Source organism: Dromiciops gliroides, chromosome 4 (genome assembly GCF_019393635.1).
Source record: "Dromiciops gliroides isolate mDroGli1 chromosome 4, mDroGli1.pri, whole genome shotgun sequence".
Lineage (NCBI taxonomy): Eukaryota > Metazoa > Chordata > Mammalia > Microbiotheria > Microbiotheriidae > Dromiciops > Dromiciops gliroides.
Window position 1 is genome coordinate 181,656,679 of NC_057864.1, and position 140,620 is coordinate 181,797,298.

At 38.8% G+C, this 140,620-nt stretch overlaps 9 protein-coding genes across 9 annotated transcripts; 4 read left to right on the top strand and 5 right to left on the bottom strand.

Moving 5' to 3' along the window:
• The first annotated feature begins 4,066 nt into the window (after window positions 1-4,066).
• Window positions 4,067-5,215, top strand: KRTAP29-1 (keratin associated like protein 29-1). Its single transcript, XM_043999925.1, has 2 exons — window positions 4,067-4,609; window positions 4,670-5,215. The coding sequence occupies exons 1-2, from the start codon at window positions 4,067-4,069 to the stop codon at window positions 5,213-5,215; spliced, it is 1,089 nt and encodes a 362-aa protein (XP_043855860.1).
• A 14,436-nt stretch (window positions 5,216-19,651) lies between these two features.
• Window positions 19,652-20,430, top strand: LOC122752986 (ferritin heavy chain-like). Its single transcript, XM_044000026.1, has one exon. The coding sequence runs from the start codon at window positions 19,711-19,713 to the stop codon at window positions 20,260-20,262; it is 552 nt and encodes a 183-aa protein (XP_043855961.1). The 5' UTR covers window positions 19,652-19,710; the 3' UTR covers window positions 20,263-20,430.
• An 884-nt stretch (window positions 20,431-21,314) lies between these two features.
• Window positions 21,315-42,840, bottom strand: LOC122726715 (keratin-associated protein 4-12-like). The gene is made up of 3 exons (XM_043964617.1): window positions 42,378-42,840; window positions 42,269-42,326; window positions 21,315-21,453 (listed from the first exon to the last, which is right to left on the bottom strand). The coding sequence occupies exons 1-3, from the start codon at window positions 42,838-42,840 to the stop codon at window positions 21,315-21,317; spliced, it is 660 nt and encodes a 219-aa protein (XP_043820552.1).
• On the top strand, window positions 28,835-29,257 carry LOC122753429 (keratin-associated protein 9-2-like). The gene has a single exon (XM_044000825.1). It carries the CDS (start codon window positions 28,835-28,837, stop codon window positions 29,255-29,257), a length of 423 nt encoding a protein of 140 aa, XP_043856760.1.
• A 5,530-nt stretch (window positions 42,841-48,370) lies between the features above and the next one.
• LOC122754799 (keratin-associated protein 4-4-like) lies at window positions 48,371-101,863 on the top strand. The gene is made up of 3 exons (XM_044003255.1): window positions 48,371-48,597; window positions 74,059-74,315; window positions 101,556-101,863. The coding sequence occupies exons 1-3, from the start codon at window positions 48,371-48,373 to the stop codon at window positions 101,861-101,863; spliced, it is 792 nt and encodes a 263-aa protein (XP_043859190.1).
• LOC122753430 (keratin-associated protein 4-12-like) lies at window positions 58,905-59,588 on the bottom strand. The gene has a single exon (XM_044000826.1). The coding sequence runs from the start codon at window positions 59,586-59,588 to the stop codon at window positions 58,905-58,907; it is 684 nt and encodes a 227-aa protein (XP_043856761.1).
• Window positions 92,725-93,255, bottom strand: LOC122753431 (keratin-associated protein 9-1-like). Its single transcript, XM_044000827.1, has one exon. The coding sequence runs from the start codon at window positions 93,253-93,255 to the stop codon at window positions 92,725-92,727; it is 531 nt and encodes a 176-aa protein (XP_043856762.1).
• A 6,742-nt stretch (window positions 101,864-108,605) lies between the features above and the next one.
• LOC122754800 (keratin-associated protein 9-1-like) lies at window positions 108,606-109,157 on the bottom strand. Its single transcript, XM_044003256.1, has one exon. The coding sequence runs from the start codon at window positions 109,155-109,157 to the stop codon at window positions 108,606-108,608; it is 552 nt and encodes a 183-aa protein (XP_043859191.1).
• An 11,587-nt stretch (window positions 109,158-120,744) lies between these two features.
• Window positions 120,745-121,410, bottom strand: LOC122756310 (keratin-associated protein 4-6-like). The gene has a single exon (XM_044005535.1). It carries the CDS (start codon window positions 121,408-121,410, stop codon window positions 120,745-120,747), a length of 666 nt encoding a protein of 221 aa, XP_043861470.1.
• Window positions 121,411-140,620: the final 19,210 nt, after the last annotated feature.

The following is a 140,620-nucleotide window of genomic DNA, read 5'->3' on the forward strand; positions in this document are numbered from 1 at the left end:
TAGCCAATGTTGGCTTGAATAGCCTTGAATTTTTTAATAATCTGAACCATTAGGTTCTTCTTTGGCCTTCTTGTCAAATAGTACACAAGGCCAAAAGTAGCTTTGAGGGTAACTAGGTTTTTTTTTTGTGAGAGTCTGGGTCCATGGAGTGTTCTTGCCTTCGAGATTGGGAAGGGCTTTATTGAACATATCAACTGTTTTGTTGGTATTTGACAATATCAACTGGTTTGTCCAGTGCTATAGAGGAGGGCTTCTTAAACTTTGTCCACTTGTGACTCCTTTTCACCTGAGAAATTTTTACGCTACCCCTGGTATATAGGTATATAAAATAGGTATACATAACTTTTCACTGTTGCCAAATTTTTTACAACCCCCACATTCAGTTATATGACCCCCCTATGGGGCCATGACCCACAGTTTAAGAAACTAGGCCATAGAGCTAAGGGAATAATAGTAGCACCTACTTCCTCCTGGGGTTATTGTGAGAATAAAATGAGATATTTTTAAAGTACTTTGCAAACTTGCTATTACTACTTCTAGTACTATTACTTCTTGCACTGCTGCTGCTGCTACTACTAGTACTTCTACTATTGCTGCTGATACTATTACTTTTCTAATGTTTAGAATTTTATTTTTTCCAAATTACATATAAAAACAAATTTTGACATCAATTTTTCTCTAAACTTTGTGTTCCAACTTCTCTTCCCCCCTCCCCACCCCACCCCAAGAACTAAAGCAATTCAATATATTATACATGAGTAGTCATGCAAATACTGCTACTTTTATAACTATTACTGCTGCTACTACTATTACTTCTACTACTACTGCTGCTGCTGCTACTACTACTATTTCTCCTACTACTAGTACTGCTGCTGCCACTGCTACTACTGCTGCTACCACTACTATTACTTCTACTACTACTATTTATTAGTTCTACTATTTCTACTGCTGCAGCTGCTGCTACTACTTCTGCTGCTGCTATTACTTCCATTTCTACTACTACTGTTACTACTACTCCTCTTATGGCACCTGAACTGATTCTTGAAAAAAAGCTAAGAGACAGAGGAAGCTAGCAAATTCCAGGTTTGAGGGAAATTTATAGGAAGGTGTGGAGAAGGGAGATGGAGTGGCAAGTTCAGGAGATAGCTTAGTAGTCTAGTTTGGCTGGGATGTAAGGTGCATGTAGGAAGATAATGGGAAGTAAGGCTTAAAAGATAGGTTAAAGTCACTGTGGAGGAAAGAGTTTGTATTTTATCTTAGAAGCAATAGGAAACCATACAAAGTTTTATCAATTACATGAAAGTTTAGGACTATGTGAGATGGGTACCCTAGACGCTCTCCCCATTCTATAGATGATGAAACTGAGGCTCAGAGGTTAGGACAGGAAAGAGGAATATGAATTGCAAAAGTTGTTGCATGCTGTTGATTGGTACAGGCTCTGGGGTTTGTTCCTGTGGTCAGCTAATCTATCTTACTTAGCATGGAACCCCTGATCAGGGTCTAGGGAACTTAGCTGGAAGGGCAGAAGTTTAAGAGATGGGCAAAATTTAATTTTCTGCACTGACTCCTCCTAAGAAGAATGTCTGAATGACCCAAGGGTCAGAACGCTAATACCAGGAGTCCTTGGATAATATGATGCTTGTCCTTGTTCCTCAGTAAATCACAGCTTCCCCCTCCATAAAAATCAGAGAATGGATATGCATACAGTCAGGGTCCAGAGGTCACACAGTAAGAGGAAGGATGATGAGAACATGGCAATGATGGGAAATGTGGATCTGACTCTGGCTTGTCTGTTCTCAGCTAAATTTAGAGGATCATAGCATCTGGAGGCAGAAGGGGCTCTGATCCAGGTGCCTCATACAGAGGAAAGATGAGGGAAGGTCACAGGGGATAGTAAGTAACAAATCCAATATTCAAACCCACGTCATTTCCTATCATTCCAGACCTCATGTTTCCCCTACTATATCAATCCAGGGCAGAAGCCATAGCTCTTCTCACTATGAATGCCCTTTTAAAAAATGAAATATTAAGTGCCAACTCTGTGCTGGGCACTGCTCTAAGCACTTTACAAACATTAACTCATGTGGTCCTCACTGCAACCTTGGGAGGTAGATGCTATTATTATTCTCCATTTTTCAGATTAGGTAACTGAGGAAGACAAAGGTTAAATGACTTGCTCAGGGTCACCTAGCTAGTAAGTATCTGAGGCTGGATTAAATTCAGGTCTTTCTGACTCAGGCACAGTGCTCTTATCCATTGTGTTACCTAGTTTTCTCAAGTGATTAGATCATATTTAACAGAGTATCCCTTGAGCAAGAGAAGTAGATTTTGGAAGGGAAGTCAATTGTGAAGAGAGTGGGATCATCAGAGAAACCAATATGTCTTCTCCTGTTTTTCCTAATTGGTGTTTAGTTGTTTCAGTTGCGTCCAACTCCTCATGACAACATTTAGGGTTTCTTTGGCCAGGATACCAGAGTGGTCTGCCCTTCCCTTCTTTGGCTCATTTTATGGATAAGGAATCTGAGGCAAACAGGGTTAGATGACTTGTCCAGGGTCACACAGCTAATAGTCTGAGGCCAGATTTAAACTCAGGAAGACAAGTCTTCTTGATTCCAGGCCCAGCACTCTGCACACCATGGCGCTGCCTCACTGCCTTGTCTTTTCTGATTAGTTTGCCTCTTCTACTGACCTTGAGCATGAGTAGGAGAATGCAGGCATCGGTAACTCCTCTCTTCAAATCTTCTCTTCAAAGAAAGTCAATCCAAGAATAAGGAGGCAATGGTCCCACCGTAGTCTACCCTTGCCAGGCCAGCCCTGGAGTCTTGCACTCAGTTTTAGGCTTCACATTCTAGGAGGGGCATTGGTAAGCTTGGGAGCATCCAGAGGAGTAGAACCAGACTCATGAAAGACCCTGAGATTACAGCTTCTGAGGATAAGTTGAAGGAACTGGGGATGTCTGGCCCAGGGAAGGGAAGACTCTGGGTGACAGTGAGTCCCCAAGAATTTGAGCGACTGTAATTAGAATTGAGATTGCACTTGTTCTCTCCTGCTCTGGAGAGCTAAGCTAGGAGGAGTGTGGGGAAGCTGCAGAGATGCAAACTTAGGTTCGATATAAGGATATGCTTTCAAAGGCAGACAGGTGGCAGAGTGGAAATCACATGGTACACTGAGTCAGGAATACTGTAAGTTCCAATCCTGCCTCAGTCATTTATTTGTTAGCAATGAAATTCTGGGCAAGTCATGTAACCTCTCTCAGGCTCTGTTTCTTCATGTAGAATGTGGATCATCATAGTACCCACATCACCAGGGTTGTGATGAGGACCACATGGGATAACTTCTGTAAAGTGCTTTGTAAACCTTAAAGTGCCCAATAAGTACTGACTGTCAGAGAGATCTTAGAGTGGAGAGGGAGCCATGAACATTTTACTGGGCATGTCGCAGAGGAGATTCTCACTGAGGTATTGGTTGGACTAGATCACCACTGGGGTGCCTGCCAATTCTGAAATGTTGTGACCCCGGGAACAGATAGAGTCCTGAAAGAAGAGGAAGAACATTTTCTTCTTCTTTGGCATCTCATTAGGTCCATCCTGATTTCCTCCTGACTCTGGATATGTGGACTGGCACTTTGCTTCAAGGCAGCATCAGTGGTTAAAGGCAAACATTCCAAGCAGGAAGAGGGAGTGACACTCATTTAGGTATGAATGGGGGTGCAGCCTGATGAGAGGTTAGCTCAATTTCTGTTCCTTCTCAGGTGAGGCCGAGGAACTCAACTCTTAAATGAGGCAGCTGAGTTTGAGGGCTAGAGCAGTCTGATCCCAAATTTAGCTGAGAAGGCTCCAAACCGACTGGACAAGTTTTAAGTGGGGCCAACACCTCTGAGGCCAACAAAGCCTGCTAATCAGATGTTTGTATGCACATGAATCTAAACAATAACAAGGAAAAGATGCCCTAGACCATGTGCACGTGAAGTGAGGATAGAATATAAAAGCCACAGGATATAAGGGACCTTAGACACAGCTCATTCACCTCTTGAACCAATTTAGCCACCAACAGAACTCCTAGCACTATGCCTGATAGCTGTTGTCTCAGAACCTGCCAGGTCATTCCATCTGCACCTACAATCCCTTTCTTTTCCAATGGTGGCACCTATGGAAAGGCTATCTGCTTGCCTAGTTCCTGCCAAGGCAAAACGTGGCAACTGGTTACCTGTCAAGAAAATTGCCAGCCATCTAGCTGCAACTTGAGTTGTCCTGAGTCTACATGTTGTGAGCCCAGGTCCTGCCAACTAACCTGCCTTCCGTCAGCATCTCATGTAGGTTTTGTCTGTCAGCCTATTTGCAATAGTGCTGGGTGCTATGAAGCCAGTGGTGGCCAGTCGACTTGCATTGTCAGCAGCTGTCCAGCACCTTGCTCCGAATCTAACCCCTGCCAATCAACTTGTGATACCACTCCTTGCCAATCAGCTTCCTGTCAGGAAGCGGTGTGTGTGACCGGGCCATGTTCATCAGCTTGCTGCCAGCCAACAGGCTGTGAGTCCAGTTCCTGCCAGCCAATCTGTTCTGAATCCACTTCTTGTTCTCAGATGTCCTGTCAGCCATCTGTCTGCATGGCCAGTTCATGCCAACCAACTTCTTGTCAGATAAGTTTATGCCAACCAACTTCTTGTCAGATAAATTCATGCCAACCAACTTCTTGTCAGATAAGTTCATGTCAACCAACTAGCTGTGAAGGCCAGTCCTGTGGACCAGCTTACTATCAGCCTGTCTACTTTCTCAGCTCTTGCCAAGCATTTCCTTGCATGTCTGTTTCCTGTCAGCCATCCTTCTGTATGCCTAGCCCATACAAACCAACTTGCTGCATACCTGTGTCCTTCCAGTCCCTTTGTTGCCAGCAACCTCCTTATACATCTTATGTCTGCCAGTCAGCCAGCTGCCAATCCAAATACTCTGGGCAGAATTCTTGCAAATCAAATTATGGGACCTCTCTCTCTTGCCAACCAACTTGCTGTGTGCCCCCTTCATACAAAGGGGATGGATGCAACTCCACTTCTTTCCAGCCGGCTTGCTGTGTGACTGGTTCTGAAAAACCATCCAGCTGTGGCATTGGTTACTGCCAACCCACTTCATCAAGTTCCTGCAAGACAAACAGCCGCCTGCGCAGGTCCTGCCGACCCAAGAGTTATGTATCTGGCATTCGCAAAGCTACCTATTGCTAATGGAGAAGACGCTGCCTCATCTGAGAAGCCAAGTCTGCCTAACAGCACCTCACTATATTGCTTCTGCCTTGTCTCTTCCAAGTGTTTATTTCTGCTGTTTCCCAGCTATTCCAGGTATACTCTCTTTGATTCCAATCCTGAAAGCCTCTGCAGGCATTGACTAGGGAATGGAAACAGCTGCTAGGAAATGATTTTCTTAAAACCCGAGGGAAAGATGATGGGAAACAATGGGTGAAACTATGTCTTGCATTTCTTGATGCTTCCAATCTCATTTCATTTCCAGGGTTCTTTCTATATTACTAAAAAAGTCAACATGCCGTCTTTGTTAGTAATGGTAAATAAATGTGAAAGATGAAACTCCAAATGTCATTCTCATGCTGTCTTTGTTAGTAATGGTTAATACATGTGAAAGATGAAACTCCAAATGTCATTCTCATGCCGTCTTCATTGGTTATAATCTATCCTCTGATTATGCTTCCTCCATATTTCACTTGAACTTGATAACCCTGTAATCATAACTTTAGATTTAATAATCTAAATTTCTAATTTGCTAAATCACTAACAAGTGAGATTATAGGCAGCTATCTTGGAGTCAGAAAGACCTGGGTTTAGGGCAGCTAGGTGGCACAGTGGATAAAGCACTGGCCCTGGATTCAGGAGGACTTGAGTTCAAATCTGGCCTCAGACACATGACACTTACTAGCTGTGTGACCCTGGGCAAGTCACTTAATCCTCATTGCCCCACAAAGAAGAAGAAGAAGAAGAAGAAGAAGAAGAAGAAGAAGAAGAAGAAGAAGAAGAAGAAGAACCTGAGTTAAAATCCAGTCTCAGATACTTACTAGTTGTGTTACCCTGGGCAAGTCACTTAAATTCTGTTTGCCTTACTCCCCAGAGAAGAAAATGGCCAACCACTCCAGTATCTTTGCCAAGAAAACCCCATGGACTGTATTGGCATGCTATGGTCTGCAGGGTCATGAAGAGTTGGGCATAACTGAATGACTGAACAACAATCACCATGTGATATAGAGTGTTAAAATATTATTATCCCACACTTAGAATTAAAGAAATTGAGGCTCATAGCAGTTACAATTTATCTATAGTCACACGGCTAATAACATGTCCTAGATGAAACTTGAATTTAGATAATTTGACCACAAGTCTGGTGTTCTTTCCATTTATCACAATACCTCTCTGACATTAAAGATGGTAAATCCATGTCCAGTAAGTGCTATGGTCATTTATTTCTGTCTGCTTTTCTTTATGCTACTCACTGCTGCACCAATGACTATGATATTCCTTTTCTCAAAAATCATCATGGCTCCCTGTTGTTCGTTGGGTAAAACACACATTCTGCATCCTGGCACTTAAAAGTCTTCACAATTTGGCTGCAACCTACTTTTCTTTTCTTTTTGTGGGGCAATGAGGGTTAAGTGACTTTCCCAGGGTCACACAGCTAGTAAGTGTCAAGTGTCTGAGACAGGATTTGAATTCAGGTCCTCCTGAATCCAGGGCTGGTGCTTTATCCATTGCACCACCTAGCTGCCCCCTGCAACCTATTTTTTGCACATAACTCTTTATACCTATTCAGAAACACTTATTCTAAAATGAATAGTTTATAATTTTTTGTTTTTATTATTTTATCATAAAATATTTTATTATTTTCCATTTACATGTAAAAATAGTTTTTAACATTTGTTTTTATAAGATTCTTTGTTCCAAATTTTTCTACCTCCCTTCCCTCCACCCTCCCCAAGACAGAAAGCAATCTGATATAGGTTATATATGTACAATCACATTAGACATATTTCTTGTTTAGTCATCCTGTGAAAAAAGAATCAGAACACAAGGGGAAAACCTCAAAAAACAAAAAAACAAAAATAAAAGTAGAAACAGTAAGGTTCAATCTGAATTCAGAATCCACAGTTCCTTATTTTTTTGGATGTGGAGAACATTTTCCATCATGAGTTCTTTGAAATTGTCTTCAATCACTGCACTGCTGAAAAGTGCCAAGTCTATCACAGTTGATCATCATACAATGTTGCTGTTACTGTGTACAATGTTCTCCTGCTTCTGCTCACTTTACTCAGCATCAGTACACTTAAGTCTTTCCAGGTTTTTCTGAAATCTGCCTGTTCATCATTGCTTACAGCACAATAGTATTCCATTACATTCATATACCACAACTTGTTCCCCAATTGATGGGCATTCCCTTGATTTTCAATTCTTTGCCACAACAAAGAGAGCTGCTATAATTGTTTTTGTACATGTGGGTCATTTTCCTTTTCTATGATTTCTTTGGGATACAGACCTAGTAATGGTATTACTGGGTCAGAGGGTATGCACAGTCCCATAGCCTTTGGGTATATTTCCAAATTGCTCTCCAGAATGGTTGGATCAGTTCACAATGCCACTAACAATGCATTAGTATTCCATTTTTCCCCACAGCCTCTCCATAATTTATTATTTTCCTTTTTTGTCATATTAGCCAATCTGATATGTGTGAGGTGGTACCTCAGAGTTGTTTCAACCTGCATTTCTCTAACCAATAGTGTTTTAGAACACTTTTTTTCATATGGCAACAGATAGCTTTGATTTCTTCATCTGAAAAATGCCTGTTCATATCCTTTGGCCTTTTCTCAATTGGGGAGTGACTTACATTCTTATAAATTTTAGTTCATAATTTAATAGTAACTTTTCTAATATTTGAAAAAAAATTTTAAATTTCATCTCCAAGAACCTGCTAGAATGCTCTATATGATGCCAATACCTCAAGATTAATATATGAAACTGTATTCATCATCTTTGTTGCCTCTCTAGCCCATACATTGTCCATTTCTGTCAATGGCACCACCATCTTCCCAGTCATCCAGGGTGTTTCTTTTGCATTGCCACCATATTGAATTCTCTAGTTCCAATGCTTGTGTATTAACATCCTTTGCTCTTCTCCCTCCCTCAGGCCCGTATTGCTACTCCCAGGACCCATGATCACAGCACCACTCTTTTAAATTTACCTTTCCTATTCCCAGCCCCTAAGGTAGCTGAGGGTTAGATTCTCTAGAGGACAGTCTGCCCTCCCCCTATTAATGTGAATACACCTGTGGTAGGGCTATCTTCTGTGCTGTGGCCCCTACCCTCCATACTGTCCTCTGCACAGCTACAGTCCCCTTCCCCCAACTCCCCCCAGGTAAAAGAATTCCTATTTAGGGCTCTGTAAGTACTTTATTTGTGTCTAGATGGCAGCAGCTGTATATTTAATATCAAGTTCCTTAAGATCTAGCATAGTACCTTGCATTCATAGGATCCTTTAGTCTCACAGATTGAGAGCTGGAAGGGACGTTAGAGGTCACTGAGTGAATCCCTTTATTTTACAGATGAGCAAACTGAGGGTATGAGAGGCAAATGACTTGCCCAAGTGCCTGAGTCAGGATCCGAACTCAGATCTTCCTTATTCAAGGTTCTGTGGCTCTAACTACTATGATCTCTAACTTTGTTGCTCTTGTTGAATTGTTTTAGATGTAGTCAACTCTCTATGACCCCTTTTGGGGTTTTCTTGGCAAAGATATTTGAGTGGTTTGCCATTTCCTTTTCCAGCTCATTTTACAAATGAGTAAACTGAGGCAAACAGGGTTAAGTGAGTTACCCAGGATTTCATAACTAGTAAGTGGCTGGGGTCAGATTTGAACTCAGGTCCTCCTAATTCCAGGGCCAGTGCTCCAACAACTGTGCCACCTAGCTGTCCAGGAATGACATGCAATTACCTGCTTCTTAAGTACTTAGAAGATGTTTAGTAATCCTTTGATGAGTTTTCGGTATATTACATTCATGTAGCCTCAAATAGCTATCTCTACTTGAAAGTCAAGATGAACTAAGCATGGAGATAATGTGCCTGGAGACTCCAATTCCATACTCTGCACTTGATTTAGGCATGCTCTGTGATGAACAGACATAGATGAGAATGGAGTGGTGTCAGAAAGCAGGAGAGTTGGGAAATTAGAGGATGATGGAAGTGAAGAAGACTGTGTTGAGCCCCATAGAGCATAGAGAGCAGTGGATTATTGAGATTCATAGCCTTGGGAAGTTTAGAATTGTTGGGCCATTCTGTAACAGCTGGGGCTAGTGAATGAAAAATCATAAAAAGAGACGGATGGTTTAGGGAGAAGGGTGGACTTTTTACCCATAAGCAAAATGTGTAACTACCTGCATGGTATGAATTTGAGCATTTAGAGAAATAATACAGTTCCTCAGATAACTCTTTCACCTAACCCTCCAATGCTCAGAATTCATTTAAAAGGAAACAAAGCAATGATGTGCTCACATTTAACAACTGGCTCACCAAAAAGTATCTATAATACATTTTTAAGTTTAATTTGAATTATTAACATTTTCTCCATCACTTTAAGTCTAGATGATCAACAAAACATATGAAGCCCTGATTTGTAGCATTTGTCAATTTCCAAGGTGTAAATTCTCACACTGAAAATTTAACAATTAGCTCTCAAGAGAGCCTGTTATATCTATCTCCAGCACACTTCTGGAACAAAGTCACAACTGGCTTTTGTAATAAGACTTAAAGTGCAGGCAGAGTTTAATAATATAGATAGAGGTAACATTTTAAATTCATGCTAAGGTATAATTACTACTACCAGAACATAGACATTATAGACTTAAAGTTAAAAAGGGTTTTAGAGGCCCTCTCATCCAGCTCCTTAAATTTAAAGATGAGACTGGGGTCAGGAGAAACCAAGTGAGTCGCATATAGTCACACAGGTATCAGATTGATTCTTGAGAGGAGGTTTTGATAGGGAAAAGGAGAGAAGTATCCATGTACTGTTTGCCAGAAAGTAATAATAGCTAGTATTTATATAGTTCCTTATGGTTTTCAAGGCATTTACTTATATTATCTCATCCTATCATCAGAATAGCCCTGTGAAATAGGTGCTATTACCCCCATTTTAAAGATGAAAAACTGAGGCTGAGAGTGGTTAAGTGACTCAATCAGGGTAATATATCTGGTAAGTGATTGAGGAAGGATTTGAATTTGACTCCAAGTCTACTCAGGTTGGCATGGGTGGTGGGGGGGGGAAGGAAGAAAGAAATGGAAGATGCTCAGAAGAAGGTGCAAAAGGGAGAAGGGAGAGGAGGAAGAAACTGTTCCTTGGATTGTATCTATTTTGCCTGGAGGTAAGTGCAAGACAAAATCAAGAAAAGAAACCAGGTTTCTTAGAGAAATAGAATGAGATGGGAACCTGGTCTAGGAAGGGCAGATATATCTATACATCTTTATGTACCTATAGATACTGTAATATCTATAGATATAGAGTGCCTATATCTACCTCTATCTCTATCTATCTATCTATCTATCTATCTATCTATCTATCTATCTATCTATCTATCTATCTATCTATCTATCTATCTAATCCACCCATCTATCTATCTAGAATTGATGAAATTCCTCAGCCCATGTAGTGATATCTAAACTGGCCTTTGTTCCTATATTGTATGAGTCCCTGTAATTTATGCTCTGAGATTCCCAGCCCTACAATAAAGTTGGGTCTGGTATGCTAAATGACTAGCTGAGTGCAATGTAGGAACTGACTCATTACCAAGGAATGGGATGGAAGCAAAAAAGGTATAAAAGTTTTCTGGCTCCTGGAGTTATAAAGCTATATAGATAGTATGTTATAGCATTGTAAAAAAGCACAGAATTAAGAGTTAGGTGAAAAGAGTTCAAGTCTCCTCATATGCACTTAGTTATGTGATTTGGGGGCATCAGTGAGCTTTGGGTTCTTGACCTGAGAAGTGAAAAAGAATTATGCTACCCATCTCCTAAGGAAGTTGTGAGAAGCTCTTTGTAAACTATAAAGTGCTATGTAAATTGGAGGGATTATTATTATTATTAGCAATAATAATAACTGTTCCAGCTGGATGGAATCCAGTCCAACACCCTCATTTTCCAGATGAGAGAATTCAGAAAGGGATTTTAGCTTGAAGAGGGAACTCCCTTGCTCCACCCCAAGCTGCCTCCACTGCCGTCTTCACTCAAGTGGGAGTGGCAGAAGTGACTTATAGGAAAATTGAGGCCATCCAATAAATTATCCCTATTGTTTCTACTACTTGTCTTCACCCCAATCAGTTTCCAAGTCTTGCCTTGTCTATTTCCAAAATATCTCTTGTCAGTTTTTTAGTCCCTTGGGCAAATCATGCCAACATTTAAAAATGATGGATCCTTTCAAAATTGGTTGACTAATTTAACTCTTCTCAGGTTAGGCTTCTTATTTGTTAACATGGTAAATAGTTTACTGTCCCATGACTCAGTTTCTCCAACTCTAAATGGGGAAAAGAGGCAGTGTGATACAAAAAGACTTCTGAGACTAAGAGGTAGAAGACCTAGGATCAATGCCTGGCCCTATTAATTACAAGGTATGTGACCTTAGGCAGGTGGCTTTATGTATGTGAACCAATGTTTCCTCATGTATGAAATGAGACCATTGGACTAGGTCATCTCTAAAATCCAGCTCTACAGGTGTATCTATCTCTGTCTGTCTGTCTCTCTCTCTCTCACTATATCTATAGCTATATATCTATAGCTATCTATCATCTAGATGTAGATAGATAGACAGATTGATAGTTCCTCATGGAACATATATATGGTTCTATGTGTTACAGAAGGAAGGCCACTGGTTCTGGAGTCAGAAGACCCGGATTTAAATCCTGCCTCGGATAATTACTACCTGAGTGATCTCAGACAAGGCACAAAATCTATCCAGGCCTCAGTTTTCTTAATGTCAAATGAGGGACCCTGCTTTTGAGGTCCATTCCAGATTTATTATCTATAATCTTATGTCTCTAAATTACTGTAATTGACTGCATGGGGCTGTTGTTGAGAAAAAACTAATAATCATAATTTGAAGAGCTTTCCCAAACTAGCTATTAATTGCACCCTTTTCCAATCTCCTATGTGATTATATCTACCTGAAGAACATATTAGGAAGCAATGACAACTTAATTCAACAAGCATTTATTAAGTGCCAATTATGTGCACTGTGGTAGGTACTGGGTATAGAAGATTAAATGATGCAGAATTTCTGCCTGTGAGGAATTTATAGGTGGAAATGCAGCATGTGCATCAGTGGCATAAACAAAGTTGAGTGTGAAAAATTCATGGAGAAGTCTAGAAGAGATGTTATCAGAAAATGTGAGGAGGGAGAGATCACTTTCCAGGAGAATAAGTATTTTTTCTACCTTGGATGATGCTTAATTTTGCATTTCATATATTTCCCAGTTTCTCATTCTTACAGGGTCAGAAATGGTAATAATAGCAACTTATTTTCCAAAGTCTGATAGCAAGATGGCTGTAGGTAATAGGCAAAGCACTTCAGGACCAAGCAGTAATGACATATGCTCACAAAACCAAAGTGAAATTGCAGGATTTGTTTCCTTTTTTTTTTTTTTGCAGGGCAATGGGGGTTAAGTGTCTTGCCCAGGGTCACACAGCTTGTAAATGTCAAGTGTCTGAGGCCGGATTTGAACTCAGGTCCTCCTGAATCCAGGGCCAGTGCTTTATCCACTGTTCCACCTAGCTGCCCCCCATTTGTTTTTAAAAGGATGCCTGACAAAAATGCTTTTCACCAAAGAACAGAATCTCCTTTCTTTAAACTTCAAAGTTAACATTAAATTGTCTGACAGGGCTAACTGTTTCTCTGTGTTAATTGTACACCAACACATGTGAAATCCTGTATGATGCCTAAATATAGCCTTGTTACACGTGGTACAAAAATATTTGGCACTTTTTGGTTGTTTGGAAGTTCAGAAAGGATGACAGCAACTGGCAAGGTAGGGAAGGGCACATTCTCCATCTGAAAGTGAAGAGAGGACACAGAAAGTAGAGAGGGGACACTTCAGAGAGGAGGCAGAATCAGACTTTCATCTTAAAGGAAGGACAGAATTTCAATAGGTGGAAATGGAGGGTAGGATGTGGAGTCTATTTCAAGCCAAAGTACCGGAAAGGGCAAGCAAAGAAAGATGTCTTAGCAGAGGCTGAACAGTTGGCATGTGGATTGTATGAAAATAAATGGAGATAGATCAGGTTGGAAAGGCAAATGGGGGCCAGAATATGGAAAAGTCTTGAATGACATAGTATAAGGAATTTATTTGGTAGGAAAGAGGGAGTCCCTGAAAGTATTGAAGTCTAAGAGTAACATGATTAGAGGGGCACATTTGGAAGTTTTCTTGGCTAAGGTATATAAGGTACAGACTATAAAGGAAAGAAATTAGTGGTTGGAAAATCCATAAGGAAGTTAATACAATAGTCCAAAGGAGTGATAATGAAGGACTGGACTGAGATGAGAGCTACCAATGAGAATAGAAAAGGAAGAGGTACTTTAGAGGTAGAACACACAGGATTTGGAAATTAGATGATGGAGAGAGGAGAAGGAAGATAGATTATCCTGTTTTCTGGGTAACTGGGAGGATGTCAGTGACATCAAAAGAAATAGGGTCTTCCCCTCCCAGACTTTTTTTTTTAACTAGGTAAAAGAGGCCATTTTTTTGCCTCATTTCTTACCTAGACTTAATCAATGAATGGGCATTGCCTCAAACAAACTAATACCTCAGAAAAACCTTAGCTGAAAAGGAATAGGAAAATTAAAGGAAAGGACAAGTTTTGGAGAGGAAGAGGATGAGTTCCTTTTTTTAAAAAAATGTTGAACTTGAATAGTCAATGAAGTACTCGGGGGGAATTTTCTGTTGGGAAGTTGGGGAGAGGTCAGTTGGAGATGCTGATTAGGGAATTGTTTCCAATGGGATGAGCAAATTCATGGGAATGACTTGGATCAATCATTCCATCCATAAATTAATCAAAAAGAATTAAGCACCTACTATGTACCAGATCCCATGCTAAGTACTAGGGATACAGAGAAAAGCAAAGGCATGGTACCTGGCTTCAGGAAGCTCACATTTGTGTGTGTGTGTGTGTAATACAACAGGCCTCTTGCAAAAGGTAGGATTTGATCTGAGTCTTGAAGCCTGGGAAGCAAGAAGGTAGAGTATTCCAAGAATGGAGGCCAGCTGGTGAGAAGGCAGGAAGTTAGGAGATGGTGTGCCCTGTGCAAAAAAGAGCAAGATGGAAAATGTCTCTGGATCTCAGGCTATGTGAAGGGCAGTAAGGGTTAGAAGATTAGAAAGGGAGGAAGGGGCTAAACTTGGCTTGAAAAGCCAAAGGTCTTTTTAAAATTTGACCTTGGCTGTAATAGGGAGCTGCTAGAGTTTACTGAGTGGAGGGTATGGGGTGCTATGTGTGACATGATCAGCTCAGTGCTTTAGAAAGATGAGTTTGGTAGCTAAGTGAAGGGTGGACTAGAGTGGGGAGACATGTGGCTTAGGGAGATTAATGAACAGGTTACTGAAATGGTCCAGGTGTGAAATGATGAGGGCCTGTACCAACAGATGGTGAAGAACAATGCAAAGAATCCTTTATTAAGCATCCATGTTGGTCATAGCACTGTGGTAATACAAAAAGAGATATGAACTTAAATGAAACACAGTCCCTTACCTGTATGGGGTTTGTAGTAGAGGAAGATAATTGGATACCAAGACAGCATTGCTCACAAATAAGACCCTAATTTTGGTTAGCAGGAGGATTGTTTAAGGTTCTTTCTTAGAACTGTGCAGTTATATGGGGAGGGGAAAGGAGGGGAAGAGGAATCCATTCCTCTTTCCAGAGTGGTGGATCCCAAAGTGTCAATGAATATAATGGCATATTGATATAGTTATAGGCATAAGGAAGCTATATGAAGGATGGGAAACAAGCATGCTTCAGTGAGGTCATGAGTAGAGGGAAGGGAACTTTAAGGACACATTTCATGCTCATTCTGGAGTCTGGAGTCCTGGAAACAGGCACTGAACAAGGGAAGGGTTTGAGGCAAAATTAAACATTTCAACGGCCCAGATAAGACAATATGCCCCTGCAAATCTTAAGCATGGGAGAAGATCAGGGAAAGTTAGTTATTCCTGAAGGATAGGGACCCAACTCTTGAAAGGTAACAGTGATGAGACCTAAAATATTTGACAGGTAAGGCCTTTGGTAGTTGCGAGAAATTTTTGTGCTAACCTTGCAAGTTTGTGTACTATAATAGATTTCCTTGCTTTCAATTCTTATTTTTAATATAGGAAATGTGTGTGTATGTGCTCATTCTTAGTCTATGATCAACAGTATAGAGCATAAAACAATATAGTCAAAAGGAAAGCAGGTAAGCTATATTTCAGGTATAGGTGAAGAATTATTTTTCTACAGCAGAATGAATGGATAGATAAGTAAAAACTTTATTTAGTACTTACTAAGGGCTGGGCACCAGAGAGACAAATACAAAATAGCAAGGCAGGCCAACTCTTTAAGGAATCTATATTCTAATAGGGAGCGATGTCATACAGGGGAGTGGTCTGGGTAGTTGTGTTGGTGCTGGGTAGTGTTGTCCTAAGGCACTCCATTGACACCTGCTTTCCAGAAGAAACGATAGAGTTGATTTGATCATTCATTAGGGAACTAGTGGAGGGGGTTGGGGTGAAGGGCATGGCAGAAAGATGACCAGGGTAAATCATGGTTGGGATTTTCACAAGATATTGTAGGCTCTCAGTAGTTGGAGCAGTATACTCCCAGGGCAGAATTACCAAAACTGATGGGCTGAACTCTTCAAGCTTACTATCTCTGGATGTTTGATTGGGAGAAGACGGGAGGTACTAGCAGCTGGAAGAAGAAGGAAGGCCCTCCAGGGGGCAGTACTGGGACCCCATCCAGCAGTAGTGGTGGCAGTAGTGTCACGTTGGTATGGTAGCACGATGAAATATCAGGGGTGAAGCATGAGATAGTTATATGACAAGTAAATTAGATAATTACAAAATAAAGTGCTACAAGAGGACAGAATGACCAAGGAAGGCTTCATGGAGGAGGTGGCATATCAATTGAATTTTTTTTTTTTTTTAGTGAGGCAATTGGGGTTAAGTCACTTGCCCAGGGTCACATAGCTAATAAGTGTTAAGTGTCTGAGGCCGGATTTGAACTCAGGTACTCCTGACTCCAGGGCTGGTGCTCTATCCACTGCGCCACCTAGCTGCCCCGTATCAATTGGATTTTAAAGGATGAGGAGGAGTCTTTTGATTAAGATGATAATGTGAAATGTCTTAGAGGAGCCCAGGCCTTAACATAATTCTCCAGCAAAGTTCTTAAATTTCAATAGAAGGAACAATGATAAAGAAAATAAAAGGAAAATGGCAGGCAGCTCTTCCACCCAGTACAAGACTTCCCAAGAAGATATCTGAAGATATTCTTAACAGAGACAAGCCATGAGTGGCAGAAGTGGGTGTCCAGAGTTCCATTGGAGGTATAGTAGGTATAGTGTTAGTACAGTGTTCAGGAAACCCATATCTGAACCATAATAGAAATTACAATCATTATTTAAGACAAGGCAACTGTAAAAATAGACATAGTTAAAAGAGATAAGCATAGAAGTTACATTAGGCACAAAGGCACCATAGGAAATGAAATAGTATTTGTATTATATATCCATGAAATGGCTTAGCATTTAAATGATTAAAGGGGAAACTAATACAATTTCAAAAAAGAAATAGAAGGTAAGACTATACCAGTGGGGGACCTTGGTATAAACCTTTCATACCTATACAAATCTAACAAGATATATAAGAGAAAAATTAAGGAACTGAATAAAATCTCAAAAAAGATATGAGAGCTCTCTGGTATTTATCAAATGAGATCTAAGGGAGTATAACAAGTGGGGAAGTATGGGATATTTGAGCACTTTTCATGTGCCCTCCATTTCTTCTTCCCTGTCCCCCCCCCCACTGATTGACTAGATGGGTTTCTCCATATAAATATTTCTTTTTCTGTTTTGAAAGATCTCTCTTTTTAAAAATGCCAAGTCCCCACCCAGAATCCACATTCCAACAAAACACCTCAGTGTTAGATCTTTTTCTCTTGAAATAGGTTCCTCTCTCAATTGCCTTCTCCCAACTACATTTGTAACAAGTACAATCAGACTATCAATGAAATGTGCTTTTTTTTTGGTGAGGCAATTGGGGCTAAGTGACTTGCCCAGGGTCACACAGCTAGTAAGTGTTAAGTGTCTGAGGCCGGATTTGAACTCAGGTCCTCCTGAATCCAGGGCCGGTGCTCTATCCACTGCACCACCTAGCTGCCCCTGACATGTGCTTGTTATGAAGATAAAGTAAATGTCTAAAACAAAGGCAAACACTTTCCCCATGACCCAAGGAGACGATTTTAAGCTCAGGTGGAGAATCTGAGCAGAGAAGGTAGATCAACATAATATGTTCTCCAGACATTTCTCAAACCTGATCCAAACAGCCATGATCCTGGATTCCTTGCCCCTTTATGATGGCCAATTCTACCCATGCTTCTACTTTATCAAGTTCCACTGCTTCTGGACTGGGATGAGCAGTTACTGGGCAAAGGGTGCCATACAGGTCCAGGTTGGCCATTTGATTAATAATTTGTTGAAACGTAGACTTGAGAAAGGAAAAAGACAAGAGTGAAAGAGAAGGAAAAGATATAAATTGATTATGTGCAGCACAAAGACTAAGAGAGAAAACAAGCATTGTAATGATGGTGGAATAGGAAAAGCATCAATCCTAGAACATGCCACTTATCTCAAACAAGTGTCAGGAGGAGGAGCCAAGTTTCTACAACTCTTATTTAGTTAATGTAAGAAGCATCTTTAGTACTATTTGAGAGTTTGTGTGTGTCAAGGTTGATGATCAGTATTAGCGAAATGATTCTACTGACTTCAGACAAAGTAAATAATTCAACAAACTATTCTAGAATATTAGTCAAATTGATCAAGCATAATTCCTGGCTTGAATTTACTTAAATAAACAAAATGCATTAAGGATCAGATTAAAAACATAACCCAATAATACATTGTCTACATGAAAAACCCCTATTGCAGAATGATACTAAGAAATTTTAATTAATAAGATCAGTGAAAATCTAGATTATAAACAAAACCATGTAAGCTCCCCCTTTATCTTAAGACACAACTTGACATTATCTTGCATTTTTTATTGCTTTGCCAACCACTTAGTCTAAAAAGGAAATATCTATTCCCCAGTCACTTCTTATGTATCCTGAAAGATGAAATTACCTCTCTGGCAAGTGAAAAACAATCAGTTATCCTCAGAGAAGGAATTCCAGTAGATATCAGGATACTTGAAGTTCATTAGTACAACTATATCATCCCTTTAGGCCAACTTTGAGACCTGCATAAAGCCCTCATCAGTCATTCTGATTGGGTGGTTGGCACTATACTTCTAACAACAGCAAAAAATCTGTTTCTGTTTTTAAGTACTGCCTAGACTCTATTGTGTTTCTTCTTCCTTTATTATCACAATTTAAAACCTTCTGCATATATAATGCAATACTTTTGTTTATATTGTGTACTGTTGGGGGGGCAATATCGGTAAATGATACTTCCTAAGAATATGGCTCACCCATTTTTGTTCCCTTGCGTGAATTTTGTTATCATTTCTAAGAGTCAAGCATGTTGGTCACTGTTTCAGGAGAATTGCATCTTGTTAGTGATACCCTTTTTAAACTCTACTAATCTGTGTGCTATCAAGTGTATGTACACTACAAGGGGAGGGCTGGAGCTTGGAGGTACACTTCTTTAGTGAAACCTAATAGTAGAGATCACAAGTCCACCATGACAATTGGCATGCACACTAGTATAAAGTAAGGAGTTTAGAAAAAGAAATGCTCTTCATAGAAATGCAGAGAGAACTCAAGAAATAAATTGTCACTAAGAAACCAGATCTCCATTTATCTGAAAATACCTGCCATTGTCCACAAAGGTATAGATTCTAGGATCATGGATATAGAACTAGAAGTACCTTGTAGAGAGAATTCAACTTCAGATCCTCTGACTCCTAGGTCAGAATTTATTGTCTTGCATCAGGATGTCCCCCTCGATCAAGTCAACCCAAATCCATTAGTATTAGTGGGAAATCAGCACAAAAGTCAGTAAGATATACTGACAGTGGATTATCACCACCATCACCATCTCCTCCTCCACCTCTTCTTCCTCCTTCTCCTCCTGCTCCTCTCCAACAGTACAAATCAGTTAGAATGGGCTTGGCAATGCCAATGATTCAAGTTTATTAGGAATCATCACAGAAGCTCTGACGATACCTGAGAATCTTTAAGAGTAAGAGTAGGGGCCAGAAGCGCAGGGAAGGGGAGTCACTGCGGTTTCCTGCTTCAACAGTACTTGAACGGAACCCGCTGCTCGATTCCAGGCCGGAGCCGCCCTTAGCCACCTCTCCACCTTCACCTCCACTAACCAACACTTCTCCATCCTACCGTTCGAGCAGCAGCCATCCGCCGCCACTGCCCCAGCCTCAGCCACAGCTGCTGCGCAGCCGCCTCCTCCCTCTGCCTCCTCGTCTAAGCCGCCTCCACCATCTCCGCTGCCATGACGACCTCGTCTCCCTCTCAGGTGCGACAGAACTACCACCAGGACTCTGAGGCCGCCATCAACCGACAGATCAACCTGGAGCTTTACGCCTCCTACGTCTACCTGTCTATGTCTTACTACTTCGACCGAGATGACGTGGCCTTGAAGAACTTTGCCAAGTATTTCCTGCACCAGTCCCACGAGGAGCGGGAGCATGCTGAGAAGCTGATGAAGCTGCAGAACCAACTCGGTGGCCGCATTTTTCTGCAGGACATCAAGAAACCAGAACGCGATGACTGGGAGAGTGGACTGAACGCAATGGAGTGTGCTCTGCACTTGGAAAAAAATGTCAATCAGTCTTTACTGGAATTGCACAAGCTGGCAACTGACAAAAATGACCCCCATTTATGTGATTTCATCAAAACCCACTACCTGGACAAACAGGTAAAGTCCATCAAACAACTGGGTGATCACATAACCAACCTGCGCAAAATGGGGGCCCCCGATTCTGGCATGGCGGAATATCTTTTTGACAAGCACACCCTTGGAGACAGTGACAACGAGAGCTAAGCCACACACCTGGCTTCCCCCACACCTGGGAACTGTGGGTGCCATTCCTCCTGTCTTTCAGTGCATGCATATTTTGGTTATCTGACCTTTTCATAATCTGTACCAAAAAACTACCACCATTTACATCCCAATAAAGTGACTTGGTACTGATAAAAAAAAAAAAAAAGAGTAAGAGTAGGGGGGCAGTTAGGTGTCGCAGTGGATAGAGCATCGGCCCTGGAATCAGGAGTACCTGAGTTCAAATCCGGCCTCAGACACTTAACACTTACTAGTTGTGTGACCCTGGGCAAGTCTCTTAACCCCAAATGCCTCACTAAAAAAAAGAGTAAGAGTAGGAAAGACAATATGAGCCGTATAAAGGAACTGGAAACAATATTAGAAGCAAGAAAAATGTAAGTTTCAAGGACAAAAGCTTGAGCAGTTTGCAGACTTGATACAACTATTAGAAGATAAGTATGAAAGCATGATTGCTATAAGACTTGTTGGACACCTTTCTGTAAAGGTTAGAATTGGAGCAACAGGTGGTTCCTTCCATCAGTAGACAGAGTGGCTAAGCAGTATTTTTTTTGGTAGGAGGGGAAAGGTGAGGTCAGGGAATGAGCTGGCAAAGGAATCCAATACTGGGAGAGCCATGGAAGATCTTTAATTTGGCTAGCAGTAGCAACACAATGGCTATAATACCTTTTAGCATTTCAATTATGTGAAGCTGATTCCTCACCTGTAAACTGGTCAAAATATGATGGCTCCAAAGATAAGTGGACGATAATAATTTCATTATATATCACGTAAATGCCAGGACCATAAACAGTGGGATGAAAGCAGTTCAGTTGGCAACAAGTAATACACTGGGTAGTTCTCAGTATTACTAGAAAAAGTAAGTCATCGGATAACAAATTGGTCAATAATAGGAAGGTTGGCAGTGGCTGGACAAATAATAGGTGGGGTGGCAGCATGTTGTTTGACAACAGACTGATTGGCAGCATGTGGACTAGCAGCAAGATGGTTGGCAACAGGCTGGAGCCACAAGTAGAGGGTTGGCAGCAGCTAGACACTCAGCAGGATGGCTGATGGCAAGGTTGCCAGCAGCTAGGCCCATAGCATGCTGGCTTACAACATGTGGTTCTGCAACAAACTGTCCTGCAGCACACTGGCTGGTAACAACTAGACACACAGCAGCTGGGTCTACAACAGGTTGTTTGGCTGCAGACTGTCTTGCAGCATATTGGCTGGGAGCAGGTGGGAGCACAGCAGCAGGAGCTGACCATGGTCTTGATTGAGTAGTTTTCTATTGATTTGCAGTGGAAAGTTTCTGAGAGTCCGGAAATCCCTCCTTGTCCAGGGCTTTTTATACATATCCTCACTAGTTGAATTTGAGCAGGGTCTTTCCTTGTTCTTGTTTATACCATGTTCTTTGGTAACAAGGAATTGTCCAGACTAATGGCTGTTAATTCCATGTTATTATGAATCTTATTAGAATAAATAATTTGGTTGGTTCCTCTCCTTGGACTCACCCAATCCAATCTTTCCTCAATCATTACGAAGTCTGTCTTCAAAGATGTTCATTATTATCATAGAGCCACACGTCATTTAAAATTAATAGGCCCATCACATGACAATTTGTTCACATCAAGAGGGAAGTCATCTTAGAAAGAGTCTAGGGGCAGCTGGGTGGTGCAGTGGATAGAGCACCGGCCCTGGAGTCGGGAGTGCCTGAGTTAGGGTCTGGTCTCAGACACTTAACACTTACTAGCTGTGTGACCCTGGGCAAGTCGCTTAACCCCAATAGCCTCACTTAAAAAAAAGAGTCTAATCCAGCCTCCTCACTTTACAGATGAGGAAACTGAGACCCATAGAGGCTAAGTGGCTTAGACAAAGTCACATAGGTATTAAGTAGCACAAATAAAATTTAAAACTAGATCCTCTAACTCCCCAAACTGCTTTTTCATTCTTTTCTGGTTTATTCTCCCCACATATTTTCTTTTTCTTTTGTTATATTGCTTCACATTAAACCAGGACGTCAGCAACAACAAGCTTGTGAAATTAATCCTGGAGCTGAGTGTACCTGAAAGAACTTAGCATTCCAAATCACAAAATCGAGATTCATGTTGAAGCTGAGTCCCCGATTTTACTGGATAGCCTTGAACAAACCACTTCACCTCTCTAAATGTTCACTTCCTTATCTCTCATCTGAGTACCCAGTTTATAATATTGTTGTCAGCATTTAATAATTATCTAAACTGCAGTGTATTTTATAAAAAATATGGAATTGTTATTGTTCTGAGTTTAAACTTTGCACACACAAAAACACCTGTTCAAAGACAGACTGCATGCCTTTCATTGCTAAATGCATTAAGGTAGAAGTCAAACCTCACATTTCCTATGGTATGTGAAGGAGAAGAATCTATGGTGCTGAAGGGGGGCGGGGTTACTGTCAGAACAATAGGGATGGCTACATTTGAAGAACAAGCCCAAAGCTACGTGTGTTCATGCCTCATACTGGGACATAGTCATCCAGTCACTTCAAGGAGACATTAACAACTGTCATGGCTTTGTTCATGCAGCTGTGGTCATGATTGCAGGAGGGCTCTACCTCCTGGTGCAGAAGAGCACCAACTGCTGAATGTAGTAGGAATGGGCCCTAAAAGAGCCAGTTGTGATACAACTCTGATGAGTTTCATCTACTCCACCCCTCATCACCAATTTTCTGGGAACTTCATATGTAGGGACACAAGCTAGGAATCTTTAGGCAGAAAACTGTTTTAATTATTCTGTTGGATCAAATATTCTTTTTCTTTTTTGGGTGGGGCAATGAGGGTTAAGTGACTTGCCCAGGGTCACACAGCTAGTAAGTGTCAAGTGTCTGAGACCAGATTTGAACTCAGGTCCTCCTGAATCCAGGGCTGGTGCTTTATCCACTGCATCACCTAGCTGCCCCTGGACCAAATAGTCTTCATAAAGTTGTACAATAGCTGGACCTGACATAGGTTGACTGACAGCAGGGTTAGTAAGAGCTAGACACGTAGCCAGGAGACTTTCCATGGGGTTTTGTTCTTCAGCAGGTTGTCTGAAAGCAAGGTTGGCTACTCAACAAGGTGATCAATAAGAAAATCTTTTACAGTGTAATGAGAATCATCATCATCATCCTATCTGGCACTTTTGTAGTACTTTAACGTCTGGAAAGGGCTTTATGTGTTTTCATTTTATGTATTTCATTTTGATCCTTACAACAATCTTGGAAGGTAAATGATATTATCCTGATTTTCCAAAGAAGGAAGATGAGACACAGAGAGGTTAAGCAGGATTTGAACTCGTCTTACTGATTCCAAGTCCAGCACTCTTGCACTGTACCACTTTGCTGCTTCTAAAGAGAAAAAGGATTGTGATAGCAATTTAGAATTCAGTATATTACATTGGTTGACAGTAATTGGATATAGAGTGTCAGGACATGGGGGGAAAGCTAGGGTTTTTTCCTACCTAACTATTGATAGTACAATTATCAGACTGACAAGTGATGGACCATCTTGAATCACGATGATTGCTGATTTGATGAAAATGATGAAAGTCTTTAAAGAGAAGGAAGACAAAGTGAATGTTCCTCATGGAGAAATCAGCTAAATCATTAATCCTAATAAGATCCATCATCACTCTTAGTCAATAACTCCCATTCCAGACAGTTCTTGTGACTATGAAATATGATATGAACAATAAAAAGGAAAGTTGGGTCACATCTGATTCATGAGATAAAAGGCAAGGAGAACTTCTCAGACTTTGGTAAACTCTCTTCTGTAACCCAACAGAAGCCTCCATAACCAAGACCATGGTCATCTCCTGCTGCTCTGCTCCTAGCTGTTACCACTCAACATGCTGCAAGATAGTGAGCTGTCAAAAAACTCATTATAGGCCCAGCTGTTGCCAGCCCTGAACTCACCCTATATGTTTTGTGCCCAGCTTCTGCTAGCCTCCTTACTGTTGATGTTGGCTTTGTGCAACACCTTGTGTTTCTAGTTGCTTTGGACCACCTTCCTTCCACACCTTTTGTTGCCAATCAGCTTGATATCATCCAACTCCATGTCCATCATCTTCCTGCTGAAAGTTCTCACAGTCCCTGGATGCTGCATTTTGCTTGGCATCACTGGAAATGATGCCAGTTTCCTTATTCTTTATCTGGTGACTAGTTTGAAGGCATCTGGCTTCTAACCAAGTAGATGCTAGAGGATCCTGGGTTTGTTTTATTGCTCCAGTTGGCCAAGTCCCTGACTTTTGATCATTCTCCTTTGACTCCTAGAGTTCCTGCTATCTACTGAGCTGTCTGCTCATAAAGGATATTCCCTGTATTCCACATTATTATTTGCATCCAGACAACAAATCAGCCTGGCAACAGACAATTGGGGTTATTCCTTTGTATGAACAACACTAATTTTGTCCTAATAAGTGCTCTTTTCCTAATCTTTATGATTTCTCAAAGTAATTTTCTTCTAATATTGTTCTGTAGTTTTGTCATTGTTTTTTTATTCTCTTTCCTACTTCGATTGCTTCCATCTGTTGACCAAGAAACAAAAGGGCTTTAATTTTATCTCTATAAAATCTCATTTTATTGGATTCAATCCTTTGTTTGAGCCTATTACATTCTGTCTGGTCCTGATTCTATAAATCACATCTCTGCCTAGGAGGAATAGGCAGTGGAGCCCTTTGAAACCCCTCTAGAATACTTCCTGTGGGTGGAGACAATCCAAAAAGAATTGGAATTAAGACATGGATACTTCTGCCTTATGCAGAGACAATCAAGTGCAAGGAATATACCCTTTTCGAGCTCTCCCTATGAACAAGAAACTCAACTCTCCTCTTCTTCTCTCCATTCCTCTGATAATGAATCTATGAATTCCTAAGTATAAGCAACACCCTTCAAAACCCACTTCCTATTATCTCATCCACATTTAATTTAACTTTCCTCTTGGGTTTTGGAAAGAGACCATCATTGGTGGAGCTGTGAATTGATAAAACTATTTTGGAAAGCAATTTGGAATTGTGAGAAAAAAGTCAATAAAATGTCTATCCCTCTTAATTCAGATTCCATTTCAAGAAAGGCCCCCCAAACACCCTAATACATACATACATACATATATTTTTTTTGCAGGGCAATGAGGGTTAAATGATTTGCCCAGGGTCACACAGTAAGTGTCAAGTGTCTGAGGCCAGATTTGAACTCAGGTCCTCTTGAATCCAGAGCCAGTGCTTTATCCACTGCATCACGTAGCTGCCCCCCAAACCTTTATTTTGAGGGGTGTGGTGGGTCAATGAGGATTAAATGACTTGCCCAGGGTCATACAGCTAGTAAGTGCCAAGTGTCTAAGGCTGGATTTGAATTCAGGTATTCCTGAATCCAGGGCTGGTGCTTTATCCACTGTGCCACCTAGCTGCCCAATTTTACTTGACTTTTAACTCCTTAAAGTGGCTGCACTTTCCCAAGATTTAGGGGGTCCCAGATGGTGATTTAAGGAGGGGCAGGTTCTTCACTCAACTGGCCTGTTCCCTGGTCTGTAGATAATCCCAGGCCAACTTGCTAATCAACCAGACAGCAAAACTTTGTGTGCTGTGGTTGTCAGCTCTGATGAGCCTGTGCCCTTCCCCCATCTGGGCCACTGCTACTCAAGTCTACCTCCTGGTTCCCAGCAGGGGTGTAAAGCCCATGTTCTGCTTCCGCACCAGCAGAGATGCCTGTAATTTCCCCCCTGCTAAGGGCTCAGCCCTCTCACCAGACTGTGAACTTAGTTCCAGATGACACTGGCACTGTTGCTGATTCAGAGACTCTGGGGGTCTATTTCTCTGGGGAGGCCTTCTTCGGATTGGATCTGTATCAGTATGACTGTGGGGTTGGGCTCCACTCCTGTCTCAGCACAGCAGCTCCTTCCTTCCGACCTTCCAAGCCATCCTTGGTTGGAAAATGATCTCAGCACATTCTTCTGTGGATTTTGCTGCTCCAGGAATTATCCTATGTCATTATTTGGAGGTTTTTTGGAGTGATCATGTTGTGAGTTCGAGATCTCACTGCCTTTCCTCTGCCATTTCAGGCATTCTTTATGAAAAGATCTGAGCCAGCTTGTTTGATGAGAAGATCAGAAGATTTCAGGGTCCAGCACCCCCTTTATGGTTGTCAAAACTGTGATGAGTAAAATTATATGACTGCCTTATGTCTGTCCCAAGTTTAGGGAAAATTCGTTGGCATTTCTGATATATTTGTGTGAGAATTAGATCTCTACCATGAGGAAAAAGCATGTGACTTGGTGTCTTCATTTGTGTGAGAATCAGAGCTCTATCCTGAGGAGAAAGCATGTGACTTGCATCCTCATGTGACTTGGTGTCTGGAAGTTATGTCTATAGATCCTCCTGTAGTCATGCCAATCAAAGCTACCAGCCAATTAGCTTGGAGCTGTGTGTGTGGACAGCCCTGTTTCCTGTTTCACAGAGGGCTTCTGCGAGAAGTAGTGGAGAATAGCTCGCTTTTCAGTGGAAATTGACTTGTGGTGGCAGAGAACTTACACGTGGCCTGTTAGGGAAAGGCAAGGTTTTATTTCTGGCTATCCCAAATAGATCTAAGCTAAGAAATCTGTTCTCAATCTCTGTCTCTTCACTAACTTCTAATACACTTTAATAAATACTAAAAAACCCAAACTCTTGCTGAATTGATAAGTAAATCTTAGCTAGTTTTTAAACATCACAGTTGTTACTCATAAATTAGAAGCTTTAGCACCAGTTTTGGGCATTAAGCATTTATTAAAGCAAACCAAACATTAGTAAAGAGAGAACAGTTGGTTCAGAAAGTTAAGAAGCCAATCTGGCCTAGAGAAGAGATCAGAGCTCAGCCTGGCCTCCTTCCTTCTCCAAGTCTCACACCACAAGCCCTGTTGCCAATTTTTTATTTTTTTCTGAGCAATGGGGGGTTAAGGAACTTGTCCAGGGTCACACAGCTAGTAAGTGTCAAGTGTCTGAGGCCAGCTTTGAACTCAGGTCCTCTTGAATACAGGGCTGGTGTCTTATCCACTGTCCCACCTAGAAGCCCCACTGTTGCCAAATTCTTATGGAAGGTCAACTGGCTTTTTGTCGAGCTGTTGCCAAACTTGCTATCATCCACCATCTGATAAATCCAGCTATTGTACCTCTTTCTGAAGGACATTTGGTCCAGACTGACTTTCTACCTAAAGATTCTAAGTTTGTTTGCCTACATGTAAATTACCCCCAAAATGGTGGTCGTAATTGAGGTGGATGACAACTATGATGACCAGATGCATTACACTGGCTCTTCTAGGTCTTATTTATACTTAGTGGACAGTTAATGTTCTCCTCTCATCCACTAATAACCTCTTGCCACATGTACAGTGGGAAATTGACAGAGCCCTGGCAGTGGTTGATACTTATCTGGGCAGAGTCTCAACCCTCTCAGTGACTGGTTGACTGAGAATGCCCCAGTATCAGATACAAGCTTATTTAATCTTGTTCTTATACTTAATAGGTTGTCATCCTTAAAGTATTGACATTATGGCCCAGGCATGCTGTAGGTACACAGTGTGCTGGTTCTTTTCCTTCACACCCAGTAAGAAAAGTGAGGGTTGATTTCTAAACTAATCCAATTGAAATAAAATTGCCAGGAAGTGAGATGTGATCTGGCTTTGAGTAGAGACTATTTTTGTGTGTAAAGTTGAACAATAATACTAATGTAATATTTTTTCACAAAACAAATTTCTATTTCCATGGTTAAATGATTAGATGTTGAGAGAAATTTCTTAAAACCTAAAAAACAGGTATTATTATTCCCAAGTTGTAGGTAAGAAAATGGGTTTTTACCGATGTCATGTGACTTGTTCAAAATCATTCAGTGATTAAGTGACTCAGATGATTTTGTGACTTCAAATTCAGAGTTCTCTTGACTACATTCAACTACAGGCTCAAAATCACAAGCTTATTGTTTTTAAGATCATGTTTTGGAATGAGCAATCTAAAAATAGGGATAGAAAAAGAGCTGTGGAGAGAGTGAACCATCATAGTGAAATGAGAATGTCATAAATTTTTGAGTCGGATGTCCTGATTTCTTGTTCTTGCCCTGTTTACCAGCTGTATGCCTTTGGTGAAATCACTGAATCTCTGTCTTTCCTCGGCTTTATAACATGAAGAGTTTGCTTTATCCTCTAAGGTTACTTCCCTCTTAAAATGATTAAATTACCATATGATGGACCTGTGTTGAATTATAGAAATAGATGCTTTCATGATAATGATGAACATCTTTGAACATGGACTTTAACTCTTGAGGAAAGACTGGATTAGATGAGCCCAAATGGAAGAACCAAAAAGTCACTTATTCTAATGAGATTCATACTGACTTAGTCAACAGTGACTAGTATGGACAACTTCTTGTCTTGGACAAATACTATGGCAGAAACAATAACAAGGAAGGACCATGTCCTTTGACCCATCCTCAGCTAGTGAGAATATGTATAAAAAGCCCTAGAGAGAGGGAGAGCTTTTCAGAATCTGAGCACCTTTCTGCTACAACTCAACAGAAACTTCCATAACCGCAACCATGGTAGGCCCCTGCTGTTGTGCTCTCACTTGCTGCCAGCCAACATGCTGCAGAACAGTTTGTTGCAAAACAACTTGTTGCAAGCCCACCTGTTGTGTGCCTAGCAGTTGCCAACCTTGCTGTTATCCAACCTGCTGTTTGTCCAGCTGCTGTGCATCTTGCTGCCAGCCAACATGCTTTAGGGCAACTTGTTGTAATCCAACTTGCTCTGTGTCTAGCTGCTTCCAACCCACCAGCTGTTCCTCCATCTGTTGCCAACCTTCTTGTTGTCAGCCCACCTGCTGCCGGACAACCTGTTGCCACCCCACTTACTGTGTGTCCAGATGCTGCCATCCTATCTGCTGTGAAACCACTTGCTGCAGAACCACCTGCTGCTGTCCAACTGCTTGTGTTTCTAGCTGCTGCCAACCTTCCTGCTGCTGACTGACTTGCTGTCCAACAATCTGCCATGTTTCTAGTTCCTGCTTATAATCCTCTTTCCTGAAACCTTCTTTCCAAACTACAATCATTCTCTTGCTCATGGTTTTGGCATCTGTTTGATGGACTAATATTGACACCTACTACTTACCTTTTGGATCATCATCTTTTGACTAGTTTTCAGATTAGCAATAAACTTCACACTGCCTAACTGCTGAAGAATATTGTTATCATTTTATTACTGCTGTTGAGCAAGTCAAAATGTTTCTTTGTAATAATTCCTTTGCCAGTTAATTCCCTTCCCTCTCCCATCCCAAATACTCTTTTAGCTACTTTGTTCATTCATGGAAAGATCCACAATGAGCCAGTTCTATTCCTTCAAATAACCCTTGTAGCAAATATGTTCTCATATTTATGGCCTGTGAACTGGATCTAAAATCACCTAACTGCTAAAGCTTTAATCATTGTAACTTTCCACTTTTTAATTATTCTTACATTGTCTTTTCTACTCTTATTCTTAAATGTTCTCATGATCATCAGGGCTTTTGTGTTTATCTCTTAATAAACTTAATTTATGTAATCAAGTTTGTTCTTGATTTATACCATATTTTTGCTGCTGCTGCTAATATATTGTCAGCAGATCTTCTACACCTCTGTATTGATTTCTTACTAATAGTAGTAGATTTAGGTTCATCTGAAGGTGGCATCCTGATGAAATAGAATGAATACTGACCTTGGAATCAGAGGACCTGGGTTTGAATTTTCCTTTATAAGGTCCCTTTTAGTTCTAAATCTGTGATCTTATGATCTACACCTTTGTGTCCAATAGCAGCTATTTGCAAACCATCTAAATGGATTATACTATGAATTATATATACATATATTGAATTATATTTTATGCTATTAATACTAGTGTGTGCACCATTTCTCATGGAAGATTCATAACTGCTGCTATCTGGCTCCACTAAGGAAATAATTTCCCTCAACCCTCCATCACCTCAGCCAACTTCAGTAGAGGGAAAATATTTGATACCATATAGATTATAAAACTCAACAATGGTGGCACTAGTAATAAACAACTATGCAGGGACAGAAACCAAGTATTTAGTGAGGACCAGCACTTCTAGTATGAGGGCTTATTGGGTCCTTATCAGGGTTATTCATCCACCTTTGGTGTCCACTTTTCACCCAACTTTCCTTTGTAACTCCAAGAAGTTGTAGCATTTATAGCCACTGCATCCTTGTAAAACTATTCCTGCAGACCGGCTAAATCAGTTTGGGGGTAACAAATAGGCTTTAGACCCAGTGGTGTGTTAGTGGGACATCCACTCCTAATATGTTAAGACTTCCCTGGGCACCATGGGTGGACGAGAACAATTTGTTCCAATGGCCATGAAAACAGCTGAACCAGGTACTGTGTTTAGAGCTTGGTCAGATATCAAAGTTCCCAAGGTTGTCTACCACATCTCAGGCCATTGCTAGTCATCTTGATATCTTGCCACTGGAATTTGTTGACTCTGGAGGAGAAACTGAGGCTGATGACTTTGTACACTTTAATCAAATTCATGTGCAAGTCAAGACATCACTCATCATTCACTATTTTATCATGATGTCATTGATCCTCTTGGAAAATGAAGGATGAACAACAAACAGAAACTCCATAGGAAATGCCAAGGAATCTTACACAAGGGAAATAAATAGGTTGCCTTGGAAACAGCTCTAAGAAATGAATCATTTCCATTTGTTGTCATCACTATATTAGGACTCAATAATGTTTTACATATATAACCTATATATGATTGTTTGCAGCCTCAGGGAGGGGAGAGAAGACAGAGGGAAAGAGGGATAAAAATTGGAACCCAAAACTATAAATAAAATGTTTATTAAAATTTTATTTATTTAAAATTTTAAAAAGAGTATCAAAAATTGACTTTTATGTAATTAAATTTTCAAACTTTGAAAATGAGGAAACAAAGACAGTTCAGAGCTTTAGGCTGAGGCTTGAGAGAAAGAAAAATAGGAAGGTTTTCTTTTTTTCTTGGGAGTATACTGCCAACTACCTGTTCAAAAGAAGCAAATAGATGGTGAATTCTTGATCCAAATCACTATGTTTGTTAAAGAATGATGACTTTGTTTGAATGGGCCATTTTAATTATTTTGCCTTCAACTGAAGTTCCCTCTGTTTCAATAGTAGCATATTTTTGCCTTTCTACTTGTCAATTTTGTCTTTTAGGAGGTATGGGGAGTGGTTGTGGAGCTGAGCAATATGGAATAATAATGAGGACATGCTTGGTGAAGTAGTAGCAGGAACTTAGGAATGTAGTGACAATGCCAACTTTGATTTTAAGCTAAATAAATAAAAGAAAGCCAAGTATATTTTGATTTGTACCCTAGAATTGGGTACAAGTCTCTTGAAGACGGTGAAAGATAAGAGTGCAAAAGGGGGCTTGAAGATTAACATAAAAACAACAACAACTAGGATCTTGGCAATTGGTCCTATCATTTCCTTGAAAATTGAGGGAGAAGAAATGGAAGCAGTGTAAGATTTTTTTTTTTGCGGGGCAATGGGGGTTAAGTGACTTGCCCAGGGTCACACAGCCAGTAACTGTCAAGTATCTGAGGCTGGATTTGAACTCAGGAACTCCTGAATCCAGGGCTGGTGCTTTATCCACTGTACCACCTAGCCACCCCCACCAGTGTAAGATTTTTTATTCTTGGATTTAAAGATGACTACAGATGATGAATGCAGCCATGAATTTACATTTGCTCCTTGCAAAGAAAGCTATGACAAATCTAGTCAGCATACTAAGAAGTATAGACATCACCTTGCCAACAAAAGTCCAGGTTGTCAAAGCTATGTTTTTTCACCCAGTAGTAGGATTATGTGAGAGTAGGATTATGAAGAAAGCTGAGTGACACAGAACAGATGCTTTTGAATAATGTTGCTGGAAATTACTCTTAAGAGTTCCCTGGGGGGCAGCTAGGTGGCACAGTGGATAGAGCACTGGCCCTGGATTCAGGAGGACCTGAGTTAAAATCCAGCCCCAAACACTTGACACTTACTAGCTGTGTGACCCTGGGCAAGTCACTTAACCCCAATTGCCTCACCCCCCCCCCCAAAAAAAAAGTTCCCTGGACAGCAAGGTGATCAGATCAGTCAATACTTAAAGAAATTAATTCAGGATATTCATTGGAAGGGCAAATACTGAAGCTGAAGATTAAATACTTTGGCCACATAATGAGAAGATGCGACTCATTGGAAAATACTGATATTGGGAAAGATTGAAGGCAAAAAGACAAGGGGACAACAGAGGGTGAGATGGAAAGATAGTGTAATGGAACACGAACATGGACAGACTTTGAGGGATAGTGAAGGAGAGAAGAACTTGGTGTGCTATGGTCCATGAGTCAGACACAACTGAATCACTGAATTCAATAAAAATATTGGGTAATTTTAGTCCATCTCCTCAAATGAAATTTCTTAGTGATTCTGCAATAGTTGTGTTCCTTATAATTAAAATTTTGTTGGTTTGTATTTTTAATCTATTTATTGACCCTTTCTGTAAGGGAATTCAATTTTTGTATGTTGAACATTATAATAATAATTTAATTTAACAAATTCACTACTGTATTTTGTTAATTTTCTTATTTTCCTCAAAGGCAATATGATCCTTCTTATTCATTTTATCATTCACAATTACTCATAGAGCTATAATGCTGTGAGATTTAAAATTGGATATACGAGCATTAAACTCCCCTTTTAACTTTTCCCATATATTTATCTCTATCTATCTATCTATCTATCTATCTATCTATCTATCTATCTATCTATCTATCTATCTATCTATCTAAATATCTCCCAGACCACTAAGAAAAAGAAGCCTCTGAGCTTTAATCAGTGAGGGATTAGTTTTTATTGCTTGGGAATTAATTAGAAAACAAAAGGTGATACCAATTAGGGAAATAGGAAAGTAGAAATACAAATGAATAATCTTAGATCTAAGCTTAGTCTATTTTCCTTTATAAAAGTCACAGAATCCCAAACTGCCTGCCAGACTGAGAACCAGCACACCCAAAAGCTGAACACAAAACACATGCTCTGCCACGACTAAGTTGAAAAGCCAGAGAGTGTGAACTTCCATTCCTTCCTCAGTTTTAAGCTGGCATGCTGGAAGTTTGTCACCAAAAGGGAGGTCCTTCAAAAGCCACTTTAGTAGCATGCGCTCAATTCTCAAGTGATTCAGCTAAAACTTCCATTTTTTACCACATCCCCCCTTTGTTTCATTTGAAAAATGAATGAGTTTGCTCAATGAAACAGCCAAAAATAATATCCTATGCTAAGTAATAATATGTTAATATCAATATAGAAAAAGGGAGAGAGAAAAGTTTTGTCCAGAGGGGCAGTCTGTCATGAACACGATGCTTTGACATTGGTCTTGCAGAGAGGGAGGGCCTCTGCAGAGAGTACATGTTACAGATGGCATATAATAACAGGAGATAACAAAAACTAACAAAACAAAACTGTTCATATAAAGTTTCTGAGTTCTCTTGTCTTCTTGAAGTGGTAAGATATCATCAGGAGCAAGCTGGATTCTGTTCTGGAAAGCTGGGCTCTGGACTCTGGACTCTGATCTGGAAAATTGGATTCTGGACTCTAGTCTGGAAAGCTGGATTCTCTTCTTTAATTGTTTGAATTGCTAGAGTTTTACTAAACCTTAGCATAGCATTGTCAATGATCCTATATATCAGTTCATATGAATCTTTCCAGGTTTTTCTGAAACCATCCTGTTTGTCATTTCCTATAGCACAATAATTTTCCATTACAATGATATATCACAACTTGTTTAGTCATTCCCCAATTGATGGAAATTTCTTTGATTTCCAATTTTTAGGTACCACAAAGAGTTGCTATACATATTTTTTGTGTAATTTTTTTCCTTTTCTCTTTTTCAGTTACTATTACATACATTTTTTGCAGATTTCAGTTACTATCGTTAATTGTTTCCCTCCATCTTATTCCCTTCCCCATGATATTTACTATATTTTCTATCTTCTTTCACTCTATCCCTCCTCAAAAGGGATTTGCTTCTGACTGCCCCCTCCCCCAATCTGCCCTCCCTTCTTTTACCTCTCCCTCCTTATCTCCTTCCCTTCCTACTTTCCTGCAGGGTTAGATAGATTACTCCACCCAATTGAGTGTATATGTTATTCCCTCTTTGAGCCAACTCTGATGAGATTAAGGTCTTTGAGCCAATTCTGAAGAGTGTCAGGCTCATTCACTGCTCCACTCCTCCTTCATCTCTTCCCCCACTCTATAAGCCCTTTCCTGTTTCTTTCATGTGGGGTTTCACTCCATTCTAATTCTCCCCTTCACCCTCCCCAGTGCATTCCTCTCACCCCTCAATTTTACCCTACAGATATCATCATGGGGCAGCTAGGTGACACTGTGGACAAATCATTCACCCTGGACCCAGGAGGACCTGAGCTCAAATCTGGCTTCAGACACAAGACACCCACTACATGACCCCTGGCATGTCACCCAACTCCAACCACCCCACAAAAAATGATCAAAAAAAAATAAATGTGTTACAGATATCATCCCCTCATAATTAATTCCCACCTGTGCCCTCTGTCTACATTTTTTCCTATCATCTGCCCTAATACTGAGAAAGTTCTTATGAGTTAGAAGTATCATCTTCCCATGTAGGAATATAAACAGTTCAACCTTTTAACATTCCTCATGGTTTCTTTTTCCTGTTTACCTTTATATGCTTCTCTGGGGTCTTGCATTTGAAGGTCAAATTTTCTACTCAGTCTTTTCATCATGAATACTTGAAAGTCCTTTTTTTCATTAAAGTCCCATTTTCCAATGAAAGATTATACTCAGTTTTGCTGGATAGATGATTGTTGGTTGTAATCCCAATTCCTTTGTCCTCTGGAATATAATATTCCATGCCCTATGATCCTTTAATGTAGAAGCTGCTAGATCTTGTGCTATCCTGACTATGGCTCTATAGTACTTGAATTGTTTCTTCCTGGCTGCTTGCAATATTTCTTCCTTGAATTGGGAGCTCTGGAATTTTGCTATAATATTCTTGAGAGTTTTCCTTTTGGGGATCTCTTTCAGGAGATGATCAATGAATTCTTTCAATTTCTATTTTATCTTCTGCTTCTAGAATATCAGGACAATTTCCCTGATAATTTCCTGGAAGATGATGTCTAAGCTTTTTCCTTGATCATGTTTTTCAGGTAGTCCAATTACTTTCAAATTTTCTCTCCCAGGGGACAGCTAGGTGGCACAGTGGATAAAGCACAAGCCCTGGATTCAGGACGACCTTTCCTTGCCCACTGCCCACTCAAATCCGGCCTCAAACTTACTAGCTGTGTGACCCTGGGCAAGTCACTTAACCCTCATTTCCAAGTCAAAAAAAAAAAAAAAGAAGAAGCAAGTTGTCTCTCCTGGATCTATTTTCCAGGTCAGCAGTTTTTCCAAGGAGATACTTCACATTGCCCTGTTTTTTGTTTGTTTGTTTGTTTTTTTACTCATTTGTATTTGCTTTATTGTGCCTTGATTTGTCATAAAATCATTAGCTTCTATTTTCTGAATCCTAATTTTTAAGCAATAATTTTTCTCAGAGAGATTTTGTAGCTCCTTTTACCTTTTCCATTTGGCCCATTTGGCTTTTCAAGTTGTTGACTTTTTTCATGACCCTCCTACATCACTCTCATTTCTCTTTCTGTTTTACCTCTACCTCTCTTACTTTATCTTCAAAATCCTTTTTGAGTGCCTCTATGGCCTGAGACCTATTCATATTTTTCTTGGAAGCTTTAGATATAGGGGCCCTGCCATTGCCATCCTCCTTTGAGAGTGCGCTTTGATCTTCCTTGTCACTAAAGAAACATTTCTATGGTCTTCATCTTTCTCTGTCTGCTCATCTTGCCTGTCTTTTATTTGACTTTTAACACCTTTAAGTGGGGCACTCTTTCCAGGCTATACTGTCCCAAGCTTCAGGGGGTCCCAGTTGGTATGATTTAAGTAGGGGCAGGTTCTTCACTCAACTGACCTGTTCCCTGGTCTGTAGATAACCCCAGGTCAACTTGCTAATTAACCAGACAGCAAAACTTTGTGTGCTGTGGTTGTTAGCTCCAACAAGACTGCACCCCTCCCCTACCTGGGCCACTGATGCTCAAGCTGACTTCCTGGTTCCTAGCAGTGGTGAACAATCCAAGTTCCAATTCAGTAACAGCAGAGCCCCCTGTAATTTCCCCCCTGCTAAGGGCTCAGCCCTCTCACCAGACTGTTAGCTTAGTTCCAGATGACACTGGCACTGCTGCAGATTCAGAGGCTCTTGGGGTCTCTTGCTCTGGTGAGACTTGCCTGGGCCTGAATCTGTGTCAGCATGACTGTGAGGTTGGGCTACACTTCTATCCTGGCACAGAGGCCCCTTCCTGCCAACCTTCTAAGCCATCTTTGGCTGGAAAATCATTTCAGGCTGTTCTTTTTTGTGTTTTGCTGCTCCAGGAATTGTCCTATGGTATTATTTGGAGGTTTTTTGGAGTGATTGTGTCGTTAATTCTGAGAGCTTACTGCCTTTCCTCTGCCATCTTGGCTCTGCTCCAGAAATTCCATAGTCATTTTATAAACATTTGTTAAGGTACTGTGCTTATTATTGGGAATAAAAAAGGGCAAAGGGTATCTTCCCTCAAGGAACTCAAAACCCAAGGGTGAGACAAGATCAAAACATCTGTTTATAGATACAGTTTATACAGAATAAATCGTAGATATTCAACAGAGGAAAGATGCGAGAGTTAAGGAGGATTGGGAAAGACTTCTTCTGCAACCTTTAGACATACACATTATTTAAGGGCATAAAACATAGGAATTATATTTTTTACTATTTTTAACTCTACAAGTATTATGAAACTTGAGTTCTCTTGCCCACCTGTTTAAAGTATATAGCTCTGAGCCTGACCACTTTCTCACTCCACAATTATATTCTTACTTTTTCTTCTTCATTATTTATTTGTGAGGCATGCAATCAATTTATTTTTTCCTTCAACACACACACACAGGCACCCCACTTAAGAAAAATTCAAGTTCCAAATTCTCTCCTTCTCTCTAGTCCTTTCCTTGTCCGCTGAGTAGGCAAACAATATGAAACCTGTAACATATGTGAAATCATGCAAAACACATTTCTACATTAGCAATGTCACATAAAGGCAAGAAAAATGGAAAGTGAAGGTGGATAGAAATTTTCATCGTGAGTCTTTTGGAATTTCCTTGGATCCTGGTACTGATAACAGAAGCCAAGCCTTTCACAGCTGATCAGCCTTACAATATTTATGCTACTATGCACAACGATCTCATTCTGCTCACTTCACTTTGCAATGGTTCATATATGTCTTCCAAAGTTTTTACTGAAATCATTCTACTGGTCATTTCTTTTTTTTCTTTCATAGTATTTAATTTTTTTTCTAGTTACATGTAAAGATAGTTTTCAATCACTTATCATTTCTTACAGCACAATAGTGTTCTATTATAATTATATACTATAACTTTTGTAGCCATTCCCCAATTGATGGGCATCTTTTCAATTTAGAATTCTTTGCCACCACAAAAAGAGTTGCTATAAATTCTTTTGGGATATAGAACTTCTAGCAGTATTGCTGGGTCAAAATGAATAGTTTTATAGCCCTTTGGACATAATTTCAAATTGTTTTCCAGAATGTTTGGACCAGTTCACAACTCCACTAACAGTCCATTAGTCATTTATTTTTACCTCATATGTGTTACCCTGGGCAAGTAATTTAACCCTCATTGTCCCACAAAAGCCAAAACAAAACAAAAACCAGATACAAAAACACTAGAGAGCATAGGAATAAAAAGAGTGTACCTTAAAATGATAAGCCATATTTATCTAAAACCATCAGCAAGCATTATCTGTAATGGAGATAAGCTAGAAGCCTTCCCCATACAGGATTTTAATATTTTTTTCCTGATTTGGGGACATTTCCACCTTTTATTTCTTTTTTTAAAATGATATACATTTTTCTATGTGGTTTTGGGTTCCAATTTTTATCCCTCCTTCCTTCCCCCCTCCCTGAGGTGGCAAATAATCAGATATGGGCTATACGTATAAAACATTGCTATATTAGTCATTTTGTACAAGAAGACTTGAATAAAAAGAAAAAAAAACAATGAAAGAAAGTTAAAAAATAGCATGCTTCAGTCTTTTCCATCAATATCAACTCTTTCTTTGGAGGTGGATAGTATGTTTCATCAACAGTTCTTTGGGATTGTCTTGGATCATTGTATTGTTGTGAATAGTCAAGTCATTTACAATTCATTGCTATCTGTGTACAATGTTCTTTTGGTTCTGCTCACTTTACATTGCATCATTTCATACATGCATCTCCAGGCCTTTCTGAAGTCATCCTGCTTTTCATTTTTTTATAGCACAATAATATTCCATCATCATCATATACCACAGTTTGTTTACCCATTCCCCAATTAATGGGAATTCCTTTAATTTCTAATTCTTAGCCACCACAGAAAGAGCTGATATAAATATTTTTGTGCAAATAGATCTTTTTCCCTTTTTAGGGATATCTTTGGGATATAAACCTAGCAGTGGTATTTCTGGATCAAAGGGTGTACACAATTCTAAAGCCCTTTGTGCATAGTTCCAAATTACTCTCCAGAATGGTTGGATCTTTTCACAACTCCACCAACAGTGAATTAGCGTCCCAGCTTTTCCACATCCCCTCCAACATCCAATATTTTCCATTTTTGTTATATTTGCCATTCTGATACATGTCAGGTGATAATTCAGAGTTGTTTTAATTTGCATTTCTCTGATAAATAATGATCTAGAGCATTTTTTCATATGATTAAAGATAGCTTTGATTTCTTTGTCTGAAAACTGCCCATTCATATTCTTTGACCATTTATCAATTGGGAAATGACTTGTATTTTTATAAATTTGATGCAGTTCTTTATATATTTGAGAAATGAGGCCTTTATGAGAGATATTTGTTTCAAAAATTCTTTCTCAGTTTTCTACTTCCCTTGTAATCTTGGTTACACTTTTTATTTCTTTAACTATTTTTCTTTGATTTTGATTTTTTCATTATTGAAATGGGAGTCACATTCAGAATGCTTGGTCTGGAAAATATTCATCTATTTAATACATTTGAATTTCAATATGATTTTTTTTCATTATTCTTAATCTTTGCTGTGAGATTTTCTTTCCTCCTTTTGATTTTTCTTTCACTTAGATGCTCATTTGGAAACATTTTCAGTTTCCTGATTAAAATAATTTCCAATCCTGAATATTTTAAAACCTTGTTTTATTACTTGTGTTTTCACATTTTTTGGGGCCCCATTTCCCTTGGTCACTGATAGCTTTGCTAGTGGATACAAAGGTGACCTCAGAGTCAGGAAGACCTGGCTTAAAGTTTTGACCCTGACATAAATCCAATGGTCATTCCTCAATCCTCAATCCCTTTTTCCCACTCTGAAGCTTTTGGCCACTGTTGATCTTTCCTTTTCCTCATTGACTCTCTTTGGGGATCCACTTTCTTCTGCTTCCCCTGTCTGACTGCTTCTCTCATTCTTCTTTGCTGGATCCTCATCCTCACACCCTCTGATCACAGGAGACCCACAAGGTTCTGTCTTTTTCTCTTCTCCCTCTACTCTACTACACCAGGAGATCTCTATGGCTCTCATGGCTTTTTATTACCATCTCTATGCTGACAATTCACAAATACGCCTATCTGAACCAATCCCTGTGCTGATCTCCAATTTTCAATTGCCTTTCAGACATCTCCATGTCCAGTACACATTTTAAACCCAATATCTTCAAAACTGGACTCATATTTCCTCCTAAACTCTTTCTCCTTCTGCCTTCCCTGTTACTACAGAGAGCAATACGATCCTCCTAGACTCAGGCTTACAATCTAGGAGTCCTCCTGGATTCCTCACTATCTTTTTACCACCCATACCCAAGATATTGCCAAGGCCTATTGATTTCACCTCTGTAACATGTCTGTATAAGCTCCATATCCTTCTCTGATACAGCCACCACTACAGTATAGGCCTTCATTATCTCTTGCCTGAACTATTTAAATAGCTGGCTGGTAGGTCTTCCTGTCTCAAGTCTCTCCCCACTACAATTCATCCTTTGATTCAGCCACTGAAGTGATTTTTCCAAAGTCCAGTTCAGATTGCATCACCTTCCTCTGCATCTCCCCCTCTCCTCACAAACTTTAGTGTCTCCTCCCTATTGTTACCAGGATCAAATACAAAGTCCTCCATTTGGCATTCAAAATCCATCACATTTTGACTCCTTCCTAACATTACAGTTTTTTGTACCTTCCAGTGACCCTGACCTCCTTGTTGTTCCACAAACAAGACACTCCATATCTCAGCTCCAGGTATTTTCTCTGGCTGTTCCCCCTGCCTACAATGCTCTCCTTTGTCTTTATCTACTTGCTACTCTGACTTTATTTAAGTACCAACTAAAGACCATCTTCTACAGGGACCCTCTCCTAACCCCTCTTAATTCTTTCTAGTGCCTTCCCTCTCTTCTTTCCTATTTGAGTTTTATATACTTTGTATATAATTATTTCTTTGTTGTCTCCCTCTTAGATTGTGAGCTTCTCGAGGATAGGAATTGCCTTGTGCCTTATTTTGTATCTGCCACATAGCACAATGGCTGGAACATAGTGGTCTCTTTATAAATGTTTATTCACTGACTGACAAAAAGTCAGTGTGTGATTTCTAATTTAGTAGTGTGCAATTTGGAAAAGGTATTGATTTACATTGGTGAAAGAAGTTCATTTCTTGGAACTCCTGACAACAATGAAATTAAATTGCTGACTTTGTGAGAACAAACAGACAAACTGCTCTTTCAAGACCTATCTGATATATTCATAGACTAAGGTCCAGGATAGATGTTAGAGGCTATTGAGGCCAAGCCTCTCACTTTATAGTTGAGGAACCTCAGCCACAGAGAGATTAAATAGTTTACCAAGGATGATATAGTTAGGAACCATATGAAGCAGGTTTTTAATCTGGGTTGTACTGACTCCAAGGCTAACCAACTTCTTTCTAATATTTGTGACACAGTATTTTCTTTTGAAGCATGTAAGTTGAATTCTTCTTGTATATGATTAGGATCTTAGATGACTTATCAATAGTCCCTAGGAAGTAGGGATCTATGATGTTTCGCAAAAAGTGAAGACATCAGAAAAGTTAAACTATAGCTAATTGCTCAACCAGCTGATATATTCTCTATTGGTCCCAAAAGGATAAAGAGATCAACACAAATCTATAAACCTTACTTGAAAATGAACCCAAGTGCATAGATGATCTATAGTTGAATGAATAGTATCATTTCCATTGCCACTACTTCCAGCATCACCACTACCACTACTCCCACCATTATTTGTGCTTTACAAATTGACAAGGACGAGTGAGATTATGGAAACAAAAAGAGTTTATTAGGTGACCAGCTGGGAAACCCTGCTGGTCCTAAGAGGACATTTAAGGAAGACAGAATAATCAGGAAATAGGAGAACAACAAAAGAAACAAAATATTAAAAGAAAATGAAGTTGAGTGGTTACAAGGACTATAAATTCAGGGATTGACCCTTAGGATACACTTGGTTACATCCTGACAAAAAGGGTGGCTTCTTGTTGGTCACTATTTGGTGATTTGAAAAAAAAGGTCAACACAAGGCTGTAGTCATCTGTAGCAATAAAATGGGCATTACAGTCCTATTCCAGCAGGGGACATGGAGCTGAAAGTGGTTGCCATATAATGAGATACAAGAGCACTAGCTGAAAATAGATGAAATTATATCCAGGTGTGTCCAAGACTTTCAGCATCAAGGTGGTAGAGGAATCCTGTACAGTAGGAAAGGAGTTGATAACAAAAATGTGGAATCTGAGGATGATTGACTTTAAATATAATCACTCCACATTTGGGCCAGCAAGTTGATCAATAGCAGGATGGCTGGCAGCATCTGGGCACACAGCAGGTTGGTTTATAACAAGTAGTTTTGCAGCAGACTGTTCTATAACAGGTTGGCTTGCAGCAAGGTGTGCAGCATCTAGAGCTACAGGGGGTAGGTTGGCAGCAGCTGGACTCACAGCAGGTTGGCTCACAACAGGTTGTTCTGCAGCAGACTGTCCTACAGCATGTTGGCTGACAGCAGCTGGATTCACAGCAGGATGGCTGACAGCAAGTTTGGCAGCAGTTGGGCTCACAACAGATTGGTTTACAACAAGTTGTTCTGTAGCAGACTGTCTTGTAGCATGTTGGCTGACAGCAGCTGGACTCACAGCAGGATGGCTGGCAGCAAGGTGTACAGCAGCTAGAGTCACAAGTGGTAGGTTGGCAGCAGTTGGACTCACAGCAGGTTGGTTCAAAACAAGTGTTTCTCCAACAAACTGTCCTACAGCATGTCGGCTGACAGCAGGTGGACTCACAGCAGGATGGCTGGCAGCAAGTTGTTCTGCAGCAGACTGTCTTGCAGCATGTTGGCTGGCAGCAGGCAGGAGAAAAGCAGCAGGAGCTGATCATGGTCTTGGTGGATGTGACTTCTGTTGAGTTGTAGAGAAACAATTTCCAGTAGTCTGAGAATTGTTCTGGGACTTTATATAGCTGTCCTCACTGTGTGAAATTGGCCCCATGAGCAGGATCTTTCCTTATTATTGTTTATGCCATGTTTTATGACCTCAGGATATTAACAGTAGTTTCTGACTAAGTGTCATTATGAATCTTATTAGAATCAGTGATTTGGTTGGTTCCTCTACTGGATTCATCTAGCATATTCTAAGATGATAGAAAATTTGTGCTCAAGAATCATCTTCATCATCTTGAAATCATCAACCATCATTATGCAGTGATTTCACTTGATCATCTGATGATGATACATAAGAAATTAGAAGTATGGTCTCACCTCTTTTGTTCTTACTGCTGATATAATGGTAAATTCATCTAGTTAGCTTAGCATAACAGTGAAAACTTGTTACTGATTCCAGAGCACTAAATTTGGAAGGAGAAGTCTAGGATTAAAGTTCTACATTATCCACTATCAGCTATGTGATCTTGAATTTGTCACTGATTCCCTAAACATAAATTGCCTTCTCCTCAACATGATATAGTAGTAACTTTGCTAGGTACTTTACATGGTTTTAAGAACATCTAATGAAATTATCATATATGTTTCATTATCTCTTCTCCAGATTATTCAGTAGATTTTCCAATCCCCAGTACACACATTTTTTTCTTCTAAAGTTAACACTTTATGCATTTATTTTGCTTCCCCAGTTTTAAACCCCATCATCTCCACTCACTTTCTTTTTCCCCTCTTAGCCTGACCTATCTGAACTTCTTGAGTCAACTCATTTTTATTCTCTTTTTGTTTATTTAGTCCTTTCCTTTCTTAGTTCAAATAAAAGTACAATAGCTAATCTTTCTTCAGTGATCATCTCACTCCCATGGACATCATCTATTTCAGTGATAGTAATTTACACAGCCCCTTAATAAGAAGTGGTTTCATTTTACTCCTTTTCTTATTTTTAAAATCTATCCTAAAATGTCCTATATTTAATTTCTAGGAATAGTAATTTGGGATACAACTGCATTGGTAAGTGTCTTGTGATGCTTCTTTGAAGTTTCGAGAACTCAGGTCTTCATAATTCTAGGCCCAGCACTTTATCCTCTGTACCACCTTGGTGTCTCAAGAGTGACATGAAGTAAGAGAAAGAAAAGTGCAGCTAGAACTAGATTGTGGAGTGTCTGATGGATCACGAAAGGAAAGACTTTCAGGTGAGGAATTTTGTTTGGAGGCTGTCTTAACAGCTGAATTAGATAAACTTTTAAAAACCAATTGCTATTGGAAGACACTTTAGATACACAAATGGAGCTTTTAATTGGACAAACTTCAGTGGGCTTTATTGCCTGCTAAGCTATTAATAATTATGCATAATTATATGTGTATGCATAACAAATTTAGTAATATGTAACATAGTATATATCATATTAATAATAATAGTACAATACAATTAACAATTAGAAGTATAAACAAATGAATATGATACCAGGCAAAATGTATTCAGTAGAAAAGAAAGCCATGGGAAGTGCTTAATGTAGGAGGTGCCACTGGAGTTGGCCCTTGAAGGAAGAGAAGCTTTTTAAAAGCCAGGAATATGGATTAAAAAAACAGTACAGACATGTAGAACAATAACTTGTGCTGATACACAGAGGCAGGAAAAGTGAAATAGACTGGGGAGATTCTAACAGCCCAGTTTGGCACAAATGTGCAATGTATGAAAAAGAGTTATAGCATAGAAATCTGGAAAAGTTAGGTTGAAGTCAGATTGTAGAGGGCTTTAAATGCCAGTCCAAAAATTAACTATTTTATTTTGTACCTATTAAGCCGTCCCCAGAGTTTTGAGTAAGGGGGTGCACATTGGATAGATTCTTTTGCCAATAATGTGAAGAGTGAATTGTTGAAGAGTGACTAGAGAAATTGACAATAATCTACCTGGGTATTAATTAGGGTCTACACTGGGGTGGTAGCTATAAAAGGGGAGGGGAAAGGGTATTTTCTGTGATATTGGAAAGGTAGAATCAACAGAACTTGGCAACTTGCTTGGATGTAGGAAGGAGGAAGAATCAAAAAGGATTCTGTGATGATGTGGTGATTTGAAGGGAGACCATGCCTTCAACAGAAATAGGGAATTGTTGGAGGAGCAGATTTCAGAAGGATAAGTATATGCTTATTGAATCATAGACTTAGAACCAGAAGGTACCAAAGACATCATCTGGTCCAACAGCTTAATTTTATAGATGAGGAAATTGAAGTTTAAGGAAATTCAATGACTTGTCCAAGATCATATAATTTTCAATCATCTGTCAAATCATAGTCAAATCTAGGTCATCTGACTCTAAATCTATCAACCATGTGAAAGGAGGAAGATTGAGATTTCTTGTAAGGATAAATCCCATTCCAAAAGGCATGGGATAGCTTGAGAGGTAGTAAGATCTGGGTTTTGATCTGAAGAGACATTGGAGATCATCCAGTCCAACTTTCTCATTTTACTGATTAGGAAACCTGAAGTTCATATAGACAAGTTAGGTGGCTCGGTAAAGGTCATCCAGATAGCTCTGGGAATGCAAAGAAAAAGCAAAGCTATGACCCCTGCCCTCAATTACATTCTAATTGAATGCATAATATGCAAAAAATGTACATAGAAGGAGTTTACCCCACAAATGGAAAGTAATCTCAAAAGGAAGGCACTAGTGATGGGGATTACTGAGAAACCCTACTGGTTCAGTGAATGAGAGAGAGAGAGAGAGAGAGAGAGAGAGAGAGAGAGAGAGAGAGAGAGAGAGAGAGAAGGACAAAGACAAACAAGGACAGAGGTAGACATAGTGAGAAGCAGAATATCAATAAGAGTTTATGATGTTGGGGGGCAGCTAGGTGGTACAGTGGATAAAGCACTGGCCCTGGATTCAGGAGGACCTGAGTTCAAATTCAGCCTCAGACACATGACACTTACTAACTGTGTGACCCTGGCAAGTCACTTAATCCTCATTGCCCCCCCCCCCAAAGAGTTTATGATGTTGGGTAATGGAAAAGTCATTGAATGTTGTGAAGAAAAGATAATGAAACATATATCCTTCTTCAAAGCACATAAAAGGAGAAATACCAAGACAAAATATTGTATACATTATTTCTGCATAGGATTTTGGCTTTATTATTTTTCTTTGTCACAAGGTTGAGTTCCATCTTAGGTGGGAAATGACTGATACAGAAAGAAAAAAAGTCTTCTTTAATACATTGGGGATAATTAAAGGGACTTTACCTATGATTTCATTTATATAGTGACATTACACATGAAGAAATTTTTTCTACCATTCCAGGGAAGAGTTTGCTCTACAACTTAGTTGCCTAGATGTGGAGAAGCTTGGAGAAACATCCAGGGTCATACAGCCAATAAGAGGAGTCTTACATCAACAAAACATAAAAATACAATATGTTACACTTTTCATAATGATTTCATTAGATATTCTAAGAAACCTGTAAAGTACCTAGGACAGGCATTATTATCCTCACATCATGGAGAAAGCAATTGATATTTATAGAGCTCTAATGATTAATTAAAAGTCTTGTAGCTGGCAAGTAGATGAGTTAAGACTTGAATCTGGACTTCTAACACCAAATTCAGTGATATGGAATCAAAGTCACATACTCTCTCTTTTTTGTAATAAATAGAAGCATTTTATTATTTTCCAGATACATATAAGGATAGTTTTCAACATTTGTTTTCATAGGATTTTTAGTTCCAAATTTTTCTCCCACCCTCCCTTCCCTCTCTCCTCCCCAAAATGGAAAGAAATCTGATATAAGTTATATATATATGCAATCACATTAAACATATTTCTGCATTCTTGTGAATACAGAATCAGAGCACAAGGGAAAAACCTCAAAAAAGAAGGAAACAAAAGCTCAAAAGTAGAAACAGTATGGTTCAATCTGCTTTCATAATCCACAGTTCTTTTTTCTGGATGTTGAGAACATTTTTTATCATGAGTTCTTTGAAGTTGTTTTGGATCATTGCACTACTGAGAAGAGCCAAGTCTGTCCCCATTGTTCATCACACAATGTTGCTGTTACTGTGTACAGTGTTCTCTTGGTTCTGCTCCTCTCAGTCAGCATCATTTCATGTAAGTTTCAGAACTCCTCCTGCTCATCATTTCTTAAGTACAATAGCATTCTATTACATTCATATACCACAACTTGTTTAGCCATTCCCCAATTGATGGATATTCTCTTGGTGGTAGCAAAGAATTAGAAATCAAGGGGATGAACAGTAGGAATTCAGAGAGACATGGAAGGACTTACATGACATCTTACAACTTATACAAAAATAAGGTCAAAATGGGTTCAAGATTTAGACATAAAGGGTGATACCATAGATAAATTGGGAGAGGAAGGAGTAGTTTACCTCTCAGATCTATGGAGAAGAAAACAATTTGTGTCCAAACAAGAGATAGAGAATATTATGAAATGCAAGATGAAAGATTTCAATTACATTAAAAAAGTTTTTGTACAAACAAAGCAAAAATGCAGCCAAATTTAGAAGGGAGGCAGAAAGCTGGAAAACAATTTTTACAACCAGTATTTCTGATAAAGGCCTCATTTCTAAAATATATTGGGAACTAAATCTAATTTATAAGAATGTAAGTCTTTCCTCAATTGAGAAATAGTCAAAGTATATGAACAGACAGTTTTCTAATGAAGAAATCAAAGCTATCTATTGCCATATAAAAATGCTTTACATTACTATTGATTAGAGAAAAGCAAATTAAAACAACTCTGAGGTACCACCTCACACCTATCAGATTGGCTAATATGAGTAAAAAGGAAAGTAATAAATGTTGGAGAAGCTGTGGAAAAATTGGAACACTAATGCACTATTGGTGGAGCTTTGAACTGATTCAATCATTCTGGAGAGCAATTTGGAACTATACCCAAAGGATTATGGGACCGTTCATGCCCTTTGACCCAGTGGTACCACTGCTAGTTTTGTATCCCAAAGAGATCATAGAAGAGGGAAAAGTACCCAAAGTCACATACTCTCACTGGCATTACATGAAGTTGCCAATCCATCAATCATCAGAAAAAAGAGAAGGTGAGAGGTTATTCTTCTGATTTATGACCTAGCATCATCAGATGATCATGTGAAGACACTACTCTGCATAATGATGGTTGATGTTACATGATGATTAGGAACATCTTTGAAGACATATTTCCTATTGTCTCAACCAGAAAAGATTAGATGAATCCAGTGGAGGAACCTACTTAGTCATTTATTCTAATAAGATTCATAGTGACACTTAGTCAACAACTATTAAGCTGTATAATTTGCTAAAGTTCTAGAACACATGAAATGAACAATAACAAGGAAAGATCCTGCTGCATTAGCAGAATTTCACTCAGTCAGAGAGGATGGGTATATAAAGACCCAGAAGAGGAGGCATTCCCATACTCCTAGAAACTTTCCACTGCTTCTCAACGGAAACCTCACCCACCAAGACCATGGTCAGCTCCTGCTGCTGGGCTCCCACCTGCTGCCAGCCAACATGCTGCAAGACAGTGTGCTGCAAAACAACCTGTTGTAAGCCATCTGGCTGCATATCCCCCTGCTGCCAGCCTTCATGTTGCCCACCTACATGCTGCAGAACAGTTTGCTGCCAAACAACTTGTTGCAAGCCCAGCTGCTGTGTGCCCAGCTGTTGCCAACCCTGCTGCTATCCATCCTGCTGGTGACTATAGCTGCCACCAGCCTTTGTGCTGTGAACCAGCTAACTGTAGCCCATTCTGCTGCCAGACTCCCTGCTGCAGGCCCATCTGTTGTGGGTTCATCTGCTACTATCCAGCCTGCTGTTGATCAACTTGCTTTCCAGAATGTGCAGTGATTGTCCCTAGAGGCAACCATCTTCCTACTCCACATTTTTGTTGTCAACCACTCTCCTCCTGGCCAGTGTTCCCCCCACCATCTTGATATTGACAGTCTTAGACTCTCTTGTCTGTAGTTTCATCCACTTTTATCCAGTGCTGTTCTGTCACAGTATGTGGTGATCTTGTTGAAGTTGAGCTATCAACTCCATGTCAACTGGCTGCAAAGGGGAATTGTCTCTACTTTGTCATTCTACCTGGCCAAGTCTCTGGCTCTCCATAGCTGTCTCATCATCTGGCTCTTTTTTCCAGATCTAAAGGTTTTGAAAGAGAGGAAGTGACTCTTTTGTAGTCATCTGACCAATTACAGCCAAAGGGATAATTCTGGGGCAGCTAGGTGGCAAAGTGGATAAAGCATGGGTCCTGGATTCAGGAGGACCTGAGTTCAAATCCAGCCTTAGACATTTGAAACTTACTAGCTGTGTGATACTGGGCAAATCCCTTAACCCTCATTGCCCTGCAAAACAAAAACAAAACAAAGGGATAATTCCTGAAATTCTGCTTTTTGTAACCACTAAGTTTTTCTTTCTTTTAATAAAGCTTCTAATTTATTGTATCATATTTATTCTTTATTCTCACTTTTCCTTTGGATATTCTTAGGTGGTTGTATAGGACCAACATGGATTCCTTGTTTATCTTTTAATAAACTCTGACCATCTGCATAAACTTTCTTGTCCTTGTCAATTTGTGAAATATCAATGGTGGTCATTGTGGTAGTCGTGGTGATATTTCCGGTGATACTAATCCATCATTCATAAATCACCCAAAGAATCAAGTTCTTTGTCCGCTATGTGTAAAGGATTTTTATTGATCTCTCTACATTACACTTTGGGACCAAAGGTATCCAAATGGGAGATGAATGATGCTTAAATCCTGCCTCTGTTCTTTATTATCTCTGTGATCAAAGGTAAGGGAGTTGGACTTTCAGGACCTCACCTTCCCTTATTTTCAAAATGAGGAACTAGACCAGAGGGCCTCTAGGGTTATTTCAAAGTCTAAATAAATGCTGAGGTCCCATGAAAGAGGTAGTCAACAAACATTTTTTTTTCAGTGAGGCAATTGGGGTTAAGTGACTTGCCCAGGGTCACACAGCTAGTAAACATTAAGTGTCTGAGGCCGGATTTGAACTCAGGTACTCCTGACTCCAGGGCTGGTGCTCTATCCTCTTCACCACCTAGCTGCTCCAACAAACATTCATAAAGGGCTCATTATGTGCCAGGTACTGTGATATGCACTGGAGATGAGAAGAAAGATAAAAATAGTTCCAGTCCCAGAGGATCTTACATTAAAATGGTGGAGACAATATGTAAATTATTTGGCATATATCATACACTCATATATTTGTGTTTGTATATGTATATATGTTTGTATTTCATTATATATATATATATATACACATATATACATGTATAGAGAGATATAGAGTGACAAATAAAGGGAGACAGAGGGACAGAAGCAGAGAGCAGAGAGAGACCTAGACACAGAGAAAGTGAAATAGAGAGAGACAAGGACATTAAGTGCACAGCAAGAGACCAGTGGAGACAGACACATAGAGACAAAAATAGATACAGAGTAAAAAGAATGACAGACATGAAGACAGACATAGAAAGACAGAGATGGAGAGGGACCAATCAACAGAGAGATATAAAAGGATATGCAAATACAGAGATATAGATACAGATTCACAGAGACAAAGAGATAGGCTGAGATAGAGTGACAGATTGACAGAGCAAAGTCAAGGAGCAAAAGGGTGGGAGATCCTATAATTCTATCAGACCAATCATGAATAGAAGCATCCCATTAACGGAAGTATTAGAAACTGAGACTGGGCAACCATGTGCCAGGAAGGTTGTAGCATGAGGCTGCCCTCTCAGGAGCAAGGTTATGTTAGATAACTTTTATGGTCCCTTCCCACTTCACATCCTATGATTCTTTGATTCTATTGGCTTGAAGAGGGAGTCAACTTTGACTCGTCTGGCTTGTATTTCTATTGTAGCAGTAAGGATAAAGTAACAAATGAAGATAAACAGTCCCCAGAAGAAGCTGTATCTGTGTCAGTGTGACTGCAGCTCCTTGCTGAACTTCTAAGCCATCTTTGATTGGAAAATGACCTCAGGCTGTCCTTTTGTGGGTTCAGCTGCTGTAGGAATTGTCTTATAGTTGTGTTTGGAGTTTTTTGGCATAATTGTGTCAGGACCTCTGAGTGCTTACTACCTTTCCTCCTGCATCTTGGTTCAGCCAATTCAGATTCACTTTTCTTGCTTCTAATATTATTTTCAACTTTCTTCTTCTTCCATTGTCTTTCCTCCTTTTATTCTTAAATGTTCTCATGATCAATAAGACATTTGTATTTGTTTCCTAATAAATGCCATTCGTTTGACTAATGAAGCTTGTTTTTTTTTTTTTTTTTTTGTGGGGCAATGGGGCTTATGTGACTTGCTCAGGATCACACAGCTAGTAAGTGTCAAGTATCTGAAGCCGGATTTGAACTCAGGTCCTCCTGAAACCAGGGCCGACGCTTTATCCACTGTGCCACCTAGCTGCCCCATGAAGCTTTTTCTTGATTTGTACCATATCAGAGGTGATGATGCTAATGCTGATGCCAATATGATGTCAGGGTATTGCTGTCAATCTGCTGTCCGCAGATCTTCTACATCTTTGTACTGATTTCTTACTAATAGTAAAGAATTTAGGTTCATCCAAGGGAGGGTATATTGGTGCAATAGAATGAATGCTGATCTTGGAGTCAGAAGACCTGGGTTTTAATCCTCCCTAAAAGGTTGCTTCCAATTCTAAATCTGTGATCTTATGACCTGTACTTTTGTATCTAATAGTGGGTATTTGCAAACAAGCTAAATGGATTAGGCTTTTGGATAATATTTTATATTATTAACACTACAAATGTTTGAGATAAATGTGGATCTGATTTTTCTTTCATAATTTACCTCTTAAATTCTCTCTGTATTTCTAAGAAAGTGGTGTTGTTTCCTCCTAACTCTTCAGTGTACACCAGGGTGCACACTAATTCTTATGGCAGATCCATAACCTCTGCTATTAGGCTCCACTAAGGAAATAGTTTCCCTATACCCTCCACCATGACAGCCACCTTCAATAGTGTGAAGACACTTGATAGCATATAGCTTATGGAACTCAATAATGGTGCCACTAGAAATAAACAACTATGTAGGGACAGAAAACAACTGTTCAGTGAGAACTAACTTCTCTGGTGTGAGGACTTGCCAAACTGTTTTCCAAGCTGCTCATCTAATTTTGGTGTCCATTCTTCACCCTTCATCCCATTCTTACCTGCAGTTCCAAGAAGCTGTAGCATGTGCATCAGCCACACTCCTGTAAAACAACTTTGTCAGACAAGCTAAACCAGGCTGAGGGTAACTGCTAGACCTTAAACCTGTCATTGAGTTAGGAAGATGTGTACTCCAAACATGTGTTGACTTCCCGTGTTGGAATGGGTGGATGAGAACAATTTGTTCCAATGACCATGAAGGTGGCTGAAGCAGACTCTATAGAATACTTAGAATTTGGTCATACATCACAGATGCCAAGGTTACCTACTGCATTCTAGGCTATTTCCAGTGATCCTGACATTTCTCCTGACACTCGACCCTGGAATTTGACGACTCTGGAAGGAAGAAGGAGGCTGACTACTGTATGGAGTTCTACCTCACTTAAATCCAATCCTTGTACAAGTCAAGACATGATCCATCAAACACCATTTTACCACAACATTGTGGTGCCCTGGTCCTCTTTGAAAACAAAGGACAAACACCATGCTAGGAAATATTAAGGAAATTTATAAAAGGGCAATGAATAGCCTGCCTCAGAAAGAGCACCAAGGGATGAATCAGTTTCATTCATTGCCATCACCGCATTGGGGACTCAATAAGAGCAGCTATAGAATTCATTTTTATGTCATGAAGTTTTCAAACTCTGAAAATGAGGAAACAAAGCTAAGGCAGAGAATTTGGGAGGGGCTTAAGAGAAGGAGAAACAGGAGAGTTTTTTCCCCTTGGGATTAAATTGTTCCCCACCTGTTCAGGTGGAGAAAATAGATGATGAGTTCTTGATACAAATCACTAAGCTGGTTAAAGAATGATTTTCTTTCATTGGGCCACTTTAAGTATTTTGTTCCCAACTTAAGTTCCCTCTGTGTCAATAGTCATCTATTTTTGCCTTGGGGTGGTTGTGGAGCTGAACAGTTTAGACTAATAATGAAGAAGTGCTTGGTGAAGTAGTAGGAACTTAGGAAGTTAGTGACGATGCCAATTTTGATTTTAAGCTAAATTGGGAAAAGGATTTTACATATGATTTGAATGCTAGAATTGGGTAATTTTAGTCCATCTTCTCAAGTTAGATTTCTTAGTATGATACTGCAATAGCTGTGCTTCTTATAGACAACATTTGTTGGCTTATATTTTAAAATCTATTTTACTTTTAAAATAATAGAGTTCAATATAAGGGAATTGAGCTCAGTTATGTTGAATGTTATAATAATTTAATTTAACCAACTCATTACCCATTTTGTTAAATTTTTCATTTTTCATTGAGGTAATAAAATAATTCTCAGCCTACAAACATTTATTAAGGTATTATGCTTAGTTCTATGGAATTTTTAAGAAAAGGCAACATGTCTCTTGTTTCAAGGAGCTCACATTCCAATGGGAGAGACAAGGTCAAAACCTCTAGGTAGAGATATGCTACATACAGAACCAATTGGAAATAACCAACAGAGGAAAGACACCAGAATTAAGGGGGATTGAGAAAGGCTTCCTATCCAACCTTTATGCATACACATTTTTACAGGGCATGAAACAAAGAAATTAAATTTTAAAATATTAGCTCCAAAACTATTGCAAAAATTTGACTTCTCTTGCTTACCTTTTTAAAGTATATTGCTTTGGGATTCCTCTCTTTCCCCTCCCCACCCCATTATTTGGGTTTTCTTCTTCATTATTTATTTGTGAGGCATACAATCAATTAATTTTTTTCCTTCACTCTATTTAAAAAAATAATATTACTTATTTTAACAATCAAATGTCATTTTGACTATCATTAATAGTCAAATTGACCTCAAAGAACCTATGAAGGAAAATGCTATCTGCATCCAGAGAAAGAACTAATAAACAGAAGTATGTATAGAATGGTTACATACATACACTCATACATATATGTCTAATGTTAACCATTTCTAGAGTGATAGGGAAGGAAGAAAAAATGGACAAAGAACATTACATGATAACTTTATTGTGTATTTAAAAGGAATAACCAGTTTTATATAATAGATTTGCAATTTCATGTGCAATCATCTTTTTTTCCTATTCTCTGTTATGGAAATGCATGTTTTTATTTCTTAAGTTTAGAATACAATAAATAAAAATTAGGGTTCCAAATTCTATCTTTCTCTCTAGACCCTCCCCTAATCACTGAGAAGGAAAGCAATTTGATACCAATTCCATTTGTGCAATCCTACAAAACATATTACCCATGTCACAAAAAGCAAGAAAAATTAAGTGAGAAAGTTATACTTCATTTTGCAATGGGAATTCCTCAGTTCTCTCTCTCTGGAGGCAGATAACAAGTTTTATCATGAGTCCTTTGTAATTCTTTGGATTATGGTATTAATCAGAGTAGTGAAGTCTATCACAATTGATCATCCTTACAATATCGTACAATATCACTTTTTTTCCCTAGGGCAATGAGGGTTAAAGCGACTTGCCCAGGGTCACACAGCTAGTAAGTGTCAAGAAAGATAAAAATAGTTCCAGTCCCAGAGGATCTTACATTAAAATGGTGGAGACAATATGTAAATTATTTGGCATATATCCTACACTCTCTCTCTCTCTCTCTCTCTCTCTCTATATATATATATATATAGAGAGAGAGAGAGAGAGAGAGTGTAGGATATACATATATATATATATATATATATGTATATATATATATATATATATATATATATATATATATATATATATATATATATATATATATATATATATATATAGAGAGAGAGAGAGAGAGAGAGAGAGAGAGAGAGAGAGAGAGAGAAATAAAGGGAGACAGAGGGACAGAAGCAGAGAGCAGAGAGAGACCTAGATACAGAGAAAATGAAATAGAGAGAGACAAGGACATTAAGTGCACAGCAAGAGACCAGTGGAGACAGACACATAGAGACAAAAATAGATACAGAGTAAAAAGAATGACAGACATGAAGACAGACATAGAAAGAGGTGGAGAGGGACCAATCAACAGAGAGATATAAAAGGATATGCAAATACAGAGATATAGATACAGATTCACAGAGACAAAGAGATAGGCTGAGATAGAGTGACAGATTGACAGAGCAAAGTCAAGGAGCAAAAGGGAGGGAGATCCTATAATTCTATCAGAGCAATTTGAACTCAGGTCTACCAGGGCTTGTGATTTATCCACCCCACCACCTAACTTCCCCCACAATATTGCTCTTACTGGGTACAATGATGTTCTGGTTCTGTTCACTTTACTTTGCACGAGTTCATATGTATCTTTCCAGGTTTTTTTTTTTTTCTGAAAGCATCCACCTTGTCTTTTCTTATAGCACAATAGTGTTCCATCACAGTCATATGCCAAAACTTTTTCAGCCACTCCCCAATTGATAGATATTACCTCAATTTCATTTTTTTTGGCCAAGAAAAAAAGCTATAAGTATTTTTGTATAAAGAACTTGAAGTGATATTACTGGGACAATGAGTATGCATGTATATATATATATATAAATTATATAATATATAGCATATATATTATAGACCTTTGGGAATAGTTCAAAATTGTTCTCCAGAATGGTTTGACCAGTTCACAACTCCACCAACAGTTCACTAGTATCTCTATTTCCCCACACCCCCTCCAGCATTTGTCATTTCTGATAGGTATGAAATGGTACCTCAGAGTTAATTTACTGTGTATTTCTTTAATCAATAAGGATTTAAACATTTTTAATATCACTATAGATAGCTTTAGTTTCTTCTTCTGAAAAATATCATATCCTTTGACCATTTATTAACTGGGTAATGCTTCTTATTTCTCATATATTTGACTCAGTTACCCAAGTACTTGACAAATATGGCACTTATTAGAGAAACTTGCTATGAAATTATTGACATTACTTCACTGCCTATGGTACATTTTAGCAAAATGTAATTTCCCTCATTACCTCTTTTAATTAGGTTGTTTTTGCTTTTGTTTTGTCTGAGATTATTACTGATATTCCTGATTTTTTTTTTACTTCAGCTGAAGCACAATAAATTTTGCTATAGTTCCTTATTTCAATGTGTGTTTTTCTCTTTTAAGTGTAACTCTTATATTGTTGGATTCTAGTTTCTAATCCATTCTGCTATTGACTTCCATTTAATGTGTAAGTTTATCCCTTTCACAATTGTGGACTTCTGTGTATTTCCCTCCATTCCCTTTTCCTCTCTTTATCTTTCTCTCTCTCTTTGTACCATGTCTCTCCTGAAGAGTCTGTTTTTGCTTTTGATCACTGCCTCTCTTAATCCATATTTCCCTTTTATCATTACTTCCCCCACTTATCCCTTTCCCCTCCTTTTTCCTTTTTGGGAAGATAAATTTTTATACCCACCTGAGTGTGTCTCTGTATGCACACATATATGTATGTATACACACATGCATGAACACACACGCGCGCGCACACACACACATATATCCTTCCCTCTTTGAACTAGTTTCATTGAGAGTGAGGTTCAGCTGTTGCTCTTCATTTCCCCATTTCCACCTCCACTTTAAAACTTTTCCTTGCATGCCTTTTTTTTGCAAGATAATTTTCCCTGTTCTTCCTTTCCCTTCCCAGTTATATCAGTACATTCCTCTTTCTCATCCCTTCATTGTTCTGAAATCATCCCAATATGATGAACTCATTTTCATGTACTCTTTGTAGACCCCTTCTAACTGCCCTATAAAGATAAAGTTATTAAAGGTTACATGTATTTTCTTCCCACATAGGAATGTAAATAGGTTATCGTTATTGGGCCCCTTGTGATTTCTCTTTTATGTGTACATTTTTATATTTCTCTTTAGTCTTCTGTTGAATGTCAAATTTTCTTTTCAGCTCTGGTCTTTTCATCATAAATATTTGAAAGTTCTCTTATTAAATATCCACTTTTTTCACCGAAGAATTTTACTTATTTTTTGCTGGGTAGCTTATTCTTGTTTGTAGTACTAATACCTTTGACTTTCATAATATTATATTCCAAGTCTTCCATTCCTTGACATGAACAATACTAAATTTTGTGTGAACCTAACTGTGATTCCATGGTATCTGACTAGTTTCTTTCTGTATGTATACAAAATTTTCTCCTTGACATGAGAAATGAGGAATTTGGCTATGATATTCTTTTTTGTTTGTTTTTGCGGGGAAATGGGGGTTAAGTGACTTGCTCAGTGTCACACAGCTAGTAGTGTCAAGTGTCTGAGGCATGATTTGAACTCAGGTACTCCTGAAACCAAGGCTGGTGCTTTATCCACTGTGCCACCTAGCTGCCCCCTGGCTATGATATTCTTGGGAGTTTTCATTTTGGGATCACTTTTAGGAGGTTACCAATGGATTCTTTCACATTCTATTTTACTCACTAGATCTAAATTAATGAGGCAGTGGATAGGGCACCAAGCTGGGAATCAAGAAGACTCATCCTTGTTTGTTTAAATCTGGCCTCAGACATGTATACTAGCCATGTGACTCTGGGAAAATGACTTAATCCTGTTTACCTCAGTTTCCTCATATGTAAAATAAGCTGGAGAAGGAAATGGCAAATCATTGCAGTATCTTTGCCAAGAAAACCACAAATGGGGTCATGAAGAGTTGGATATGACTGAAATAACTTAACAAGAACAACATCAATGAAATGTCTGACTCTTTTAAACAATGCTCTTTCAAGTTGTATCCATTACATTTATAGGTTAAGGCTCAGGAGAGAGTTTAGAGGCCACTGAGTCCAAGCTTCTCACTTTATAGCTGATGAAGCTCAGCCACAGAGAGGTTAAGCAATTTGTCAAGGGCCATTTAGCTAGTAAGTGTATGAAGTAGGATTTGAATCCTGGTTTTTTTGACTCCAAGACTCATCAACTTCTTTCTAATATTTGTGACAGCATTTTTTGGTAAGGGTGTAGGTTATATTTTCCTTGTCTATGATTAGGAGCTTAGAGGACTGGATGAGAATTGCTTATCAATTGTCTTTAGGAAGTAGGGCCCTATAACTCTGCAGCAAAAGAGGATATTAGAAAAGTTAAGTTATGGCTAATTGCCCAAGCAGCTGTTATATCCACTATTGGCCCTAAAGGGGTAGAGAGATCAACACGAATGTATAACTCTTAATAGAAAATGAAATAAAAAACCCAACAACAACAATAAAAAAGAAAATGAACTAAAGTGCATAGATGATCTATAGATGCATGAATAGTACCATTGCCATGACCACCATCATCACAGCAACCATCACAACCCCAAACCACCACTGTCATCATCATTTGTACTTCATAGATTGGCAAAGACAAGGGAGATTATTCTAATGAAACAGTTTATTAGGTGATAAGCAGGGAAGCCCTGCTTGTGCCATTAGGGCATATAAGAAATGTAGAATAATCAAGAAATATGAGAATAATAAAATAGAAAAAGTGGGAAAAAGAAAAAAAAGTTGAGTGGCTGCAAAGTCTAAAGCCTCAGTTATTAACTCTTAGAACAGACTTGGTCAGATGCTGCCAAGAAAAGAATGACTTCTTGTTTGTCATCGTTTAGTGATTTGACAAAAAAGGAGAGGTAGGGAGAGTCAGGTCTGTGGTTATCTGTAGCAATAAAATGGGTATAACACTCAATGCCAGCAGGGGATATAGATGTGATAGCTCAGCTGAAAAGGGGTTGTCACAAGTTGAGATAGCATAGCACTTGCTGGAAATATCTGACATTATATCCAGGGGAGTCCAAGGCTTTCAGCAGGAAGAAGGTGGAGGGCAAGTCATCCTGTACAAGAGGGGTTGACAAGAAGACTGTGGAGTTGGGGGATGACTGGCTCTAAATAGAATCATTGCACATCATAATGCAGCTAGCTGATCAACAGCAGGATGGGGAGCAGCAGTTGGACCCACAACAGCTGGGGCTGTAGCAGGGTGAATGGTAGCAGATTATTTTGCAGCAAGTTGGTTGACAGCAAGGCTGGCAGCAGCTGGACACACAGCAGGTTGGCTCAGAAGAAGTTGTTTGGCAGCAGACTGTTTTACAACAGGTTGGCTGGCTGCAAGGTGTGCAGCAGCTGGAGCCACAGGTGGTAGGCTGGCAGTAGCTGGACACACAGCAGGTTGGCTCAGAAGAAGTTGTTTGGCAGCAGACTGTTTTACAACAGGTTGGCTGGCTGCAAGGTGTGCAGCAGCTGGAGCCACAGGTGGTAGGCTGGCAGTAGCTGGACTCACAGCAGGTTGGCTCACAACAAGTTTTCTTCCAGCAAACTGTCCGACAGCATGTTGGCTGACAGCAGCTGGACTCACAACAGGATGGCTGACAGCAAGGTTGGCAGCAGCTGGACTCACAACAGATTGGTTTACAGCAAGTTGTTCTGCAGCAGACTGTCTTACAGCATGTTGGCTGACAGCAGCTGGACTCACAGCAGGATGACCGACAGCAAGGTTGGCAGCAACTAGGCACAAAGCAGGTTGGCTCACAGCAAGTTGTTCTGCAGCAGACTGTCTTGCAGCATGTTGGCTGGCAGTAGGCAGGAGCAAAGCAGCAGGAGCTGACCATGGTCTTGGTGGATGTGACTTCTGTTGAGTTGCAGAGAAAAATGTCCAGTAGTCTGAGAACCTTCCTGTCCTGGGACTTTATATACCTGTCCTCAATGTTTGAAATTGGCCCCATGAACAGATTTTTTCCTTATTATTGTTTATGCCATGTTCTCTGACCTCAGGAAACTGTTTATACTAATTGTTGATTGTCTTGTTAATATTGTTATTATAATTTATTAGAATAAATAATTTCGATGGTTCCTCTACTGCATTCATCTAATATGTTCTTTCTGAGATGATAGAAAAATTGTTTTCAAGGATCACCTTCATTATCATGAAAGCATCAACCATCATTATTCAGAGTGCTTCTTTCATTTGACAATCTGATGATCATAGGTCATAAAGCAGAAATATGGTCTCACCTCTTTTTTACCTTGCTATTTACAGCGAAACGTTGCGATTGATTCTACAGCACTGCATATGGAGATAGAAATCTCGAATAGAAGTCCTACATCATCTGTTTGCCAGCCATGTTTTCTTGAATTAGTCACTTGGCTTCCCTAAATGTAAATTACTTTTCCCATAACATAGGCATAATAGTGACTTTGTTAGGTATTTTACATGATTCTTAGAGTATCCAGGTAAATAATTATGTATATTTAATGATCCCTTCTCTAGAACATTTCAATACCTTTTCCAATCCTCAGTATACATATTTTTCATTTTGAAGTTGACAATTTATGCATTCATTTTGCTTCCCTAATTTAAAATCCCATCATCTCTCTTCACTTCCCCTCCTTCCTCTTAGACTCACCAATCCAAAGTTCCCATTCATTTGATCTTTGTCTTTCTTTTCTCAAACAAGAATAGAATAAGTAATCTTTCTTGAGTCATCCTCCTGCTTCCATGTACATCATCTATTTCAGTGATAGTAATTTACAATGCCCTTAATAAAAACTGTTTTCCTTTCACTCTTTTTCATATTCTTTATCCCTTCTAGGATTCCCTAGGTTTAATTTCCAGGAATAGTAATTCCAGATTTGATTGCTTTGGGAGGTGTTTTTGATGCTTCTTTGAGGCTCCAATCCTATTCTTTCTACCTCTTTCTCATAACATCCATTTTGGTTTTATACCACTTTCCCTCTGAACTTATGAATTCTGTTCTACTCTCTGAGCTTTGGCTTTCTGGATTCTCTCCTGGTTGAAGTTACCTAGAGCATTTCTTCCACTATTGTGGGAGTTAGAAAAAGTCATGATCCATCTTTCTGAAGCTGATTTCCTAAAGTTTCCAACCTAACTCCCATTCTTCTCTCTGTCCTCAGGGGAGCAAGTAATTGCAATATCCCTTCTTTACTTCCTCTTATCTTCTGGGGGTAGGCATTGGCTTTTTGATCCGGCTGGATTATGCTCAAATTTATTTTTACAAAAGTGTATATTATAGCTATAATTATTAGTGTTGAATTCAGAATAACTGCTTAGAGCCATATTCCTGTCTGTAGTTCTGTCTTTTACACATGGTTTAGGACTGTAGTTAATCCCTTCTTCCTACTGAGGGTTTGGGAGATGGATGTTCTGGTTCACAGACATTGTCAGTATTTGATGCACTGAGAAAGTGTAGACAGTTCTCAAGGGAAGTCCAAGATGTAGTGGATTTCTGTCCAAACTCAGAATGCCCTTCTGCTCTTCCTATGTAAGTATAGCTGTTTGCACTTTAGGCAAGCCACAACTCTGGTGGGTGCAATGTATTGGCTATCAGTGCAGTGGAAGAGAGTAGCATCTGCTTATCCAACGGCTTAGTTCAGGAAAGAGCTCATGTTGGTAGTATCAGTATCTTATGCTTTTTTTCTCCCAATTTCTAATTATCCATTTTCTGGGTTCTTTCCATGTAAACACATGATAATCTATCTTTTCACAAACTTTCTTCCATTCTTTGAATGCCCTAAACACTCACCTACTTTGTGCTTCTTTTCAGAACTCATCTCATTTTGATCATTCTTGTGAGTTGTCTTCTCCAGTCACTCCTACTGTTCTCACCTTCTTTCTGATATCACCCTCTATTTACACAGTTTATATATATTGTGCACTTTTTGCAAGTTGCATCATTAGAATGTGCGCTCCTTGAGATCAGGGTCTGTGGGTTGATTATGGGCCCACATAGGGTCAATTGAAAAAGTTCACTGTCCAGTTCTGTGACCACAGTCCCTTGCCATGGGTAAGTAAAAGCAGCTCATATAAGGAGAAAGAAAAGGGCTAGTTGCAATAAGAAGCAAGAAGTGAATCAGTCTTCTCTATCAATATTCTCATGCTGGGACCAAGTGAAGAGTTTAACAGAATAACCTTATATTTCTTTTTTTTTAAATGTGGTTATAACCTTTTTTTTCAAGAAGGAAGAAATGTAAGATAGGTTCCTCATGCCTTTTATAAAACTGGGGTTTAGGGAGGATATAATTGTAAAGTGGATCTTCAATTAGGTGAATATATTTCAGAAAGCTCTCTCTCTTAATGGTTGAGGAGTGAATAAGTTCTTGAATTGCCTACATAGTTATTTTATTTTTTCAAAAGGCAAAGAATGGGTGGACTTGTTGAGTGGACTATGCTTCTGGACCTAATTAGAATGAATCAGGAGGAATACCATTAACAGGAATAGGACCAACTTAAATGTCTTATTTTTCTTTCTTTTCCCCATCCCAGCTCCCTTGCTCTGGATGGGTTCCAGCTCATTTATGACCTTCTCAAATGTGAAACAATGAACTTTGCACTATGGTCCAGATGCTGTTGAGTACAGTGGGGACCTTCATCTGTCCTGTTCTGCTTGTCATACTTCTCAATACTGAGTAGGATAGCATTAAATATTTTGCTTCCATGTCTCACTGTTGATTCTCATTGTTGAAGGTGATGTCTGTTAAAACACACTACATTTTACCCTTATTCTATTATATCAGAGAGCCAATGGTCAGAGGCCTGCACACTCAGAACATTTGAAAGAAAGTGAATATTATAACTTGGCTTGAGTGTTATTTGCGAGGGGGAGAGAGTGAAGAAAAGGTGACAATACCTACTAAATTCCTTGCACTAAGTGCTAAGTGTTTTTCCAATATTATCTCACTTGATTTTCAAACAACCCTAGAAGACAGATGCTATTTTATTTTCCTCATTTTAGAGATGAGGAAAGTTAAGGAAAGAGTTTAAGTGACCTTCCTATAATCACAGAACTAATGAGTATCTGAAGCCATGCACTCAGGTCTTCATAATTCTAAGCCCAGCACTCTATCCCCTGCACCACCTTGCTGCTTCAAGAGTGCCCTGGAATAAGAGCAAGAAAAGTGTGGCTAGAACTAGTTGTATAGGGTTTGAAAGATATTATAAGGATACCCCTTTCTATGTAGTATCAATTAGGGGGCCACTGATAATTTCTGAACAGAGTTAAATGATCATCCTACTTGTTAATTAGGAAGAACAACTTGGCTTTTGTATATATGATGGATTGTTAAGAAAAAGGCTTCCAAGTGGGGATTTTTTGTTGGGGGCTATTTAACATCTAAATTCAATACTTCTTTATTAGCCAATTGCTATGTCCTAGACAATGTGATAAATGCTCTGAATATACAAATTATAATCAACCCTCTTCTCTAAGTCCAAGGAGCCTATTCTTTAATAAACTTCAGTGATCTTTCTTGCTTTCAGATCTACTAATAATTACTTCAAATTTTTATGTGATATATGACATAATATTAATAAAATATAACATATTATAGCACTTGGCAATGTGCTTCTATGTATGGTCAGTGTTAGGGAAGGAGGAGAATCAAAAATAACTCTTTGTTGATGAGTCTTGGTGATTTAAAGAAATGTTCCATCAACAGAAATAGGGAAGTTTTGGTAGGAGTAGATTTCAGAAGGATAATATGATTATTGGATTCTAGACTTAGAAACAGAAGGGACCAAAGACATCATCTGGTCCAACAGCTTCATTTTACATGAGGATATGGACATCCAAGGAAGTTCAATGATTTGTCCAACATCATATATTTGGCCATCAGTACAGATGTCAGTCAAATTAAGCCATCTACCTTGAAATCTTTCAACCAGAAATAGAACTATTGGGGAAAATATGGAAGATGTAAGATTGAAACTTGTTATAAGGACAAACATCCATTAAAAAATTTCCTGGGGTGGCTTTAGATGTAGTAAGATTCTAGGATTTCAAACTGAAAGAGATATTTGACATTATCTGATCCAACCTTGTCTTTATACTGTGAGGAAAACTGAAGGTGACATAGACAAATTAAGTGGCTTCGTAAAGGTCATACAAGTAGGTCTGGGGATGGAAAGGAAGGCAAACCTATGACCCCTGTCTTCAAAGAGTATGCATTTTAATGGAGAGTTTAAGATGCAAAAAATACACATAAAATTTATAAATAGGATACATGGAGGGTAATATAAGAGGGAAGGTACTATGATGGGGGTGACTGAGAAAGTTTGCCCAGGTCACATGAGCTTTAAAGGAAACCAGGAAAGCCACGTGATGGAGATGAAGAGACAGAACATGCATTGTATCAAGAACAAGTGAAAAATCATGTAGTTGGTAGACTAAGTGTCCTTTTCCTACATGATAAGAACCTAGAAAAATGGGTGAATAGAAATAGGAGTTGAAAAAATAAAGATCAGAGATGAACATCACCCCCACAGACTCTGCCATCAACTGAGCTCCCAGGGTGTATAGAAATAATTATTTTCCACTCCACTGACAGGTCAAGCACTGCCACCATCAGAGTAGTGGCTCAATAAAAGTGCTGAAAGCTGTTGCCACATGGGCAGTGTATCCATCCTCATGTGTCTGAATAAAGGAAGGCACTCTGAGATGGAATAAGATACCAGTAAATCTTGGGGTCCCCATCAGAGGTTTCAGTACTACTTCAATGCATCAATTGCTATCAGTGAATTTGGTGTAGGTGATAGAGTACTGGCCCTGAAGTTGGGAGGAAATGAGTTCAAAACTCATCTCAGACACTCACTAGCTGTGTGACCTTGGGTAAGTTCCTTTTTTTTTGCAGGGCAATGAGGGTTAAGTGACTTGCCCATGGTCACACAGCTAGTAAGTGTCAAGTGTCTGAGGCCAGATTTCAACTCAGGTACTCCTGAATCCAGGACCGGTGCTTTATCCACTGTGCCACCAAGCCTCCCCAGTCCCTTTTTTTAATCATAAAAATTGTTTTACATTAAATTTTTCAAAAATTAATTTTCCCAAATTACATGTAAATACAAATTTTGACATAAATTTTAAAATAAACTTTGCAGTAGGGGCAGCTAGGTGGCACAGTGGATAAAGCACCAGCCCTGGAGTCAGGAGGACCTGAGTTCAAATCCGGCCTCAGACACTTGACAGTTACTAGCTTTGTGACCCTGGGCAAGTCACTTAACCCCAATTGCCTCATAAAAAATTAAATAAATAAATAAACTTTGTGGGAGACTTGTCGGAGGCAGAGTCAAGATGGTGGAGAGAAGCCTGTGATTCCCTAAGCTCTCCTGTTCCCTCAAAAAGAACATTAAATCAAGCCTCTGGACAGATTCTGAAACTATAGAACCTGCAAAGAGACAGAGAGACACAGTCTTCTAACCAGAGATAATTTAGAAGACTTCAGGAAAGGTTGGTCTGACTTGGACAAAAGGGAGGCACAGGGCACCACAGTGTAGAGTGCAGGAGAGGGACAGGGTGAGTCAGCAGGAAGCTGTGGGTCACAGTCAAGCAACTGAGGCCCCTGGATCCTGGCACAACAAGCTGTTGGCACAGCAGAACAGTGGCAAAACCCACCTGCCCCAGCCAAGAGGGCAGGTTATAAAAGCTGCAGTATGAGTAAGAAACAAAAAAGAGCTCTCGCCATTGAAAGCTTCTGTATTGACAGGGAAGAGGCAAACACAAAGTCTGATGAGGACAATGCTCCCAAATTGCCTACATGTGAAGCCTCAAGAGGGAAGATGAATGGCCTCAAGAACAAAAAGCCTTCTTGGAAGAGCTCAAAAAGGATTTTAAAAATCATTTGAGAGAAATGAAAGCAACAAAAGAAAATTATGAAAAAAGAACCAGCAGTTTGGAAAAAGAAGCACAAAGAATCAGCAGCTTGGAAAAGGAAGCACAAAGATTGACTGAAGAAAACAATTCCTTAAAAAATTCATTTGGCCAAATGGAAAAAAAAGTGCATGACCTCACTGAAGAAAACAATTCATTAAAAATTAAAATTGGACAGTTGGAAGGTAATGAATCCATGAGACACCAAGAATGAGTCAAGCAGAATCTAAAGAATGAAAAAAAATAGAAGAAAATGTGAAATACCTCATTGGAAAGATAACTGACATGGAAAACAGATCCAGGAGAAACAATTTGAGAATCATTGGACTGCCTGAAAGCCATGATCAGAAAAAGAGTCTAGAAACCATATTCCAGGAAATTATTAAAGAGAACTGCCCTGATATTAAACAATCAGAGGACAAAATCATCATTGAAAGAATCCACCAATCACCTCCTCAAAGAGATCCCAAAAGGAAAACTCCAAGGATTATTGTAGCCAAATTCCAGAATTATCAGGTGAAGGAGAAGATACTCCAAGCAGCCAGAAAGAAGCAATTTAAATATCATATAATATATGATAAGGAAGGAAACTACATCTTGCTAAAAGGTACTATAGATAATGAAGTAATATCAATATTAAACATGTATGCGCCAAGTGGTATAGCATCCAAATTCTTAGAGGAGAAGTTAAATGAGTTATCAGAGGAATTAGACAGTAATACTATACTAGTGGCGTATCTGAATCTTTCCCTCTCAGAATTAGATAAATCTAGCAGAAAAATAAATAAGAAAGAAGTGAAAGAGGTGAATAGATTACTAGAAAAGTTAGACATGATGGGTGTCTGGAAAAAATTGAATGGTGATAGAAAGGAATATACCTTTTTCTCAGCAGTACATGGCACAGTTTCAAAAATTGACCATGTATTAGGGCACAAAAAACATCATAGTCAAATGTAGAAAGTCAGAAATAGTAAATGCATCCTTCTCAGATCATGATGCCATAAAAATTACATGTAATAAAGAGCCATGGGAAGGTAGACTGAAAATCACTTAGAAACTAAATAAATTCATTCTAAAGAATCAGTGGGTCAAACAACAAATCATGCAAACAATAACTTTATCCAAGAGAATGACAATAATGAGACAACATACCAAAATCTATGGGATGCAGCCAAAGCAGTGCTTAGGGGAAATTTTATAGCTCTAACTGCTGACATGAATAAAAAATAGAAAGAGGAGATCAATGAATTGGGCATACAACTTAAAAAGCTAGAAAAAGAACAAATTAGACATCCCCAATTAAATACTAAATTAGAAATCTTGAAAATTAAAGGAGAAATTAATAAAATTGAAAGCAAGTAAACTATAGAATTAATTAATAAGACTAAGAACTGTTTTTAGGAAAAAACCAATAATATAGACAAACCACTGGTTAATTTGATTAAAAAAAGAAGGAAGAAAACAAAATCACCAGTATTCAAAATAAAAGGGGTGATTTCACTACCAATGAAGTGGAAATTAAAGCAATAATTAGGGACTATTCTGCCCAACTGTATGCCAATAAATTTGACAATCTAAATGAAATGGATAAATATTTACAAAATTACAAACTGCCCAGGTTAACTGAAGAGGAAATAAAATCCTTAAATAAGCCCATATTAGAAAAGGAAATTGAGCAAGCCATTAATGAACTCCCTAAGAAAAAATCCCCAGGGCCACATGGGTTTACAGGTGAATTCTACCAAATATTTAAAGAGCAATTTATTCCAATATTATACAAATTATTTGGAAAAATAGGTGAAGGATTTCTACCAAATTTGGTTTTTGACACAAATATGGTGGTGATACCTAATCCAGGCAGAGCAAAAACAGAGAAAGGAAATTATAGACCAATTTCCCTAATGAATATTGATGCAAAAATCTTAAATAAGATATTAGCAAGGAGATTACAGCAAGTGATCACCAAGATAATACACTATGACCAGGTGGGATTTATACCAGGAATGCAGGGCTGGTTCAACATTAGGAAAACTATTAACATAATCAACCACATCAGTAAGAAAACTGACCAAAATCATATGATTATCTCAATAGATGTGGAGAAAGCTTTTGACAAAATACAACACCCATTCCTAATAAAAACACCAGACATCTTAGGAATAGGTGGAGCTTTCCTTAAGACAATAAACAGTATCTCCCTAAAACCAAAAGCAGGCATTATATGTAATGGAGATAAGTTAGAGGCCTTCCCAATAAGATCAGGGGTGAAATAGCGATGTCCACTGTCACCTCTATTATTTAATATTGTACTAGAAATGTTAGCTTTAGCAATCTGAGAAGAAAAAGGAATTAAAGGAATTAGAAGAGGCAAGGAGGAAGCAAAACTATCACTCTTTGTAGATTATATGATGGTATATAACCATCAATCTATCCTCATCATCATCAATCTATCCCAATCTCCATCCAATCATCATTAAGCTATCATTATTAACATCATCATCATCTTACATCTGCTTCACATTTTTTTTCACAGTTAACTATTGTTAACTGTTTCCCTCCACCTATTCCCTTCCCCATGATATTTACTCTATTTTCTATCTTCTTTCACCCTATCCCTCCTCAAAAGTGATTTGCTTCTGACTGCCCTTCCCCCAGTTTGCCCTCCCTTCTTTTATTCCTCCCTGCTTATCCCCTTCCCCTCCTACTTTCCTGCAGGCTTAGCTAGATTACTCCACCAAATTGAGTGTATATGTTATTCCTTCCTTGAACCAACTCTGATGAGATTAAGGTCTTGTAACGATTGGAATGACGCCACCTGCTGGATACTTACTGTAGAAGAGTTCTGCCCACGAAGGGAAGGTCTTTGAGGGCAAGACCAGGAGTCAGGAAGTGACGCGGGCTAGTGGGAGGAGGAAGGAAGAGACTGGCGCTCAGTCTCGCTCTCTTTCCTGGGGACGCTGGTGGAGAAGGGAGCTAGAAATGTGCTCTCCCTTTAATAGATAGGAATCTAGGCCTTTCTCTCTCTTTACCAAATTCTTATTCTCCTTAATAAATGCTTAAAAGTCTAACTCTTGCTAAAGCTTATAATTTATTGGCGACCACTCATTAGATATTTTAGACAGACTAGCTAGAATTTTAGCCCTTAACAGATGGCTGACCACGAAGAGGAAAGCTAAACCTCAGTCTTCTGATCTTCTGGTTGGGTAAGAAATTTCCCCTCCCTCTCCCTTTAACTGCTAAGTACTGGTGTACTGGCTGTGTTTTCCTTTAAATTTTTTCAAATGGACCTTTTAAACTCCCTAATTACCCTATTTTTGATTTTAGTCTGTTTAACCAGACAAATGGGAGATAAGATCATGTTAATGCTTTGTTTTTGTGGATTTTCTATTTTTCTTTTTATTTTTGTTAAAAGAGCCAGCAACTTACTCACACAAGGAAATATCACTCCCTCTCCCAACCATGCTTTTTCAGAGAAACCTGAAGAGATTCCTGCAGCTTTTCCCAATTCTAACACTAATTGTTGCTCTAATTTTGCATGCCTGGAGGCAATGACCCACCCTCTAGAAGTTTTTAATCCCCTAGCACCTGGAGGCAAAGTGGGGGAAGAGGAATCCAGGCCTGAGTTCAAAATCAAGTCTGATTCAAATTGTGCTGGTCCCTCCCCTCCTCTCCAGACCCCACCCTCTACTCCCCCCATGGCCAAGCCCATTGCTTCCCCTGCCCGGGAAGTCCAAAGATCTAATGCACATGCTCAACTTTCTCTAACTACATTTGCAGCTTCAGGCTCAGCCCTTCCCCAGCCTGGCTGTGCTTTTGAGACAACCTTAGAAAACCCTTTAAATTCCAGATATGCTCGTTTTGTTCATAATTTTGCTAACCTGCTTTTGTCTTTAATTAGTAATCTTATAAAGCATTTGTATGGTGAAAAGACTGACAGACAATATAGAGGGGTTAAAGAAGAAAAACTTAAGCTGAATAAGAATGACAATCATCACCATAGTTCAAGACTCTGCTTCTTTTGCCATGGAAGTATATATATTTTACAGAAATGTAGAAGTAAGAAGCAAGGTATTGATATGAGTATTGGGGATTTTAGATATTGGAATCAAAAGTGTTCTGAATTCACTCAGAGTGATGGTATCAGTTCAGAGGTTACATAGGATTTCTATGCTATTACATCTACATTTTGAAATTAATGGTATGGGTTTATTTTCATAGAGATTTTCATGCTTTTGAGATTGTGTCTTATACTTAGTTTTTAAAACAAGGAGAATATTTGTAAAAACTTTTTAGTCATGTGATCAAGTTTATATTTTATAATACTCTTATTAATATTAAGTTCATTCTCATTTAGATTTCCTTAGTTTGAATTTCACTGTCTTTTATTGTTCCATGTGTATTTTCTTCTATTCATTTATCTAATTTTAAAAAATTGCAAGATGGTTTTGATTTCATAATACAATGTTAATTCTAGGAGTATCGTGCTCCCATATTCTGAGTTGTTTGTTTTTGTTATTTTTTCTCAACTGATTATTTGATCAAACTCTTTAAAGCATTTCCTTGGCAAATTGGTTGCCATGGCAAGTGTAAATTGATTCTAGAAGTATTATTTTTGATAAGCATATTCCAAAAAAAAAAAAAAGAGGGGAACATTTGTAAAAGTTTTCTTTTTTTAAAAAAAAAGTTTTCTTTGAGATTCTGTTGTGCTTTAACTTGTATTTAAATATGTTCAGATTTTTCAAAAAAGTAATTGTATACTAAGTTAAAAAAGGGGTATTATTTGAAATTGTTGCATAATTATATATTGTGTTCTGAGTCAAGATGTATTCACATTTTTTGCAATCATTTATTATCCTCAATTTTTAAATCCATATGAGACTTGGATTATGGGAACTTATCATTTAAGACATTAATTGCCTTTATTCTGAGTTATCAGATGCCAGTTGGCCAAGATGCCATCCAATCACAAGAGGAATACATGCAAGAGCAGACACTGAACTGTCACATGAGGGGAGAAATGCATGAAGTCAAGGTATGGCTGAGGGAACAGCTTTTGACTAATGTTGAGGTTGGATTCTCTTGGTTTAATATTTTATTTTATTTTTCCCCACAATATTGTACAGATGGCTGGAAGTATTCATCCCACCCATCTCACTCCTACACCTGGCTTCTATGCTCCCTCCTATATGCCTGATGCCATGGACATCTCAATCCCATGCATCTGATTAAGTCTGACTCAGTTTCCTCCAATATATTCGGTGGCATGGACATATATTCCATCCACCTATTTTAAGCCTGGAATACTGCATGGACAGTATATATTGCTCAAGTGTGGGAATGCTCATATCCCATCATTTCTCTGTTCTTTTATGGTAACCCCCATAATTATCTCAGGTGTCATGATAAATAACAGTGTTGAATTTGGCCTTGACACCTGTTACCAATTATATTAGATTTTCTAATTTCTCATAATGGCATGAGGATAATTAGGCAGATGATGCAAAAAGTGATGAAACAAAGATAAAAATTATTTTTAAAAATTAATATCGCAGCAATTGTCTTCTCAATTACTCTCCATAAGGGGGGACTATAATAATAATGTAATTTTAAAGAATGGTTCAATTTTTGTTTTATTGTATGTTTCACGTGTTAACAACTAAGATTCTGTATTCCCTTAGATATGTTTTTGAGAACTTTCATTGTTTGATTTGATTATTGACAAAGCTATTTTAAAGTTGTATTAAGCTCAATTTTGTAGGAAATTTCCTGGCTGATTACCAGTATCCACACATCAACCCCTGAAAAGACTTCCATTCCACGACTACACCTAGAGGACATCTGAGAAAAGACTTTCAGAGACTTTAAATGAACAGTTTTGATTTGTTGTTTTTGTTGTTTTTTTTTCTCTTTCTGTTATAATATACACCATCTGTAACATGTATTCTCTGCAGAGGCCCTCCCTTTGCAAGACTAATGTCAAAGCGTCGGTTCATGAGGACAAAAAATCGCCCCTCTGGACAAAACTTTCCTCTCTTCCTTTTCTATATTGTTGTTCACATATTATTAGTTAGCAATAGTTATTATATTGTTTTTACTGTTCCGTCAAGGAAACATTTTGTTTCTTGAGGAACAACAGGGGGGACTGTAACAATTGGAATGACGCCACCTGCTGGATACTTACTGTAGAAGAGTTCTGCCCATGAAGGGAAGGTCTTTGAGGGCAAGACCAGGAGTCAGGAAGTGACGTGGGCTAGTGGGAGGAGGAAGGAAGAGACTGGCGCTCAGTCTCGCTCTCTTTCCTGGGGACGCTGGCGGAGAAGGGAGCTAGAAATGTGCTCTCCCTTTAATAGATAGGAATCTAGGCCTTTCTCTCTCTTTACCAAATTCTTATTCTCCTTAATAAATGCTTAAAAGTCTAACTCTTGCTAAAGCTTATAATTTATTGGTGACCACTCATTAGATATTTTAGACAGACTAGCTAGAATTTTAGCCCTTAACAGACTTTGAGGCAATTCTAATGAGTGTTAGATTCATTCACTGCTCTCCTCCTCCCCCATCTCTTCCCCCACTCCATAAACCCTTTCCTGTTTCTTTCATGTGGGGTTTCACCCCATTCTAGATCTCCCCTTCACCCTCCCCCAGTGCAATCCCCTCACCCCTCTATTTTACCCTACAGATGTCATCATGGGGCAGCTAGGTGACACAGTGGACAAAGTACCCATTCTGGACCTAGGTGGATCCAAGCCCGAATCCAGTCTCGGACACAAGACACTCAACCACTGCTTGTCCCCAGGCATGTCACCCAACTCCTATCACAAAAAGAAAAGATAAACAAAATATAAATGCCTTATAGTTATCACCCCATCATAATCAATTCCTACCTGTGCCTTCTATCTACAGTTATTTCTATCATCTGCCCTAATACTGAGAAAGTTCTCATGATTTAGATGTATTCTATCCCAGAGCATTCCCAATTAAGCTACTTCAAAGGAATTTATGGTTAAATTCACCAACCCCAGTCAGTTTACAGTTGCTTGTTAGAAAAATGTAGTCGCCTGAAATGGAGCAAAACACCAGTATCTGCAGGTCCAGGACACCTCCAGAATCACTCCTTGAACACGTCCCACCTCCTGGATTTCCCTTCCCTTCTGGTCGCATTCTGTTTTTCCTCCCCCAAAAGGGGAGGTCTAGCATTCCATTTTTTCCTCCCCCCAAAGGGGAGGTCCTTTTCAGTAGCATATGTAATCTCAGGGTGGGCCAGGTGTGGCTCCTCCCAAATGATTCAGCTAAAACTTTTGATATTAATCTTTACAACAAATAATTTTTACCACAGTATATTGAGTGATGGGAAAAAATCAGTGAATATCTTGAAGAACAGATATTGAAACATAATTCCTCTTTCACAGCAGATAAATGGGGAAATGCCAGGACAGAATCTTGAATACTTTGTTAGACATTGTTTCTGAATAGGATTTTAGCCTAATTGTTTTTCTTTGTTATAAGCTTTGTACTATGCTGGCTGGGAAATGACTGATTTATAAAGATCAAAGGCTTTTACTATATGTACCAATGATTTCATTTGTATCATATCACATGTGAGAATATTTCTTCTGCCAAGTCAGAGAACTGGCTTCTCTCTCACTTAGAGAATTGTTTAGACATGGGGAAGTTTGATGTTTCCAGGGTTGAGGAGACCCACTTCAAGAAAACATATAAAAATAAAACACATTGCCCTTTTCATAATTATTTCATTAGATGGTCTAAGGAACCTGTAAATTACTTACAACAAGTACTATTATTGTCATATTATGTAGAAGGCACTTGATGTTTACAGAGGTCAAGTGAATAGTTCATGGTCATGTAGCTGGTAAGTAGATGAGATAAAACATGAATCCTGGATTTCTGCCTCCAAATTCTGTAGTGTGGAATCAGATTCACAAGCTCTCAGTGACATCCTGTTATAATTATATGAACTTATAAATTCATTAATGATGAGGAGAAAAAAACAGGTGAGAGACCATTCTTCTGATCTATGATTTACATTTATCATAGGATCATGTGCAGAGAAGAGACTACATAATGATGGTTGATGCTTCTATGATTAGGAACATCCTTGATGACAATTTTTCTATTGTCTCAGAAAGAAGAGATTGGATCATCTTAGTGGAGGAACAAATGAAGTCACTTATTCTAATAAGATTCATAGTGACACTTAGTCAACAACTATTAAACTCTGTAATTTCTTAAAGTTCTAGAACACATGAAATAAACAACAAGAAGGAAAGATCCTGCTCCATTAGCTTGATTTCACTCAATGAGAGGGGATGGGTATATAAAGATCCAGAAGAGGAGACATTCCCATACTCCTAGAAACCTTCCTCTGTTTCTCAACAGAAACCTCACCCACCAAGACCATGGTCAGCTCCTGCTGCTGGGCTCCCACCTGCTGCCAGCCAACATGCTGCAAGACAGTGTGCTGCAAAACAACCTGTTGTAAGCCATCTGGCTGCATATTCCCCTGCTGCCAGCCTTCATGTTGCCCACCTACATGCTGCAGAACAGTTTGCTGCCAAACAACTTGTTGCAAGCCCAGCTGCTGTGTGCCCAGCTGCTGCCAACCCTGCTGCTATCCAACCTGCAGTGACTATAGCTGCTGCCAGCCTTTGTGCTGTGAACCAGCTAGCTGTAGCCCATTCTGCTGCCAGACTCCCTGCTGTAGGCCCATCTGTTGTGGGTTCATCTGCTACTATCCAGCCTGCTGTTGATCAACTTGCTTTCCAGAATGTGCAGTGATTGTCCCTAGAGGCAACCATCTTCCTACTCCACATTTTGTTGTCAACCACTCTCCTCCTGGCCAGTGTTCCCCCCACCATCTTGATATTGACAGTCTTAGACTCTCTTGTCTGTAGTTTCATCCACTTTTATCCAGTGCTGTTTTGTCTCAGTATGTGGTGACCTTGTTGAAGTTGAGCTATCAGCTCCATGTCAACTGGCTGCAAAGGGGAATTATCTCTTCTTTAACATTCTAGCTGGCCAAGGCTCTGGCTCTCCATAGCTGTCTCTTCATCTGGCTCTTTTTTCCAGGTCTAAAGGTTTTGAAAGAGAGGAAGCTACTCTTTTGTAGTCATCATCTGACCAATTACATCCAAAGGGATAATTCTGGGGACAGCTAGATGGCACAGTGGACAAAGCATAGGTCCTGAATTCAGGAGGACCTGAGTTCAAATCCAGCCTTAGACACTTTAAACTTGCTAGCTGTGTGATCCTGGGCAAGTCACTTAACCCTCATTGCCCGATAAAACAAAACAAAACAAAAACATAATAAAGGGATAATTCCTGAAATTCTGCTTTTTGTAACCACTAAGTTTTCTTTCTTTTAATAAAGCTTCTAGTTTATTGTATCATATTTATTCTTTATTCTCACTTTTTCCTTTGGATATTCTTAGGTGGTTTTATAGGACCAACATGGATTCCTTGTTTGTCTCTTAATAAGCTCTGACCATCTGCATAAACTTTCTTTGTAAATTTGTGAAATATCGATGGTGGTGGTTGTGGTAGTGGTGGTGATAATTCAGGTGATACTAATCCATCATTCATAAATCACCTAAAGAATCAAGTTCTTTGTCCACTATGTGTAAAGGATTTCTATCGATTTCTCTAAACTACACTTTGGGACCAAAAGGTATCCAAATGGGAGATGAACAACACTTAAATCCTGCCTTTGTTCTTTATTATCTATGTGATCAAAGGCAATGGAGTTGGCCTTTCAGGGTCTCACTTTCCCTCATTTTTCAAAATGTGGAACTAGACCAGAGGGCCTCTAGGGTTTTTTCAATGTCTAAATAAATGCTGTGATCCCATGAAAGAGGTAGTAAACATATATTCATAAAGGGCTCATTATGTGCCAGGCACTGTGATATGCACTGGAGATGAGAAAAAAGATATAAATAGTTCCATTCCCAGAGGATCTTACATTAAAATGGTGGAGACAGTATATAAATTATTTGGCATATATCGTACACTCATATATTTGTGTTTTTATATGTATATTTGCATGTGTATTTTATTTTATATATATATATATGTATAGAGAGATATAGAGTCACAGATCAAGAGAGACAGAGGGACAGAGACAGAACAGAGAGAGACCTAGACACAGAGAATGAAATAGCGAGAGGACATAGGACATTAAGTGCACAGCAAGAGGTCACCAGAAAGAGACACATAGAGATAAAAATACATATAGAGTAAAAAGAATGACAGACATGAAGACAGACAGACAGGCATAGAGAGACAGACATAGAAAGACAGAGCTGGAGAAGGACCAATCATCAGAAAGAGATAAAAGGATATGAAAATGGGGAGAAATAGATACAGATTCACAGAGATAAGGAGATACGCTGAGACAAAGAGACAGATTGACAGAGCAAAGTCAAGGAGCAAAAGGGAGGGAGATCCTATAATTATATCAGAGCAATCATGAATTGAAGCATCCCATTAATGGAAGTATTAGAAACTGAGGCTGGGCAACCATGTGCCAGGATGGTTGTAGCATGAGGCTGTTCTCTCAGGAGAAAGGTTATATTAGATATCTTTTATGGTCTCTTCCAACTTTATGTTATATGATTCTTTGATTCTGTTGGCTTGAAGAGGGAGTCAACTTTGACTCCCCTGGCTTGTACTTCTCTTGTAGCAGTGAGGATAAAATAACAAAGGAGGATCAATAATGCCCAGAAGAAGCATGTCTTTCTGAAATAACACCATTTTGCTGGCTTCCTACCTCATATTATCTCTGATATAGTCTATAATAAGATTTAAGAAATTACCTTTAGGTGTAATGCTTCATATCCAACAGAATAAGCACATTTTGGGGTTGGTAGTCCTTGTTGCAGCTTGCTATAATGTGGGTTAAACTGAGCCCCTTTTCTCAGAGGAAGAAGAGGGGACATGGAAGTCAGAATAACCAGAATGATAAATGAGTCCACAAGTGTAGCACTTGAAACAAAAAATTCTAGGAACCCTTGCATTTATTCTTATCTAGGCTTCTCAGAAGAGGCAGTGTGTTACAATAATAAGACTTTGGAGTTTGGAAGACTTTTCCAATATTACTGGTTCTTTGACTCTGGATAAGACATTTAAGACCTCACTGTCTTGGATGTAAGACAGTTGCCAATCTGTATTTGTAGAGGAAGATGTAAAAGATGTGCTCACAACTTTATCCAGTGAAAGGTATCACAAGATGCACATAGCCAGGGACAGATCTAGTGAAAGTTGATGCCATGAGGTGCCTCAGCCACTGTGAGCTGCAGATTTTCTTTGTCATATTCTATCCTGATGACTGTCAGAATGCACAAAGTTTTGTACCAACTTAGCCCCTTATTAATAATGATAGCTGCAATGATTCCAAAAGAGTGAAGAGCATCACTAAATATGCTTTGAGTTGATTTACCATTTTGAAATTGTGAAATAAAAGTGGAAAAATGTCCATTTATGGCAATACTTTTTTTAAAGTAATGAACTAGAAGCAAAATAGATCCTTATTGATTGTGGAATGTCATGAAGTGATAATGCGCTGTAAAAAATGAGAAAGACAATGATGAAGGAGAAACACCATATAACAAACAAGAAAGAAAATAGTAAAGCAAATAATCTTATCCACAAATGTAAAATTATTTATTGTCTTGAGATAAGCGGTATAACTTTCTCTTAATAGTTACCTCAACTCTATCTTAAAACAAATATCTTTAAATAGTTGTAAATGTATTTAGTTACCTCCTCTTCTTTCTTGTTTTTGAATAGAGGATGTTTTCTTGGTCTGAAAATAAATCCTGACAGTTGCATTCAAAATACTGCTTCTTTCTCCATTGAATAATTTTGCTCTCTTCCCTTACTCTTTTGTAGAGGCCCATGAGTATGGAACATTACATATAACATTTTCTTACTGTGTTGGTTGGGTTTGCTGATTTTTCCTTTCTGTTCCCTTTTTTAAAAATGTTTTTTTAAAGGAGTTACACTCTAAGAAGGGGAAAGGAGAAAGAAGGGGGGCAATGTAGGTAATATAAAAACAAAATGTATCAATAAACATATATTTCTAAAGACCATATTATACATACGTCCACTTCACTATGTATGTTCATGCCAAACCCTTTAATCATGTCCTTTTGAAATTTTCATTCCACATGTAATGAACTTCCCTTCATTTAAAGACCTCTTTCTTTCTCCTTCAAAGTGAGCCACAAGCATTACTCAAGCACTCACCATATGCAAGGCACTGTGCAAAGCATTAGGGATACAAAGACAGACAAAAACATGGCCCTTTCCTGCAAGTAGCTCAATTTAAGAGGCAAAATGCAAACGACATTGCACATTCAAGATATATACAGTAGGGGGCATTTAGGTGGTGCAGTGGATAAAGCACCAGCCCTGAATTCAGAAGGACCTGAATTCAAATCCGGCTTCTGACACTTGACACTTATTAGCTGTACCAGAAGGTAGCATTTGACTGGAATCATGAAGAAAGTTAGGAAATTAGGAAACAGGTGAGAAGACAGATCATTCCAGGCATGTGGTATGACCAGTGAAGAGGCATAGAATTGGGGAATAAAGTGCTATGTGCAAAGAACAGCAGGCAGGCCAGTGTCACTGGATCTTAAAGTACATAGAGGGGAGTAAATATTGAAAGACTAGAAAGGTCTCTCTTCTCTCCCATATATGTAAAAATTTCTTGATGTCATTCAACATTCTCTCTTTTCTCACTCCAAATTCTGATGATGAAGTGGACCTTGTCTTGTTCTCCATGTGTACCCTTCTTCCCATAGTTTTCTCTTTGTTTTAATAGACAACTGCCAGAATTATCCATTCTTCAACATCCTCCTCTCTCATGCTTTCTTCCCTGATGTTTATAAATAAGTACAAGTATCTCTTTTCATTAAAAAATTCTCACTAGCCCCTACCATTTCCTGAAATCAGTCTCAACTCCTAAAAAAAAAAGTTGTCTCCATTTGCTATCCTCGACTCACTTTTCAACCCTTTAAAATATGGTTTCCAAAGTCATCATTCAACTGAAATTGCTCTTTCCTTTCTTTCTTTCTTTTTTTTAGTGAGCCAATTGGGGTTAAGTGGCTTGCCCAGGGTCACATATCTAGTAAGTATCAAATGTCTGAGGCTGGATTTGAACTCAGATCCTCCTCACTCTAGGGCCAGTGCTCTCTATCCACTGTACCACCTAGCTGCCCCCCCCAAATTTCTCTTTTTAAAGTTACTGGTGATTTTTAATTACTATAATATTTGATAGTTGATAACAATTTTCAGTCTTTATTCCTCTTAAATTCTCTGCAGCATTTGACATAGTTGACCACACTCTCTTCCTGAATATCTTTCCTCTCTGAGTTGTGATTACTTATGTTCTCTTGCTTTTCCTCAAATGTGTCTGGCCACGCCTCGGTCTCTTTTGCTCATTCATAACCCATAGCGTGCTTTCTACTTGTGAGTGTGTCTTGCCAACTGACCTTCTTATACTCTGTGAGTCATCAAATCCCATAAGCTTGATCACCATCCCAATGCAGATAAATCCCAAGTGTATTTCCTAAGCTCCATGTGTTCATCTCCAAATGTATATTGGATTTTCCAAATTGGATGTCATTTAGGCATCTTGAGATATGTCCTTTCTGAACTATGCATCTAAAACTGAACTAATGTTCACACTACTTTTCAACTGTCCTATATCTATTAATAGCACTATCATCCGTCGCTTGTGCAGTGGCCCCACCCCAGTAAAACACTGTCTCAGCAGATGGGCTAAGCCAGGTTGAAGATAAACAACAGGCCTCAAATCCATTGGTGAGTTATAATTATGTATACCCCAATCACATGAAAACTCCCTTTAGAGGAATCAGCAGATGAGAACAATTTGTTCCAACTGCCCTAAAGGTGACTGTAGCAGGTGCTGTGAAGCACTGAGAGCTTGTTCAGATATGGAAGAGATGTCAAGGTCATGCATTATATCCCAAGTCACCACCAGTTGTTTTGATTTATGTCCTGTCACTGTACTTTTTATTTCTTTTTCAGGCAATGGGGGTTAAGTGACTTGCCCAGGGTCACACAGCTAGTAAGTGTCAAGAGTCTGAGGTCAGATTTGAACTCAGGTCCTCCTGAATCCAGGGCCAGTGCTTTATCCACTGTACCACCTAGCTGCCCCCCTGTCACTGTACTTTGACAACTATGGATAAGAGGCTGATTATTTTTTGTAACTTTGCCTCACCTAAATCCAACTCCTGCACAAATCAAGACATCACCCTATGATGTCATTGGTACTCTTCAAAAATGAAGAATGAACAACAACCTTGAAATTGTCATTGTATCCATATTCTCTCTCACTGTATATTCTCTCTCACTTTAGTTGCCAAATGTTGCCCTTTTCTCCCTACTTAACAAATCACAATCTGTTCCCTTCTCTGTAGTCAACTGACCATCAATATATAATTTAGGTCCTTATCACTTCTCAATAGGACTGTTCGAATAACCTCCTAATTGGTCTCTCTGCTTCAATATCCTCTGCATAGCTGACAGAGATTTTCCTAATGTGCAGGTCACTCACCTGCTCAATAAACTCCAATGGCTTCATACTGACTCTAGACTAAAAAATAAACTCATCTGTTTAGCTTTTTTGTTTTTTTTTTTGGTGAGGCAATTGGGATTAAGTGACTTGCCCAGGGTCACACAGCTAGTAAGTGTCAAGTGTCTAAGGCTGGATTTGAACTCAGGTCCTCCTGAATCCAAGGCCGGTGCTTTATCCACTGTGCCACCTACCTGCCCCATCTGTTTAGCTTTTAAAGCCCTTCATCCTCTGACCCCAATGTACATTTCAAATTTATAATTCAGTATTCACAGGGGCAGCTAGGTGGTGCAGTCGATGAAGCATTGGTCCTGGATTCAGGACAACCTGAGTTCAAATATGACCTCAGACACTTGACCCTTTACTAGCTGTGTGACCCTGGGCAAGTCACTTAACCCCAATTGCCCCATAATAATAATAATAATTCAATATTCAATCTACTATCTAGGCAACCTGGTCTTCCTATTCTTCAAACAGAACAATTTATTTCCCACCTCTATGCTTTTACACTGGCTATGCCAATTGATATATGTTAAGACATGATGTGAACTTATAGGTTGAAATCACATAGTGACAAAAATTTAAAAATAGAATGAATACTAAAGGAATGTCTGGCACCTCCACTACCACATTGAAGGTGTACAGACCCATTCTGTTGACCTCATTGTTGTATGCATGCGAAACCTACACAGTCCACCTGGAAACTTAATCCCTTCAATCTGAATTGTTTTAGGAAGATTCTGAAGATCACCGGGCAAGATAAGGTAGGGGACGCTGAGGTTCTATTTTGAGCTAAACTGCAGAGCATTCAAACTCTAATACAGAGAGTGCAACTCTGATGGGCCTGTTATGTTGTTTGAATGCCAAATGCATGTTTGCTTAAAAGATTATGTTTTGGAAAACTCACGCAAGGCAGGTGCTTATACAGTGGTCAGACAAAAGCAATGCAAGGACATTCTCAAGGTCTCTCTGAAGAGTTTTGGAATCAATTGTGAGACATGGGAGACACTGGCAAAGGACCACCCAGCATGTGGTGTCTGCACCAAAGAAAGCAGTATGCTCTATGAGCAAAGCAGAATTGCAGTAGCTCAAAAGAAATGTGAAATGTGCATATTTAGAAACCTCTCTACTCCAAATGTTCATATAAACTATTTGTGCTTGACCTGTGGTAAAGCCTCCTAAGCTCATCTTACTTTGATTAGCCAGTAAGAAACACAGTACCTTTACTTCAACATAGTGATGTTATTTTGGTCATCTTCAAGAATGAAAGACAACAACCAACCAACCAGCCAAGGTAAGGAAATGGGTTTTTAGCTATGCCACATGACTTCTTCAAAGTCATTCAGTGAATAAGTGATTCTGATGATTTTGTGACTTCAAATTCAGTGTTCTTTTAAAATATAAAAATAGATTATTAAATATAAAAATCATATGTAAAAAGACGTGAGAAGAGATTGATGTCATTGTACAATGAGAAAATTATGAATTTTAGAGTTGTATGTCCAGATTTTCTGCCCTTGTCCTGGATGCCTTTGGTGAAATCATTGAATCTCTTTGGATTTCCTGAGCTATAATGTAAAGAGTTTAGTTTATCCTCTCTCTAGGGTCACTTCTGTCTTAAAATGATTCATATCATATGATGAAACTGTCTTGAATTATGATGATAGATGTGCCCATGATAATGATGGACTTTGAAGAACAACTTTCTAACTCTTGAGGAAAGACTGGATTAGGTGAATCCAAATGGAGAAACCTAAGCACTGCAGCTGATTTGGAGGCTCTTACCAGTGGTTCCAAGAAGCTGTAGCATGTGCATCAGCCATACTCCTGTAAAACCACCATGTCAGACAAGCTAAACCAGGTTGAGGGTAACTGATAAACCTTAAACCTGTCATTAAATTAGGAAGATGTCTACTTCAAACATGTTTTGACTTCCCCTGGTGGAATGGGTAGATGAGAACAATTTGTTACAATGTCCATGAAGGTGGCTGAAGCAGATACTATAGAATGCTTACAGTTTGGTCATACATCAAAGATGCCAAGGTTAGCTACTGCATCACAGTCCATTTCCAGTGATCCTGACATTTCTTCTGACACTGGACCCTGGAATTTGATGACTCTGGAAGGAATAAGGAGGCTGACTACTGTACAGAGTTCTACCTCAAATCCATTCCTTGCACAAGTCAAGACATAACCCATCAAACACTATTTTACCACCACATTGTGATGTCACTGGTCCTCTTTTGAAAACAAAGGACAAACACCACCCTGGGAAATATTAAGGAAATTTACAAAAGGGCAATGAATAGGCAGCCTCAGAAAGAGCACTAAGGGATGAATCAGTTTCATTCATTGCCATCACCGCATGAGGACTCAATGAGAGCAGCAATAGAATGGACTTTTACGTCATCAAGTTTTCAAACTCTGAAAATGAGGAAACAAAGCCAGACACTAGAAATAAACAACTTTGTAGGGACAGAAAACAGCTGTTTAGGGAGGACTGGCATCTCTGGTGTGAGGACTTGCCAAACTCTTTTACAAGCTGCTCATCCAATTTTGGTGTCCATCCTTCACCCTTCACCCAACTCTTACCTGTGGTTCCAAGAAGCTGTAGCAAGTGCATAAACCACACTCCTGTAAAACAACTTTATCAGACAAGCTAAACCAGGCTGAGGGTAACTGCTAAACCTTAAACCTGTCATTGAGTTAGGAAGATGTCTACTCCAAACATGTGTTGACTTCCCCTGGTGGAATGGGTGGATGGAAACTATGTGTTCCAATAGACATGAAGGTGGCTGAAGCAGACTCTATAAAATGCTTAGAGTTTGGTCATACATCAAAGATGCCAAGGTTACCTACTGAATCCCAGGCGATTTCCAGTGATCCTGACATTTCTCCTGACACTGGACCCTGGAATTTGATGACTCTGGAAGGAAGAAGGAGGCTGACTACTGTACAGAGTTCTACCTTACTTAAATCCAATCTTTCCACAATTCAAGATATAATCCATCAAACACTATTTTACCTCCACATTGTGATGCCATTGGTCCCCTTTGTTTAGAACTTTATTCTCCAAACTACATGTAAAAACAAATTTTGACATTAATTTTTAAAAAACCTGTGTTTTCCAATCTTTCCCCCTCCCTCCCTCCCTTCTCAAGCCCACCCCCAAGAACCATTGGTCCTTTTCGAAATCAAAGGACAACGACTACCCTGGGAAATATGAAATTTACAAAAGGGCAATGAATAGGCTCCATCAGAAAGAGTAATAAGGGATGAGTCAGTTTCATTCATTGCCATCACCACATGAGGACTCAATAAGAGCAGCAATAGAATTGCCTTTTATGTCATCAAATTTTCAAACTCTGAAAATGAGGAAACAATGTCAGTACAGAGAATTTGGGAGGGGCTTAAGAGGTTAAACAGGAGAGTTTTTCCTCCTTGGGATTAAATTGTTCCCCACTTGTTCAGGTGGAGAAAATAGATGATGAGTTCTTGATACAAATCACTAAGCTGGTTAAAGAATGATTTTCTTTCATTGGGCCACTTTAAGTATTTTGCTACCAACTTAAGTTCCGTGTCATTAGCTGGCTATTTTTTCCTCTTTATAGTGATAATTTTGTCTTTCAGGAGGTATAAGGGGTGGTTGTGGAGCTGAGCTATTTAGAATAATAATGAAGAAGTGCTTGGTGAAGTACTAGGAACTTAGGAAGTTAGTGACAATGCCAACTTCGATTTTAAGATAAATAAGGAAAAGGAATTTAAGTATAATTTGAATGCCAGAATTAGGTAATATTAGTCCATCTTCTCAAGTTAGATTTCTTAGTATGATTCTGCAATAATTGTACTTCTTATAGACAATACTTTCTTGGCTTATATTTTAAAATCTATTAACTTTTTAAATAAGAGTGTCCAATATAAGGAAATATTCAAAGTTATAATAATTTAATTTAACCAACTTACTACCTACTTTGTTAAATTTTTCATTTTTCATTGAGGTAATAAAATCCTTCACAGCCTATAAACATTTAATAAGATTATGCTTAGTGCTATGGAATTAAAAAAAAAAGCAACATGTCTCTGGCTTCAAGGTGCTCATAATCTAATGGGGGAGACAAGTTCAAAACCTCTAGGTAGAGATATGCTACATACAGAATAAATTGGAGATAATCAACAGAGGAAAGACCCCAGAATTAAGGGGGATTGGGAAAGGCTTCCTATCCAACCTTTACACATACACATTCTTGGAGGGCATGAAACAAAGAAATTAAATTTTAAACTATTAGCTCCAAAACTAATGCAAAAACTTGACTTCTCTTGCTTACCTGTTTAAAGTATATTGCTTTGGGATTCAACTCTTTCTCACCCCACCATTATTACTTTGTGTTTTCTTCTTCATTATTTATTTGTGAGGCATACAATCATTTTATTTATTTCCTTCATTCTATTTTTTTAAAAAATATTTATTTTAACAATAAAATGTCATTTTGACTATCATTAATACCCAAATTAACCACAAAGGACCTATGAAGTAAAATGCTATCTGCATCCACAGATAGAACTAATGAACAGAAGTATAGAATGTATAGAATCATTACATACATGCACACACACATATAAGTATAATGGTAACCATTTATAGAGTGATAGGGAAGGAAGAGAAAAGGGAAAAAGAACATTACATGATAACTTTAATATATGTTTAAAAGGAATAACAAGTTGTATATAATAGATTTGCAATTTCACATGCAATCATTTTTTTCCTATTCTGTGCTATGGAAATGCATGTTTTTATTTTTAAGTTTAGAATACAATAAATAAAAATTAAAAATTTGGGTTCCAAATTCTATCCCTCTTTCTAGACCCTCCCCTAATCACTGAGAAGGCAAGCAATTAGATACCAATTATATTTGTGAAATCCTACAAAACATATTTCCATATCACCCATTTCACAAAAAGCAAGAAAAATAAAGTGAGAAAGTTTTATTCATTTTGCAAAGGGATTTCATCAATCCTCTTTCTGGAGGTGGATACAATTTTTATCATTAGTCCTTTGTAATTGTTTGGACTGTGGTATTGATCTGATTAAGTGAAGTCTATCACAATTGATCATCCTTACATTTGTGATGTTTAAAATCTAAATGTGGGTCCCAATCTGCCCCCTTCAGTTTGGGACGGGGGGAGAGAACTGGATAAGATTTACTGATAAATTCAGCAAGAGTTTAGGCTTTTAAGGATTTATTAAAGAGCAAAGACAACACTTGGGATCCCTGTAATGCCAGAAAAGTCTATCTACATCCTATCTACTTTCCTCTCTTTTTCTCTGTCTGCTTTTTCTCTGTCTCCCACCAAGTCGAAGGCCCGAATGAAAAGAGACTCTCTCTTTTTCTCCATCTGCTGCCACCAAGTCATTTCCAGAGGAAAAGAGAGTGGACCAGCTAGCCAGCCTCTACTTCCTACTTCCTGTCTCCCTCCCCAAAAGGGGAGGTCCTTCAAGCTGATTGGTTGAGAGTGGTCTCCTGTTGATGGCATAGTCCACAGCCTCTGAGAACAACACCCCACTCAGGATAGGCCAGGCAAGGTCTCAATTTAATCATTCTTAATTATGTTTTTGGTTTCTCAGTATCACCTAATTCAATCAATTCCAAATCAATCTTCAGATGGGGCCCCTGGGCAGCTGCCAAATCCCATTATTTTATCACACATTGTTGATTGCTTTTTTTGTTTGTTTGTTTGTTTTTCTGGGCAATGACGGTTAAAGTGACTTGCCTAGGGTCACACAGCTAATAAGTGTCAAGTGTATGAAGCTGCATTTGAACTCAGGTCCTCCTGAAGCCAGGGTTAGTGCTTTATCCACTGTGTCATCTAGCTCCCCCCCCCCCAAGATTGCTTTTACTGGGTATAATGATGTTCTGGTTCTGCTCAATTTACTTTGCATTAGTTCATACAGATTTCCTAATATTTTTCTGAAAGCATCCCCCTTGTCTTTTCTTATAGTGCAACAGTGTTCTACCAGTCATATATCACAACTTTTTCAGCTACTCCCCAGTTGATAGACATTACCTCAATTTCAATTTTTTTTTTTGCCACCACAAAAAGCTGCTATAAATATTTTTGGTATATAGAACTTTAAGTGATATTACTGGAACAATGAATATGCAGTTTTATAGCCCTTTGGGCATACTTCAGAATTGTTCTCCAGAATTGTTTGACCAGTTCACAACTCCATCAACAGTTCACTAGTGTCTCTATTTCCCCACACCCCCTCTAGCATTTGTCATTTCTGATAGTTGTGAAGTGGTACCACAGAGTTAATTTACTGTGTATTTCTTTAATCAATAAGGATTTAAAAGATTTTCATATTATAGGTAGCTTTGGTTTCTTCTGAAAACTATTACATCCCCAGACCATTTATTAACTGGGCAATAGTTCTTACTTTTTATAAATTTGATTCAATTACTCAAGTACTTGACAAATAAGGCACTTATTAGAGAAACTTGCTATAAAATTACAGATATTACTTCACTGTCCATGGTACATTTGAGCAAAATGTTTTTCCCTCATTATCTCTTTTCAATAGGTTATTTTTGTTTTTGTTTTGTCTGAGATTATTGTTATTCTTGATTTTTCTTTACTTCAGCTGAAGCATAATAAATTTTGCTACAGTTTCTTATTTATTTATTTTAGAGTCAAGTAAGTTTTTATTTTGACATCAATTTTTAACAACTTTCTGTTCCAACTTCTCTTCCTCCCCCCTTCCTAATCCCCACCCCCAAGAACTCAAGCACAATTCAATAAAAGTCATGGAAAACATCACCACATTAGCTAGGTTGTGATAGAAAACAGTCAAAAAGAAAACTTCAGATTAAGGAATTGTCAAAGAAAAAAATGTGTTTCAACCTGTTTTCAGATACCATCAGTTCTTTCTCTGTAGATGGATTGCAATTTTCATAAGTCCTTCAGGGTTATATTGGATCATTGCCTTGCTTCCCCGCAGATCATCTTACACCATTGCTATTATTTTGTATACAGTACATTTCACTCGGCTTCAGTTCATGTAGGTCTTTCGAGGTTTTTCTGATAGCATCCTGTTGATTTTACCTTAAACTTGACAAAGAATTTTCTTCACAATAGCCCAGCAAAGTAGGTACCATACATTTTGCCAATCATCATAACTATTGGACTCCATCCTATTTCCTTCCCATTATATTTATTCTATTTTCTATCTTCTTTTAGCCCTATTTCTCCTCAAAACTGTTTTTACTTCTGACTGTCCTCTCTCCCGCTCTGCCCTCCCTTTGTTCACCCTTGCCTTCTTATCCTCTTCCTGTCCTACTTTCCTGTGGTGTTAAATAGATTACTACTCCCAATTGGGTGTGAATGTTATGCCCTCGTTAAGACCACTCTGATGACATTAAGGTCTTTGAGCTAATTCTGTGTTCTAAATTTTTCTTCCTCCCCCCCTCAACAACCCTACCTATGAAATTAATCAATTCAATATGTCATACTTGTGCAGTTATGCAAAACATCTTAACCTTCCTCAAAAATGTTTTGCTTTTTACTGCTCTTTCCTCCAATCTGCCCTTCCCACCTTCCCCTCTTCCACCCCCCAGTTATCTTCCTCTCCTCCCAATTTCCCTCAGGACAAAAATATATTACTTTGCCCACTTGAATATGTATGTTATTCCCTCTTTGAGCCAATTCTGATGATAGTAAGGTTCAATCACTGCCCCACTCCTTCCTCCTCTTCCCCTCCCCTCCATAAGCTTTTATCTCATTTCCATCACATGAAATACCTCTTTCCAGTCCACCTCTCCCTTTTCCCCTCCCCATGTCTATTCCTTCTACCCCTAAACCCTATTTTAAAGATGTCATCATGGGTTAGCTAGGTGACACAGTGGAGAAAGAACCCAGGAGGCCCCAAGCCCAAATCCAGCCCCAGACATAAGACACCTTACCCTGTTTGCCCCACAAAGAACAAAGATAAACAAGAAATTAATGCTTTACAGATATCCCTTCAAATTCAGTTTAGTCTGATGTCCTCTATGTATTCCTTACTGAAAAATGTTCTTATGAGTTCTCAGTATTATTTTCCCATGTAGGAATGTAAACAGTTTAATCTTTTAATATCCCTCATGATTTCTTTTTCCTGTTTACCTTTTTATGCTTCTCCAGGGTCTTGTATCTGAAAGTCAAATTTCCTATTCAGTCCAGGTTTTTTCATCACAAATGCCTGAAAGTCCTCTTTTTCATCGAAGTCCCATTTTTTCTTCTGAAAGATTATACTCAGTTTTGCTAGGTACATGATTCTTGGCTGCAGTCCCAGTTCCTTTGCCCTCTGGAATATCATATTCCATAGCCTCTGGTCCTTTAATGTAGTTACTGCTAGATCTTGCTTTATCCTTACTGTAGCTCTACAGTATTTGAATTCCTTTTTGCTAGCTGCTTGCAATATTTTCTCCTTGACCTGGGAGCTCTGGAATTTGGCTATAATATTCCTGAAGGTTTCCCTTTGAGGATCTCTTTCAGGACATGATTGGTACATTCTTTCAATTTTTATTTTGCCTTCTGCTTCTAAAATATAAGGGCAATTTCCCCTGAAAATCTCTTGAAAGATGCTGTCTAAACTCTTATTTTGGTTATGGTTTATAGGTAGTCCAATGATTTTCAAATTATCCCTCCTGGACCTTTTTTCCATATCAGTTGTTTTTCCAAGGAGATATTTCATATTGCCCTTTCTTTGTTATTCATTTGGATTTGATTTACTGTGTCTTGGTTTCTCACAAAGTTACTAGCTTCCATTTGTTCAATCCTAATTTTTAGGCAATAATTTTCTTCAGAGAGCTTTTTTTACCTCCTTTTCCATTTGGCATTTCAAGTTGTTAACTTTTTTTTCATGACTCTCCTGCATCGCTCTCATTTCTCTTTCCATTCTTTCCTCTAACTCTCTAAATCTTCTTTTTATTTCTCATACTTTCTCTTCAAAGTACCTTTTGAGTGCTTCCATGGCCTGAAACCAATTCATATTTTTCTTGGAAACTTTTCTTGTGGGTGTACCTTGATTTTCCTTGTTGCTAAAGAAACTTTCTATTGTCCTCAACTTTCTTTGCTTGCTCATCTTGCCATTTTTTACTTTATTTTTAATTCCATCTTACAGTGGGGCCCTACTGCCAAGCTGCACTGTAACAAGCTTCAGAGGGTCCCAGGTTTCTCGGTTTGAGGGAGGGCAGGTTTTCCTCTCACCTGGCCTGTTCTCTTGTCTGAAGATAGCCTCAAGCTAACTTGCTAGTTAACCAGCCAGCAGAATGCTGTGGTGGTTCTTAGCTCTGAAGAGCCTGCACCCCTCCCAGACCTGGGCTTCCTGCCACTCAGGATTTCTTCCTGGTTCCCTGCTGTGGTGGGATAGTTAAATTCCTCCTTAGGTCCCAAAGATACCTCTGCACTTTTCCCCCTGCCCCCACTGTTCAGGCCTCTCACCCAATTGTAAGCTTAGTTCCAGAAGATGCCAGTGCTACAGCTGATTAGGAGGCTCGGGGTTAAGTTCCTTTTGTGCAGCATATATGAGGTCTGTGTCAGCACAATCCTGGGATTGGATTCTGCTTGCAGCACAGGACGAGCCCCTTTAATCTGGAAAATAATCTCAGCCTGTCTTTTTGTGGGTTCTGCCACTCAAGGGCTTGCGTTATTGCTGTTTTGGGGGGTAATTGTGTCAGGAGCTCTGTGGGTTTAATATCTTTCCTCTTCCATCTTGGCTCCACCACACACCTCCTTTTTTAGATGTGTATTTTTCTCTTTTAAGTGTGTCTCTTGTATTGCTGGATTCTGGTTTCTAATCCATTCTACTCTTGACTTGCATTTAATGGGTAAGTTTATCTCATTCACAATTGTGCACTTACTGTGTGTTTCCCTCCATTTTCTTTTCCTCTCTCCATCTTTCTCTCTCTCTCTTTGTACCCTGTCCCTCCTGAAGAATCCATTTTTCCTTTTGATCACTGCCTCTCTTAATCCATATTTCCTTTTTTCATTCCTTCCTCCTCTTATCCCTTTCCCCTCCTATTTCCCTTTTGGGAAAGAGATTTTTATACCCACCTGAGTGTGTGTGTGTGTGTGTGTGTGTGTGTGTGTGTGTATACACATGCAAACATGTATATATATATATATATATATATATATATCTGTGTGTGTGTGTGTGTGTGTATGTATGTATACCCACATGCACAAACACAGATATGTATATATTTCCTTCCTTCTTTGAACAAGTTTCATTGAGACTGAGGTTCAAATGTTGCTCTACAGTCACCTATTACCACCTCCACTGTAAATCTTTTCCTTTTGTGTCCTTTTGTGCAAGAAAATTTCCCGTATTCTTCCTTTTCCTTCCCAGTTATATCAGTAAATCTTTCATTCTCACTCCTTCATTGTTCTAAAAAGATCCCAATATGATCAACTCACTTTTCAAGTACACTTTATAGACTACTTTTAACTGCCCTATAAAGATAAAGTTCTTTAGGGTTATATGGATTGTCTTCTCACAAAGGAATATAAATAATTTATCATTATTGGGCCCCTTGTGATTTCTCTTTCATGTGTACCTCTTCATGCTTCTCTTCAGTCTTCCACTGAATGTCAATTTTTTTGTTCAGCTCTGGTCTTTTCATCGTGAATATTTGAAAGTTCTCTCATTAAATGTCCACTTTTTCCACTGAAGAATTTTACTTATTTTTTGCTGGGTAGGTTATTCTTGTTTGTATTACTAATTATTTTGACTTCCATAATATTATATTCCAAGCCTTCCATTCCATTGACATGGACATTACTAAAGCTTGTGTCATCCTGACTGTGACCCCATGGTATCTGACTAGTTTCCTTCTGTATGTGTACAAATCTTTCTCCTTGACATGAGAAATCACAAATTTGGCTATGATATTCCTGGGAGTTTTCATTTTGGAATCATTTTAGGAGGTTGCCTAAGCATTCCTTCAAGTTCTATTTTACCCACTACATCTAAAGTAATGGGGCAATTGATAGAACACCAAACTGGGAATCAAGAAGATTCATCCTTGTTTGTTCAAATCTGGCCTCAGACACCTACTAGCCATGTGACTCTAGGAAAATGACTTAACCCTGTTTGTCTCAGTTTCCTCATATGTAAATTAAGCTAGAGAAGGAAATGTCAAATCACTGCAGTATCTTTGCCAAGAAAACCACAAATGGGGTTATGAAGAGTTGGATATGACTGAAAATGACTTAACAACAACATCAATAAAATGGCTGACTCTTTTAAAAATGCTCTTTCCAGTTGTATCCATTACATTCATAGATTAAAGTCCAGGAGAGAAGTTAGAGGCCACTGAGTTCAAGCTTCTCACTTTATAGCTGAAAAAGCTCAGCCACAGAGAGGTTAAGCAATTTTCCAAGGGTCATATAGGTAGTAAGTGCATTAAGTAGGATTTGAATCCTGGTTTTACTGACTCCAAGACTCATCAACTTCTTTCTAATATTTGTGGCTCAGCATCTTTTTGAAGGATGTAGGTTATATTTTCCTATTCTATAATTAGGAGCTTAGATAACTGGATGAGAATTCCTTATCAATTGTCTTTAGGAAATAGGGCCCTATAACTCTTTGCAGAAAAAAAGGATATTAGAAAAGTTAAGGCTAATTGCCCAAGCAGCTGTTATATCCACTATTGGCCTTAAAGGGGTAGAGAGATCAACACTAATGTATAACTCTTAATAGAAAATGACCTCAAATACATAGATGATCTATAGATGCAGGAATAGTACCATTGGATGACCACCATCATTACAGCAACCATCATGAACCCAACACCACCACCACCATCATCATTTGTACTTCATAGATTGGCAAGGACAAGGGAGCTTATGTTAATGAAAGGAGTTTATTAGGTAATAAGCAGGCAAGCCCTGCTAGTTCCATTGGTGCTTTTAAGAAACAGAATAATCAAGAAATATAAGAATAATAAAATAGAAACATAGTATAAAGGAAAAGAAGTTGAGTGGCTGCTAAAACTAAAACCTCAGGCATTAACCCTTAGAAGACACTTGGTCAGATGCTGCCAAGAAAAGAATGACTTCTTGTCTGTCATTGTTTAGTGATTTGAGAAAAAAAGGAGAGATAGGGAGAGTCAGGTTTGTGGTTATCTGTATCAATAAAATGGGCATAAGACCCTATGCCAGCAGGTGACATAGATGTGATGGCTCAGCTGAAAAGAGGTTGTGACAAATTGAGATAGCATAGCACTTGCTGGAGATATACAATATTATATCCAGGGGAGTCCAAGGCTTTCAGCAGCAAGATGGTGGAGGGCAAGACATCCTGTAGGAGAGGGGTTGTCAAGCAAACTGTGGAGTTGGAGGATGACTGGCTCTAAATAGAATCATTGCACATTTGGGCCAGCTAGCCGATCAACAGCAGGATGGGGAGCAGCAGTCGGACCCACAACCACTGGGGCTTTAGCAGGGTGAATGGTAGCAGAGTGTTCTGCAGCAAGTTGGCTGACAGCATGAAGGCTGACAGCAAGGTTGGTAGCAGCTGGGCACACAGCAGGTTGGCTCACAAGAAGTTTTTCTCCAGCAAACTGTCCTACAGCATGTTGGCTGACAGCAGATGGACTCACAGCAGGATGGCTGACAGCAAGGTTGGCAGAAGCTGGGCTCACAACAGATTGGTTTACAAGTTGTTCTGCAACAGACTGTCTTGTAGCATGTTGGCTGGCAGCAAGGTGTGAAGCAGCTAGAGCCACAGGTGGTAGGTTGGCAGCAGCTGGACTCACAGCAGGTTGGATCACAACAAGTTGTTCTGCAGCAGACTGTCCTACAGCATGTTGGCTGACAGCAGCTGGACTCATAGCAGGATGGTTGACAGCAAGGTTGGCAGCAGTTGGGCTCACAACAGATTGGCTTACAGCAAGTTGTTCTGCAGCAAACTGTCTTGCAGCATGTTGGCTGGCAGCAGGCAGGAGCAAAGCAGCAGGAACTGACCATCGTCTTGGTGGATTTGACTTCTGTTGAATTGCAGAGAAAAGTGCCCAGTAGTCTGAGAACCGTCCTGTTCAGGGACTTTATATACCTGTCTTCATAGTGTGAATCTGGCCTCATGAACAGGATCTTTCCTTATTATTGTTTATGCCATGTTCTCTGACCTTAGGGAACTGTTTAGCATAGTAATTGCTGATTGTGTTATTATTACTATAATTTATTAGAAAAAAGAATTTGGTTGGTTCCTCCACTGGATTAATCTAGTATGTTCTTTACAAGATGATAGAAAAGTTGTTTTCAAGCATCACCTTTATCATCATAAAAGCATCAACCATCATTACGCAAAGTGCTTCTTTCATCTGACCATCTGATGGCCATAGGTCATAAATCAGAAAGATGGTCTCACCTCTTTTTTCTTACTAGTTATAGATTGATAACTTCATTTAGCTAACACAGCTTTATAGTGAAAACTTGTGACTGATTCTACAGCACTGAGTTTGGAGGAGAAATTTGGAATAGAAGTCCTATATCATCTACTTGTTAACAATGTGATCTTGAAGTAGTCACTTGGCTTCCCTAAATATTAATTGTTTTTTTCCATAAAATAGGGATAATAGTGACTTTGCTAGGTATTTTACATGATTCTTAATACATTCAATTAAATAATTATGTATATTTCATGATCTCTTCTTCAGAACATTTCAATACCTTTTCATATCCCCAGTATACATATTGTTTTCCTCCTGATGCTGACACTTAATTTATGCATTAGTTTTTCTTCTCTTGTTTTAAACTCCATCATCTCTCTTTACTTTCCCTCTTTCCCCACAGGCTGACCTATCCAAAGTTCTTTGGTTAACTCTTATTGTTATTCTCTTTTTTGTTTATTTGGTCTTTGTCTCTCTTTCCTCAAATAAGAATAGAATAACTAATCTTTCTTGTGTCATCCACCTGTTTCCAAATACACCATCTATTTCAGTGAAAGTAATTTACAATGCCCTTAATAAAAAGTGTTTCCTTTCACTCCGCTTCATATTCTTTATCCCATCTAGGATTGCCTAGGTTTAATTTCCAGGAAGAGTAATTCAGATATGATTGCTTTGGGAGGTGTTTTTGATGCTTCTTTGAGGCTCCAATCCTATTCTTTCTCCCTCTTTCTCATAACATACATTTTGGTTTTATGCCACCTTCCCTCTGCACTTATGAACTCTGTTCTATTCTCTGAGCTATGCCTTTCTGGATTCTCTCCTGGTTGAAGTTACATAGAGCATGTCTTCCACTATTGTGGAAGTTAGAAAAAGTCATGACCCATCTTTTGGTGTCTGATTTCCTAGAGTTTACAACCCAACTCCCACCCCTTCTCTCTGTCCTCAGGGGAGCAGGTAATTGTAATACCCACTCTTTACTTCCTTTCCTCTCCTGGGTGTGGGTGTTGGCTTTTTGATCCTCTTGAATTATGCTGGAATTTTGTTTTACAGAAGTGTATATTATAGCTATAATTACCAGTGTTGAATACAGAACAGCTGCTCAGAGCCATATATTATACTCCTGTTTCTAGTTCTGTCTTTTACACTTAGTTTAGGACTGTGGTTAACCCCTTCTTTCTACTGAGGTTTAGGGAGATGAATGTCCAGGTTCACATATATTGTCAGTATTTGATGCACCGAGAAAGTGTAGACAGTTCTCAAGGGAAGTGCAAGATTTAGTGGATTTCTGTCCAAACTCAGAATACCCTTCTGCTCTTCCTATGTAAGTACAGCTGTTGGTACTTCAGGCAAGCCACAATCATGGTGGGTGCAATGCATTGGCTATCAGTGCAGTGATCTCCTTAGATCAGGGACTGGGGCTTGATTATGGGACCACATAGGGCCAATTGAAAAAGTTCACTGTCCAATTCTGTGACCAAAGTCCCTTGCCATGGGCAAGTAAAAGCAGCTCATATAAGGAAAAAGAGAAGGGCTAGTCACAATCAGAAGCAAGAAGTGAATCACTCTTCTCTATCAATATTCTTATGCTGGAACCAAATGAAGTGTTCAAAAGAATAACCTTATATTTCACAAAGATATAAACAAACCTATGTAGACATTTTTCAGTCTAAGTGCTGAAGCATGGAAGAAAACACTTAGGTAAATGAATGCAAAGTAAGAAGGCACACAAGTAATATTTGTGTGAGAGTAATGCAGACCTGCCAGAAGGAGGAAATGCAAGATTAGTTCCTCATGCCTTTTACAAAGCTGGAATTCAGGGAGGATATTATTGTAAAGCAGATCTTCAAGTAAGTGAATATATTTTGGAAAGCTCTCTTTCTTCTTCTTCTTTTTTTTTTTTTGTTCAGGGCAATGAGGGTTAAATGACTTGCCCAGGGTCACACAGCAAGCAAGTGTCAAGTGTCTGAGGCTGGATTTGAACTCAGGTCCTCCTGAATCCAGGGCTGGTGCTTTATCCACTGGGCCACCTAACTGCCCCCTCTCTTTCTCTCTTAATGTTTGACGAGTGAATATGTTCTTGAATTGCTCAAATGGTTATTTAATTTTTAAAAGACAAAGGATGGGTGGACTTGTTTAGGAGTGTTTCTGGGCCTGATTAGGATGAGTCAGGAGGAGTAGCATTAATAGGAATAGGACCAACTTAAACATCCTATTTATTTTTCTTTCTTCTCCCCACCCTAGCTTCCTTCCTCTGGATGGGACCCAACTTACTTGTGACCTTCCTAAATGTGACACAAAGAACTTTTCACCATGTTCCAGATGCTGTTGAGTACCATCAGTTCTCTCCCTGTAGGACTGCATTTTTCATAGGAACTTCAGAGTTATCTTGGATCATTGCATTGCTGAAAGTAACCAAGTCCTTCACAGCAAATCATCTTTCAGTATTGCTTTTATTTTGTATACAGTACATTTCATTTTGTATCAGCTCATGTAGGTCTTTCTTAGTTTTTCTGATAGCATCCTGCTCATCAATTTTTAAAATAGTTAACTACATTTATATAGTACCTTAAAGAGAGATTTCCTTACAATAAACCCTTGAAATTGATTTTTGCAACAACAGTAATAGATAACATTTATATAGTACCTTGAAACTGACAAAGAATTTTCTTCACATTGTCCAGAAAGGTAAGTATCATATGTTTTATCATCATCAATCAATTCTCACCATTATCAATCTCTCCTTATCATCATCTATCAATCTCCATCTTCATCCAATTTTCATTAATCCATCCATCCATCCATCATTATCACCATACATTACTCTTACCTTTGCCTCACAATTTTTTCAGTTACTATTGTTAACTGTTTTCCTCCCATCATATTCCCTTCCCCATAATATTTACTCTATTTTCTATCTTCTTTCACCCTATCCCTCCTCAGAAGTGATTTGCTTCTGACTTTCCTGTACCCCAATTTGCCCTCCCTTCTTTATCCCCTTCCCCTTCTACTTTCCTGCAGGGTTAGCTAGATTATTCCCTCCTGGAACCAGTTCTGATAAGATTAAGCTCTTTGAGCCAATTCTGTTGAATGTCATGCTCCTTCATTGCTCCACTTCTCCCCCATCTCTTCCCCCACTCCATAAGCCCTTTCCTGTTTCTTCCTTGTGGGGTTTAACAGCATTGTAGATCACCCCCATCCCTCCCCCTGTACATCCCTCTTACCATTCAATTTTACACTAAAGATATCATCACAGGGCAGCTAGGTGACACAGTGGACAAAGTACCCATCCTGCACTCAGGTGGACCCAAGTCCAAATCAGGCCTCAGACACAAGGCACTCACCCAGTGTATGATGCCAGGCATATCACCCCACTCCTATCACCCCACAAAAAGAAAAGATAAGCAAAAATAAATGCTTTAAAGATATCATCCCTTCTTAATCAATTACCACATGTGCCCTCTCTCTAAATTTATTTCTATCATCTGCCCTAATACTGATAAAGTTCTTATGAGATAGACATATTCCCATGTAGGAATGTAAAAAGTTTAACCTTATCAAATTCCTCTTAATTTCTTTTTCCTGTTTACCTTTTTATGGTTCTCTAGGGTCTTGTATTTGAAAGTCAAATTTTCTATTTAGTTCAGGTCTTTTCATCATGAATACTTGAAAGCCCACTTTTTCATTAAAGTACCATTATTCCTCCTTAAAGATTATACTCAGTTTTGCTTTATAAGTGATTCTTTGTTGTAATCTCAATTCCTTTGCCCTCTGGAATATCATATTCCATGCCTTCTTATCCTTTAATGTAGAAGCTGCTAGATCTTGTGCTATCTTGACTATGGGTCCACAGTACTTGAAGTATTTCATTCTGTCAGCTTGAAATATTTTCTCCTTGACCTGGGAGCTCTGGAATTTGGCTATAGTATTCCTGGAAGTTTTCATTTTGGGATCACTTTCAGGAGGTGATCAATGGATTCTTTCAATTTCTATTTTACCTTCTGCTTCTAGAATATCAAGGCAATTTTCCCTGATAATTTCCAAAGATGATGTCTAAGCTCTTTCTTTGACCATGATTTTCAGGTAGTCCAATCATTTTCAAATTGTCGCTCCTGGATCTATTTTCCAGGTCAGCTGTTTTTGCAAAGGAGATATTTCAAATGCCCTCTTTTAAAAATTCTTTTGCATTTGTTTTATTGTGTCTTGACTTCTCATAAAGTCATTAGCTTCTATTTGCTGAATACTAATTTTTAAGCAATGATTTTTTTCAGAGAGCTTTTGTACCTCCTTTTCCATTTGGCCTATTTGACTTTTTATGTTGTTGACTTTTTTTTCATAACTCTCCTACATCACTCTCATTTCTCTCTCCATTTTTCCCTCTACTTCCCTTACTTTATCTTCAAAGACTTTTTGAGCGTGTCTATCTCCTGAGACCACATTTTTAGAAGCTTTGAATATAGGAGCCCTGATGTTGCTATCCTCTTCTGAGGGTGCACCTCACTTTTCCTTGGCACTAAAGAAACTTTCTATGGTCCACATCCTTATCTGTGTGCTCCTCCTTATCTGTCTTTTAATTGACTTATAACTCCTTCTTAAAGTGGGGCACTGCTTCCAGGATGTACTGCCCCAATGTTGAGGGAGTCTAAGGTAGTATGATTTAAGGAGGGGCAGGGTCTTCACTTGGCTGGCCTGTTCTCTGGTACATAGATAAGTCCAGTCCAACTTGCCAATTAACCAGGCAGCAAAACTGTGCTGTGGTGGTTAGCTCCAATGATTCTGTGCCCCTCCCCTACATGGGCCACCACCACTCAAGCCTACTTCTTGGTTCCCAGCAGGGGTGAAACACCCAAGTTTTGCCTCAGTGCCAGAAGAGACCCCTGTAATCTCCCCCTAACTAACCACTCAGCCCTCTTACCAGACTGTGAGCTTAGTTCCTGAAGACTCTGGTGCAACAGCTGATTCAGAGGCTCTAGGGGTCTCTTTTTATGCCTCTGGAATATCAGGGACTGATCTGTGTGAGCATGACTCAGGGGTTGGGCTCCACTCCTGCCTCAGCACAGCAGTCCCATCCTGCCATCCTTCTAAGCCTTCTTTAGCTGGAAAATCATCTTAGATTCTTCTTTTGTGTGTTCTTCTGTACCAGAAAATGTCCTTTGTCAATATTTAGAGATTTTTTGGAGCAATTGTGTCATTAGTTCTGAGAGCTTTCAGCCTTTGCTCCGCCACCTCGGCTCTACCCTGGAAATCCCAGCTCCTTTTGGGTAAGTAACCCTAATTGCTTTAAAAAATCTGGGGCCATCTCCAGTCATCCTGATATACATCTTGCCACTGGACCCAGAAGGCTCTGGAAGAGAGAGTAGGACTAGTGACTTTGCATAGCCCTCCCTCACTTTAATCCAATTCACCGTCATAGCACTACCACCCAATTTCATGGTCCTCTTTGAGAATAAAGGACAAACAACTAGTTATCCTTACTAAGAAGAGAGGGTAACTTGACACTTACTAGTTGTGTAACCCTGGGCAAGTCACTTAACCCTCATTGCCCTGCAAAATAAACAAACAAAACAAAACAAAAAAATAACCCAAAACAAAAAAATAACTGTCTCAATTCATGTGTAAAAGACAGAGCCAGAGCCATTGGCGTAATCTATTGCTCTGAGTAAGTTTTCTATGTCCAAACATAATAATATTAATAACAACAATAGTATTTCTGTTTGCAAAATAAATTGCAGCATAATCTAGTAGCTTCACAAAGTCAACCCCTTCAGAAGCATGGAAAAGATGAAGAAAGGGTAAAGAAAATTGCTATCGAAATGTCAGTGGGGTTTGGGAACTTCAGGATTTTATCTTTTCCAAGACTGTGTCATGAATACCTCTGGATTGTTTGGAGAGGATCCTGTCTAGAAATTTTCACTAAAGGAGGTCATAGGAAGCCATGGCTCACAGAGTGAAAAGACTATATATGCAAATGAAGACTGGCAGATGTGTATTCTGAGAGAATTAGAAAATAAAAAATTAGGATTGGAAACATATACTAGGTTCACAAAATATGCCCCATTGTACCATGCTGTCTTTATCTGTTATTAATGTTCTAGAAGGGAAGTAGAATAAGAAAAGGAGTAGAAAGCAACCAACACTTAATGTAAAGAGGCATTGCGAAGATGTCATGTTTGAGCTAGCAGTGCCCTTAGGATTAGCTAATCTACAGTTATTTGTACTCAAAAAAGGGATGCACTAGAAGTGAGTGAGTAAGAGAGAGAGAGAGAGAGAGAGAGAGAGATTCAGAGAGATAAAGAGGTAAAGAGAAACAGATTCAGGGAAAGACACTTGTGGAAACACAGGCACAGAGAGAGAGAGAGATAGAGGTAGGGGGAGAGAGAGAGGGAGATTTACACAGAGGACAGAGAAAAAAAGGACAGAGAAAGGAGGATAGATTGATACAGAGCACTGAGACACAGAGAAGCAGAATAACAATCAGAGTTAATAAAAGTTTACTTGGCACTGATCAGGGTAATAGTAGTAGTCAGGTAGTTGGGGAGAGAAAATGGGGATTTAGAATTCTTTATGCAAAGCAAATACACAGGCTAAGGATTTACCTAAAGATAGATATACAGGGTGCAGATAGGTGGAGCAGTGAATAAAGCACTGGCCCTGTATTCAGGAGGAGCTGAGTTCAAATCTCATATCACTTACTAGCTGTGTTACCCAGGGCAAGGGAGGGGGTGGGGAAGATATGTATACATATACATTTCTATATTGGGTGATGGAAAAAAATCAATGAATGTTTTGAAGAACAGATAATGAAACATATTTCCTCCTTGACATCAGATAAATGGAGAAACGCTAGGACAGAATTTTGAATACTTTCTCAGACATTGTTTCTACGCAGCATTTTGGCCTAATTGTTTTTCTTTGTCACAAGGTTGGTACTATCCTCAGTGGGAAATGATGGCTGTATAAAGACAAAAGGCTTTTACTATATGTTGGTGATAAGGAGAAGCACTATACCAGTGATTTCATTTGGATAATGATATCACACATGAGGAAATTTCTTCAACCAATTCAGAGAACTGACTTCTCTTCCACTTAGAGAATTGTTTAGACATGGGGATGAGGTATCCAGGGTTGAGGAGTCCCACTTCAAGAAAACATATAAAAATGAAACATATTGCCCTTTTCATAGTTATTTCATTAGATGGTTTAAGAAACCTGTAAATTACCTACAACAAGTACTATTATTCTCATATTATGTAGAAGGCAACTGATGTTTACAGAGTTCAAGTGACTAGTTCAGGGTCATGTAGCTGCTAAGTAGATGAGCTAAAACTCGAATCCTGGATTTCTGCCTCCAAATGCAGTAGTGTAGAATCAGAGTCAAAAGCTCTTAAGGCATCCTAGAATAATTATTTGAAGTTGCCAATCTACTAATTATTAGGGAAAAAAAAGAGGTGAGAGACTATTCTTCTGATCTATGATCTAAGTTTAATAGAGCATCATGTGAAGGTACTATTTGCATAATGATGGTTAAATGCCTCCATGATTAGGAACATCCTTGATGACAAATTTTCTATTGTCTCAGAAAGAAAAGATTGGATGAGCCCAGTGGAGGAACCAATGAAGTCACTTACTATAATAAGATTCATAGTGACACTTAGTCAACAACTATTAAACTGTAGAGTTTGCTCAAGTTCTAGAACACATGAAATGAACAATAACAAGGAAAGATTCTGCTGCATTAGCTGGATTTCACTCAGTGAGAGGGGATGGGTATATAAAGACCCAAAAGAGGAGGCATTCCCATACTCCTAGAAACCCTCCTCTGTTTCTCAACAGAAACCTCACCCACCAAGATCATGGTCAGTTCCTGCTGCTGGGCTCCCACCTGCTGCCAGCCAACATGCTGCAAGACAGTGTGCTGCAAAACAACCTGTTGTAAGCCATCTGGCTGCATATCCCCCTGCTGCCAGCCTTCATGTTGCCCACCTACATGCTGCAGAACAGTTTGCTGCCAAACAACTTGTTGCAAGCCCAGCTGCTGCCAACCCTGCTGCTATCCATCCTGCAGTGACTATAGTTGCTGCCAGCCTTTGTGCTGTGAACCAGCTAGCTGTAGCCCATTCTGCTGCCAGACTCCCTGCTGCAGGCCCATCTGTTGTGGGTTCATCTGCTACTATCCAGCCTGCTGTTGATCAACTTGCTTTCCAGAATGTGCAGTGATTGTCCCTAGAGGCAACCATCTTCCTACTCCACATTTTTGTTGTCAACCACTCTCCTCTCTGCCAGTGTTCTCCCCACCATCTTGCTATTGAAAGTCTTAGACTGACTTGTCTGTAGTTTCATCCACTTTTATCCAGTGCTGTTTTGTCTCAGTATGTGGTGACCTTGTTGAATTTGAGCTATCAGCTTCATGTCAACTGGCTGCAAAGGGGAATTCTCTCTACTTTATCATTCTACCTGGCCAAGGCTTTAGCTCTCCATAGCTGTCTCTTCATATGTTTCCTTTTTCCAGATTTAAAGGTTTTGAAAGAGAAGAAGTTACTCTTTTGTAATCATGAGCTGACCAATTATATCCTAAGGGTTAATTCCTGAACTTCTATTTTTTGTAACCACTAAGTGTTTCTTTTAATAAAGCTTCTAATTTACTGTATTATATTTATTCTTTATTCTTACTTTATCCTCTGGATATTCTTAGATGGTTGTATAGAACCAACATGGATTCCTTGTTTGTCTCTTAATAAACTCTGCCCATCTGCATAAACTTCCTTGTCCTTGTAACCTTGTGAAATATCGCTGGTGGTGGTTGTGGTAGGTGGTGATCATTCAGGTCATAATAATCCATCATTCATACATCACCCAATGAATCAAGTTCTTTGCCAACTAAGTATAAATGATTTCTATTGATCTCTCTACACTACACTTTGGGACCAAAGGTATTAAAATGGGAGATGAATGATACTTAAATCCTGCCTCTGTTCTTTATTATCTCTTTGATCAAAGGCAAGAGAGTTGGATCTTACATTAAATGGTGGAGACAATATGTAAATTATTTGTTCTATATCATACACTCATATATTTGTGTTTGTATACATATATGTGTGTATATTTTATATTTATATATATATATACACATATATACATATATGCGTGTGTGTGTGTGTGTGTGTGTGTGTGTATGTGTGTGGAGAGAGATATAGGGTGACAAATAAAGAGAGACACAGAGACAGAGGCAGACAGAGCAGAGAGAGACCTAGTCACAAAGAGAATGAAATAGAGGCAAGGACATTAAGTGCACAGCAAGAGACCAATGGAGACAGACACATAGACAGAAATAAAAATAGATACAGAGTAAAAAGAATGACAGACATGAAGAAAGACATAGATAGAGATAGAGAGGGACCAATCAACAGAGAGAGATAAAAGAATATGCAAATACGGAGATATAGATACAGATTCACAGAGACAAAGAGATAGGCTGAGATAGAGTGACAGATTGACAGAGCGAAGAAAATGAGAAAAAGGGAGGCAGATCCTATAATACTATCAGACCGATCATGAATAGAAGCATCCCATTAATGGAAGTATTAGAAACTGAGACTGGGCAACCATGTGCCAGGAAGGTTGTAGCATGAGGCTGCCCTCTCAGGAGCAAGGTTATATTAGATAACTTTTATGGTCCCTTCCCACTTCACCTTCTATGATTCTTTGATTCTGTTGGCTTGAAGAGGGAGTCAACTTTGACTCCCCTGGCTTGTACCTCTATTGTAATAACAAGGATAAACAGTTCCCAGAAGAAGCTGGATCTCTGTCAGTGTGACTGCATGGTTGGACTCTACTACCACCCTGGCACAGCAGCCCCCTCCTGCCAAAGTTCTAAGCCTTTTTTGGCTGGAAAATGATCTCAGCCTGTCCTTTTGTGGGTTTAGCTGCTCCATGAATTGTCTTATGATTGTCTTTAGATTTCTTTGGAGTAATTGTTTCAGGAGCTCTGAGTGCTTATTGCATTTTGTCCACCATTTTGACTCAGCCAACCCAGATACACTTTTCTTGCTTCTAATATTATTTTCAACTTCCTTTTTTTCTTACATTGTCTTTCCTCCTGTTATTTTTAAATGTTCTCATGATCATTGAGACTTTTGTGCTTGTCTCCTAATATACTCCATTCATTTGCCTAATGAAGCTTGTTCTTGATTTGTACCATATCAGAGGTGATGATGCTAATGATGATGCCAATATGCTGCCAGCTTATTGTTGTCAATCTGCTGTCAGCAGATCTTCTACATCTTTGTACTGATTCCTTACTAATCATAATGGACTTAGGTTCATCCAAGGGAAGGTATCTTGGTACAATAGAATGAATGCTGATCTTGGAGTCAGAAGACTTGAGTTTTAATACTCCCATGAAGGTTGCTTCCAATTCTAAATTTGTGATCTTATGACCTGTACTTTTGAATCCAGTAACTGGTATTTGCAAACCTACTAAGTGGATTATGCTTTTGGGTAACCTATTATTTGTTTGTTTGTTTGTTTTGTTTTATTTTGTGGGGTAATGGGGGTTTAGCGACTTGCCCAAGGTCACACAGCTAGTAAGTGTCAAGGTCTGCGGCTGGTTTTAATCTCAGGCCCTCCGGAATCCAGGGCCCATGCTTTATCTACTGCACCACTCAGCTGCCCGGGTAGCATTTTATATTATTAACAATATGAATGTTGCAAAAAATTGACTTCTGCACACCTCTTTGAGATACATGGGCATTTGGTTTCTTTTTCATAATTTACCTCTTATATCATCTCTGTCTTTCCAAAAAAGGAGTATTACTTCTTCCTAGTTCTTTACTATACCAGTGTGTACAGCAATTCTTATGGCAGATTCATAACCTCTGATATTAGGCTTCACTAAAGAAATAGTTTCCCTCAACCCTCCACCACCTCAGCCACGTTCAATCAAGTGAAGACCCTTGATAGCATATAGCTTATGGAACTCAATAATGGTGCCACTAGAAATGCACAACTATGCAGGGACAGAAACCAACTGTTCAGGGAAGACTAGCATCTCTGGTGTGAGGGATTATCATACTCTTCTCCAAACTACTCATCCAATTTTGCTATCCATCCTTCACCCTTCACCTAACTCTTACCTGTGGTTCTAAGAAGCTATAGCATGTGCACACTCCTATAAAACACCTTTTTCAGACAAGTTAAACCAGGCTGAGGGTAACTGCTAAACCTCAAACCTGTCATTGAGTTAGGAAGATGTGTACTCCAAACATGTGTTGACTTCCCCTGGTGGAATAGGTTGATAAGAACTATGTGTTCCAAAGGCCATGATCTAGCAGCTTCTACATTAAAGGACAAGAGGGCATGGAATATGATATTCCAGAGGGCAAAGGAGTTGGGATTACAGTCAAGAATCACCCATTGAGCAAAAACTGGGAATAATCTTTTAGAGGAATAAATGGGCCTTTAGTGAAAAAGAGGACTTTCAGGTATTTGTGATGAAAAGACCTGAACTGAAGGGCAAATTTGACTTTCAAACACTAGACCCTAGAGAACCATAAAAAATTGGAGTTGGGTGACATACCTGGGGTATTGCAAGGGGTAGTTGTCTTGTGTCTGAGGCTGCTTTTTTGCTGGGATCCCCCTGGGTCCAGAGTGGATGCTTTGTCCACTGTGTCACCTACCTAGGTGATGACATCTTTAGGGTTAAATTGAGGGGTGAGGGGAATGCACTGGGGCAGGGGGAAGGGCAGAGGTGAATTCCTACATGAAAGAAACAGTAAAAGGCTTATGGAGTAGGGGAAGAGATGGGAGAGGAGCAGGGCTGTAAATGAATTGTACACTTATCAGAAAAGGCTCCAAGACCTTAAACTCATCAGAGTTGGCTCAAGGAGGGACCAACATACACACCTATCTGGGTGGAGTAATCTATTTAATCTGGGCAGAAAATGAGTCTAACAGTCATCAGAATTGGCTCAAAGACCTCAATCTCTTTAGAATTGGCTCAAGGAGGGAATAATGTACACACTCAATTGGGTGGAGTAATCTCTCTAACCCTGCAGGAAAATAGACAGGGAAGGGGATAAAGAGAGAGGGGCAAAAGAAGGAAGGGCAGAGTGGGGGAGGGGACAGACAGAAGCAAATCCCTTTTGAAGAGTGATAGGATAAAAGAAGATGGATAATAGAATAAATATCATGGGGAAGGGAATAGGATGGAAGGGAAACAGTTCACAATAGTAATCATGAAAAAGAGAAAAGGGGGGAAATTGTACAAAAAATATTTATAGCAACTCTTGGTGGAGGCTAAGAATTTCGAATCAAGGGAATGTCCATCAATTGAGGAATGATGGAAAAAGCTGTGCTATATGATTGTTGTGGAATGGCATTGTGCTATAGGAAATGACAAACAGGATGACCCCCAAAAACCTGGAAAGACTAATGAACATTGATGTATAGTGAAGTGAGCAGAGCTGGGAGGACACTGTGCATAGTGACAGCAGTATTGTTCAATGAGCAATTGTGCATGACTTAACTACTCTCAGCATTGCAATGATCCAAGACAATCCCAAGGAACTAATGAGGAAGCTTACTATTCACCCCCATAGAAAGAACTGATAAAAAAGAACACTTGTGGATTGTACATATATAACCTGGTTGCAATCTTGTGGAGGGGGGAGGAAAGGAAGGGAGGGAGAGAGAAAAATTTGGAACTCTAAATCTTATGAGAATGAATGTTGAAAACTATCCTTACATGTAACTGGTAAAAAAAAAATAAATGTTTCTTGCTAAATAAAAACAAAAACAAAAAAATCCCCCAAACCCAACAACAACAACCAAAAAAACCTTTTCCTTTCATGTCCCTTTTTTCCTATAGATAATTTTCCCTATTTGTCCTTTCCCTTCCCAGTTATATAAGTACTTTCCTCTTTCTCACCCCTTCATTGTTCTGAAATCATCTCTATATGATCAAATCACTTTCCAGTACCCTTTGTAGACTCCTTCTAATTGGCCTATAGAGATAAAGTTCTTAAGGGTTACATGTATTTTCTTCCCACATAGGAATGTAAATAGGTTATCATTATTGAGCCCCTTGTGATTTCTCTTTCATGTGTACCTTTTGATGCTTCTCTCAAGTCTTCTGTTGAATGCCAATTTTTTTGTTCAGCTCTGATCTTTTCATCATGAATATTAGAAAGGTCTCTCATTCAATGTCTACTTTTTCCACTGAAGAATTTTGCCTATTTTTTTGCTGGGTAGGTTATACTTGTTCGTAGTACCTTTCATAATATTATATTCCAAGGCTTCCATTCCTTTCACATGGACATTACTAAAGCTTGTGTCATCCTGACTGTGACCCCATGGTATCTGACTAGGTTCCTTATGTATGTGTACAAATCTTTCTCCTTGACATGAGAAATCACAAATTTGGCTATGATATTCCTGGGAGTTTTCATTTGGGGATGACTTTTAGGAGGTTACCAATGGATTATTTCAAGTTCTATTTTTCTCACTAGATATAAATTAATGTGGTAATGGATAGAGCACCAAGCTGGGAATCAAGAAGACTCATCCTTCTTTGTTCAAATCTGGCCTCAGACACCAACTAGCTATGTGACTCTAGGAAAATGACTTAACCCTGTTTGCCTCAGTTTCCTCATATGGAAAATAAGCTAGAGAAGGAAATGTCAAATCACTGCAGTATCTTTGCCAAGAAAACCACAAATGGGGTCATAGAGAGTTGTATATGGCTGAAATGAATTAACAACATCAATGAAATGGCTGACCCTTTAAAAAATGCTCTTTCAAGGTGTATCCATCACATTCATAGATGAAGGTCCAGGAGAGAAGTTAGAGACCACTGAGTCCAAGTTTCTCACTTTGTAGCTGACAAAGCTCAGCCACAGAGAGGATAAGCAATTTTCCAAGGGTCATATAGGTAGTAAGTGTATGAAGTAGGATTCAAATCCTGGTTTTCCTGAGTCCAAGAGTCATCAATTTCTTAGTAATGTTTGTGACTCAGCATTTTTTGAAGGGTTTAGGTTATATTTTTCTTGTCTATGATTAGGACTTTAGAGGACTGGATGAGAATTGCTTATCAATTGTCTTTAGGAAGTAGGGGCCTATAACTCTTTGCAGAAAAAGAGGATATTAGAAAAGTTAAGTTATGGCTAATTGCCCAAGCAGCTGTTATATCCACTATTGGCCTTAAAGGGGTAGAGAGATCAACACTAATGTATAACTCTTAATAGAAAATGAACTCAAATGCATAGATGATCTATAGATGCAGGAATAGTACTATTGCCATGACCACCATCATTACAGCAACCATCATGAACCCAACACCACCACCACCATCATCATTTGTACTTCATAGATTGGCAAGGACAAGGGAGCTTATGTTAATGAAAAGAGTTTATTAGGTAATAAGCAGGGAAGCCCTGCTAGTTCCATTGGTGCTTTTAAGAAACAGAATAATCAAGAAACATAAGAATAATAAAATAGAAACGTGGTATAAAGAAAAAGAAGTTGAATGGCTGCTAAAACTAAAACCTCAGGCATTAACCCTTAGAAGACATTTGGTCAGATGCTGCCAAGAAAAGAATGACTTCTTGTGTGTCATTGTTTAGTGATTTGAAAAAGAAAAGGAGAGATAGGGAGAGTCAGGTCTGTGGTTATCTGTATCAAAAAAATGGGCATAAGACCCTATGCCAGCAGGTGACATAAATGTGATGGCTCAGCTGAAAAGAGGTTGTGACAAATTGAGATAGCATAGCATTTGCTGGAGATATACAATATTATATCCAGGGGGGTCCAAGGCTTTCAGCAGCAAGATGGTGGAGGGCAAGACATCCTGTAGGAGAGGGGTTGACAAGCAAACTATGGAGTAGGAGGATGACTGGCTCTAAATAGACTCATTGCACCTTTGGGCCATCAAGCTGATCAACAGCAGGATGGGGAACAGCAGTTGGACCCACAACCATTGGGGCTGTAGCAGGGTGAAAAGTAGCAGATTGTTTTGCAGCAAGTTGGCTGACAGCATGAAGGCTGACAGCAAGGTTGGCAGCAGCTGGGAACACAGCAGGTTGGCTCACAAGAACTTGTTTGGCAGCAAGGTGTGCAGCAGCTAGAGCTACAGGTGGTAGGTTGGCAGCAGCTGGACTCACAGCAGGTTGGCTCACAACAAGTTTTTTTCCAACAAACTGTCCTACAGCATGTTGGCAGACAGCAGCTGGACTCACAGCAGGATGGCTGACAGCAGGGTTGGCAGCAGCTAGACTCACAACAGATTGGTTTACAACAAGTTGTTCTGCAGCAGACTGTCTTACAGCATGTTGGCTGACAGCAGCTGGACTCATAGCAGGATGGCTGGCAGCAAGGTTGGCAGCAACTGGGCACAAAGCAGGTTGGCTTACAGCAAGTTGTTCTGCAGCAGACTGTCTTGCAGCATGTTGGCTGGCAGCAGGCAGGAGCAAAGCAGCAGGAGCTGACCATGGTCTTGGTGGATGTGACTTCTGTTGAGTTGCAGAGAAGAATATCCAGTAGTCTGAGAACCTTCCTGTCCTGGGACTTTATATACCTGTCCTCAATGTTTGAAATTGGCCCCATGAACAGGATCTTTCCTTATTATTGTTTATGCCTTGTTCTATGACCTCACAAAACGGTTTAGCATAGTAATTGCTGATTGTCTTATTAATATGGTTATTATAATTTATTAGAATAAATAATTTTGTTGGTTCCTCTACTGCATTCATCTAATATGTTCTTTCTGAGATGATAGAAAAGTTGTTTTCAAGGATCACCTTCATCATCATGAAGGCATCAACCATCATTATGCAGAGTGCTTCTTTCATTTGACAATCTGATGATCATAGGTCATAAAGCAGAAATATGGTCTCACCTCTTTTTTCCTTACTCTTGATAGATTGGTACCTTCATTTAGCTAGCACAGCTTTACATTGAAAAGTTGCAATTGATTCTACAGCACTGAATATGGAGATAGAAATCTGGGATAGAAGTCCTACATCATCTGTTTCCCAGCCATGTCTTCTTGAATTAGTCACTTGGCTTCCCTAAACATCAGTTGCTTTTTTCCATAACATGGGAATAACAGTGACTTTGCTAGGTATTTTACATGATTCTTAGAGCATGCAGTTAAGTAATTCTGTATATTTCATGATCTCTTCTCTAGAACATTTCAATACCTTTTCCAATCCCCAGTATACATATTTTTTCTTTGTGAAGTTAACACGTAATTACGTATTCATTTTGCTTGCCCAGTTTTAAATCCCATTATTGCTCTTCACTTCCCATCCTTCCTCTTAGACTCACCTAAGCAAAGTTCTTGTTCATTTGGTCTTTGTCTTTCTTTTCTCAAATAAGCATAGAATAATTCATCTTTCTTGTGTCATCCTCCTGCTTCCATGTACACCATCTATTTCAGTGATAGTAATTTACAATGCCCAAAAGAAAAAAGTGTTTTCCTTTTACTCCTTTTCATATTCTTTATCTCTTCTAAGATTCCCCAGGTTCAATTTCCAGGAAGAGTAATTCCAGATATGATTTCGTTGGGAGATGTTTTTGATGCTTCTTTGAGGCTCCAATCCTATTCTTTCTCCCTCTTTCTCATAACATTGATTTTGGTTTTATGCCACCTTCCCTCTGCACTTATGAACTCTGTTCTATTCTCTGAGCTATGCCTTTCTGGATTCTCTCCTGGTTGAAGTTACATAGAGCATGTCTTCCACTATTGTGGAAGTTAGAAAAAGTCATGACCCATCTCTTGGTGTCTGATTTCCTAGAGTTTACAACCCAACTCCCACCTCTTCTCTGTCTTCAGGGGAGCAGGTAATTGCAGTACCCCTTCTTTATTTTCTCTTCTCTTCTGGGGGTACACATTGGCTTTTTGATCCTGTTGAATTATGCTGGAATTTTGTTTTACAGAAGTGTATATTATAGCTATAATGATCAGTGTTGAATACAGAACAGCTGCTCAGAGCCATATATTATAATCCTGTTTCTAGTTCTGTCTTTTACACTTAGTTTAGGACTGTGGTTAACCCCTTCTTTCTACTGAGGGTTAGGGAGATGAATGTCCATGTTCACATATATTGTCAGTATTTGATGCACTGAGAAAGCATTGACAGTTCTCAAGGGAAGTACAAGATTTAGTGGATTTCTGTCCAAACTCAGAATACCCTTCTGCGCTTCCTATGTAAGGACAGCTGTTAGTACTTTAGGTAAGCCACAACCATGGTGGGTGGAATGCATTGGCTATCAGTGCAGTGGAAGAGAGTGGCATCTACCCATCCAAAGGATTTAGTTCAAGAAAGAGCTCATGTTGGTAGTATCATATGCTTCTTTTTCTCCCAATTTCTAATCATCCATTTTCTGGGATCATTCCATGCAAACACACGAGAATCTATCTTTTCACAAACTTTCTTCCATATTTTGAATAATCTAAACACTCATCTACTTCATGCTTCCTTTCAGAACTTATCTTAAGTTTCATCATTCTGTGAGTTGTCTTCCCCAGTCACTCCTACTATTCTCGCCTTCTTTCTGATATCACCCTCTATTTACACAGTTTATATATTTTGTGCACTTTTTTGCATGTTGTCTCACTCATTAGAATGTGCGCTCCTTGAGATCAGGGTCTGTGGGTTGATTATGGGCCCACTTAGGGCAAATTTCAAAAGTTCACTGTCCAATTCTGTGACCAAAGTCCCTTGCCATGGGCAAGTAAAAGGAGAAAGGAGAAAGAGAAGGGCTAGTCACAATGAGAATCAAGAAGTGAATCACTCTTCTCTACCAATATTCTTATGCTGGGACCAAGTGAAGAGTTCAATAGAAGACAAAGCACCCATTCTGTACCTAGGTGGACCCAAGTCCAAATCAGGCCTCAGATGCAAGGTACTCACCCATTGTACGACCCCAGGCATATCACCCCACTCCTATCACCCCAAAAAATGAAAAGATAAAGAAAAATAAATGCTTTAAAGATATCATCCCTTCATAATCAGTTCCCACCTGTGCCCTCTATCTAATCTTATTTCTATCATCTGCCCTAATCCTAATAAAGTTCTTATGGGATAGACATATCATCTTCCCATGTAGGAATGTAAAAAGTTTAACCTTATCAAATCCCTCTTAATTTCTTTTTACTGTTTACCTTTTTATGATTCTCTGGGATCTTGTATTTGAAAGTCAAATTTTTGACTCAGTTCAGGTATTTTCATCGTGAATTCTTGAAAGCCTGCTTTATCATTAAAGTCTCATTTTTCCTCATCAAAAATTATACTGTTTTGCTTTTTAAGTGATTCTTTTTTGTAATCCCAATTCCTTTGCCCTCTGGAATATCATATTCCATGCCTTCTTATCCTTTAATGTAGAAGCTGCTAGATCTTGTGCTATCTTGACTATGGGTCCACAATATGTGAAGTATTTCTTTCTGTCAGCTTGAGATATTTTCTCCTTGACCTGGGAACACTGGAATTTGGCTATAGTATTCCTGGAAGTTTTCATTTTGGGATCACTTTCAGGAGATGATCAATGGATTCTTTCAATTTCTATTTTACCTTCTGCTTCTAGCATATCAGGGCAATTTTCCCTGATAATTTCCTGGAAGATGATGTCTAAGCTCTTTCTTTGACCATGATTTTCAGGTAGTCCAATCATTTTCAAACTGTTTCTCTTAGATCTATTTTCTGCATAGCATTTTGGCCTAATTGTTTTTCTTTGTCACAAGGTTGGTACTATCCTCAGTGGGAAATGATGGCTGTATAAAGACAAAAGACTTTTTACTATATGTTGGTGATAAGGAGAAGCACTATACCAGTGATTTCATTTAGATAATGATATCACACATGTGGAAATTTCTTCAACCAATTCAGAGAACTGACTTCTCTTCCACTTAGAGAATTGTTTAGACATGGGGATGAGGTATCCAGGGTTGAGGAGTCCCACTTCAAGGAAACATAAAAATAAAGCACATTGCCCTTTTCATAGTTATTTCATTAGATGGTTTAAGAAACCTGTAAATTACCTACAACAAGTACTATTATTCTCATATTATGTAGAAGGCAACTGATGTTTACAGAGTTCAAGTGACTAGTTCAGGGTCATGTAGCTGCTAAGTAGATGAGCTAAAACTCGAATCCTGGATTTCTGCCTCCAAATTCAGTAGTGTAGAATCAGAGTCAAAAGCTTTTAAGGCATCCTGGAATAATTATTTGAAGTTACCAATCTACTAATGATTAGGGAAAAAAAGAGGTGAGAGACTATTCTTCTGATCTATGATCTAAGTTTAATAGAACATCATGTGAAGGTACTATTTGCATAATGATGGTTAAGGCCTCCATGATTAGGAACATCCTTGATGACAAATTTTCTATTGTCTCAGAAAGAAAAGATTGGATGAGCCCAGTGGAGGAACCACTGAAGTCACTTATTCTAATAAGATTCATGGTGACACTTAGTCAACAACTATTAAACTGTAGAGTTTGCTCAAGTTCTAGAACACATGAAATGAACAATAACAAGGAAAGATCCTGCTGCATTAGCTGGATTTCACTCAGTAAGAGGGGATGGGTATATAAAGACCCAAAAGAGGAGGCATCCCCATACTCCTAGAAACCTTCCTCTGTTTCTCAACAGAAACCTCACCCACCAAGACCATGGTCAGTTCCTGCTGCTGGGCTCCCACCTGCTGCCAGCCAACATGCTGCAAGACAGTGTGCTGCAAAACAACCTGTTGTAAGCCATCTGGCTGCATATCCCCCTGCTGCCAGCCTTCATGTTGCCCACCTACATGCTGCAGAACAGTTTGCTGCCAAACAACTTGTTGCAAGCCCAGCTGCTGCCAACCCTGCTGCTATCCATCCTGCAGTGACTATAGTTGCTGCCAGCCTTTGTGCTGTGAACCAGCTAGCTGTAGCCCATTCTGCTGCCAGACTCCCTGCTGCAGGCCCATCTGTTGTGGGTTCATCTGCTACTATCCAGCCTGCTGTTGATCAACTTGCTTTCCAGAATGTGCAGTGATTGTCCCTAGAGGCAACCATCTTCCTACTCCACGTTTTTGTTGTCAACCACTCTCCTCCTGGCCAGTGTTCTCCCCACCATCTTGCTATTGAAAGTCTTAGACTGACTTGTCTGTAGTTTCATCTGCTTTTATCCAATACTGTTCTGTCATGCTATGTGGTGACCTTGTTGAATTTGAGCTATCAGCTTCATGTCAACTGACGGCAAAGGGGTATTCTCTCTACTTTATCTTTCTACCTGGCCAAGGCTTTGGCTCTCCATAGCTGTCTCTTCATATGTTTCTTTTTTCCAGATTTAAAGGTTTTGAAAGAGAAGAAGTTACTCTTTTGTAATCATGAGCTGACCAATTATATCCTAAGGGTTAATTCCTGAACTTTTATTTTTTGTAACCACTAAGTATTTCTTTCTTTTAATAAAGTTTCTAATTTATTGTATCATATTTATTCTTTATTCTTACTTTATCCTTTGGATATTCTTAGATGGTTGTATAGAACCAACGTGGCTTCCTTGTTTGTCTCTTAATAAACTCTGCCCATCTGCATAAACTTCCTTGTCCTTGTAACCTTGTGAAATATCGCTGGTGGTGGTTGTGGTAGGTGGTGATCATTCAGGTCATAATAATCCATCATTCATACATCACCCAATGAATCAAGTTCTTTGCCAACTAAGTATAAATGATTTCTATTGATCTCTCTACACTACACTTTGGGACCAATGAAGTTGGGTGACATACCTGGGGTAATGCAAGGGGTGGTTGTCTTGTGTCTGAGGCCAGTTTTTTGCTGGGATCCCCCTGGGTACAGGGTGGATGCCTTGTCTACTGCACCACCTAGCTGCCCCATGATGACATCTTTAGGGTTAAATTGAGGGGTGAGTAAAATACACTGGAGGAAGGGGAAGGGCAGAGCTGAAATCCTACATGAAAGAAACAGTAAAAGGCTTATGGAGTTGGGGAAGAGATGGAGGAGGAACAGGGCAGTAAATAAATTTTACACCCCTCAGAAATGTCTCTAAGATCTTAAACTCAGGAATTGCCTCAAGGAGGGATTAACATCCACAAGTAACTGGGTGGAGTAATCTATTTAATCTGGGCAGAAAATGAGCCTAACACTCTTCAGAATTGGCTCAAAGACTTCAATCTCATTAGAGTTGCCTCAAGTAGGGAATAATGTACACACTCAATTGGGTGGAGTAATCTCTCTAACCCTGCAGAAAAATAGCCAAGGGAGGGGATAAAGAGAGATGAGCAAAAGAAGGAAGGGCAAAGTGGAGGAGGAGACAGATAAAAGTAAATCTTTTTTGCAGAATGATAGGATGAAAGAAGATGGATATTAAAATAACTATCATGGGGAAGGGAATAGGATGGAAGGAAAACAGTTCACAATAGTAATCATGAAAAAGAGAAAAGGGGGAAAATTGTACAAAAAATATTTAGGGCAACTCTTTGTGGGGGCTAAGAATTGAGAATCAAGGGAATGTCAATCAATTGAGGAATGACAGAAGAAACTGTGGTATATGATTGTGGTGGAATGGTCTTATATTATAGGAAATGACAAAGAGGATGATCCTAGAAAAACATGGAAAGACTCATGAATTGATGTATAGTGAAATGAACAGAATTGGGAGGGCATTGTGCATAGTGACAGCAGTATTGTTCAATGAACAATTGTGAATGATTTTACTACTCTCAGCAATGCAATGATCCAAGACAATCCCAAGGAACTACTGAGGAAGCTTACTATACACCCCATAGAAAGAACTGATAAAAAATGCACTTGTGGATTGTACATATATAACCTAGTTGTGATCTTGTGGAGGGGGGAGGCAAGGGAGGGAGGGAGGGAGAAAAAATGTGGAATTCTAAATCTTATGAAAATGAATGTTGAAAACTACCCTTACATGTAACTGGAAAAAAATAAAATAAATGTTTGTTGCTAAAAAAAGAAAAAAAATGTATATTGTTTTGCAATTCATCTCTTTTCTCCATGCCATTATTACTTTGCATTTTCTTCCTCATTATTTATTTGTGAGTCATACAGTCAACTTATTTGTTCTTTCACTCTCTTTTTAAAAAATAATATTACTTATTTTAACAATCAAATGTTATTTTGACTATTATTAAAAGCCAAATTAACCTCAAAGGGCCTATGTAAGAAAATGCTATCTGCATCCAAGGAAAGAACTAATAAACAGAAGTATGTATAGAATGATTACATACATACATGCACACATATATTTCTAGTGATAACCATTTCTAGAGTAATAGGGAAGGAAGAAAAAATGGAAAAAGAACATTACATGAAACTTTATTGTGTCTTTAAAAGGAATAACATGTTGTATATAATAGATTTGCAATTTAATGTTCAATAAATAAAATTAAAAATTTGGGTTCCAAATTCTATCCCTCTCTCTAGACCCTCCCCTAATCACTTAGAAGGCAAGCAATTTGATATCAAATCCATTTGTGAAATCCTACAAAGCATATTATGCATTTCACAAAAAACAACAAAAAAATAAAGTGTGAAAGTTATACTTCATTTTGCAATGGGAGTTCATCAGTTCTCTTTCTAGAGGTTGATAACAATTTTTTATGATTATTTCTTTTTAATTGTTTGTATTGCGATATTGATCGGAGTAGTGAGGTCTATCAAAATTGATCATCCTTACAATATTGCTTGGTTTTTTTGTTTGTGTTTGTTTTTGTTTGTGTTTTTTGTTTTGTTTTGTTTTGTCAATGAGGGTTAAAGTGACTTGCCCAGGGTCACACAGGTAGTAAGTCTCAAGTGTATGAAGCCGTATTTGAACTCAGGTCTACCTTTGGCTGGTGCTTTATCCACTGTGCCACCTAGCTTTCCCTACAATATTGCTTTTACTAGGTACAATGATGTTCTGGTTCTGCTCACTTTACTTTGCATAAGTTCATACATTTCTCTCAAGGTTTTTTTTAAAGCACTCCCTTTTTCTTTTCTTAAAGCACAATAGTGTTCTATCACAGTCATATACCACAGCTTTTTTAGCCACTCCCCAACTGATAGACATGACCTCATTTCCATTTTGTTTTTGCCACGAGAAAAAGCTGCTATAAATATTTTTGGTATACAGAACTTGAAGTGATATTACTGCGACAATGAATATGCATAGTTTTATAGCCCTTTGGGCATTGTTCAAAATTGTTCTCCAGAATGATTTGACCAGTTCACAACTCCATCAACAGTTCAATAGTATCTATTTTTCCACAGCCCCTCCAGCATTTGTCATTTCTGATAGGTATGAAATGGTATCTCAGAGTTAATTTACTGTGTATTTCTTTAATCAACAAGGATTAAAAAAAATTTTTTTTGGTGAGGCAATTGGGGTTAAGTGACTTTCCCAGGGTCACACAGCTAGTTAGTGTTAAGTATCTGAGGTCAGATTTGAACTCAGGTACTCCTGACTCCAGGGCCAGTGCTCTATCCACTGTACCATCTAGCTTCCCCGATTTAAACATTTTTAATATCACTATAGATAGCTTTAGTTTCTTCTTCTGAAAAAATCATATCCCCTGACCATTTGTTAACTGGGTAATGGTCCTTATTTTCATATATTTGACTCATTTACCCAGCTACTTGACAAATAAGGCACTTATTCGAGAAACTTGTTATAAAATTATTGATATTACTTCACTGTCTATGGTATATTTTAGCAAAATATAATTTCACTAATTATCTCTTTTCATTAGGTAATTTTTTCTTTTGTTTTGTATGAGATTATAATTGTTTTTCCTGATTTTTTTTACTTCGGTTAAAGCATAATAAGTTTTGCTACAGTTCCTTATTTAGATGTGTGTTTTTCCTTTTTAAGTATATCACTTGTATTGTTGTATTCTGGTTTTTTATCCATTCTGCTATTGACTTCCATTTAATGGGTAAGTTTATCCTATTACGATTGTGGACTTCTGTGTATTTCCCTTCATTCCCTTTTCCTCTCTTTATATTTCTCTCTCTCTCTTTGTACCCTGTCTCTCTTGAAGAGTCTGTTTTTGCTTTTGATCACTGCCTCTCTTAGTCCATATTTCCCTTTTATCATTCCTTTCTCCTCTAATCTCTCTCCCCTCCTTTTTCTTTTATACACACCTGAGTGCATATATGTATACACACATATGTACAAACACACATATGTATATATTTCCTTCTCTCTTTGAACTAGTTTCATTGAGAGTGAAGTTCAACTGTCACTCTTCATTTCACCATTTCCACTTTCACTGTAAAACTTTCCTTGAATGCCATTTTTTGCAAGATAATTTTCCCTATTCTTCCTTTCCCTTCCCAGTTATATAAGTACTTCCCTCTTTCTCACCCCTTCATTGTTCTGAAATCATCGCAAGTACTCTTTGTAGATTCCTTCTAACTGCCCAAAAAGGTAAAGTTCTTAAGGGTTACATGTATTTTCTTCCCACATAGGAATGTAAATAGGTTATCATTATTGAGCCCCTTGTGATTTCTCTTTCATGTGTACCTTTTGATGCTTCTCTTAAGTCTTCTGTTGAATGTCAAATTTTCTGTTCATCTCTGGTCTTTTCATCATGAATGTTAGAAAGGTCTCTTATTCAATGTCTACTTTTTCCACTGAAGAATTTTGCTTATTTTTTGCTGGGTAGGTTATACTTGTTTGAAGTACCTTTCATAATATTATATTCCAAGGCTTCCATTCCTTTCACATGGACATTACTAAAGCTTGTGTGATCCTAACTCTGACCCCGTGGTATCTGACTAGTTTGCTTCTGTATGTGTACAAAATTTTCTCCTTGACATGAGAAATCACGAATTTGGCCATGATATTCCTGGGAGTTTTCATTTGGGGATCTCTTTTAGGAGGTTACCAATGGATTCTTTCAAATTCTATTTTTCTCAATAGATCTAAATTAATGGGGCAGTGGATAGAGCACCAAGCTGGTGTAATGATTGGAATGACACTACCTGCTGGAGACTTACTATAGAAAAGCTCCACCATGAGGTGAAGGTCTCTGAGGACAAGAAAATGCGTCTTTTCTTTGGCTTCAGGAAGTGAGGTTTCCTAGTGGGAGGAAGAAGGGGGACCCCGGAGCTCTGACTCGCGCTCTCTTCCTGTGGACTCTGGTGGAGAGTGGAGCTAGAAATGCCCTCTCCCTTTAATAGATAGATGAATGTAGGCCTTTCTCTCTCTCTTTACCAAATTCTAATTCTCCTTAATAAATACTTAAAAGCCTAACTCTTGCTAAAGCTTATAATTTATGGGTGACCACTCATTAGATATTTTAGACAGTTTAGCTAGAATTTTAGCCCTTAACACTGGGAATCAAGAAGACTCATTCTTGTTTGTTCAAATCTGGCCTCAGACACCTACTAGCCATGTGACTCTAGGAAAATGGTATAATCCTGTTTGCCTCAGTTTCCTCATATGTAAAATAAGATGGAGAAGGAAATGACATATCATTTCAGTATCTTTGCCAAGAAAACCACAAATGGGATCATAAAGAGTTGGATATGACTGAAACGACTTAACAACAACATCAATGAAATGGCTGACTCTTTTAAAAATGCTCTTTCAAGGTATATCCATTACATTCATAGATTAAGGTCTAGGAGAGATGTTAGAGGCCATTGAGTCCAAGCTTCTCACTTTATAGCTGATGAAGCTCAGAAACAGAGTTTAAGCAATTTGCCAAGGTCATTTAGCTAGTAAGTGTATTAAATAGGATCCGAATCCTGGTTTTACTGACTCCAAGACTCATCAACTTCTTTCAAATATTTGTGACTCAGCATTTTTTGAAGGGTGTAGGTTATATTTTCCTTGTCTATGATTAGAAGCTTAGATGATTGGATGAGAATTGCTCATCAGAGGCAGATAGGTGGTGCAGTGGATAAAGCACCAGCCCTGGATTCAGGAGGACCTGAATTCAAATCCGGTCTCAGACACTTGACACTTACTAGTTATGTGATCCTGGGCAAGTCACTTAACCCTAATTGCCATACCAAAATTAAAAAAAAAATGTATTGCTTATCAATTGTCTTTAGGAAGTAGGGGCCTATTACTTTTTGCAGAAAAAGAGGATATTAGAAAAGTTAAGTTATGGCTAATTACCCAAGCTGCTGTTATATCCACTGTTGGCCCTAAAGGGGTAGTGAAATCAACACTAATGTATAACTCTTACTAGAAAATGAACTCAAGTGTATAGATGATCTATAGATGCAGGAATAGTACCATTGCCATGACCACCATCATTACAGCAACCATCATGACCCCAACACCACCACCACCATCATCATTTGTACTTCATAGATTGGCAAGGACAAGGGAGCTTATGTTAATGAAAAGAGTTTATTAGGTGATAAGCAGGCAAGCCCTGCTAGTTCCATTGGTGCTTTTAAGAAACAGAATAATCAGGAAATATAAGAATAATAAAAAAGAAACATAGTATAAAAGAAAAGAAGTTGAGTGGGTGCTAAAACTAAAACCTCAGGCATTAACCCTTAGAAGACACTTGGTCAGATGTTGTCAAGAAAAGAATGACTTCTTGTCTGTCATTGTTTAGTGATTTGAAAAAAAAGGAGAGATAGGGAGAGTCAGGTCTGTGGTTATCTGTATCAATAAAATGGGCATAAGACACTATGCCAGCAAGTGACATAGATGTGATAGCTCAGCGGAAAAGGGGTTGTGACAAATTGAGATAGCATAGCACTTGCTGGAGATATACAACATTATATCCAGGGGCAGCTAGGTGGCACAGTGGATAAAGCACTGGTCCTGGATTCAGGAGTACCTGAGTTCAAATCCAGCCTCAAACACTTGACACTAGCTGTGTGACCCTGGGCAAGTCACTTAACCCCCATTGCCCTGCCAAAACAAAACAAAACAAACAAACAAAAAACCCACAAAACATTATATCTAGGGGAGTCCAAGGCTTTCAGCAGGAAGATGGTGGAGGACAAGTCATCCTGTAGGAGAGGGGTTGACAAGAAAACTGTGGAGTTGGAGGATGACTGGCTCTAAATAGAATCATTGCACATTTGGGCCAGCTAGCCGATCAACAGCAGGATGGGGAGCAGCAATTGGACCCACAACCGCTGGGGCTATAGCAGGGTGAATGGTAGCAGATTGTTTTGCAGCAAGTTGGCTGACAGCATGAAGGCTGACAGCAAGGTTGGCAGCAGCTGGGCACACAGCAGGTTGGCTCACAAGAACTTGTTTGGCAGCAAGGTGTGCAGCAGCTAGAGCTACAGGTGGTAGGTTGGCAGCAGCTGGACTCACAGCAGGATGGCTGACAGCAGGGTTGGCAGCAGCTAGACTCACAACTGATTGGTTTAAAACAAGTTGTTCTGCAGCAGACTGTCTTACAGCATGTTGGCTGACAGCAGCTGGACTCACAGCAGGTTGGCTCACAACAAGTTTTTTTCCAGCAAACTGTCCTACAGCATGTTGGCTGACAGTAGCTGGACTCACAACAGGATGGCTGACAGCAAGGTTGGCAGCAGCTGGACTCACAACAGATTGGTTTACAAGTTGTTCTGCAGCAGACTGTCTTGCAGCATGTCGGCTGACAGCAGCTGGACTCACAACAGGATGGCTGACAGCAAGGTTGGCAGCAACTGGGCACAAAGCAGGTTGGCTTACAACAAGTTGTTCTGCAGCAGACTGTCTTGCAGCATGTTGGCTGGCAGCAGGCAGGAGCAAAGCAGCAGGAGCTGACCATGGTCTTGGTGGATGTGACTTCTGTTGAGTTGCAGAGAAGAATATCCAGTAGTCTGAGAACCTTCCTGTCCTGGAACTTTATATACCTGTCCTCAGTGTTTGAAATTGGCCCCATGAACAGGATCTTTCCTTATTATTGTTTATGCCTTGTTCTATGACCTCACAAAACGGTTTAGCATAGTAATTGCTGATTGTCTTATTAATATGGTTATTATAATTTATTAGAATAAACAATTTTGTTGGTTTCTCTACTGCATTCATCTAATATGTTCTTTCTGAGATGATAGAAAAGTTGTTTTCAAGGATCACCTTCATTATCATGAAGGCATCAACCATCATTATGCAGAGTGCTTCTTTCATTTGACAATCTGATGATCATAGGTCATAAAGCAGAAATATGGTCTCACCTCTTTTTTCCTTACTCTTGATAGATTGGTACCTTCATTTAGCTAGCACAGCTTTACATTGAAAAGTTGCAATTGATTCTACAGCACTGAATATGGAGATAGAAATCTGGGATAGAAGTCCTACATCATCTGTTTCCCAGCCATGTCTTCTTGAATTAGTCACTTGGCTTCCCTAAACATCAATTGCTTTTTCCATAACATGGGAATAATAGTGACTTTGCTAGGTATTTTACTTGATTCTTAGAGCATGCAGTTAAATAATTCTGTATATTTCATGATCTCTTCTCTAGAACATTTCAATACCTTTTCCAATCCTCAGTATACATATTTTTCTTTGTGAAGTTGACACTTAATTTATGTATTCATTTTTCTTGCCCAGTTTTAAATGCCATTATTGCTCTTCACTTCCCATCCTTCCTCTTAGACTCACCCAAGCAAAGTTCTTGTTCATTTGGTCTTTGTCTTTCTTTTCTCAAATAAGCATAGAATAATTCATCTTTCTTGTGTCATCCTCCTGCTTCCATTTACACCATCTATTTCAGTGATAGTAATTTACAATGCCCAAAAGAAAAAAGTGTTTTCCTTTTACTCCTTTTCATATTCTTTATCTCTTCTAAGATTCCCCAGGTTCAATTTCCAGGAAGAGTAATTCCAGATATGATTTCGTTGGGAGGTGTTTTTGATGCTTCTTTGAGGCTCCAATCCTATTCTTTCTCCCTCTTTCTCATAACATTGATTTTGGTTTTATGCCACCTTCCCTCTGCACTTATGAACTCTGTTCTATTCTCTGAGCTATGCCTTTCTGGATTCTCTCCTGGTTGAAGTTACATAGAGCATGTCTTCCACTATTGTGGAAGTTAGAAAAAGTCATGACCCATGGTGTCTTATTTCCTAAAGTTTACAACCCAACTCCCACCTCTTCTCTCTGTCCTCAGGGGAGAAGGTAATTGCAGTATCCCTTCTTTATTTTCTCTTTTCTTCTGGGGGTACACATTGGCTTTTTGATCCTCTTGAATTATGCTGGAATTTTGTTTTACAAAAGTGTATATTATAGCTATAATTATCAGTGTTGAATACAGAACAGCTGCTCAGAGCCATATATTATACTCCTGTCTCTAGTTCTGTCTTTTACACTTAGTTTAGGACTGTGGTTAACCCCTTCTTTCTACTGAGGGTTAGGGAGATGAATGTCCATGGTCACATATATTGTCAGTATTTGATTCACTGAGAAAGTGTAGACAGTTCTCAAGGGAAGTACAAGATTTAGTGGATTTCTGTCCAAACTCAGAATACCCTTCTGCTCTTCCTATGTAAGGACAGCTGTTATTACTTTAGGTAAGCCACAACCATGGTGGGTGCAATGCATTGGCTATCAGTGCTGTGGAAATGTGTAACACCTGCCCATGTAAGGGACTTAGTTCTTGAGAGAGCTCATATTGATAGTATCATTCTCTTATGCTTTTTTTCTCTGTTGCTTTTTTTCCTATAAAGGTATTTTATTATTTACCAATTACATGTAGAGATAGTTTGCAACATGTGTTTTGATAAGATTACTAGTTTTAAATTTTCCTCCCTCCCTCCTCCATCCCTGAGACTGCAATTATTCTGATATAGGTTATATATGTACAATCACATTAAACATATTTCTGCAATATTCATGCTGTGAAAGAAGAATCGGACCAAAAAAGAAAAACCTCAGAAAAGAAAAAGAACAGCAAAACAATAGAAGTAGTGTGGTTCAAGCTGCATCTAGATTCCAAAGTTCTTTTTTTTGGAAGGGCAATGGGGATTAAGTGACTTGCCCAGAGTCACACAGCTAGTTAGTGTCAAGTGTCTGAGGCCGGATTTGAACTCAGGTACTCCTGAATCCAGGGCCGGTGCTTATCCACTGTGCCACCTAGCTGCCCCCCAAAGTTCTTTTTTGTTTTCTGAATTGGGAGAGCATTTTCTATCATGAGTCCTTTGGAAGTATCTTGGAACATTGTGTTGCTGAGAAGAACCAAGTCTATCACAGTTAACCAACACATAATGTTAATACTGTGTAGAATGTTCTCCTGATTCTGTTCATCTCACTCGGAATCAGTTCATGTAATTCCTTCCAGGTTTTTCTGAAATCTGCCTGCACATCATTTCTTACAGGACAATAGTATTCCATTACATACATATACCACAACTTGTTAAGCCGTTCCCCAATTGATGGGCAACCCTTCAATTTCCAATTCCTTGCCACCACAAAAAGAGCAGCTATAAATATTTTTATACATGTGTGTACTTTTCCCTTTTTATCATCTCTGTGGGGAAAAGATCTAATAGAGGTATTGCTGGGTCAAAAGGTATGTATAGCTTTTGCCCTTTTGGCATAATTCCAAATTACTCTCCATAATGTTTGCATCAGTTCACAGCTCCATCAACAATGCATTAGTGTTCCAATTTTTCCACAGCTTCTCCAACATTTATTTTTTTCCTTTTTTTGTCATATTAGCCAGTCTGATAGGTGTCAGGTGGTACTTCAGAGCTGTTTTAATTTGAATTTCTCTATTCAATAGTGATTTAGAGCATTTTTTTCATATGGGAATACATAGCTTTGATTTCTTCATCAGAAAAGTACCTGTTCATATCCTTTGACCATTTCTCAATTAGGGAATGACTTGGTTTCTTATAAATTTGATTCAGTTCCAGATATATGTTACAAATGAGGTCTTTATCGGAAATACTGCCTATAAAAATAGTTTCCCAGATTTCTGTCTCCCTTCTAATTTTGGATGCGTTGCATCTGTTTCTACAAAACCTTTTTAATTTAATGTAATCAAAATCATCCATTTTGAATTTCATAATATTCTCTATCTCTTGTTTGGTCATAAACTATTCTCCTTTCCAAAGATCTGAGAGGTAAACAATTCTTTCCTCTCCTAATTTACCTATGGTATCACCTTTTATGTCTAAATCATGTACCTATTTTGACCTTATTTTAGTATAAGATGTAAGATGTTGGTCTATGCCTAGTTTCTGCTATACTATCCTCGAGTTTTCCCATCAGTTTTTGTTGAATATTGAGTTCCTATCCCAGAAGCAGGAGTCTTTGGGTTTATTAAATAGTACGTTACTAAAGTAATTTACTACTGTGTCTTCTGTGCCTAACCTATTCCATCAATCCTCCACTCTATTTCTTAGCCAGTACAAAATAGTTTTGATGATGGCTGCTTTATAGTAATGCATCAGATTTGGTACAGCCAGCCTACCTTCCTGTGCATTCTTTTTTAGTTCCCTAGATATTCTTGACCTTTTGTTTTTTCAGATGAATTTTGTTATTACTTTTTCTAGCTCTATAAAATAATTTTTAGGTAGTCTGATTGGTATGGCACTGAATAAGTAAATTAATTTAGGGAAAATTGTCATTTTTATTATATTGCCCCGGCCTATCCATGAACAATTGACATTTTTCCAATTATTTAAATCTTATTTGATTTGTGTGAAAAGTGTTTTGTAATTGTGTTCATAGAGTTCCTGGGTTTGTCTTGGCAAGTAGATTCCCAAGTATTTTATATTGTCTGCTGTTACTTTAAATTCAATTTCTCTTTCTATCTCTTGTTGCTGGACTATGTTGGTCATATATAGAAATGCTGATGATTTATGTGGATTTATTTTACATCCTGCAACTTTGCTAAAGTTGTTAATTGTTTCAAGTAATTTTTGAGTTGATTCTCTTGGATTTTCTAAGTATACCATCATATCATCTGCAAAGAGTGATAGTTTTGTTTCCTCCTTGCCTCTTCTAATTCCTTTAATTCCTTTTTCTTTTCTGATTACTAACGCTAACATTTCTAGTACAATATTGAATAATAGAGGTGATAATGGACATCCCTGTTTCACCCCTGATCTTATTGGGAAGGCCTCTAACTTATCTCCATTACATATAATGCTTGTGGATGGTTTTAGGTAGATACTGCTTACTATTTTAAGGAAAGCTCTGCCTATTCCTATGCTCTCTAGGAATGGGTGCCGTATTTAGTCAGAAGCTTTCTCTGCATCTATTGAGATAGTCATATGATTTTGGTTAGTTTTCTTATTGATGTGGTTGATTATGTTGATAGTTTTCCTAATGTTGAACCAGCCCCGCATTCCTGGTATAAATCCCACCTGGTCATAGTGTATTATCCTGGTGATGACTTGCTGTAATCTCCTTGCTAATATCTTATTTAAGATTTTTGCATCAATATTAATTAGGGAAATTGGTCTATAATTTTCTTTCTCTCTTTTGCCTTTGTCTGGTTTTGGTATCAACACAATATTTGTGTCATACAAGGCATTTGGTAGCACTCCTTCTTCACCTATTTTTCCAAATAATTTGTATAATAGGAAATTAAATGTATAAAATTAAATGTTTGGTAGACTTCACTTGTAAACCCATCTGGCCCTGGGGACTTTTTCTTATGGAGTTCATTAATGACTTATTCAATTTCTTTTTCCAGTATGGGCTTATTTAAAGATTTTATTTCCTTTTTCAGTTAAGCTGGGCAATTTGTATTTTTGTAAATATTTATCCATTTCATTTAGATTGTCAAATTTATTGGCATACAATTGGTCAAAATAGTTCCTAAGTATTGCTTTAATTTCCATTTCATTGGTGTTGAAATCAGCCTTTCATTTTGGATAGTGATAATTTGATTTTTATTCTATTTTTAAATCAAATTAAGCAATGGTTTATCTATTTTATTGTTTTTTTTAATAAAACCAGCTCTTAATTTTATTGATTAATTCTAAAGTTCTCTTGCTTTCAATTTTCTTGATTTCTTCTTTAATTTTCAGGATTTCTAATTTAGTATTTAATTGGGGATTTCTAATTTGTTCTTTTTCTAGCTTTTTAAGTTGCATGCCCAATTCATTGATCTCCTCTTTCTCCTTTTTATTCATGTAAGGAGTTAGAGATTTAAAATTTCCCCTAAGCACTGCTTTGGCTGTATCCCATACATTTTGGTATGTTGTCTCATTATTGTCATTCTTTTAGATGAAGCTATTGAGTTTTTCTATAATTTGTTGTTTGGCCCACTCATTCGTTAGAATGAAATTATTTGGTTTCCACTTAATTTTCAGTCTACCTTTCCATAGCTCTTTATTACATGTAATTTTTATTCCATAATGGTCTGAGAAGGATGTATTTACTTTTTATTCCTTTCTACATTTGACTATGAGGTTTTTGTGCCCCAATACATGGTCAATTTTTGAAAATGTGCCATGTACTGCTGAGAAAAAGGTATATTCCTTTCTATCCCCATCTGTCCAATTCAAATTTTTTAGGTATTGCTTTCTTGAGTAAACTTTTGCAACCCCATTTCCATTTGGCCAAATGAATTTTTTAAGGAATGTGCTTCCTTTTCCAAGTTTCTGATTCTTTTTTCATAATTTTCTTGTGTTGTTTTCATTTCTCTCCCCATTTTTCTTCTATCTCTCTCAATTGATTTTTAAAATCCTTTTTGAGCTTTGCAAGATGGCTTTTTGGTCTTGAGACCAATTCATTTTTCCTCTCGAAGTTACACATGTAGGCCGATTTGATAGTATTGTCCTCATCTGAGTTTTGTTTTGTTCTTCCCTGTCCACACAATAGCTCTCAATGGTAAGAGTCCTCTTCTGTTTTGTACTCATATTGCAGCTTATTTTTTTTTTAAGTTGGGATTTGCTCCTGAGGCACAAGGTTCACTTTTTCAAGCTTCTTGTGCTGGGCTATAGGGGCTGTGTCACTGTCTTTCTACTCTGAGATCTCTATGACTTGTGGATTTCTCAATGCCCTGGGCTTGCTCCCTGGGCTTGCTCCAGGTCCTGGGATGGCCAGGCTTGGTCACACCTATCCTGTGGATGGCCCTCCAGCTGACAGCCTGCCCTCTTTGCTGGGGTTGGTGGTTGTCACAACTGGCTTCCTGCACCACCAGTTTGCTGAGCCATGATCAAGGGGCCTCGTTTGTTCTTCTCTGGCCAAGAGCTTCCTGCTGACTTGCCCAGAGCCCTTCTGTGCTGCTCTGCTCTCTGAGCTGCACTGAGCTCCCGTTTTGCCCAAGTGAGACCTACCTTTCCTAAAGTCTTATAAATTATCTGAAGTTGGAAGATTGTGTCTCTCTGTCTTTTTGTAGGTTTTGTAGTTTCAGAATCTGTCTAGAGGCTTGATATAATGTTGTTTTCTAGGGAAACTCGGGAGAGCTCAGTCAACTTCCTAGCTTATTTCCGCCATCTTGGCCTCTCTCAATTTCTAATCATTCTTTTTCTGGGTTCTTTCCATGTAAACACATGATAATCTATCTTTTTCTCAAAGTTTCTTCCATACTTTTTTTTTTGGCTTTTTAAATTGTTTTATTTTTTGAGACAGATATGTTTTTTTTTCATTTTTTATTTTGAATAGAATTTTATTTTCCAAAATATATGTAAAAACAAAATTTTATCATCCATTTTAAAAAACTTTGTGTTCCAATTTCTCTTCCCCACTCCAGTCCCACCCCCCATCCACAAGAACTCAAACAATTAAAAATAAGTTATACATGAGTAGTTATGGAAAAAATCCCATATTAGCTAGTTGTGAGAGAAAACCATCACAAAACCCAAAATTTCACATTAAGGAATTGTCAAAGAGGAAAAGAAAAAAAAATTAAAAATGTGTTTCCATCTGTTTTCAGATACTATCAGTTCTTTCTCTCCAGATGAGCTGCAATCTTCATAAGTCCTTCAGGGTTATATTCGATTATTGCCTTGCTGAAAATAACCACATTCTTCCCAGCAGATCATCCCCCACTATTACTGTTGTTTTGTATACAGTACATTTCACTCTGCTTTCAGTTCATGTGGGTCTTTCCAGGTTTTTCTGATAGTATCCTGTTCATTATAACCTGTATATAGTACCTTAAGCTTAACAGAGAATTTCCTTCAAGTGACCAATGACATCATCTTGTCCAACAGCTTCCCTTTACATATAGATATTGACATCCAAGGAACTTCAGTGATTTGTCCAACATCATATAGTTGGCAATCAGCAGAGATATCAGTCAAATCTAAGCCAACTGACTTGAAATCTTTCCACTAGAAATCAAAGTATTGGTGAAAATGTAGAAGATGGAAGATTGAAACTTGTTGTAAGGACAAATATCCATTCAACAATGTCCTGTGGTGAGGGGCCAGGCAGATGGTCCAATGGATAAAGCACTGACCCTGGATTCAAGAGGACATGAGTTCAAATCTGGCCTTAGATACTTGACAGTTAATGGCTATGTGACCCTGGGCAAGTCACTCAACCCTCATTGCCTAACAAAAAAAATATCCTGAGGTGGCTTGAGAGGTAGTAAGATCCTAGGATTTCAACCCAAAAGAGATATTGTAGATTATCTGATTCAACTCTCTCATTATACTGTGAGGAAAAGTGAAGTTGACATAGACAAGTTACGTGGCTTGGTAAAGGTCACATTGGTACATCTGGGGATTCAAAGGAAGGCAAACCTATGACCCCTGCCCAAAAAGAGTATACATTCTAATGGAGAGTGCAAGATGCAAAAAAATATACATAAAATATATATACCTGATAAATGGAGGGTAATATCAAAGGGAAGGCACTAGTGATGGGCATGACTGAGAAAGGCTACCCAGGTCACATGAGGGTTTTTTTTCGGGGGAGGGGGTTGCTCAAGGGTCACATAGACAGTAAATAAGTGTCAAGTGTTTGAGGCCAGATTTGAACTCAGGTCCTCCTGAATCCAGGACCAGTGCTTTATCCACTGTACCACCTAGCTGCCCCCAGGTCACATGAGTTTTAAAGGAAACCAGGAAAGGCAAGTTATGGCAATGAAGCAAGAGAACATTCTATATATGGAGGACAATAAGTGAAAAATCATGGAATTGGGAGATGAAGTGTCATGTTCTTACACGCTAAGAACCTAGAAAAATGGGTGATTGGAAATAGGAGTTGAAAAAAAAATGATCAGAGATAGACATCACTCCCATAATCTCTGCCATCAACTGAGATCCCTGGGTATGTCGGAATAATTTTTCCCACTCCACTGACAGGCCAAACGCTGCCACTAACAGAGTAGTGGCTCATCCAAAGTGTTGAAAGCTGTTGCCACATAGGTAGAGTATCAATACTCAGGTGTCCGAATAAAGGAAGGCACTCTCAGTTTGAATAGGATACTAGTAAGTCTTGGGGTCACCATCAGAGGTTTCAGTACTGCTTCAATGCAACAATAACTAACAATGACTTTGGTGCAGTGAATAGAGCACTGGCCCTGAAGTTGGGAGGACCTGAGTTAAAATCTCCTCTCAGACATTTACTAGCTGTGTGACCCTGGATAAGTCACTTAACCCCAATTGCCTTAAAAAATCTGGAGCCATCTCCAGTCATCCTGATCTATATCTTGCCACTGGCCCCAGATGACTCTGGAGGAGAGAGTAAAACTGGTGACTTTGCAGAGCCCTCTTAAATCCAATTCACTGCAATGGCATCACTACCCAATGTCATGGTGCTCTTTGAGAATGAAGAACAAACAACAACTTATCTTAAATAAGAAGAGAGGGTTAATCACTGTCCCAATTTATGTGTAAAAGACAGAGTCAGAGCCAGTGGTGTAGTCTATTGTTCTGAGTAGTTTTTGTATATTCAAACACAATAGTATTATTAACAACTTTTTTTCTGTGTGCAAAATGAATTTCAGCACCATTTAGTAGTTTCATGGAAAAGGTAAAGAAAGTATGATAAACATTGCTATGGAAATGTCAATGGGGTTTGGGAACTCCAGGACTTCATCTTCTTCAAGATTGGGTCCTGAATCCCCCTGGATTGTTTGGAGAGGATCCTGTCTAGAAATCCTCACTAAAGGGGGACATAGGAAGACACGGCTCACAGAGTGGAAAGAGTTTATATATGCAAACGAAGACTGGCAGATGTGTGTTCTGAAAGAATTAGAAAACAAAAAAATAGGATTAGAAAACTATACTAGATTCACAAAATACCTCCCATTTCACCATGCTGTCTTTATCTGTTATTAGTATTCTAGAAGGGAATTAGAATAAGAAAAGGAGTAGAAAGAAACCAACATTTAATGCAAAGAGGCATTGTAAAGAAGATGTCATGTTTGAGGGGCCAGTGCCAATAGGATTAGCCAATCTACACTTTGTACTCAAAAAAAGATGTACTAGAAATGAGAGAGAAAGAGAAAGACAGACAGAGAGACCCAGAGACTCAGAGAAATAAAGAGAAATAAAGAGACAGATTCAGGGAGAAACACTTGCAGAAAAACATTCACAGAGACAGAGAGAGAGAGGCAGACAGAGGTGGTGGGAGACAGAGAGAGATTTCCACAGAGGACAGAGAAAAACAAGGACAGAGAAAGTAAGAGAGACTGAGACATAGTACTGAGGCACAGAGAAACAGAATAACAATCACAGTTAATAAAGTTTACTTGTCACTGATCAGGGTAACAGTCAGAATGAGCAAGTTGAGGAGAAAAGGTGGAGATTTAGATTTCTTTATACAAAGCAAATACACAGACTAAGGGTTTGCCTAAAGATAGATATAAATTGTATATTAGGTTATGGAAAAAAGTCAGTGACTGTCTTGAAGAGCAGATTATGAAACATATTTCCTCCTTCACAGCAGATAAATGGGGAAATGCCAAGACAGAATCTTGAATACTTTGTCAGACATTGTTTCTGCATGGGATTTTGGCCTAATTGTTTTTCTTTGTCACAAGGTTGGTATTATCTTGAGTGGGAAATGACTGTTGTATAAAGACAAAATGCTTTTACTATATGTTGGTGTATGAGATGATTGTGGATTTGAGTCAGATTAAACTCTGAGGATGGGGTCTGGGAGGTACCCAGTCCTGCCCCAGTATAGTTCGTTTAGAAGTTTATTGCTTGTCTAATTCTCACTGTCTCCTTTAAGTTTTATTGCCAATTAACAGTATTTTTACTTCTGCTCAGTCTCCCCACTTGTCAGCTACATATTAGTTTTGTCTGCAATCCATCATATGTCAGAACCCCAGTCCTTGTTGAGTGGGTCGGGGAGTTAGCCCACCAATTCAATACTCAGGACTCAAGAAGAAAGGACGGGGCTCAGCACAGGATGCAGCAATTAAGTTGAGACCAGATGTTAAGTGACATGTCTCTTTTTCTCAGAGCAGAATCCCCTTGACCCTAGGGTCCCAACAATGTGTTATTCTTTTATTCTTTATTCTATTTCTTTGATTTCCCAACATAGCTGAAGATAAATTTTAACCCTGTCATCCTTCTAAAATTAACACGACTACAAAATAATGCTAAAACACCTGAGTGACTCTTCCTGTTATTCAGGTTGAATATCTTTAGAGACAGGGGCCAGGAGAGGGGAGTCAGTGGGAACTGTGAGATCTGAAACATCTGACTGTCACGCCCCCGTTCCCTCTTCCTTTGGTTTGACCTTGTTCCCCCTCTCCTTTTCCCCCTTGTTCCTGGAACACGTATGCATGTCTCCATACATTGATCACAAGCTAAACGCACCCTTGGTGAGACAGGATTGGATGTTAGATTGTGAGTTCGCCCTAGTGTGCGTGGGGACTTTCCCTATAAAAGGTCAAGGCATGTATTAGCTAGTGCGGCTCAGGTATTGAGTTTGCCCATTTCCATGGGAATATAATAAATCTGTCTCTGCTTGACTTGGTGGTCTCCTTGAGTTATTTGGGTAAACTGATGCAGTTTGCCCCATACATTGGGGATAAGGCAAGGCACTATACCAATGATTTAATTTATATAGAAATATTACACATGAGGAAATTTCTTCTACCACTTCAAAGAAATGACTTCTCTTCCACTTAGAGAATTGTTTAGACATGGGGAAGTTTGATGAGGTGTCCAGGGTCGAGGAGTCTCACTTCAAGAAAACATAAAAATAAAACACATTACCCTTTTCTTTTTGTTTGTTTACACATTACTATTTCCATAATTATTTCATTAGATGGCCTAAGAAACCTGTAAATTACCTATAGCAAGTATTATTATTCTAATGTAGAAGGCAACTGATGTTTTCAGAGGTCAAGTGACTAGTTCTTGGGTATGTAGATGGTAAGTAGATGAGCTAAAACATGAATCCTGGATTTCTGTCTCCAAATTCTGTAGTGTGGAATCAGATTCACAAGCTCTCAGTGGCATCCTGTTATAATTATATGAACTTACCAATCCACTAATGATGAGGAGAGGAAAAAAAACAACAGGTGAGAGATCATTCTTCTGTTTTATGATCTAGATTTATCATATGATCATGTGCAGAGGAGAGAATATTTGCATAATGACAGTTGATGCTTCCATGATTAGGAACATCCTTGATGACCAATTTTCCATTGTCTCAGGAAGAAAAGTTTGGATGAGCCCAGTGGAGGAACCACTGAAGTCACTTATTCTAATAAGATTCATAGTGACACTTAGTCAACAACTATTAAACTGTATAATTTCTTAAAGTTCTAGAACACATGAAATGAACAATAATAAGTAAAGATCCTGCTCCATTAGCTGGATTTCACTCAGTGAGAGGGGATGGGTATATAAAGACACAGAAGAGGAGACATCCCCATACTCCTAGAAACTTTCCACTGCTTCTCAACAGAAACCTCACCCACCAAGACCATGGTCAGCTCCTGCTGCTGGGCTCCCACCTGCTGCCAGCCAACATGCTGCAAGACAGTGTGCTGCAAAACAACCTCTTGTAAGCCATCTGGCTGCATATCCCCCTGCTGCCAGCCTTCATGTTGCCCACCTACATGCTGCAGAACAGTTTGCTGCCAAACAACTTGTTGCAAGCCCAGCTGCTGTGTGCCCAGCTGCTGCCAACCCTGCTGCTATCCATCCTGCAGTGACTATAGTTGTTGCCAGCCTTTGTGCTGTGAACCAGCTAGCTGTAGCCCATTCTGCTGCCAGACTCCCTGCTGCAGGCCCACCTTTTGTGAGTTCATTTGCTGCTATCCAGCCTGCTGTTGATCAACTTGCTTTCCAGAATGTGTAGTGATTGTCCCTAGAGGCAACCATCTTCCTACTCCATGTTTTTGTTGTCAAACACTCTCCTCCTGGACAGTGTTGCCCCCACCATCTTGCTATTGAAAGTCTTAGACTCTTGTATGTAGTTTCATCCATTCTTATCTAGTGCTTTTCTGTCACAGTATGTGGTGACCTCGTTGAAGTTGAGCTATCAGCTCCATGTCAACTGATTTCAAAGGGGAATTATCTCTACTTTATCATTCTACTTGGCCAAGGCTCTGGCTCTCCATAGATTTCTCTTCTTCTGACTCTTTCTTACAGATCTAAAGGTTTTGAAAGAGAGGAAGTTACTCTTTTGTAATGATCATCTGACCAATTATATCCTAAGGGATAATTCCTGAAATTCTACTTTTTGTAACCACTAATTTTTCTTTTAATAAATCTTTTACTTTATTGTATCATATTTATTCTTTATTCTCACTTTTTCCTTTGTATTTTCTTAGGTGGTTGTATAGGAACAACATAGATTCCTTGTTTGTCTCTTAATAAACTCTGAGCATCTGCATAAACTTCCTTGTCCATGTCAATTTGTGAAATATCTATGGTGGTGGTGGTGGTGGTGGTGATAATTCAGTGATAATAATCCATCATTCATAAATCACCCAAAGAATCAAGTTCCTTGCCCAGTATGTGTAAAGGATTTCTATTGATCTTTCTACACTACACTTTGGGACTAAAGGTATCCAAATGGGAGATTAATTATAATTAAATACAGACTCTGTTCTTTATTATCTCTGTGATCAAAGGCAAGAGAGTTGGACTTTCAGGGCTTCACTTTCCCTCATTTTCAAAATGAGGGACTGGACCAGAGGGCCTCTAGGGTTTTTCCAATGTCTAAATAAATGACATGATCCCATGAAAGAGGTAGCCAACAAACATTTATAAAGGGCTTTCTATGTACCAAGAACTGTGATATGCACTGGAGATGAGAAGAAAGATAAAAATAGTTCCAGTCCCAGAAGATCTTACATTAAAATGGTTGACACGAGGCGGGAACCAAGAAGGCAGAGAGGAAGCAGCAAGCTGCCTGAGCTCTCCTTCTGTTCCCTCAAAAAGAACATTAAATCAAGCCTCTGGATGTATTCTGAAACTACAGAACCTGAAAAGAGACAGAGAGACTCAGTCTTCCAACCACAGATAATTTAGAAGACTTCAGGAAAAGGTTGATCTGACTGGGGCAGAAGGGAGGACCAGCGCAGGGCAGCAGGCCAGTGCCGAGGGGGTTCGGGCAAGTCAGCAGGAGCTGCAGGTCACAGCCAAACAACTGAGGTCCCTGGAACCTGGCTCAAAAATCTGGTGGCCAAGAAGGACAGTGGAAAAACCTACCTGCATCGGCCAGGAGGGTGGGCTGTAGGACCACGAACAGGGCAGGCGGGATCGGGCGCCTGGCCAAGAGTACCCAGACAGGAAGTGCAGGGGCTTGAACTGCACACACTATAAAGGCCTCAGAGTAAAAAGTCGGTCACACAGCACCTATACCCCTGCATAAGAAGCCCAAAACAGGGACCCTGGTGCCCCCAGAGCAGACCTCAACTTAAAAAATAAATAAACAAGATGCAATATGAGTAAGAAGCAAAAAAGAGCCCTCTCCATTGAGAGCTTCTGTATCAAGAGGGAAGAAGCCAACACAAACTCAGATGAGGGCAATAGCCTCAAATTACCAACATCTGAAGCCTCACGAGGGAAGGTGAATTGGTCTCAAGAACAAAAAGCCTTCCTGGAAGAGATCAAAAATGATTTTAAAAATCAATTGAGAGAGGTAGAAGAAAAAATGGGGAGAGAAATGAAAGCAAAACAAGAAAACTATGAAAAAAAGAATCGGCAGCTTGGAAAAGGAAGCACATAATTTCACTGAAGAAAACAATGCCTTAAAAAATTCATTTGACCAAAAGGAAAAAAAAAGGTGCATAATCTCATTGAAGAAAACAATGCCTTAAAAAATTCACTTGGCCAAATGGAAAAAAAGGTGCATAATCTCACTGAAGAAAACAATGCCTTAAAAATTAAAGTGGGACAGTTGGAAGATAAGGAATCCATAAGACACCAGGAGTCAGTCAAGCAGAATAAAAAAAATGAAAAAAATAGAAGAAAATGTGAAATACCTCATTGGAAAGACAACTGATCTGGAAAACAGATTGAGGAGAGACAATGTGAGAATCATTGGACTGCCTGAAAGCCATGACCAGAAAAAGAATCTAGACACCATATTCCAGGAAATTATTAAGGAGAACTGCCCTGATATCATAGAATCAGAGGATAAAATCATCATTGAAAGAATCCACCGATCACCTCCTGAAAGAGACCCCAAAAGGAAAACTCCAAGGAATATTGTAGCCAAATTCCAGAATTATCAGGTGAAGGAGAAAATACTCCAAGCAGCCAGAAAGAAGCGATTTAAATATCATGGAGCCACAGTCAGGATTGCTCAGGACCTGGCAGCTTCAACATTAAAGGACTGCAAGGCTTGGAATATGATATTCTGGAAGGCAAAGGAGCTTGGATTGCAGCCAAGAATCTATTACCCAACAAAAATGTGCATTTTCTTTCAGGGGAAAAGATGGACATTTAATGACATTGGGAACTTTCAATCTTTCCTGGTGAAAAGACCAGAACTGAATAGAAAATTTGATCTTAACATACAAGACTCAAGAGTAGTTTAAAAAGGTAAACAGAGGGAAAAAAAAAGGTTACCCAATTAGGTTAAACTGTTTATATTTCCACACAGGAAGATAATACTCATAACTCTTAAGAACTGTAAATGTATTTGGGCAGAGAGAAGGAGGTTACACAGAGGTTATAAATATAAATTGTCTTAGATGTGATGATACAAAAAAAATTAAGGGGTTAAAAAGGGAGTCTATGGGGAGGAGAGGAAAGGGGAGGTGGAATGGGATGAATTATATAATATGAAGAGGTGAAAAAAACTATTAAAATAGAGGGAAAAAAAGAAGGGGTGAACATTGTTTCAACCCTACTCTCATTAGATTTGATTCAAAGAGGGAATAACATATACGTTCATTGGGATAAAGAAACTTAGCTCATTCTTTAGGGAAACAAAAGGGGAATGGAAAGGGGGGTACTGATAGAAGGGAGGATAAAAGCAAGGGAGAAAAGGTTAAAGAAAAGAGAGGGGGGGTGATAAAAAGGGAGGGCAGATCGGGGGAGGCAGGGGTAAGGTGAGGAGGAATAGGGTGAAAGAAGAGGGGGAAAGTACAAAGGGGGTAAATAGAATGGAGGGGAACAGACAGTCAGTAATAATAACTGTGAATGTGAATGGGATGAACTCTGCTATAAAACAGAAGTGAATTGCAGAGTGGATTAAAAACCAGAATCCTACAATATGCTATTTACAAGAAACACATTTGAAGCAGAGAGATATACACAGAGTAAAGGTAAAAGGCTGGAGCAGAATATATTATGCTTTAGCTAAAGTAAAAAAAAAGCAGGGGTAGCAATCCTTATCTCAGACAAAGCACAGGCAAAAATAGATCTCATTAAAAGAGATAAGGAAGGAAACTACATCTTGCTAAAAGGTACTATAGATAATGAAGTAATATCAATATTTAATATGTATGCGCCAAGTTGTATTGCATCCAAGTTCTTAGAGGAGAAGTTAAATGAGTTACAAGAGGAATTAGACAGTAATACTATACTAGTGGGGGATCTGAATCCCCCCTCTCAGAATTAGATAAATCTAGCTGAAAAATAAATAAGAAAGAAGTGAAAGAGGTGAATAGATTACTAGAAAAGTTCGACATGATAGATGTCTGGAGAAAACTGAATGGGGATAGAAAGGAATATACCTTTTTTCTCAGCAGTACATGGCACATTTTCAAAAATTGACCATGTATTAGGGCACAAAAACATCATAGTCAAATGTAGAAAGGCAGAAATAGTAAATGCATCCTTCTCAGATCATGATGCAATAAAAATTACATGTAAGAATGAGCCATGAAAATCAATTGGAAACTAAATAATTTCATTCTAAAGAATGAATGGGCCAAACAACAAATCATGGAAACAATCAATAACTTTATCCAAGAGAATGACAATAATGAGACAACATACCAAAATCTATGGGATGCAGCCAAAGCAGTGCTTAGGGGAAAATTTGTAGCTCTAAATGCTTACATGAATAAAAAAGAGAAAGAGGAGATTAATGAATTGGGCATGCAAGCTTTTTCTCGTTTCTTTTATTTGAGTTACTTTACACCCTTCCACCTCTCCCTTTACCTTTCTTCCAGTGCATTCTTTTTACCCTTTAACTTTATTTGTTTTTGTATTTGTTTTTTTTGATGAGGGTTAAGTGATATGCCCAGGGTCACACAGCTAGTAAGTGTCAAGTGTCTGAAGTTGGATTTGAACTCAGGTCCTCCTGAATCCAAGGCTGGTGCTTTATCCACTGTGCCACCTAGCTGCCCCCCCCCAACTTTATTTTGAATATGTCATCCTGGATCAGCTAGGTGACAGTGGACAAACCACCAGCCCTGGCCCCAGAAAGCCCCGACCCCAAATCCAGCCCCAGCCATAAGCCACCCCACCCTGTCTGCCCTACAAAAACAAGAATAAATGCTTTACATATATCACCCCTTCATATTCAATTCACACCTGTGCCCTCTGTCTAAATATATTCCTTTCAGCTGCCTTAATACTGAGAATATTCTTATGAGTTGGAAGTATTTTCTTCTCATGTAAAAATGTAAACAGTTTATCCTTTTTATGTCCCTCATGATTTCTTTTTCCTGTTCACCTTTTTATGCTTCTCTATGATCTTGTATTTGAAAGTCAAATTTTCTATTTAGTTCAGGTCTTTTCATCACAAATGCCTGAAAGTTCTCTTTTTCATTGAAGTCCCATTTTCCCCTGAAAGCTTATGCACAGTTTCCCTGGGTAAGTGATTTTAGGTTTTAGTCCCAGTTTCTTTGCTCTCCAGAATATCATATTCCATGACCTCTCATCCTTTAATGTAGAAGCTGCTAGGTCTTGTGTTATCCTGACTGTGGCTCCACAGTATTTGCATTCCTTCTTTTTAGCTGCTTACAATATTTTTCCTTGATCTCGGATCCCTGGCTATAATATTCTTGGAAGTTTTCCTTTTGGGATGTCTTTCAGGAGGTGATTTATGGATTCTTTCAATTTCTATTTCACCTTCTGCTTCTAGAATATCAGGGCAATTTTTTCTGACAATCTCTTGGAAGATGCTGTGTAAACTCTTATTTTTGGTCATGGTTTTCAGGTAGTCCAGTGATTTTCAAATTCTCTCTCCTGGATCTATTTTCCAGGTCAGCTGTTTCTTCAAGGAGATATTTCATATTGCCCTCTATTTTTTTTTTTATTCATTTGGATTTGCTTTACTGTGTCTTGGTTTCTCAAACAGCCACTAGCTTCCATTTGTTCAATCCTAATTCTTAGGCGATTATTTTCTTCAGAGAGCTTTTGTATCTCCCTTTACGTTTTCCTTTTCAAGCTGTTGACTTTTTTCTCATAGCTCTCCTGCATTGCTCTCCTTTCTCTTTCCATTCTTTTCTCCACTTCTCTAAATCTTCCTTCTATCTCTCCTACTTTCTCTTCAAAGTCCCTTTTGAGCACTTCCAAGGCCTGAGACCAATTATTTTTCTGGAAGCTTTGGATGCAGGAACTTTAAGTTTGTTATTATCTTCTTCTGAGAGTGTATTCTGGTCTGTATTGTCCTAAAGGCAGCTTTTGATGGTTCATTTTTTCTGCTTACTCATCTTGATTCCCTATTTCTAGGCTTTTAACTCTTTCTTAAAGTGTAGCATTGCTTCCAGGATACATTGTTCCTAGCTACAGCTTGGCCCAGGTGGTGATTGGGCTTTTTCTCAGCCTGCCTGGCTTGTGAGTAACCACAGCCTGCTTTCTCTTTGACCTGGAAACAGAAGTCTGATTGAAATCTGATTCTCTATGGCCAGAAGCTTGTTGTGCCTGTGCCCCTCCCCCACTGCGTGACTGTCCTTTGACTTTGCTTGCTGGTTCAGAATGTGGGCTCCCTGCCCCAGGTCCAGAAGGGACCAAAGCTATTCCCCTAATTGATGGACCCCCCCCCCCCAGTCTGTGAGCCCAGCTTCAATAGAAGCAGCTGAAGATTCTGAGGTTCTGGTTGGAGGTGCTGCCTTCTTGAAGCCGGTCTTGTTCCTCACTTCTCTCTCAGCCCTAGTTAAGCCATCTTTCGCTGGAAAAGAGTCTCACTCTGTTCTTATGTGGGTTATGCTGCTCAAAGAATGTCTTATCACATTATTTTTGCAGGTATGTGGACAGGTTTTCTGGATCTGGGAGAGTCACGGACTTTCTTCTGCCATCTTGGCTCTTCCCCTCTGCTTCTTACATTTTTAAGGCACTTCACACACACACACACACACACACACACACACACACACACACACACACACACTTTTCCTTGCTTGAGTCCCATAAGAGGCTTGTGAGGCAAGAAGGTAACATGGCCAGAGAGCTGTGTCTGGAAAAACAAAGATGTAGATTCAAATATTACCTCAAATATGTACTAATTTTGTGGCCTTGGGGAAGTTTCTTATTCTATCTGAGTCTCTTCTGTGAAATGAGGATGTAATCACACCTACCTCCTATGGCAGCTGTGAGGTTCAAAATGAGTTAAAAATGTAATATGATTTCAAAACTTTAATGTGCTTTATAAAATTAATGTGGGCTATTATACTCTATATATGTATATGTAATATACATATATACATGTATTTATATACTTACTATTAACTCACATTAAAAAGTGTATTTTAT

Coding starts and splice junctions, on each gene's coding strand:
- LOC122726715 (XM_043964617.1), bottom strand. CDS start 42,840: ATGATCAGCTCCTGCTGCTTTTCTCCTGCCTGCTGCCAGCCAACATGC. Junction 42,327..42,377: donor CTGCTGCCAACCTACCCCCT/GTAGCTCTAGAT, acceptor GTTATAGAACAG/TCTGCTGCAAAACTACTTGT. Junction 21,454..42,268: donor GTGCCCAGATGCTGCCAGCC/ATCCTGCTATTG, acceptor CAGCCAAACAAC/CTGTTGTAGACCCAGCTGCT.
- LOC122753430 (XM_044000826.1), bottom strand. CDS start 59,588: ATGGTCAGCTCCTGCTGCTTTGCTCCTGCCTACTGCCAGCCAACATGC.
- LOC122752986 (XM_044000026.1), top strand. CDS start 19,711: ATGACGACCTCGTCTCCCTCTCAGGTGCGACAGAACTACCACCAGGAC.
- LOC122753431 (XM_044000827.1), bottom strand. CDS start 93,255: ATGGTCAGTTCCTGCTGCTTTGCTCCTGCCTGCTGCCAGCCAACATGC.
- LOC122753429 (XM_044000825.1), top strand. CDS start 28,835: ATGGTAGGCCCCTGCTGTTGTGCTCTCACTTGCTGCCAGCCAACATGC.
- LOC122754799 (XM_044003255.1), top strand. CDS start 48,371: ATGGTCAGCTCCTGCTGCTGGGCTCCCACCTGCTGCCAGCCAACATGC. Junction 48,598..74,058: donor TGCTGCTATCCATCCTGCTG/GTGACTATAGCT, acceptor GACCATGGTCAG/CTCCTGCTGCTGGGCTCCCA. Junction 74,316..101,555: donor GCCTTTGTGCTGTGAACCAG/CTAGCTGTAGCC, acceptor GCTGGGCTCCCA/CCTGCTGCCAGCCAACATGC.
- LOC122754800 (XM_044003256.1), bottom strand. CDS start 109,157: ATGGTCAGCTCCTGCTGCTTTGCTCCTGCCTGCTGCCAGCCAACATGC.
- KRTAP29-1 (XM_043999925.1), top strand. CDS start 4,067: ATGCCTGATAGCTGTTGTCTCAGAACCTGCCAGGTCATTCCATCTGCA. Junction 4,610..4,669: donor GTCAGCCATCTGTCTGCATG/GCCAGTTCATGC, acceptor ACTTCTTGTCAG/ATAAATTCATGCCAACCAAC.
- LOC122756310 (XM_044005535.1), bottom strand. CDS start 121,410: ATGGTCAGCTCCTGCTGCTTTGCTCCTGCCTGCTGCCAGCCAACATGC.